This window comes from Malurus melanocephalus, unplaced genomic scaffold (genome assembly GCF_030028575.1).
Source record: "Malurus melanocephalus ecotype Western Australia unplaced genomic scaffold, MMel_1.1 scaffold_301, whole genome shotgun sequence".
Lineage (NCBI taxonomy): Eukaryota > Metazoa > Chordata > Aves > Passeriformes > Maluridae > Malurus > Malurus melanocephalus.
Window position 1 is genome coordinate 418,296 of NW_026623533.1, and position 121,896 is coordinate 540,191.

The following is a 121,896-nucleotide window of genomic DNA, read 5'->3' on the forward strand; positions in this document are numbered from 1 at the left end:
ACTTTATTTGTAGGTTTAGGTAATGAGAATAGAGTTAATATTCTCTCTTAAATTTTAGCAGATTTAATGATATTGCCTTTTGCAGACAGAATCTCTCTGGTACCAGACTACATCCTCGTCATTTCTCAGGAAAGGAAAAAAAACCCTGTTCTTTCAAAGTGTGTAGGTGAAAACTTACAACACCAAGAAGAAAGCAATATAAATAAAATCCTTTGTTAACAAATCCCTGCAAAACTAGGCAGTACAGATATGCTGTTGGCAGACTTCAACACTGATCACTGTTAGCTTTCAACTTTGAAACCAATATGATCGTTGAAGAAAGCTGTGACTGTTGAATTGCTGCAACAAGTTATGAGCAAAACCTTGAAACAGAAAACCCCTGTGTGAAAAAGACAGCTCGCTGTCACCTTTGCAGTTCTGTTGCTTAGTGTCCTACACATTGAATGATCCCAAGAATTTGAACAGGAGTAGTAGAACTCCTCTCAGGTTGCAGCTTGATTTTCCAAGATATGTACCTAAGATATGAGGGGCACACACTCACGTGGTTGTACCACTAGGTTGCGAAAGTTGATGTATAGGAATGCCACAGCTATTACTATCACGTAAAACGATATTTCTACCATATGTGTAGGAACTCCATAGCTGCTACTATCAGATTACAAGGCTATCAGGCTACAGAGAAGATCAGACATTGAAACCACTTCTTTTTCCAATAACTACTTCATGGATTTGAAAGCCACCACACCCTCCTCAAGTTTCTGTGGTCCATCTCTGTGTAACAAAGAACAGCTRTATTATCTTTTTGCTTCTGTGCTGATTCAGTAAGTACTGTTCCACAAAAACACAGCTGCCAAGTCTATTGAAAACCGAAGAGATGATAATATATCCATTTTTGAGGTCTAGGACTTCTGGTGATGGCCACAGTTATCCACCTAATCTGTTTCAAGTACATTCTTCCCCAATGCTTAACTGATTGTAGAGGAATTGATTCCTTAAGGTCTAGGAGATTTACTTTTTCAGAAGACATGCTTGAAATGGAAAATTAAAGAGTTAGTGGATGTGAAGGATTAGTAAATAAACATGGGCTTTTATTGAAAAGAACCAGTAAAATGTAACTTTGGTTCAGGGGAAATAAACTAAGAGCATATTTTCAGCATAACTCTTTCTTATACAATTATCCCCGTTTGAACGGAAACAAAATCAATGCTTTGATGCTCTGTGTACTCATGGATACTTCACTGTTCCATCTCTTAAACAATGAAGAACAACCATCCTCTGATCTCTTCTTGAGATACTGTATTCTAATCAAGATGTTTAATCTCTTTTTTCTAATCAAGATTTTTTCCTCTTTTTTTCTTATAATTATTAGTAAAGTAGCTGTAGAGTAACAACACAGAAGCTGTGTGCATTTCCTGGTAGCTTAGCTGAGTTGCCTTTGAGAAATTTGAGGTTTATTTAACCACTCCATTTTGGACCATGGTAAAACAAGGACTCACACACATGTATCTCCCTCTTCATTTAACATATTTAAGATTCAAGCTTGCAGTTTATACATCCAGGAAAACATTATTATATGTAAATGTGCACTTATGAATAAAAATCTTCCCATCTGAATAGGGAATTAAGAGTGAATGCTTCTCATGCAGAGGCTGACTTTTCAGCAAATGTCTCAAAAGAAGTTTAAACTGACTGAGATTAACTTTGAAAATGCCTAGATCTATACATACATATACAGTTCATAGCATATTAGCAGATATTACTTTTCAAATACCAAAAATGCATCATGTGAAACAAATTAACTGTATGTGATGGAAGGCAGACTCACAAATTTACAGTTATGTGCTTGAAAACACTTTTTGCTTAGCTWGTTTCCTCTTAAACCCTTCCTTCTCATGGTTTATGCTTCTAACAAGTAACTGGAATTAACAGTTTTACCCAATTAATATTCCAAATTCTATTGCATTATCTACAAGAACAGTATTTTGAATTCAAATAATATGTATTTTGAATTCAAATAAATTTTATTTTTTGCACTTGCATGAGGATCATCTACGTTAAGGAGAAATGGGCCTGTACATGACCTGAAATGGCAAACTCCAAGGACAAATTATCCTCTGCAAAAAGCTGATGACTTCACTTGTTAAATTTTTCAACAAACTTCCTTTCTGAGAAGTTCAACTCCAACAACAGCATGGAATTAAGAAAAATGTTTATTTACAATTACATCAAAAGATTAATACATTTTTCTGAAGGTATAAAAATGTCTCTGAGACATCAATGTGAAACTGAAGTAGGACATAAGCACAGGGATGTTATTTAGAAAATTACTTCATTTTCAACATTATCTGTAAATAGAGAGTATACATTTACAACACAAAAAATACTATCCCGCATGTTTTCTAATCATAAATGCTCTTGCAACTTGTTGCAAATGGKGAATCCTGCAACTGTGCAGGGTCTTGCCATAGCCTCTACATCCAGATGCAGAAGCAGTTACCATTAGAGGGGTAAAAAGCAGAACACAGGCGAGTTCACCTCACCATTTTCCTCTATGCAGAATAAATTCAGATAGACTGAAATATTTCATTCACTGTTACCACATCTAAAAAACATTTTCATCTGGGGAAAGCAGGAGGAACTCAAGGTCCCTGCATCACCCTTGGTTTCAAAGGTGCCTCACAACCTATCCTAAATGCCCACCCATCTCTGGCAGCTTCTGCCTTCTTATTAAATAAATTTTTGAAGGAAACATGACTGGATATTTAAGGTTTCCCCCCTCTTCACAAAGATGATTTAATGTTAAAAACTGCAATGAATTTTGTAGATGCTTCCATCTGTCTGCATACAGGTGCAGCTCTCAATCTCCGTGTCACACAGAGCTGAAAAACAACACCCTACCTACAAGGTGAAGCCCAGCCAAAAAGATATGCTCCTATGGGTGCCCAGTGACCTTAGGCATATCCCATTTGGCACGTGGCCATGTGTCCCAGCACCTCTTCAAGTGAGGACTCACCCTGCTACAAGAGATATATAAGCTGGACATGTATATTTAATTTTTAAAGTGGTGTATTTTTACACCACTCACGAAAATCAGAGATGATGTGTAGGTGTGTTATTTGCTTCTACTCCAGCTCCAGAGTTCCAGGCAGCACAGCTGACAAYAAATGCTTCAACTGCAAGGATCCTCATAAAGCACCCCAGTCAACACCCACAAACCACTGTCTCAATCTGCTTACCTTAATCCATCCTTTCAGAAAAATGCACTTTAAAAAAATCAAGTAAATGGTGACATGTTGATGTAAAAACCCCCGAACATTTCAGCCTGTGACTAGAATTGTCACTTTTCTTCTGTCCCTAAAACAGTAGAACCTTTTTTCTTAGAAGAATAAATTTGATTATTTATATGCCCTCAAATTGGTACATCAAGAAAAGAAATGTTAGACTTAAAGTAACTTCTGGCACTTGCAGAAGGATTTTTCAATTTTAGCATTCTAGGCTGAAGAGAAAGAGAAGACATTCCCATGACAGACAGGCAGCCAGGCAGGGAGCAGCACATCACTTAGTGCTGCTCCACAGGGCTTCATGCTGTGCGAAAGAGATCCAGCCTTATGCTGCTCCCCTGTCAAGGACCACATTTCACACTTTATGAATCTGATTTTCTCCCCCTGATAAGTATGTTTTATTTTTTTTTCCAAGATAATGTACACAATAATATATGCACCCTCTACCGCAACTTACATTAGATACAGTTTCTGTTGTGTATATATATATGGGTACAGAAGGGGAAAATATCCCCAGTTATGTAGGATGTATGTGGACACATACAATTGTGTAGGACTATGAGGATGTAGTGAGAAGAAAAATTACAAGAGATGAAGAGGAAGGAAGGCGGAGTACTCTAGCAAGTACCCATGTATATTAATGGTCAGGCACCATCTGCTACCACATCTGATAAAGTTTGTCTAATATCTCTAACAGCTGATGGCAATTCCAAGCCTTTTCATATTCTTATTTATTGTCACTGAACATGGTGCTTTAAAAGGACTTTCAAGAAGCTTTGGGACACTCTCCACTAGAAAAATATTTGCTTCAATTTGTAAAAAAAAAAAAAAAAGAGAACTTAGTTATGCATTACAGCCAAATAGCAAGAAGTCTTTCCATTTCCAAGAATGTATTTGAAATGAAGAGAAATTTGGTTGTCAATAGCCAATAGTTATGACCTTGTTATAAAACTTCACAGGGATTAAAGTTCAGCATTGTTTATTCAGTCTATTCAAATTTCTTCTTTTATCCTCAGTCACATTAAGAAGTGAAACCATGAGTGACATCATTAGTAACTATATAGGGAAAAATATAGCAGGACATGGATTATTATTTAAAAGGCAGCTGAAAGACTCCCCCTTCAGATGAAAAGATATACCTTGTTCTTGATCAGAAGGTGGTCTTTGGATAGGCTAATTGTATATCTTCAAAAACAAGAACTACTTTTGAAAAGTGTCCTTTTAAAGATGCCATTTTCATGACCCTATACAGAGGAACTGGGAGTAAGATTTTGGAGCAGTCTGAGAAAACACATGGTCAGTTTTCTTTCAAAACAGATTTTCATGTTGTAGGGAAGAATACAAGCAAAATCTGAAGTAAGATAAGTTTTATGAAAAATATGTCAGACATTTACCAAATGAAAAAGTTCAGATAGAGTGGAACATCTACAATACATAGCTAGAGAGATGGCTCCTTCAATTTGCAGGCTTCTCCATATGACCAGTTCTAAAATGTGTGCCAAGGGAAGCATCGAAATCTATTCCCTTCTAACTTATTTCCAGGAGCGTAATGGTACATGTAGAAAATTCTTCCATCAGACTGTGCTAACACACTCTAAGCGATCCCACCCACAAGGTTGCTTTAATTTCTCATTTCTTAAATTGTGTTCCTGAAGCACACAGGAATTCACAAGAGGTCTTCATATAACCACAAGGAGACTAAACTGGCTGGAGATAACCCTGCACTTGGAGAAAGCAGAACTTTGTTGYTGGATCTAGATGCAGCATTTGAGACAATGTCAAACTGGTGTGGTGCCAACAGTCACACGACAGCAGAAGAACAGAGGATTAGAGGAGGAAATTTGGTTGTTGAACCGTGAAAATGGATAAAGATTAAGGGCAACGCACAGAGCAATGGAGTTAACCATACCAGGGCTTTGAGAAGAACAAGGTGACAGAGGGCAACATGCAAGGGAGACTTGGAGCTCTGGATAATACAGGGAAAGGGAGCTACTGGTGCTCATGGGGTAGGGTTGAAGCAATGGCTCTCTGGAAGACAAAGGACATTGAAAGGAGAGGCAAAGGCAGTAGGATGCAATGAGAGGTGTGCCAATACAAACACTGTTGGAAAATGCCAACTAACTGCAACCAGAGCTGTTTGTAACCAGTGTCAACAACCTTCTTATTGAAGACATGCCTATGGTAGAAGTGAAAAGTAACTGCATAGTTGTTTTTAAACATTTCTCTGTTGGATTGAAGTGAGCATTTTGTGCTTTTTAATGGAGGCAATGTACTTAAAAATCCATAACTTTGAACATAAAATACAAAGTAAAAAATTCCCAACCTTGCTATTTTTAGCTTGTCATTTTATTAAAGACATTACTGTAACTTTGTCTCAGCCTGGAAGAAGGTATACCTTCCTATAGCTTGAGGGCTTAAGCTTTGAATTGGCCTAAAAAAATCCCCCTTACCTCTGATGGACACCAGAGATTACTGATGAGGTGCTATCCATTCAAGATGTAAAACATTTGCAGTAAAGGTAGGACAGGAGCACCTTCTTCGAGAGAATACTTACTTGGCTGTCGGAAGACACCTGGCAGGTAGGCACTCTCCCCTTCCAAAGCTCTCAAATGCTGCAGCCACCTTTCTCTAAGTGGCTCCACTCCTCCTAATGCCTTAGGTTGCCTTCTTAAGTTGCTGATTTCTTCCCCTCCTCCCACCAGAGCACCAAGCAAAGGTTAGGCAAAAGTCTTTGAGATTAAATTGTAAGTGATTAAAATTTCCATTATTTTGTGATCTTGTTTTACATATTAAAGAGGCCTAATGGAACTTGCACACATTTGTGCAGGTAGAAGGCACATGATGATAGGAATTAAGGAAATTAATTCCTGTGCTTTGGACTGAAGTAATCTTCTAGAATATAATTGGCTTTCAGTCATTCACACACACCATGCTCTTCACCTTTAAATGGTAATTCATTTTGCCATACAGGTTTTGAATGCCATTCATGTCAGGCTTTAGGAAAGCTCCCATCTATGTAGTAGAATACAGTCAGGATGTTTTGTCCAGGAGGAGAGCACGTCAGAGCGTAATTCAGATTTCTAATATATATATCCATATGATGTTTACCATGTCAGTAACCCATAACAAGGAGGAATGCAGAACACTCCCTGGACAGAGATCACGCAGCAAGTCCCCCAGAAACACAAGGCTAACAATGCCACCCCTCCTGAAGCACTCCCTTTTTTCTTGCTGTGCTGAGCTCCCTGTGGGACATCATGAAATGGATATGAGGGTACAAGACTTTTCAGGCCTGTGCCCAGATCACAGCAGAGATGTGCAAATCATAGTGACTACACATAGGTCATCTGCTTTAACAAAAACAACAGGAATCTGGAAAATCTCACCATGTAGAACTTTTCTTCTCCCATAGCTGTGAAAAAAGACAACAGAGGAAATATCTGCAAGCACTGGGCTTGATCTACTTGCTTCTGTAGTTGCCTCAGCCCATCCTCTACAGCTGACGTAGCAGTATGTTACAAGTGACAAAGTGTATACCTCTGAGGAAAGGACCTTCTACAGGCCAGGTGTGGTATTTCCTCTTGTCTGTATTTTCATTTTGCACATCACATCCCAGCATTCTGTGATGTTTTATCTCACTCACACTAATATCCATCCCCCCTGTCTGACAACCAGGGAGACTGTAACATTGTCACGGAAAACAGATGCTTATATTTAAATTAGGACTAATTTGCATGTTTGTGTATTGTGGAATTTTTAAAGCATAGTTTTACAAACTATGGGATATATAAGGGATATATAATTCTGAAATAGTAATATTTCCTTTGAAAAGTCAGGTTTGCTAATGGATTGCCATCTGCTCAACCCTTTGCCAGAAAATAGATTTGCCCTGCTTACTGAAAACAGTATTAGGGTGAAACTGTAGATTACACAGTGGATTTCTGAGCAGTTTAATTTAAAGTGCAGGCTAACACTTGGTTATTTTGGTAAAAATAACTTTAGATTCTCCCTTTTTACTAATGCTGGAATCTAAGACCAGCAAACAGTATTTGGAGTACTTTGTGGGCTGTTTTGCTCTCAGATGGATTCTAGAAAAGGTACCTACCTCTCCTTTTTAATTTTGAAAGTGAGTGTTTCTTTTGCATAGGATTTACAGAAAAAAAATATCTCAATCTTGCTTCAAAAACCCATCTTAATCCTTTGGAAAAAAACTCAAACATTTAAAACAACAACGCACTGGCCTCAATTATGCTTTCAAGAGTACAAGATTTATAGCGACTGGGGGCCTCTTGGAGCCTGTGGATGCAAGTGTGGAAGAAAAACACCTCGGCAATTCAGGATGCCGTACTGGGAGCTGATGAACCTCTCTACCCGATGGAGCAGTAGAAGCGAAGTTATTCTCCCTTGTAACCCACAGAAATCTAACGAGGTTTCTGCTGAGCCTTGCTACAGGAACAACTGTGCTGCAAGGGAGAGAGGTTCAATTTTTACATCCTGGAGGCAGAAGTTGAACTGTAACATAACTTCAAGAATTCAGCACCCTCTTAGACTATCTATGTAAGGTTACTGACATAGCCTCGAGGCTACCTCAACACCAACGGTCTCCCTACCCAGACCAAGTAGCTGTCTACAGGAATACGCAGAACCGCTCTTTTGCAGCCGAACGGACAAGTTCCAGTCACGCATCCGTCCCCCGCACACCTCCGCTGGAGCCCCCAAAAAGCCGCATTGTGCCGGCAAACGACACTCTCGTCGAGAGGTTCGGGCTCCGGACTCGCCGGAACGGCGCTGCCCCGCCACCGAGCATCCCCCGCCGAGACACCTGCGGGGGCGGCGACGCAGGGCCTCGTTCGGCGCCGAGCCACGGCGGGTAGCGCCCACGGGGGAGCCCCGCAGGGCGGAGACGGACCGGAGCGCTGGCCGCGGAGCCGCATCCTGTGCCTGCGGCACCGCCGCGCTGCCGGCGGCGGGATACCCGCCCTATCCTGACCCCTGCCCGCACAAACTTTATCTCCTCCGTTTCAGACCTTCTCCCGCCGCCCACCTGAGCGGCGCGGGAATGCGCGCCCCGCTGCCCGCCGCCACAGCCGGCCCGGGCACTGCGGGGCCGGAGCGCTGTTCTGGCAGCGCCCGCCGCGCTGGAGCTGCGGGGGCAGACCCGACGCTTGCCGCGGTGGCTCCCGAGCAGGGTGACCGGGGAAGCGCGGCCGGGGAGCGGCGGCAGTCGCGCTTACCTCTGTCCAGCGTGAGCGGCTGGACTGCTGTCAGTGTCGCCATGTCTGCGGCGGGGCTGRAGCCCGAGTGACGCGCGGCTCCAGCACCGGCGTGGAGAGCGGGGAAGGGCGGGGAGGAGGCTGGCAGGGAGAGGGGGCGGAGGAGGAGGGTGGCTCCGTGGGAGGAGGAGGCGAGCGGGGCGGAGAAGGTGCCCAGGGGTGGGCGGCTCATCGCACACGGGCCGCCGCGATGCAGCGGGCGCAGAGCGGCCCGGCGCGGCCCGGCGCGGGCTGCCGGCATCGCTACGCCGCCGGAGCTGGGCCCTAGGGGCCCCCGCCTCACCGCGCTCGCCTCGGGGCAGAGACCGGCGACCGCGGGGATCGCAGCAGCCCGGGCCGTGCGCGGGGGCGGGGGGCGGGTCGCTGCCGGTCCCGCCGTCCCGGGGATGCCGCAGTTGCCGGCGGAGGAAGAGAAAGGGGCGAGGGCGGGAGCTCTGCAGCTCCGCGGGGCGGGGAGAACCGCAGGGGGCCGGATCCGGCGGCCCGGCCTCGCCTGGGGCGGGTGCGACTCCGCTGTGCCGTGCCTGAGGGTCTGGGCAGTGGCGCGGGGARCGGTGTGATTGGGTGAGGCCCTGGTCCGATGGCTGTCTGCGGGCAGGGAAAAGCCGCGCGCGAAGCCGGGAGAGGCGGTTCCTGGCACTGCGCAGAGCCTCTGATTAAGGGACATACCATGTAGTCGCCCAAAAGGATGGACCAAGGCATCGGTTTCATCGGTCGAGCCATCACCTCTTTTTTTAACTGTTGTGTGGGGTTGGCTATCCTTAAGAAACGCGAGAGGTTGGTCACAGACACGTGGCGACTACTTCTTGTAGGTCAGCTGCAGATTGTGTAAACATGGAGGCCTCTGTTACAGACCATCCACGAAGGTGAACTTTCACCCTGGAGCTCTGCGAGGTTTGTCGGCAGCCTTAGGGTTTTTCTACCCTTGTCATCCACATGAAAAGCATGTCGTCAGCTGCCGTACAAGAAAGGTGCGGCAGTGGGGGAGAGTCCAGAGACAGCAGAGTTTTTGCTGTCTTCTCTTTGGTGGAGGATGTTGTAGAGAAATAAATGGGTGAAGAATGGTGTCCTTTTTAACTATTTCCCTGTGTAATATCTGTGGTCTTGTATTTGCCTAGGAAGTGCTGGGATAAAGGGGAAGGGAGCATTCTCTTCACCTACTATTTTTTCACATACCACAGAGAACTTGAAAGTACGTCAGTTCAAGGTTGCACATGAATTAAAGCTTTCAGCTGCAAGGGTATTTAAGTTCTGATATAGATAATTGGGGAACCTGTGGAAAAATTGCCATTAAAAGTTTCCAGAGCAGATTGAAATTACATTTTGCTGTTTTAAAATTAGAGAAGTTTAAATAATGTATATGATGCAGAGACATTAGAAGTTACAGGGTAACTTGTTAGAAACTGCTTACTAAACAGTGTATATTGCTTACTTAACATTGATTGTGTTTGTCAAAGCCGAATAAAAAGTAAGAGATTATTGACAAAAGCAGAGACTGTGACCCAGCCTGTATCCGTAGAACCCCTACACTAGCTGAAACCAGAGTTGTTGTTTGTACTTGGGCCAAGCACCCAGAGAGCATGCACAAGAGAAAAAAGTGAAAAGTTCAAGACAAGAGGATGAGTATTTTACTTCCTCCCGAGACCCCCGGAGCCCGCTACCAAATAACAATGCGCAKGCGTAACCACATAGAAATGACTTTTGAACTCATTATAATACAAAATGAAGATAAGTCATGAATATGTATAAGCGAATTGCGAAACTCGGTGAATGTGTAACATGTAACCTGATATATACCAAGCGATACCGTGCTGAGGTGTGGGCGACTTAGAGGAGTAACTCCCGCTCACCCAGCGCTGCAATAAACATACCTACTTCACAACTTAGAATTATATAAGTTGCGGAGTCTTGCTTAGATCATTTTTGAATCATACATATGAATCACCCACTTCTGAAACTGAATTCAGCACAAATTTATTAACAATAAATTAATTAACAATAAACAGTAGCCTATTTGGTTATCTTGGTAAGAAAATGTTTCAGTTAGCTAAAATATCAAAGCTGAGAAATAGTTCCTGGCAAGCAGTTTTTAAAATCAAAATTAACACAAGGATTGTTATTATGCAAATGTTATGTACTTGCATAGCAGCTGGATTGACATAAAACGTAGTAGCTTGTCTTAAGTAGTCATGTTACTGTGTATTAAGTTCATAGTCCCAAGTGGAGAAGAAATAAACCTTTGGAGCTATAACAACCTAATGTGACAACATTCAAACGGTTATGACATTTGACAAAACTTTATTAAAGATACAGAAGTATGTTTAAATAAAATTAAGAGCAAGATGCCAAGTAAATTAGCCTACTAAGATGCTTTCCATATAGGAATTTATAGCCCTCAGACTTGGTTCCTTTGAGTGCTATCTTGCAAACAGACTTTTGAAGCAAAATGCTGTCATAACAGTAACTTCTCTACCAATCAATATGTTGTATTAATGCCATGAACAGAATGCCTGTGGAAAGCAGTAAGGTCCTTCTGGGTTTATCTTATGTCTAGTGCTGGTCAGATTTTGTGTGCCTCAAGTACTAATTGGCACTTGGCTCTGACACTTAAATAGAAGTATTAACTGTACTCAAGGAAGATGAAGAGCGGTATTTGCTGAAATTGAACATTTTCTAATCAGCATGCCTGTGTAGTTAGTTCTCAAGAATGTTAAAGACTTCACTGAGCAATACTTTCATCAACTGAGCTGGGAAAATTCCATAAATTGTACAGCTGAATTAAACAACTGGAGAAAGGTGGTGGAATGAGGCAGTAGCTCTTGCTTTGCAAACTCCCAGGAGAAACAGAGGACACTAAGAGCAAAAGTAAAAAACAAAAAAGAGTACCAGCCAGCCTGCTGTCTTAGAAGGTATATATTTTTGGACAAAAGCAACTGGTCTTTTTGTTGTTTCCTTGAGCTGCTTTGGAGCTTTTAATTCAATATCACATTTTGTTTACTGAATCAATGAAATTAAACTGAATTAACAGATTTTATATCTGCTATTTGGACTATAAACTGGGTTACTGGCACTTCTCTAACAGGTAATCAGTGATCAGATGCCAGTGAACAAGGCTATTGCTAATAAAGTGCCTGTAGATGTTTTATGGCTAAATTTTATGCGAAATTCAGCATTTTATTCAAAGGCCTATAATAAAGGCTTCCTTGGCTATGCTTTTAGATAATACAGATTTTATTATATAAAATAAAAATAAATGCATGAAAGTGGATAAACCATGAAAGATGGTGTCCAGAGAGTTGAGAAAGGACCTGGGCAATCTGTTTTACTGTGACACACGCCCAGCTTTGAGCAAGAGGTTAGACTGGATATTTTTCAGATCCTTTTGAACGTAAACTATTCTATGGTTCTCTAGTAAACTATATTACTAGTAAGAATTATCTGAATAGCTGGATTCAATTGTTATATTTTTAAAAATACTGTGTTTTAGTGCTACTGCAAGCATGATGAGGAACACAGTGGTTACTTCCAGGACTGGAGATTGTTTTTGGGAGGGATGTTCTTATGTAGCCCATTCAGCATAAGTTCTGTTTGCAATGTTGCCAGAAGGACTAATGCAATCCTTGAATATATAAATGAGGAATACCGAACACAAATAGGGAAATTATATTTCTTGTGTACATAGCATCTATATAACAGCTGACTGGAATACTGTGTCCAGATGTGGTTTGCCTTTTAAGATAGAAATTCAGTTTTGACATGAGGTTGAAGGACCTGAAACAGTTTATCAAAGAATAGGGTTGAGAAGGAAATGATTCACTATATGTATGAAGAAGCATAATACTGGGGGGATTTAAGGTCTTTATAGTCTTATGACATAAGGTGATCCCGCGACTGGAAGTTTAATGAACACAACCTTGACTAAACCGTGCCATTCTAGCAATAAGGATAACATAGGAATCAATTACTTGTGATTGCTTGAAATCTTAACTGAAATCAAAAGTCTTTGCAATCAGCTTTGATCTAACGTCTAAAGAAAATACAATGGTGGAGGTATTCAGGAGGTTAGATGAGATAATGAATATGATCTATTACTCTCATGACTTTTATGACCCTTTGGCTTCCCTAAAGAATTTGTGCTTCAGGGACCAAAGAATTATTTCTGCACAGCACAGTGCAATGCAATGTGGAAAAACCCAGCGCCACTCTGAATTCACTCATTGGGTGCCAGAGTAGCACATCTAGGGCTTGCATGGGACAATTCATAGAATCATGCAATGATTTTGCATTATAAAGAACCWTAAAATTTATCTTAAATCCTTAAAATTCCACCCCTTTGCCATGGTGACGGTCACCTTCCAGTAAAACAGGTTGTTTAAAGCCCCATCCAACCTAGTCTTGAGCACTTCCAGGGATGGAGCACACATGTTTTGGGCAACTTTTTCCAGTGTCTGACCTCCCTCATAGTGAGGAAGTTTTTTCTTATATCTAATCTTAACCTTCCCTCTTTCAGTTTGAAGCCCTTACCGCCTGTCTTGTCATTACATGCCCTCTTAAGTAGTTCCTCTTCAGCTCCCTTGTTGGCCCCCTTTAGGCACTGAAAGGTGTTCTAAGGTCCTCCTGGAGCCTTCTTGTCTCTAGACTGAACAATCTGAACTCCCTCAGACTGTCTTCATAGAAGAGGTGCTCCAGACCTCTAGCGTCTTCATGGCCCTCCTCTGGACTCCCTCCAGCATGTCCGCATTTTTGGTACAGCCCAGGATAAGGTTGGCATTCTAGACCACAAGGACCACAAGCACCAGTTGCTGGGTCATGCTGAGTGCCTTAATTAATTGAGCTGCTGCTCAGCTGGAATTGGAATACTGTGTTAAATGCAGCTGTTTCCTTCAGTAGCAGAGTCACCCCAAACAGAAGTGGAAGCCCTGTCTGTTGTGGCCACAGAGGTTTGTGGCAAGAGGCCATACCATGGCGGCACAGCTAAATATGTGTTTGGGTTACACAGCAGTGTTTTATGTTTTTTAGCCATATTCTGGCTATTAGTCATTGGACTCAATGTCTTGTTAGGGCTAGATTTTATCTTGGATACTTAACATTTGGGTTGCTACCTACAGTTCCCATAAAGCTTCTGTTTGCTGCAGGATTTTTCACATCCGGGCTTGCACTGGAAGGTTTGTTGGTTTACTGCTTGATTTCACAGCGAGGTTACAAAATAGATAATTTTTATTATATTGTAATTATATACATAATTATATATTATATATATTATATTTATAACTTGATTATGCCCATTTTGTTAAATGCAGCTCTTATATCATTTTGTTAAATGCACTGTTCTTATATCAACTTGATGGTTCTGCAGAATGTCACACACTGTATTTGCAGGATGATCAGCCATATCTGTTTTTCCACAATTAAACATAGTTTGGGCATGTTTACACATTGCATGAAACTCGTTTATTTCAGAGAATATTCTGAATACAGAGAACTTTCAATGCCTTAGATCATCTCATAGGACAGATTCAGAATATGCATTAAAACTTCAGTCTTTTGTGTTTTGCTTGTGCCTTGCACTTCAGCACAACTAAAAGCAAAGAAGTGCAGGATTGTTGTAATGTGTTGCAAATCATTAGAAGACTGAGGATTTTTGTCATCATTCAGATTTGCTTTTTGAGTAGTATTTTGCATCTAAAGGGGAAAGAAGCCTTCCATTAAAAAAAAATCCATTGGTTACTTTCCATGCAGTTTCCATGGCAGAACTTGCTATTTGAACTTGCTATTTTAACAACAATTTGTTTATTGGGCAAGAGCTGCATTGGTTACTCATAAGAAATGTGATTTAGTGCTTTCTGAGAACTAGATGCATTTCTCACAGGTACATTTTGTCCCAGGAGAGCCATGTCATCTCAAATAATATTTCAGGTGAGCTGGATATTATGGATGCTGTTCTGTGTATAGTTCAGTATTTTTCCATTGTACTACTGTGTGCCACAGAAGTGAACTTCTCTATGGGGACTCATTTTGTATTCTAATATTGTGTAATAGATTACTTTTTGTAGATTGTGCAATTAATGCTTTTTTCCCAAACACTGAAATCAATTTGGCCTTTAAAAATATTTTTTTTCTGTTTTGGTAAAGATTCAGTGAAGTTGACAACCAGGAGAATGGGGTCAAGCTTTGCCAGAGTTCTCCTTGGGCTACATTAAAATTCAGGTGGAGGGTCTGCTCTGTTCAGTGAGTTTCCGCCTATAGTCTATAGATTCCTGTAAGTCTCTTTAAAAATAATTACTGCGAGAAGACAAGAAAAGCAAACCTGCTTTTGGTAGGCCTGTGTTTGCTGTTGGGGAAAGTGGGTGGGCCTTAGTGGGTAGGATCTCCCTTTCCTTTAGGCATGGAAGCAGTTTAAAAGCAGTTATTAATCAGACCTTCAATCTATTATTACACAGGAAATCTGAAACTTGAATCCCTTTCTTACCCTGACCTTTCTTATTTTGTCTGTTGTAAGGAACAGATTATGACTTTTAAGGACCTTTGAGAAAAGTGTAAATTATCATTTGTGAGACCATGGGCATCTTCAGTTAGTTAGCTTAATGCCAGTTCAGGCTTCACCTGCAAGCACTGTACCTGTGGTAAAAACATACCCATAATGAATGAATTTCCATAGTGTTTTTAGTTATTTGAACAACTGAACAAAAGCATTAATTTGCTCTCCTCAGAGACCAGCATAATGAATTATCCACCTGTGCTCTTTGTACAGTATATTAATATGCATTTTGGATAGAATTTTTGAATCAATGTGAATTCTTAAGAAGCTTTTGAGTGGAAAAAAAACCCCAACCCAACAAATACGTAGACTTATCCAAAGTAATATGTTTACTGATTGCACTTCACTGGGCTTCTCACTGTTTCCATCAAAACCTTGCTATATATGGAATAACAGAGAAAGGATATGTGGTTGTGAAATAGACACAACTTTTTTAAAAAGGTAAAATTGCAGAATATGTAATTTTTAAAAGTTTTAGAATTATCAGTGATGAATTAATAGTGATAGTTACAAGGAAGTGCATCATCAACTATGGAGGCATAAGAAAAAAAAGGAAGTGCAAGGACAAACCACACTAATATAAAATTGCCACAGCTAATTAATTTGAGAGTATGAACAGTGCAGGAGATAACATTATCTATCAGTCTCGTATTTCCTGAAATTTAGTCCTGTGGTAATTTTCATGGGAGATCAGTGACATTATGATATGCATCTGAAAATGGGTGGGACCTTGATTGCAAGGAGTTGTTGTAATTAATACTGATTTTAGTATACTCTGTAAGTACCTTTTTGAAGTCAGAAAATTAAAATATGATTAAGGAGCCCTTTTGGGATCTAGCGTGCATTTTCACATTTTAATTGGGAAATGTAGAAAAGCAGGCTGCTTCTAAAGATGAAGTGTGTACAGCCATAGGGGTCAAGGGAGGTTTAGGTTGGATATCAGGAAAAGGTTTTTCACTCAGAGGGTGGTTGGGTATTGAACTGGTTCCCCGGGGCAGTGGTCACTCCTGACAGAGTTCAAGAAGTTTGCATACGTTCTTGAGCACATGGTGTGATTCTTGGGGTGTCCTATGCGGGGCCAGAAGTTGGACTCGATGATGGGTGCTGATGGGTCCCTTCCAACTCAGCATATTCTGTTGTTCTATTGTTCTATTTAGATACATCTGGGGACCAGAATATCAGAGCTACTGCTTGTTCTTGTTGAGAATATTATTTTGTCTTCAGAAGGAAAGAGAAACAAGGGGAAATATGGTTCAGTTGCCTTGATCTAAGAAGTATTTTAATGGACATTTCTGCAGCTCCAATCAGCATCATTTCAGAGCTGATCTCTGTGGCATTGTGATCTCCTTGCTCACTGCAATGCAGTCATGCTCACTTGACAAGTTACTCTATTTCCTCTGTTTGTATCCCAGAGGCAAAAACAGCTGCAGGACCTGTGTGGGTTTTAGATGCATAGAGATGCTGATACAACTATGTGCAGTCCCAGTATTTTAGTAAACTTGTTTGTCTAGAGTCTTAGTTCCTGAGCTGAAGAGTCTGCAAGAGTAGTTCTGCAATCATCTGGGCATACTCTATCATTGCTGTCATGGTTAACTTACTTCAGTGCAGTTAATTTGTGATGGAAACATGTGCCTCAGTCAGTTCAGAATATAATTAAATGACATATACAATATTTTCTTCTTGGAAGGCCTTCAGGAAAGTCTGTACAGATTTAAGGTTCTTGACTAATTTTTTTGAGAATTTATTATTGATATTCAGAAGAACACTTCCACTTGGCACTATACAACAGCCTTGGAGAGGAACTTTTTACATGTTGTAATGGAACAAGGGAGAATGGTTTCAACATTAAAGAGGGCAAGTTTAGAATAGATGTAAGGAAGAATTTCTTTACTGTGAAGGTGATGAGTCACTGGCACCAGTTGCCCAGAAAAACTGTGTCTGCACCATTCCTGGGACTGTCCAAGGCCAGGCTGGATGGGGCTTTGAGCAACCTGATCTAGTGGGAGGTCCTTTGAGCAACCTGATCTAATCCTTTTCCATGCCAGGGGGGTGGGTGGGGTGGAACCAGATGAAGTAAAGGTCCCTTCCATCCCATACCATTCTATAATTCTGTGATTCTATGGTAACAATATTTATCACTTCTTATCACTTGATGATACCTCATGTGCTAGGAGAGATGGAAGGACTTGATAAGTCTGGAAGATCAGAATAAGTTTGGGTCCAGCAACTTTATCTCCTGTCTCCAGATCCAGTTTGGCCTTGCCATCTAGGGAATGTCCCCTGATTTTCCCCACTGCTCTGAGTTACTAAACAGAATGGAGCATGAGACCTGTACAATGTCTGTCATTACAAAGGCTGAACTAAATTAGCTTTGCTGAAGCCAAGAGGACTTCAAAAGTTTGAATATTTGTGTGTTGCATTCTCTAGTGCTATGCATGAAACCTGTGTGGGCTGGGACTTGATTATGCATCACTAAAGCCATGTCAGTGGATTTCAAATGGAAAGAACTAGATATCAGAACACTGAACAGGCAACAAGGACAACAGCAAGAGAAGGGCACTGATACCAGCAACTGTGGGATGGGAATTTGTTTGACTTGACATTTTTTCCTTTGCTCTCTGCCTGCGAAAGGTCTCAATTCTGCAGTTAATTAATTCTTTTTTCTCCTGAAGTGGAATTACACAGACTGTTTTGAACTTGAGTTCTCTGGCAGCAAGAAGGGAAACTCTTTATCTCATAGATGGGCCAGTGAGGTTTTAAAGTCTGTTTTCTTTTTTCCCCTTCGGAGATACCTGTGGATTCTAAGTATCTATGCAAAAGAAAAGTTGGGTCTTTTTTCCTAGCTTGTGAAGGATTTCAAGACTGTCTTTACGTAAAACTGCTGAACTTGCCTGTACTCTGGGATATTTTGAAGAGGACAGGACTATTATGAGCAGGTAACCATTTAAGAAGTGCAGGGGATTTCAGGATCTTGATTTATATTATTCTTCTGGTGCAAGATTAGAAATACAAAGTGTGGGGCTGAAAAGATCTTCCCCTCTTATGTCAAGACCTTGCAACACCATCCCCCATCAATTATGCGTGCTTTACACTTTCATTCTGTGTAGATGTTGAAGGAGCTTTTCCCAAAACACACTGCTCATCTTCCTGGCCAACAATGTAGAAGCAGAGTTGGCTTTAAGCCAACCAATTTGGGCAACAAAATAAAGAAAGGACAACATAGCATATCTGCATGGCTGCTTGAACTCCATGGTCATGCTGAAGGTGAATGCTCCTGCTTGCAGAGAACACTGCTGTGCAATGGGAGACAGCACTCCTGACAGGATTCTGACACCTTCTGTCTGTGCTATATGACAAAATGCTGTCTGCTGGCGGGGTGGATCCTTCAGTATTTGCTTTCCTGGAAGGATGACTTAAATTTTGTTGCATACAGGGTTTGAGTTTCCAATCCATAGCTCACACTTAATTGATCTGAGACCTCATTGAATGTGTCCAGCCGTCAATAGGAAGATTAGTGTAATTTCCTCCATTTACATGTAAGCAACCAAGTCGTGAAGATTAGTCAATTTTTCAGGAGCAGGCAGCATGTTCTTGTTTCCTGATGGAGCAATTACATGTGCCTGTGCTGATTTGACAGATGGAGCAAGTTAAAACAAGGGAGAATAACATATAGTCAAGACCCCAGGCTCCAGCTGGCTCAGCCAGCAAAGGCCCATATAAACATTGTCCAAATGTACTGTTTGATGCAATAATCTTAATGGTGTTTTTCAACCTAAATGATTCTTGACCCTGTATGATGGTCTGTCTAAAGTCTGATGTGAAAATTTCTCCAGTTTCTTTGGTAGTCATGCTATTATTCCTTGCTTCCTGCACTTCAGTTAAAATGCCATATTAGATACACCTTGAGGCCCCAACACTACTGTTCTTAATGCCTGTGTTGGTATTTCTGATAAAAACTAAAGGCTATTTACATCCATAAATCTACTACCACATAGACTTAAATACTAGCAATTTAAGTGGATTTAAGTGGATTTTGTGCTGTGAGACTGGCTTGCTGAGGAACTTTGTTAATGCTAAGTGCAGAAAATGTTGTTTATCTGTGTTTCAATGGCATTCAACCCCTGAGAAATTAAATCTACAACTACTTTCAGTGATACATGCTGAAATTGAATCTTTGTTACAATAAATGAATTGCATTGCGCTATTAAGGATATTTTAGGATCCAGTGCTGCAAGATTCGGAGCTGTGCTAATTCCCTGAAAAGTTGAGTAGGGGAATGCCTCTGCAGAGAGCTCTTGGGCATTTGAACTTGCATTATTCAAAGCTACTTCTCCTGTTCCCACATACAAATACAAATTGCGTAGAGTGAGCAAAAGAAAATACAACAGGCATTATTTTCCAGGCTTGCTAAACAAAAGAGCATTGTGGACACGTGTAGAGGAACAGTTAGCCTTTATGCTATACTAAGCAAGAACTATTTGAGACATCATTTATCAATTGCATTAATTAGTTTTTAGGATTAAAGTTATTGTTTGTGAATTAGGTTATCATCCACAAAGACAGAAGAACTGAAGGAATCCAAGAGACTAAGCAAAGCAGTGTTTTGCCCATGAATGGGTTGATAAATATTTCAATACAGGGATAGACAATACTGTAGGGCAAAGCAAAACTGAAGTGTTGAGAATTTCCTGGATGAAGCTTCCATCACCAGCTGTTAAGCATTTGAAAGGCATTACTTAATTTTCCACTAACCACAAAACAAATTGTGGCTGGCACGGGAAGGCATTCTAGCTTTGCATCACTGAAAATTAAAAAAAGAGAAAACTTATTGTTTTCTTCATACCAAAATGAATGTTGTGGAGCGTGTTTAAGATAAGCTTCAATTATCTAAAAAACTGAACTTAAATATTTCTACCAGTGCAGTATCAGGACACTTCAGGCATTAAATTATATTCATTAGGGGCTGGGTTTCATTAATATCGAACAGCACAAGCAAAGATGGGCACATTCCAGATTTTAGATAGAGTGATTTAAAATGTAAAATGTTCCTACTCCCATTTTTATGAAGACAACTTTCCTAATATAATGTAGTAATTTCAGGGAGTGGGATTATAAGTCAGATGGAAAACTGGCTTTTTTGCTTAGATTTGTGCAGAACATAATTATTGTAAGGCTTTAGAGAACAGATGGCCAGAGATTTCAGAAATGATGCGTAACAGCTTTGGACTGGTCAGTGTTAGGCCTAGAGGTCACATTCAAGCTGCTCTGAATTTTCCTGCAATGTTTGAATCCAGGAGGACTCTTCCGCCTCTCAGGGCTTCCTATAAAGATCCATCCTTGGTCAATCAGCAATCCAGGTGCCATGGCTATCAGAGTAACAGAAAGTGCTACTACACAGGACCCCATCACATCACTAGCAAAGGAATTAGACAGCTGTTCCAGGATGAATTTTGCTCACTTTGGGCCTTTGTTTCTATTGGTTATCTTGACTTGCCATCACGGTGTCAGTGATAGATCATGCTTGATTGCAACCTTCTGATTACTCACTTGTTTTCTTTTTTACTCTGAAAAATATTAAAGGATCAAGAAACACTGAATGAAGACAAAAGTTTGTTGGTTTGGTTTTTGGTTTTTTTTTTTTTTTTAATTTGGGGTGCAGATAGACATGAAATATGACAGGAGAGATCAATAGTGGAGGTTATTTCAATGGAAGCAAATTCTTCAAAACTATTTCCTTTCCTTTTAGTCCTCCCCAGACACATTGGAGCTTCAGCTTAGCCAACTGTTGCAATATTTCAGACTTTCAGACTTTGGGATCTATCAAAAAACATGAATTATACTGCTGTCTTCACATAGCTTATGGGAAATAAGGAACGTCTATGTGAAGTACTATGTATTTCATCCTGTCAACACTCTGACAATGCTCTGAAAATTTGGGCTTGGAGAAAAGTTGAATGAAGGCTTAGGTATCTCTGGAAGGGAAGGGATCACTGAGGGGTTTATTCTGAAGGTGTGTGAGTAATTTCTGACGCCTCCAGAGAGAGAAGTATCTTATGACCTGTTACAGCAGAAATTGCAGGGAAATGCTTGTGGGGCTTTCTCTAATTATCTTGAGAGTGCCTGTTAGCAACACAAGTATTCACAGTCTTGGGCAATAACAGACTGACATGCACCTTTAAAGCATTTTTGGTGTTTGTAGCCTTTTAGCCCTGGATGATATCTTTTAACATGCAGCTTGTGACAGCAGCTAGCTGAATTGGTTGTTTTCTCTCATGCTATGATGAAAAGACATGCTATGATGTCTTTTCTACAGGCAAGAGAGATTAATCAAAATCAGAAATTTAAGTCACTGCTCCCTTTAACCACTTACAGGATTAGAAAAGACAGCAACAAAGACATCAATTATTAAACCATAATTTACCTTATTGTGTCCAGAACAGCTAACTTCAAAGAAAATGCCATTTATTTTTCAGTAACACACAACATAATTCATGCATTGCATTTGAAGTATGTGAACTACAGTGACAAGTTAACATAAATATTCAGCATTTGAGTCAGGAATCCCAGCAAAGGAACAAGCTCTTTGTCCTTATCTTTCACTGCCTGTAATAATTTCTCCTTGCTAGGTGACTGTTGCTATTCTTGGTGATTGGCAGAGCAGTCTGTGAGGCTGACTGTCATCAAAATGACACGAATTATATTAACACCTCTCCCTTTCTTATAGACTGCTTCATCATTTGTATCTTTGTTTTGAATGTTATTAGGTCTGATGTTCTTCTGTTCTCCAGATCTTGAAGAATTTGAAGAAAAGGGTACTTTTTACTTTGACACAATATACATCTTCTCACTTAATATAGGGAGATATATATAGAAATTATTTGAAATATATTTATGTAAGTAATAAAATTTATTTCTTGAAAAAGTTATTACTTTTCTTCCTTTTAATATGTGATGGTGTTTTGCTGCAATTTGTCTTTCTTCTAGTCATTCACCCCTTTGCAACCTCAAATGGAGAAGGTGGAGAAAAACTTAACTGTTCATCTAATTGAAGTCTTAACAGTTTTATCAGCAGGCTACCAACATCCCAGGTCTTTTCATACTGATGTTAATGGCTTCTTGTTTCTCACTTCAGGCACGGTGTTTGCTACACCTTGTTTTTTCATTAATCTGCAATGTGGCGTCACATCTGAGTTTGCAATATATGTTGTGTTCTACATATGCTGGATATACCTGAGTTTTGTGAACCTTACTGCAGGTTTTCCACAGTTCCCAAGGTTGCATTCATTCAGTAACCAATAGCTGAACAGTTTTTCTAGCCCTTGGGCCTCCAGCAGCATCCTGTGCCCAAATTTTCAATGTCCCTGCTGTCACCTCATGCTTGTACTCCCACACACTATGTTACTTCAGTATAAAGAGTAGTTCTTCTCCTATTGTAGCTATTTGTTGCTATCATCTATTAGTTACAGAAATACATGAAAAATAGATGAGAATATTTTTCACGCATTTAATTTATTAAAACTAATAATGTATTTAATTTTTACTGCATGCTAGCTTTTCCTTAGCTTTCAATATGACTTACTTTTAGGATCAAAGCTACTCTACTGCTTTTGCTTTTATAGTCAGTTCTGGAAGTTTGGTAACTTTACCTTTTCTATATTTGTTGAGCTCAGGTCCCTCTAAGGCCTGATTGGCAATTCAGTTCTTGTTATGATGGAGCAAAACATCATCTCCTCATTGGTCCTGTTTCCATTATTTCCTCGTAACAAGTAGCTGTATTAATTATTCTGGTGGTTTTAATCTTGGGTATTTCAGATAAATGCTTTGTTGAACTATTCCATTACCGAAATATTTCACTTTTAAAAGTAAAGGAAGTAGTAATATAGAACCTCTGTATGCCACCTCTATTTAACATTCAGATCCTGCCTGATCATTTCCTGGCAGAATTTATTATAGTATTAAAAGTAAGTGGTTTTTTAAAAGTTATTTTATTAATATAATCAAAGCAAAGTAACGAACATCTGAATATAAACCCTCTGATAACAGGGAATTTTCTGTTTGAAGGATGATATGCTTGCAAGGCCCTGAATAAATTGCTGGAAAGATTGTTTTCTCTTGAATACATCCAAATTTTGCATTCCATCAAACATTTATCACATATAAAACTGATGCAATAAAGAACACCAGTTCACCACCGAGAGGTTGAAGCAGTGTGTATTTAAAAAGAAAATATTAACAGCTGTATTCTGAAATATATAAAAATTCAGTTTTACCCATTGCTATATTTACTGACACATTGCCAATAAAATTTTTATCTTTTTGATCAAAATGTGATAAGAACCAGTAAAGCATTCTTGAGGGTTCTCAAGGTACCTGTCAGCTTAGCTGTTTGCAGGTGGCAGGAAGATCATGAAAGCCTGACTCATTATTTGAGGGTGATTGCATTCAAGCACACATGACTGTTTTCCTGGGTGTTTATTAAATGCCACAGATGCTGGACAACAGTCCTCAAAGAAAATAAGCCTCGCCCAGTTGTGTGTTTTTCAGATCGCTTTCTGAGAGTTGCATGAAGATCACAGATTTGGTAGCTGTTTGTAGCAGGTTTTAATCCTTCTTTTCACACAAGTCATATTTTACTCATTTGTTAACTTGTTAATCTTGCTGCCCTTTTAAAATGGTGTCTAAGAATGGCTAAGAGTAATGTAAGTGGAAAAGAGAAGATATTAACACTTAAGTTAGTACATGATTTTACAGATCAGCAGGAAAAAATCTTGCAGGTCTCTTGAAGATCATTCCTTGAAGTCCAAGCAGCATGGTTAAATAGAAACAGCTGCTGGAGAACGGATATATCTGCAGATGATTTAAGTAGTTACTGGCATGAATTTTCTCTTAAATTAAGAAATCCAAGAGGTATATGTCAGAAAAAAATGCTTTAGAGAAGGAGAGAGGAGAYAAGGGAAATTATATGCATGGTTGACAAGACCACTGGGTAAGAAAATAAAATTACGTCTCCAGATAGGATGAGATTTACAAGGACCATAGCTGTCTGTCATATGAGAACCTAATAGTAGCCTAAATGAAAGTTCAAACAGTGAAAAGTACAGTGTTGAATTATTTAACAAAAGCTATGGTAACACAGAGCAAGCTGAGACTCTGCATGAAACAATACTACAGGTAACATAACTGGATATATCTCGCTGAATATCTCTTTCTGGTAGGAAACAGATGTGTACATAAACACAGTTGCATGGAATAGCTGAATATACCATACAGTCTGTTTTATTAAATTAATTGCGTTAGTATATCTAGTGCAGTAATTGAAAAAGAAGTTTAGAAATGCTGGTCCTGAGATGTGGAAGTAGCAAAATAGCTTCAGAAAATGGTGGTATGTGTCTGATGTGGGCACATTTCTCCTCTACTCAGCAATGGTGAGGACACAGTTAGGAGTGTTGTGTCCAATACTGGACTTCCCAGTAGGAAAGAGATATGGACATACTGGAGAGAGTCCAGTGAAGGGTCACTATGGTTAAAGAACTGGAGCATGTCTCCTGCAAGGGAGAGGCTGAGGCTGTTCAGCCTGAAGAAAAGGCTGTTCCGGGAAAATTTCACAGCAGAAGGATGTAAAGATGTGAAGCCAGAGATTTTTTCGTTGGTTTCTGATGGCAATATCAGAAGCAAACTGAAGCACAGGAGGTTCCCTCTGAGCATTAGCAAACACTTTTTTTACTGTGAGAATGACTGAGCACTGGCACAGGCTGCCCAGAGGGAGTTGTGGAGTCTCCATCCTTGGACATATTCAAAACCATCTGGAGGTGATCCTGGGCAACCGGTTCTAGGTGGCCCTGATTGAGCAGAGTGCTGGATCAGCTTCCCACCAGTCCCTTCCAACTTCAACCAGCCTGTGATTCTACCAGTTAAGCATAGCTGTATGTCTGTTTTGCATATATTCTCCTGTAGACAATGTAATTAAAACTGCTAGTGCCAATTTTACTAGTTTTGCACTATTGAAGACACAAAGGGCACTCTAAGGAAGATTTCTCAATTGGTAGTCATGAGTTATGAAGAGGATGAAGTGTAATTTAATGCATACACTAGGAGTGTTTTGAAGGACATTTACATATGATTACATGAGCAAATAAGTAAGAGGAGAAATGTGTGGTATTTTTAACTTGCTAAAAAAGGCAAATAAAAAAATTATATTAGACAATGATGATAAAATCATTGCATTAAAAGACATCTGTTTGAAAAAAATATTCTTCATATAACCAGATGTCTCACTGATTTGTCACTTAACCTTTAAATAACTAGAAAATTATATTTTCAGCAATAGGCTTCTGAAGTCTGTGAAGCCCTTGGAAACCATGGTGATTTTCCTGAACTGTGAAAGAGACMCACCTACCTGTCTGTCTTATTAATAGGCATTTGCATGTCTAATTTGTCTTGCATTGTGCGGAGATTTCACTCTGCTGGAGTGGCAAAGGGTCAAAAGCAACTGTATTTTGGAAGAAAGGGTTTAAGGTTCATCTCACAACTCAGCTGAATTCTCTCGACTTCTCAGAAATAGGCTCAGCCTGATCCCAAAAGCTCCATTTCAATCTTTTGATTAGCAGATCTTGAGAGATCCTCTTGGCTGGCACATTCAGCTACCATGGAGCAAACTTTGCATTCTGACCCATAAAGGCTCTTCGCAAGTATCACTAGCAGGCTTTGGAATAAACTTTGGAGTAAACTTTTGGGGTTTTTTGTAACCTTTTTTTTTTTGTCCCAATAAGGATTTTGCATAGGAAGACATTTTGTACACAGAATAAGTTATTTGATGGAGATCACTTCTTAGGGGACACAACTATTATGCAATATCTGGTCAGTACTAGAAAGGTTAGTTTTCAGCTCACTTTTTTTTCCCATTTGTTGTACAGGACAAGTTCAAATCTGCTGACTTGATTAGTGCAGGGAGACCTGAATACTGCACAGCAGACTTGTGCCATGGGAAATACTATTTATGGCACTGTTTAGAAACCTGAGAGCATCAAACACAAACAAATAATATAATGAACACAATATAAGGTGAGTGCTGTAGCACTGTGAGATTGGTAGACATAATTAAATACAGGCAAATTCTTGCCTGCTGCATTATTTTCTGTGCAACTTTTAAGTCATATGGAAAAATACATTTCTGCTTAAAAACAGAAATTGCCAATCCAAGGATAACTGCAGAATAAAACAGTTCTATATATAAACAGAATAATTAATATTTATTTAATGGAGGAAGAATAAAGTAGTAAATAAAAAATATTACTCTTGAAAATAAAGCACTAGTTTTGTGGTGGGAGTTAGGAATTACATTAATTTCTTGTCAGGATTTTATTTTGGTAGTAGTCATTTTTACTTATGAGAGGATGGSTCTTTAGATGAACAGCTGAAACAATTTAACTGAGAACCTTAGACCTGTAGAAATTTCAATTGTACACTATAGAAGAAGCTGATAGTGAGCAAGAGTTCATTAAAATTGCTGTTTTGACACACAATGCCTTTGAATTCAAGATAGCCAAGTTTTTTATGTGGTGAGTGATTTGTTCTGTTTCTAAGGAAAAGCTAGATAAAAATCAAATAGTGGTGATAGTTTAGTATAGGTTAGCTGTTTTTGCTGCTGTAATTATTTATGCAAATTGTTCTTTGCTGACCTGTGGGAACAGGAAGATGGGGTTATGGTCTATCATGAGTAGTGATGTGAGTAATGATGTGAGCCATCCTGTTATGCATTCAGGTTGGGTCACTGCAGTAGGAAAATGACAGTCAAGGGAGATAGCCAAGGGAGAATGAAAAATAAACCACATAGGCAAAAAAGTACCATAATCTTCCTGTTTGAGAGGCTGGAATGACCTTTTCATAGCAGATGTGTCAGGTGGACAGATGCTAATAATATGACCCTAGACCACCCCAGTCATACTGGGCATAGTTGTCTGCTGTCAAACTAAATAAAAGGGAACAGGAAAGCAGCCTGGTCTTCTAGTTCTCCAGAAGAGGCAGAGGAGTTCCCCACAACTTGATCAGAGGCTCCCCTATCTTCATTTCTCACGTTGCTTGTATTCGCCACCTCTTTTTCTGGGTTCCTACATCACAATCACAATGTTTTTAAAATATAGGTGACTATTTAAAAATCCAGACTAAATAATTTACTTTTTTCTTCAAATTCAGGAGTCATAATATATTTCTTGTCTCTTCTTATTTTTCAGAGTACCCATTATGTTTTTGCTTTATATTTTCTCAAGCCCATTTATTGTTCAGAATTTAATATATGATGTGTTCATGCTGTTACTTAAGCCTTTCTCTCTGTCATTCTCTTTGTCCTCAGTTAATGGGTGAGGAGAGGATTCTTTTTCTCTACTGTCTCTCTACTGCATCCTGGTGATGCTCAGACATAGCAGTAATCTTCGTGTCTACTTGATTCCCATGTCACTGTATACGTTATAYAAATTATAGTGCTGTTCTCTCATTTGTGTGTCTGTTTCATATTCCTAAGAATTTCAGCAGAAAAGTTGAGTAAGCATTTCTTTTGTCAGTCCTGTGCTACTTGCAATAAATATGTAAGAGTTGCTTTCCCAGATGCTGGAATATTGACCTTTCTATGTTCACAGAAAGTGGTGAGAGAGGCCACAGAGGATAGGTGGTGATTATGATGCTGAGAGAAGGCAAAGTTGCCTTTTGTGCAGTGTTCTTTTCATATGTCATGCCTAGACTAGAATTTAAGTCATTAAAATTGTGAAAATGAAGGGAATATTTCATCTCAGTGAAGATCTGATTCTGCGGTAAAGAGGGTGTTTGGATCACTTGCTATTTTGCAGTAGCCATTTTGGTGCTGGCACTTCTTGAATATATATATAAATATATATATATATTTATATAACAACATTGGCTTACAGGGGTTTCTTAATGAATAGAGAAACTCCCCTGTGTGATTACAGGTTCTTATAACTAGGAATAAAGTCAGGAAGGTATTGCAGCAGAAGAAGAAATTTCTTATGAAGTTTTAAATTTCTTCTTTATTTATTTTTATAGCCTCATACAGAGTTTGTGATCCATGGTTCTCCTTTCTTAGGAGCTGCCAGATCCAGATGTTAGGAAATACTGAATAAAGCAACTTTTAATATTTCAGGTATCTGTATAATAATATCGTTCTTTTGAAGTTTTTCACTCTGAATCAATTTTCAGAAGTCCTTGATAGTAAATAACTTGATGTATCCAGGTCATTTAAAGGACTTCTGGTTGGGGTAGAAGCACCCCCAACTGTTGATTGGGAGCTGAAAAAAATGTGCCTGTATCATTAGAGATTTGTCTAGACAAATGGATGAATAATCATTCCTTGTGAGGTACTGGGTTATCTAACACTTATCAGCAGTAGTGCAGCTTCTCCCTTTAGTACATTAACAAGGAATATTACATTTTGTTCCTCGTGATTGTACTTACTACCTAGGCTGACAAGATAAAGGTACCTTGGATTGAAAATGTGCCCTGAACAACTGAAGAAAGGGAAGTTTGCTGGCCTGAATAGGCAGTGCTTAAAATGTTTCTCTTCCATGTGCAGGCTGAGGAGCAGGCACAATTGAGCTTAATGGGAGTCTTTCTATAGGTGTACTCTGCAAGCTGAAAAAAAATGTGTGAGGGAAATTTTGCGAACTAGTAGGCACTTTGCTGGTGTCCTTCTTGAACTGTTCATCTCTGTATCACCTACAGAGTTCCATTTTCCTTTCTTGTTTCAATGAGAAAACGGAAGGGTCTTGATCGAGTTATAAAATCTCTCAGCTCTACATCTGTGTGGCAGGGCTGAGTGCTTTAAATGATAATGTTGACTTGAGGTGCTTGAAGTGAAATGCCAATTGTTTCATCTTCTCTTAACTTAAAAATAAATTAATATCATTGTCAGTTCCCTTTCAACACTCCTTATATCATTACTGCATCATATTACCTTCTGTGAAAAGAATGGGATTCTTTTTTATTTGCATTGTCATGTTAGAATTTCTTTCCTTTAGCCAGGAAATGAAAATTCAGTACTTTCTTGTCTGTTTTGCAGTAACTTGCTTTCTTGATAGGCTTTCTAGTAGGATGCCAGAGATCACCTAAGGGTTAACTTAACACTGCAAATACATTCAGTTGTTTGAGTATTGGTAAAATAAACTAATGGAATATAGAAACAACAGAATGGAGTAAGTCAACTTGGGCTTTTGAGTAAAAGATACTATTCTGGCCTTGAATTTTATTATTAGAAGTACCCCATATGTATGAGTCTGCCACTTTTGCATAAATCCCACACAACAGTGATAACAATAAATACATTAGACTTCCATTTCAGCCTCTACCTCAGGTTAGCTACCAAAATTTTTTTTKGGGTTTATGCTACTGCTGCTGTCTAAACATTCCCTTCATTCACAATGTTTTTAATACCTTCATGCTGAAACAAACTAAAGCTGTTCATGGGAAGCCTCCACAATGAATACTCTTATTGGTATTATTACCAATACTCTTATTGGTGTTATTACAGATGTCTAGGTTCAAAACAGCCCATCTTGCTTTTCTTCCTTTTCTCCTTTATTAATTTTGTTTTTACTAACAGCTATTCCTACATGGGCAAAAGTGATAACGGAGGCTGCAAAATGTTTTTTGCTTTAAAGCCTGATTTCATGTGATGATTTTGTGACTCATTAGCTCTTGAGTTGTAATTTTCTTTTTCTGGTTTCTAAAAAAAGAATCTTGTCAGTCTGAGTTGAAGCAGCTCAATTATTTTTGAGTCAAGACCATGTATAGTAAAATACTGTCCCAAAATATAAAAATGCTTCTAGTCTTCCACAGATGCTACCAGGGGAGACCAATGTCCTATCACAGTGTAAGTATGAGAACTGTATAAGACTGTTTAAAATATGAAAATAAGATTTCTTTTGGGCTTCTTTAACAAAACTGGACATACCCACCTAAGGAGTGGTATAGTTGAGAGTTGCGTGAAGCAAGAAGAACAATGAAATACCCGGTTCCCAGGCTAATTGTAATTTGATCATGCTGCTCCACAGAGTTGAATGAAAGGGTTCCTTGTGTTGTTACCATTGCGTGTAACAGAAAGAGCTTTCAGATCAAGTGCAGTAGGCAGCCCTTTTATTGCTAAATTTTTCATTAGTCATGGAGCTAATGGTGATGTGTAGGTGTGTGGATGGGCAGAACTGAAATGAAGTATCAAAAAACTGGCTATGCAAGAGCATGTGAAATGTCATAAAACCTTTTCCTTCTGGAAAAAAATTGTTCTTATGAAGGGGTGAAAATTAAATGGATCCTTAAAAGGATAGGTGTTTTCTTTCATTTTCGCACCTGTTATGTACCTTTATGCTCTGAGAGTGTACATGGAAACATCTAAGTAACCTACTTACATTATCCATTCTCTTCTACAATTCTAACAATTTTCTTTCTCTTTGAATTATACAATCCACATCTTTTTAGTAGTTCTTTATATGGCACTCTACATTAATTTCTAATGTCTTTTGATGGTGTTGATATTGCAGGTGAAGATATTTGTTTTAATTTGTTTTAATACCATTTCATTCCTAGGGATTTTTTTTATTTTCTATGTTGTTATACATGTGCATACAACACGTGATGGCATTGTTTCCTGATTCTACTAATACTTAATATATGTTGCAGAACCCTTACCATTAGACTCAAGCAACGAAACAAACAAACACACAAAATTCTGTTCCTTGTTCCTTATTGCAATGGATTATGAAATACACATGCTACTTTTCCATTTTATGTTTGTGTTTTTTTGACATCCTTTTAAGCAACAGAAGTTCAATGGCTAATACACACATTTACACCCAATAAGAAAAAAAATTTAGCCTGTTTCTGGACTGTTTATTCTCTAAGCAGTACAACATAATGTGCTGTACAAATCCACATTTCCTCTGTTTGACATAAAGATTTGCCTAGTATTTTGCAAAATTACAAACATGTAATTTGTCACAAATTTATTTATTGCASTACCTGACAGTCTCTGACTGCTAAACAGAGAATCTGTATTCTGAACCTGAAAAACAAGAATAACATTTGCAATTCTGTTACCAGGACTGATTGCTTTTGTGTGCATCTTTAGCCGTTCTGAGACTCCTGAAAGGACAGAAAGTTAATGAAGCTCAAGATGTTAAGAAAGGAAGTTAATTCTTTCTTAGTCCAGCTGAATACTTATTTTGATGTCTTTTTTTTATCATTACAATGCAAAAATAAAAAAAAAAAAATGAACACATTTTTGAATCCTTTACCCTATCACAGTAAAAACTGGGGAAAAGTAATGAATAAGAAAGCATGTTTTCTGATCTTTCTCTACAGACAGGGATGACCATCCTGTGTATATGTTGACATAAAAGCACAGTAGGTAAAGGTGAGGTCTCTCTTTCCTAGGAGATGATGCTTACTCACCTAGGTGAATCAATGAGAACATTATGAATAGAAGGCCCTGGCAGCATTTGAATAGTTGGCTTGGGTGTTCTTATGGAGTATTATTTTGATAAAAATATGGAAATTGTATGAAATCAACAGTAAAACTCAGTGTTCTTTATCTGGAGTCCTGCAGAAGACCTTATATTGAGGAGTCAGATCTTTGCCAGATCATGTTTGCTGTGTGGGGTCCTGTTTGGGCATGAGCAGCTGTGCAAGGAAATCTGCTGGATTGGCCCATAAGGGTCTGTTCTGCTTGCTGGGGATGTTATGACAGAGATAACAGTCCAGCCTGTAAGGAGAAGATGCATGGCTTTACTTGTTACACAAAATTTAAGGCACTACAGCATGGAAAGGAGAAGGAACATATCCACAGATGGGAACTGCACAGTGTGCTGGGAGAAAATACATCTGTGGTCTGTCTGATGATGAATGGAASTGTGCTTCCCAGCACCTGTTGGGATTCAACATTTACTCACTATCTACATTAATCTTTGTATTCTATCTTATTAAAACAGCTATGTATGACATTTTTGTTAGGCCCTTTTTTACTAAGATGCACAAAAAAACCTCTTCACTCTCTCTGTCTGTGCCTTCCCCAGCCCTGGTGCAGAACATTCACATTTGTAAGGTATGACTTCTCTAAAATGAAATTCTACTTTCAAGTTGGGAATGGAAAATAATTGACCAAGTATTATACAAAAGAAACACACTATGAATTACTGTATGATATTGATTCAGAGAAGGGAAAAAAAGACGTGGATGATAAATATTTGGCACTGCTTAATACCAGGAACTCATTATCTTTTCATAGAAAGGCCAACCGATGTTTTGTCAAGAAAAGCAATCAAACCACAACAAAATAAATTCCAACTCCTTTTTTTCCCTGCCAAAACCCACCACCACCACCACCTGTATTTCAGCACAATGGAATTGTTAGGAAACTTGAAAATGAGACTGACGAAAATCAAGAGGGTCAATTTTTGTTGATGAGTGTTTAGATGTTGCAAGTGACACAGAAGGAATCAACCATTTCAGCATTATTCCAGAGAAATTTTTAGAAGATACTGTTTTAACAGAAGATTTTATCTTTTAGAAGATACTGTTTTAAAAATATTTCTGCTATGCTGTTCTCATAAAATAAGGCAAAAAGCATAAATAGCTACAAAATGAGACATTCAAATAGGGCATCTTGCTATTTTTTTCTGATGACCTTAAATAAAACTTCTCACGCACTCATTTCTGCAAGAAAGAACATGGAGAGAATGCAGCATAGTAGGTTATAATTGGGACAAATAAATCACCAGCAAAACATAATATACAAGAATTAGAAAAATAAAATTATGCCACTCAATAGAAATGCAGTACAGTATTATGAAGTCAGTTTGCAATGCTTTTCCTTTTTTTATATTTGAGAATTTCAATATTACTTTTCTTATAAGTCTTTCTGGATAATGGAGTACATGTTAGAAATAAGCCAAGACAATTTTTAAAATTTTGATTTGGTTTCTTCTTTAATGGTGCATTACATTAAAAATACCCACTGCATTACATTAAAATGACATTAAAAAAAAAAAAAAGGTGATTATATTGTTAACTTTCGAGAAAATTTAACTACATTTTTAAGTCTTGAGTTTTGACAATTCTGTGTGTAAGTGCCAGCAATATCAAAATAGCAAGCCACTCCATCCTTAGAAACACTTCTGGAATTCCAAATGAAAAAAGCTGTGTCTCAAATTTTTAGTCTTTTTACCTGCAAATAAATTAAAATATAATTAAAGATGTGTAATTATTTCAAAGTTAGGGTGTATGGTATTTTGAAATTAAAATCTTAAATAAAACCTGGTCTTACTGATAACTTCATTTTTTAATAAGGAGCATGCTGATTATACTAGTACTGATATATACTGGTACATATAATGCTAGTATCAAGTATGTGAAAGTTTTCTATTTAAAACTGGAAAGCAATAGTGCATTATTTATATAATTAAAATGCTGTAAACTAATTTTCATAGAAGCTTGTATATGACAACTTTCAAAAAATATCTACAGCCATACATTTGCTTTTAAAAGGAGCTACTCCAGATCCCTCCCCATATTCTGATTATCCCGAATAGCAAGGATTTGAAGGGCTTCTGCCAGCAAGGATGTTATGGTGTTTCTACTCCCCTCTGTCCACAGAGCATGCGTTCTATTCTTGGGCTGAGCCAAATCTATTATATTTATTTCACTGATTTGGAAATAAACTCCATGGATTATTTCTGGTGTAAGATGATCCCATACTTCTTTTGTTGACAAGACTCGACACCATTTAGCAAGACCAGAATCACAGGTGACCCACCTGTGTGTCCTACATACGTCTATGTGTAGATCAAGCGCATCTCCTATAACTGGCAGTGGCACTGTGTGGTAACTGAGAAGCTGCTGAATGCTCTGAACTACCAGATCAACATCCAACAGCTGATATTGGTTGCTCTAACACCCCACTGCTCAGTTCTGTCCCAGCCTTTGGTAGAGTGATGAGCTCTGTGGTCCTCATTCGTGTGCAACTCAGCTCTCCTCAGATCTCCAACATATGAAAATGCATTTAAAAAGTAATTGGCCACAATTTTTTTAGTTTGTATTCAGAAAAGGTCACAGATTGATTAGAAGTTCTCATATCAAAATTATCACAGGAATCAGTAATTTTTAAGTGAGATAATGCAGTGTTTTGCTCTGAGATTATGCAGGATGCTCAAAGGAAAAAACAACAGGAGATATAATTTGGTAAGAAGCACACAAAAACATCTCACTTTCACACTGACAGAACTCGATGAAGCAGTTTCCTGTATACTGATAATATTTTGGCCATAAAAGTTATCCAGCGGGAATGCACTAACAGTTTTGACCATTAGTAATGAGTGGTAGAAAGTGGAGCTCTCATGGTTATCATGGTATACCCTAAGTACTGTTGTGGACATGAGTTGTTAGTGCCTTTTAAAGTACTCAGCTTCTAACTTAGGTCCAAGAGATGAAAGATTATGACCTTAGGTTGGTCATGTTATGGAAAAAGATTTTAGCAGCTATGGGGTCCACAGAAGTTCTGTGTTTACTGCTAGGATTCACCTTATATTGATGAGCTATGTCCAAAGCAGAAAAAGATACTTCTCTTCATAGATGGGTTTTCTTGTACTTGGATTAAATGAAATCTTGCAGACACTAGAAAAAACAAGCTTGATTGCAAGAATATTCTCCTGGCCACATCACTTTACCATGGCTTTTTTTAGGAATAATAAATGTTTYAAAGATAGCCTACAAAAATGTCTGGTGGAAACAGAACCATCAGCAGATGATTTAATGTGAGTGAAATAATTGTCATGATTGGCTATAAAACTATCTTAATATAACATTCAGTTTTGCGGTTAAGCATTTTCCTCACAAACAGAAATCAATTAGCACTAGCTTAGATACTAAAATCATAGATTGCAACCAAAACAGTTGGTTCTTTCTATTTCAAAATGTGTTTCAGTAAAAAGACATTTCTGGTCATGGTAATTTTAATTGTGGTTGGACAGATTTTTGTGATACATCCTGACTAAATTTCTTCTATGCTCTTTGGAAGGAGAGTGAGATATGCTGCCTCTGTCTTTTGTTCATTTCTGCACAGGATTCACTGAGTTTCTCTTCTGTACCAGTCCAACTCAACATATGCAATTATCTGGTCTTTTAGTTATTGACTTCTTTATCTTTAGCTACCTGATTTGTCAGAAAAAAATCTGTTTCTCACTTCTTTGACACTTTCTTATGTTTTTCCATCAGAACTAGAAGGTACCAGCATACTGGTTCTTACATCATTATCAACATCAGGACTGCTATCAAATACTCTGATACTGCAAAGAGCACTGTTGGTATAAAAAAAAGGTTAGTATTAGTAAGCAAGAGAATGTAAGTAATAAATTAGAATTACAGGAAGAAATTGTCTTTTGTTACCAAAACTCTTTTAAAGAACTGCACTGTAATATGACTTTTATTTACTAGTGTTGTGATTAAAGCTTTTTAAAAAAATGGCAGAAAATGCATACTTTAAAATTAACTGCTGGTTTTTATTTTGTTTGTCATCCAGAAAGGTATTAAGCAATCAGACAACAACTCAGTACAATGTGCCCTCTTACATGGTGCATTTGAGCAGTGACTGAGCACCAGTTGGCCAGTGATGCATTTAGTTGTGGTTCATGCCTTGGGCAGCATTTCTGTTCTGTTAGAGAGAAGGTAGGCTGGTACCATAAAACCAGACTTTACAGACTTTATTTTATCATTTTATGCAGAGCCACAGTCTGATGTTCAAAACTTCTGTAACATGTTCACAAAAAAATTGAGCATGGTGTGTTCTCTGACAGAACACAATTTCACATGTCAGGCCAGACATTGGGCAGACAGCTGGAATTCCCTTCAGATGATAATAAAGCAGAAGACATGATCCAAGATGCACTCAATGCATTTAAGCTGCAACCAAAGTAATGTTTGGGATCTGATTTAAGGGAACCCAAAATTATTTTCTTTTCTTGAAAAAAAAAAACCGAAAATAGAAGTGTATTTTAGCCATTAAGGGTCTCAGCACCAAAATTTTCATTCTATATATCTATTCCTATTTTGCCCCACRTCTTGCTAATTTAAATATACTCTCTGTTGCTCAAGACAGGTTGTCCTAGAAACTATTGCAGTAATGTATCTTTGTTTGGAATGCATATATATATATGGCCCTGCACACATCTTATTATAGGTTTCCCCTATAATTAAAACACTTATTATTGTAGCTCCTGTTCGTGATTTATTATGTGACTTCTGAATAACCATTGCTCATCTGTTAAAACTTCCTAATCTGCAGATGAGAAATAGAAAAGAATTTTTGAGTGAAGGTTTGAAGTGAAGGAAAAGGCTGTGTTCCTGTGACACTCACCATATTCTGACTTTTTTTTCCTTCTGAGGAAAACAACAGATTTGCCATCTAGATTGCGATATAATCTTCTTACTCAGAGTTTTTGTTGAATGCATTAAATGTATGTAGAAGCCAAAACCAGTAAATATGACAACTGAGAAGTCATTTGTCATAACAGTTATCCTCAAGTCTGGCTGCATGGTTGTGAGTAGTGTGAAAGAAGAAAAACTGTATATCAGAAAACTCAAAGACAGAAAGCAAAGAACACAGAGTCTTTACTTTTAGCACAAATTTATTCAAATAATCTTGATGTCAATGGCCCATGGTGACTAATGGAAGTGGCAAAGAAACTCAGGATGTTGAAACCTGCACATACAAGGCTCATTGATCATCATGCTGCTGCACAGAAGCAATTGTTAACAACTCAGATTTTACCAATTGATCTGAAAACACTTCTAGGGGAGATAACTGCCAAGATTGCATTTTATAGAGGAAGAGGCTAAAGCACAGAGTTTAAATTTCTTGCTAGAAGGTCAGCTGTAAACTTCTGTCTCTTGAGTCCTATCAATGGTCTGTTCATTATACTACCGATATTGGCATGTCTCTTCTAGAGTTCTCCAAAGGCTTAGCACAGTGCAGGAATCCATGATAAAGTTATTGAACGTAAGCCTGGTAATAAAAAACCCTTTTCAGGACAGTTCTCACACAGTTCTTTTCATAACCACTTTCAAAAATGCTAAGGGACCCTGGGGATCCAACTCTTTTTTGCCTGTGGACAGGAAGTATCAGAAACTCCAAAGTGTGGTAGATGCATGACATTCCTCTGTCGATGGTTATTGGTTTGATAGCAATGTCATGAGACTACTTCAGCTTGTGGATTCTCTGGCCCTGGACTGATTTTGTGTGGCCATATAGAGGAATCCTGCAGTGGCATTATATGACAGTAGCACCCTGCACTGTCAGCTTTCCTCCTAGAAAACTACCATTCTGTTATGAAAGCACCTTTTTCACAGAAGTACTACCTTTTCCCAGAAGACAATGCATGGATCTCTTACAAATGTTTAGGATTCAGGTTGTGAATCATACAAAACTCTGACAAGATCTCCAGCACATGGGCTGGAGGATAGGACCCTCCATGTTGTGCTTTTCTGTGGCTAGATTTTGAATTTGGCATGTCTGGGATTTCTTTACCCATAGAGCAACATGAACTATTCTAGGTCTACTTGGAGGAATGCAAGGTCTACTGGGAGGTGAAGCATTATACAATATATATGTCATTACTTGAAATTATTACATTTATATTCATTAATATAAATAATTTTTATTGTACTGGTATAATGATGATGTGGGGAGTAAGGGCCTTTCTCTGCAGCTTCTTGATGTTTTTATACATCAAGAAAACCTTTCAAGGTGAAGAGTAGCACATTATATCTTGTATCAGACKCAAGTAACAGCCAAAACTCCCATTTATATTTTCAGGCATTTCATAGCTTCATTTTTTGAGATGTACAATGCCAGCCTATTCTGTGCAAGGGAGGAAGAAATATTTGGTAACCCACGGCAAGGGATAGGGTAGCCCCAATCTCAATGTGTTTTACCACAGGATTAGACAATTAAAAAAAGAGCTTTTGGAGATAAGAAGAGGCAGATGATGACATCAACAGACGGTGGATGAGAATACTGTGTAGGTGATTTCATTCTGTTCATTTTTGTTCATTTGCAAAATTTTGAGTCAAAAGGAAACAGGAGGAAGTGGAGGGAATTTAAGAACATGTGAAGGTACAGCATGTGCTGTGAAAGCTTTTTGTTTGTCAATCTGTGGAGACAAACTTTACATTTCAAAGACGGCAGGATGAGAGTCCTGATTGATAGAGCAGGAAGGAAAAAACTTTTTTGAGCCTTCAATAATACAGGATAAAAGGATTTGCTGTGATAACATATTTAATGTACTTTAGAAGCCAATTGCAGGACACTATGTGACCCTCCCGAGAGCAGAGAAGACTTTAGGAATCCTACAGAGTAGAAATAGAAAAAATGTTAAGAAATTTCAAAATCCTTACAGGTGAGTGAGAGAAGAAACTAAATAGGAAATATAAAACATGTGTAAATAAGTAAATTTCAGTTTTGTGGCAAATTAGACATTCTGATTTCACATTTTTTAGCAAAAAAGTTATCGAGCTCTGTGAGAACACAATTAGAGAAAACGTGAAGATTAATTATAAAGTTAGCGCCGTTAGGTATAACAATGTATTTTACCACAAAGACACAACTAAATGAAATCTGTGTTTTCCTGAACAAAAGCAATTGCAGCAAATTATAGGACTATGCATCCAATTCAAACATGAATATTGCAAGACCGAATTCCATTGTGGCAGTTGTCCATTCTCACCATGACAAAACAGCTGAATTTTCTGAAAGCCAGAATGTGAAATAGAAGAGCTTGCTAATAAATGGAGTTGTTTCATATAAAAGATTCAGGTTAGGGGCAGCCATATCAGTTTTAGAATGTGGTTTGCTCAAATGCTTAGTTACAGTGTGGTTCATTTAGAAGGACATTAGGTAAGGAGATACTGTACAATTAGGAATAAACATATCCTATTAAAAAATGAGGTACATCACAGGAGGGCTGTCATCACAGGTTTGGATGTGTTTTAGCTAAAGGCTTACAATAGTATGCAGGCAGTTGTTTTATATTTTTCCTGTTTATACAGTGCTATCCTCTTGAAGCTCATTAAATCTTTTTCTGCAGTAAGGGCACTCAGGCATGAATAATCCAAGGAGTAAACAGAATACTATTATAAATACACAAGYGTCCATTACAAGAAGTAGTAAATTTAAGGATGATTAAAAAGCAACAGCAAAGCACAAACACCCTCTTAAGCACATACAGCTATAACATAAGCAGTATGTGTTTTTCTTGTGAAGGATTCATTACAACATGAGTCTTAGAATTGAGTGAAATAAATAACTCAGCCTGATTAATGAGCTACCATGAATCGTCTCTAGACCACAAGTTCAAAAACAAAAAAGAGGATTTATTTGTTATATCTTTTCACCTTATTTAATCATGAGACTCATGCAAGATAGGTGTAAAAATGCTGTACTTTGGATAAATGAGGACAAGTTCTAACAGGTGTCGTACACAGTTTTACAAGGTTTCTGAGAGCTCCAGTTCAACAAAATATCTGAACTTATATGCATCTATTTAAAAATACTCAAGCTTAACTGATTGAAGTTCTATAGGGCATCTAACCTAAGGGATATATGGGTTTAAAAAATACTTTAAAATATTTAAAATTGTCTGAATCAACTTTTAGGCAGATGAGGCACTTACCTTTAAGTCTTTACTCCAAACTTTCTCTGTTTAAAGGCTGGAGGAACACTGCCGGTGGTGTAATTTGCAAAGTGAGCCAAGTACCACTAGGACTGTACCTCACACACATGAATGTGTTTTTTTGTAGGCAAGTCAGTAGGTGAGAAATGGCTTTGGTCCTTTTCCTCTTTGGGAATTTTATATAAAATCCATTAACCAAAATCAAAAACCTTGTCTTTCAAGCTCAAAAGAGTCCTATCCCAAAGAATATCAAGGCACACAAAAATACCAGGAGAACTGTGTGGATGAACAAAACCAAACTCAAAAAACAAAAAGGAAGCATAAAAAAGGTAGAAGGAAGGACAGGTAAAATGGGAGGAATACAGAAACATTGTCCAAGCATCCAAGACATTGTCCTACCTCTGAACAAGAAAATGAAGCTTCTTTTTCCTCCTGTCCTGACTCCCCTTTGTACTGCACAGGTTAGCAACGGCAACTATGAGAGAGGAGGTGAGGGCTGGAACTGCTTCAGGCTGACAAAGAACAGCCTCAGTTGGTTTTGATTTACAGAAAGTTTCTAAAGTCTGTGACAAAGAATGAAAATTTGAGTTAGGATAGCTTGATAAATTGAAGTTATACTGGAGTCTGCTTTTCTTTTTATTTTTTGTAAAGTTACACCACCTGATCCTTTTGATATAAAAGTACAGAAATAAACCAAAATTAGATGGTAAATATTTCTGAAGAAATATCATAATGAAGTAATTCTTCCTTTGATAAGATGCAAATAAGTTAGTAAGAAAACTAGTACTTGTGATTTTGCCACTTGTTTTTACGCTCTATATTACAACACCTTCCTTTTCCTCATTAAAACATGCATTTGCAAAATGTTTCTAGATCTAGAGGTAACCTTGAAAAAAATCTAAAACCCTCAAGTGTATGCAGAAAATATTCAGCATATGAAGATGAAAATCAGTTTTGAAATTAGAATGGAATTGTCATTAGCCTTTTTACTGAGCACTAAGGCTGAGGATAATGATTGTTTTTCAGCTGTTTAATCAAGACATCCCTGTTGCTTGAACTGGTACTACAGGTATTGAGACAGAAATCAGAGGGGATTGGTCTTAATCCAACACATCCTTGATCAGACAGCTGGAAATAAATCTTTTGGTTGATATTGAGACATTTTGTTCTCATGTTTGTAAGTCCTAAGAAAATAAGACTGTTACTGCCAAAAATTATCAGAAAAACTTTTTGTAGAAGTATTTTTTTTCTCTGATCATTTATTTTAAATTAATTTATTCTTTAAATAAAAATTTAAATTTTAAAATAAATTTATTCTTTAAATACATCCATATCTTTTACTATCCTTTATATTAGTCAGGCTGTTGCATTACTGGAATGTAAAGAAATGTATATGGTTGGTATGTTTTCCTATACATGGGGATTCTTGGATGTGAAGATTTTAAGATTGGTAATACCCCTTAACAAACTAGGTAGTGATGGATCAGAAAACCATATGATAGTTGTCCTAAAAAAGTTAACTTATTTATGCCATGCTGTTAGCTTTGGAAGGAGAATTGAATTGGTTATTAATTGTTTTTCCTAGCATTCAGAATTCTTGATTACCAGAAACTTATGCCTGATCAAATTAGACTTGGAAAATACCCACAATAGTTTCATACTCTTTATAGCAAGATCATTCTTACAATTTATGAAGTAGTTCAGGCTGGTCAGAGATTGTGTAATTCATAGGGTGTAGATCATTTGTATAATTATTAACACTCAACCTTGTAATATTTGGCTATTGTGCAGTTGGCAAACAGAAATAGCAAGATTTTCTATTTTATTCATGGTGCTTTTTSTACTGTTGTGTCTGTCAGTGTAGTGGCAGAATGAGAGGTTTTTAGCTATTTTTTCCACATTTATCTGTTACCTAAGTAAAAGGAAAGAAGACAAAAAGCAAGCTGTAAATGGTGTAAAGAGTGAGCAAATATTGTTACAGGAAAAATAGAATGTTGTGAATTAATTTCTTTCATTAAATGTGTTATCTGTCAAGAAAATAGATCAGTTTTTTGGGAATTGAATTTTACAGAAGATTCCATCTGGCTTTTCCAATTGTTACATGGAAGGATGCCTTTTTGTTTGTTTCATATGAAATATCATAGTGTTCCACAGAGGGAGAAGCATCCTTAAGGGTGGCTTTTTACAAGAAACTTTTTTAAAATGTCGAAGTGTTAACTGCATATAAAAATCATTTTCAGCTGTTAATGAGGCCATGTAAAATTTTTATGAGATGAAACCCAAGTCTATTTGAAAAGTAAAGACTCAGCTTTTACTTGAGAATTATTTTATATTCACCATGAGATGTAAAGCCTGGACATATTAGTTTTGCTAGCATAATATTCCCAGAGGCCAAGAAATCAGACTTTGGAGTCTAGTTTCTAGAGACCATTATACACAGACACAACAATTTAAATGGGCTCTGTGGGGTTTGACACCCAATAAAACAATCTGTTTAAGTATAGCCCATAAGACTTGATTCTAAAACTATAACAAATTCCCAGGCTCATAGTGGATGGTTAAGCTGTCCTCTGTAAAGAATATCTAAACATTTCACAAAAATATTCATGAATTCTGTCTTCTGAAAGGCTGGGGTAACAATTACATGGCTCTCTCACTATAGAGTTTCATCTTCAAAATGAATGGGAAATTTAGCCTCTGCTCTTAAGTTGCACAATAAAATATAATTTGTTATATAATTTCAAATAAACACACTGGATTACTGAGCAATAACCAGATGAATGCCCTACAGATTTATAAGTAACCTATAGCTACTCCAGTGAGCAGAAATATTGAACATAAGCCCTCTAAAGCTATTACTGAAAAATAAATCCTGAAGTTCCAATATTGTACACTACCTAAAATACATACCCAGAAGTCATTCACTGCTTTCTCTTAACAGAAGTGAGCAAATATTTGAACACGCACTGTATATGTTGAAATTCCATCCTTTGACCTTTAAAATCAGAACCACATAGCTGCTTTGAGCAAACTTCAGGGTGCTTGGAGAAGAAAAATAAGACAGAAATGGAAAGGCAAATGACCAGGTTTCAATTTGCTATGTCTGCCTCATTGAAATCCATTTCAATTACACTGCTTTAACAGAGAAATTTGTTTTCCTGCCTTTTTCCAGTTCCATAGAGCTTCCAGAAGTTATCTGATGGGAGAAGGTTTTTCAGTACCTTTGACCTTTAATTTCTCCTTGATGTGTGAAAAGTTGGGTTAGTCTACATGAATCTGCTGTGCTCATTTTACACTAGTAAAAAAAATGATTGAGACTCTTTACTAATAAAAAAATAATGTCTTGGGGGTGGGCACTTAGCTTTTACTCTGTTATAGTCAAAGATTCTGGCCTAAATTTAGTGAGTCTAAAATTTTACCTTGCAATCTAAAATCACCATAACAATGAAATTTAATTCTGGAATTAGATTTCYGAGGGTGCAAATGTAAATGTCTGGCAACCTATTTCAGCACCATAAAAGAATGATGCCATGAGAAAATGTGAACTTGAATGTTTAGCTGAATGTATTTGGGCACACAGTTTTGCTGCTGGCTTACCACTAAGAGTTTTTCTGTTTTGTACAATGATTCTTGGTCCTGAATTCATGCCTATTTTTCTTGTTTAGATTCTTCAGGAATCCTGTGACATGCTAATTTGCAAGAGGAGCTATAGAAAAAGCTATTTTCAGAGATTATTACTGATGTTATTTGGGGCAAACTGAGTGACAGCTACTATTTCTTCCCTAAGCTGCTGTGAAATTTCATCCATTCTATACCAGTCAGAGCCACTCAAAAGTGGGATCAATCAAAAAATTCACAAATTATTTTTTGTATGGCTCTGAATGATCCTGCATGCTTAAAAATATAGCACACAGTTATACAAGAGAGTTGCAATGAAATATGTTATTAAAATTGCACTTAGTCAATTTCGGTGTCAATTTCTTGTTTGTTTGGAACACAATTCTGTGGATGAAATAAACCAGCACATCACCACCGTGTCTGAACATTTACTCATCTTGTCTAATGGTGAATAGTTATGTAGTGGCATAAGGATCAAGAAATGTGTCACAAGGACAAAATCCAGCAACTGTTGAGAATGGGATTGCAAGAATGAAACTTCAGGACATAAGCAGAAATGGAGCAGAGTAAGTCAATGTTGATTATGCAAAAATAGGCCCTTCAGTACATGCTGATGTGATAATTTGCTATGGGTCAGGCTCCTAGCCAAGTTTGTTGTCCTGACAATATGACTGACAGCTTCTTGCAAAGGGATGTGACAGATAACGAGATAAATACTAAAGCTGTGCCAACTAACTCTGTGCTCCTGAGTGTCCTATGAGTCTTTAGCCCAGCCAACAATGCAAGTTCTGCACTCTTTGTGCACCCAGAGCTCTCATGTGAAAGGCAGCAGTTTGAGTGCAAAAGTAGCTCAGTACTAGATTTTGGGTATTGTTTTGAAAATCTCAAGCATATGTGTTCTTAAAAAAAATTTCATCTTTTCCTATGTGCAAGCCATATCCCAACTCACCCTCCTCATCCCTCCAAAACAGAAAATAGAATCATTGTACCTTTAATCTAGCCAAGCCTGGATATTCTGGAAAAAAAACAGTGCTTTATCTTAGTTATTGAAGATTTAAAATAGGACTTACTGAAATTTTTGAGCATAGCATTCTTCCAGTACTGGCTAACTTCTTCATGCTTCTTGGGCTGTGTTCTCTATGCCAGAAAGTGTTACTAATAAGAAATATTTATATAAAAGGTAGTTCAAAAAATATTTGAATGACAATACTGACATTAAAACTAACACTTAGATTGAGAGTTAATGGAATTTTTGTAGTCTGTGAAAAAGACAACTTTCTAGCTAAAAAAAAAGAGTTGTGAAATTCATGGTTATTTTTGTTATAATTCCAAAAGAAACATCAATAAGAATGTCAGTGCCAGAACTCCTTTTGTCCCCTTCAAAGAATATATGTTGAATTTTGAAAGTTTTGTAATAACAGTCCTTTTGCCTGTGCTGATTCTGGTGTAGTGATCTGGAAAACAGTGATAGAAGCATATGAAATAAATGGGAAAAGCTTTGGATAAAACAGCAGATTTTACTGTTGTAGAGATAAATAATCAATAATTGACACTTTCAGGAAGCTGGGCATCTCAGGGACATGAATTACCTAAAAATCAAAGTTCAACAACAACCTTCATAAAAATTACATCGAGTTTGTAATTTAAATCTCCAACAGCAGAAATGCAAAGTAGAAGCTAAAATTCTATGTGAAATTTACCATGGACTCTTTCCTCTAGCATGCCTGAATACTGAAGAAATTATCATAAATTTTGCTTTTGCATGAAATATTTTGCTTTCATGGGCTTGATTTGTTAGTTGACATAATGTGAGATTTTTTTTTAAYTAGTTTGCTTAGTTTTGGCTTGTTTTTAGATGGTTTATTTGGTTTTGGTTTTGGTTTGTTTTTAAATTAAGAAATCTTGAAGTTATCTATGTGGTTTTGTTTCTGACATTTTCAAAGCACAGGATACTTTCAGAAACAGAACTTAGATCTGGGAAAAAAAAATGAAATGCAGGCTGTCCTGCACTGCAAGACCTCCTTAGGGAGTAAACAAATAATAACATCAGTAATAATTGAAACTATAATCATATTTTCACCCCAGAGGATCTCTAACTCATTTTCACCTGGAGTGAGTCAAACTTTGATTTCAGAACTTTCCAGAAGTTCGTAAAAAGTGGCTTCTGCCTGCAGAGACAGATATTTTAGGGTTTTTATAAGTCCTCATAATTTATCTCCCAGCACACCAAACACTCATTTCCAGAGAGAGAAATAAACCGTTCATGAATTCCCAGCACTTCAGCAGGAGGAGGGGTTATTGATCATGGACATATCTTTTTCAAGTAAGAATTTTATTATTTAGAATTTTGTACATAAAATTGTACAATTAAATTGTACAATTTAAAAAACTTTGATATGTTTAATATTCTAAGACTGGATATTAAATAAAGTTATGTACCTTAGAAAGTAGTGGTCACTATTTCCGTCACCTTTGATGAAAGCAGAAGAGTTCATTTTGGCTTGAACTTAACTCTGCACGCTACAGCATATCTTAGAAAATGTGACTGCCTTTCTTTTTTGRATATAAGTTACATAGAGGACTCTGAAACTTATTCATAAAAGACTAGCAGTGTTTTGAGACAGATACAGTCTAAGAGTTGGGCAAAAGGTGGTACAGAACCATAGCAAAGTAATTGTAACTGAAGTTTTACTTTGTGCTTAACAAAGGTCTCTAACTGAAATTTGAATTGCCAAAGTCTTGTGCACTAGGACAGTGTCAAAGCATTTTGTATACAGGAGATGATATTTGCAATACTCTTCTGCTTATCTGTTTTCAGGATACATGTATTTTCAAACAAGCATGGCTTACACTAAAGTATGCAGTTGCTGGGGGAGAAAACCTTTTTTAAACAAAAGAGTGCAGATAAGATTTTTTGCAACTGCAGAAGTACCAGGCCATGTTTCATAGTTTGTTCTTTGCTAGATATATGCCTAGAAAAATATATACATCTTTCAAGAAAGTCTGCATCTGCAAGGGCAATTGTGGCACATATCACTTGACATTGCTTCAGAATTCTTGAGYGTGAATTCTAGGAGCATCACATTTTGCAGAAAATAAAAGAAGTCCTTAGAGGGAAAATTCATCAGTTCAGAAATCTTCTATAATGGCATTTGTAAGTGAAGCTTAAATTAATGACATGCAGTTGGGAGAATTAGTAATCCCTTCTTTACCTTCTTAGCTATCAGTATGAGGTGTGATGAGTTTAATTAACGAAGTATGTTCCACCGATACTCATTAGAAACACCCCTTCAGGAGACATTCCATCAGGATGATGTTAGCTAAAATAAAAATTTAATGCACTTCTTGTTCCGATTAAGTTCAGCTCTACACTTTACACCTCTAGAGTAGCATTTCTAGTAGGACATATGCTCAAAATGAATTCCAGAGCATTTGCTTTGCTTAATACTTCACTCTGCTTAATGCTTATACCTTCACACTGTGGACAGARTGGAAAAATGATCAGCATTGCTCTTCAACACCACAATAAATACTAGGCATCACCAGACACAACACATGTTCAAAGCTCAGGATACTTCATTCACTGTTAGTACCTGCAACTAGCTTTTACATGTACTTAAATATTTTTGCTCTCCTGGCCTACACAGTTTTCTCCCTTTTAGGGAAAAGGGAGATGTTGTTCAAGCTCAGAAACAGATTGCTATCACCACCCAGAGGCTGGCTGCGTGCAACTGCGATAGGTCTTTTCCTAACTAGATGGACATCACAGTGTTGGTGATCCAAAGAAGGWAACTTGTAAGGCAATTAGAATGAAGGGTTACTCCTTGGGAATGGACATAAATCACTGCTAGCAATTTGATTTGGGGAACTTGGATTCACCAACTGGGCTGAGGCAACCACTTGTCAAATCCACCAGTCGCACACTTCTGCAGTTACTGCACTGCATTCAGCCATACTGTGGGATTGTGAACATCAGTCTAAGGCTATGTGATGATGTCTGAGCAGGCACACACAAAAAAAAACCCAAAAAAAAAAAACCAAAAAAAAACCAAAACCGTGATTTCATTATAATTTTCAATCATAATTGTTCTTTCAAGTCAAAATTAGCTTATCCATTATAAAGGTAGGAAATAAATAATATGATTCTGGGGATATTTTTAAATGCTTAAATCAACTATGTGTGACCTGACTGGGAAGTTGTGTTGTTCAGGCATATTTGTACAATGCATGCACTACTGAGCATCCAGCAGTCATATCTGATTCCAGGGCTGTCATGGTGTCAACAGCGTTTACAGTATCTGCAAGCTTCTCTTTATTTTTCTTTATTTATTTTAAAACTTTGGCTATCAAACTCTATTGACAGCGAAAGTCCTGTCAAAATGATGAATGTGTGGGCAACGGCAGTGTTCTCAAAAGTTACAATAAAATTACATTTGAGAACACGTACTTTTCTAAAAGGTATTTTTTATTTTCTTGCTTTGTTGGCATGCTGTAGCCTTCAGCTGGCAGTAGGGAACTTTTCATAAAATGTCAATTTTCATAGAATGTCCAGTCCTTCAGGTATTTGAGTTTTGGGGGGTTTAAGGTTCTTTTTAAGAAATAAGTTTCTGATCCTTAACGAGCATTTTCTGAAATCCCATTACGTTGCTTAGGGCTGTGTTATTGTGACACAGACAGGGAGGAGAGTTCACATAGCACTAGGCTTGTAGAGGCAATAGCCTCTATAAGCCAGGGGGAATTCTGTGAGCTGATTATACAGGCCTCAAAAACAGAAGCAGCAGTCTTTATGCTAAAAGATGATTAGAGATTTTGAAACTTTTAAATTTTAAAACTTTGGATGAACTCCACCTCTCATGTATTTTGAGCCAGGATAATACATTGATTTCATGTATTAAACCTACTGTAGTGGGTAAAGAGTCTATTTCCTCTCATACCCTTATTCCTTTACTCATAATGTCATATATCGTTATGTTCTTATTACACTAATTCAGCAACAATGAAGAAAGAGGTGCCTAAACTAATAATGAATCTAAAACAATTATAGATGTCCTCTTTGCCATATGACAGTTATAATGTGATTGCAGGAAGAATCTCCTGAGAGACCTGTAAAAACCTATTAAAACACAAAAATAATTTCACAAGTGATAAAATTTGAAGCTGGTGTATGTCGTAGCTGACTTGTGTATTATAATACTGTGGAACTGATACATATGGTGTGTATCAAAGTGACAAGATGCTTATGAGGCCTATTAATTGAAAACTTTCTATAGCCTTTTTATATGTTATCAATATAAGAATGTAATAACTTTTTACATRTTATTAAAATACAATGTAATCACTTTCAATCTATTATCAATGATAGCTTATATATCTATTGCTATAAGTTTAATAGTGTATTAGCAACATATAACAGCTGCACGTAATCTAACCAGCTGGATTAGTACATAGATATGGGAAATCACCAAGAGGCATAAATCAGAAGAGTTCTGAAGAAAGTAGACAGGTAGATGCTATAAACAAGGAACAGTAGAGAGCACTAATGAGAACTTGGCAGAAGCACGGGACAGTCAGCAAAATAATTGGAAATTATGACTTGGAGGACTGGAAAAAAACCCATGGACATCACAACTGCGCATGCCCTGAAGACAAAGGTGAAAAGTCCACCATGATGAAGAGGATGCTATCTCATTAGAGGGAGACTCCTGCTACCACCGAATTGAGGATGACACATGCGCACTTGTAAAACTGTGATATCGTGTATTTCCGTGCCCATGTATAGTGATGGGTGTATGGTGGGCGGGGCAGTGACAACGTTCATGTTACACCGTGCTTACTATATAAATATGTGCTAATTTGAAGCAAAGGCAGGTGGATTAGGAGGAGAAATCCCCTTCACCTCCAGCACTACACCAGTGCTGTAATAAACAAATACCTGCTCTATAGACGCCGGTCTATGGGGTTTTATTTCTAAGCCATTTTCGGGCATCAGAACATTGCCACTGAAATCAGGAAGGATTTCTAAAGACATGCCATAATGAGCAAAATGTAAGATCCACTACATCTGGAAAACAGAATGAACTTCTTTTCCTCTGGCAGAAACAGCATGCCTCATTTTATCACGGGAAAGTTTCACAAAGCAAGACTGTCTTTCACAATAAATGCTTGAGGAGTAATCTGGCTTCGTGTCACGCAGACCTGTAAGTCACAAATACTCTGAGGTGTCGGTCTCTACTTTTTCAACCTCTCCTTTGCGTTCGGTCGCTGCCAAGCGCTGACCGGCCCGGACACCCCGCCATATGGCGCCGGCCCCGGCCCGGCCGCCACCCTGCCGGCTGCGGTGACAGTTGCAGTGACCCTCGGGGCCCCGCTCCGGCCGCTGCCCGGGAGCTGGAGGGGCGGGGGCCGGGCCGGGGAGCGGGCAGGGCGATTCGGTTCGGCCCTCCCCTGCCCGCCGTGAGGGCTGTCCCTCCGTGCCCCGCCGGCCCCGGGAAGCAGCCGCCGTTCCGTCGTGTGCTGTCTGAGGGCTTCTTGGAGCCTTAGCGAAACCAATACGGCCGCTCTTCCTTGAAGGCCGCGGAAAATGGGTTTCCTGGGTAGGCTGGCGGCGCTGCCGAAACTTAGCGGGGCGGCGGCGGGCCGGGCCKGTGCCTGGCGGCGGCAGGGCCGGCTCTGCGCGGGGGTCCCGCTCCCGGGCCGGGCCGCCGCTGCCCCTAGCCCGCCGCCCGGCATCCGCGCCGCCTCCTCTCGGGTGCTGGGCGACTACGAGGAAGTTTTTCGGTCCTGCCTGGCGGAGCCCGAGAAAGTCTGGGGAAAAGTCGCCGAACAGATCCAGTGGTACAAGCCCTGGGTTCGTACGCTGGAGAGGGGCAGCCCTGGGAGCGCTTCCTGGTGAGTGGCCGAGTGCCCCCGGTGCGGTGCGGAGTCCGGGGCACGGCCGGGACCTGGGCGGCACAGCTCGGCTGTAGCGGGGAGGGAGGGCTGTCTGCCCGGGGGCTGCGGTTGTGCTGGGTTGGGGATCATGTGCTTACCACAGAACTATCCCTACATCTTTCTGGGGTGGTCGATGTGCCATCGCTGATGGAGGAGACAGCTGCGGAGCTTGAAAGAGTTTAATGATTACACTTGGTTAAACTTAATGATTAAAGCAGCATGGATGAGCGTGTTGGGGTGAGGGTGTGTTAGCGTGACTCGGGCAGGTTTGACACGTGCGCGTGTGAGTCCATGTATGGTTGGATGATGTGGTTGAGTGCGCCTGATGCTCCCCTATGCAACCCTTTTTGGGTCTGTGTTGGCAACAAGTTGCTGTGAATATGGGAAACCCGGCTTCAGGTGCTGAAAGAAGGTGAATGTGGGAAACCCACCTGTGGAGGCAGGTGTATGAAAACACAAGTGTATAAAAACTGTGGTTTTCAGGATTGTTTAATTTAACATGCTGTCTGAGTAGGTCATAATTTAGATGTTGTGGTTAAGATAATGTTTGGCAAAAATATGGCATTGTGTATGTATCTTCATCAGTGAGTGGGGAACTACCCTAAGACAGAATATGATATCCTTCTCATAAATTACTTAGGTTAGGATTTTCAATACTTTTCAAAAATAGTTTACTGTTAAAATTTTGTGTATGCCACCACTGCCTCTTTTTCAGCAAGTTTACATCACGCTCTTCGACCTTTTCTCAAGAAGAAGGTAATGCACAATGTAAAAGGCAATGTAGGATGAAGATCGTCTTTAGTACCTTGACGTTCTTTGCCCTTTTAATATTTTTCTGGTTTGTTTTTAATTAAAATGCTAAGAATTCTAAAAATATTAATCATTCTCAAATCTGTACAAATTAAAAGATACAGAACCAATAGACTGGAACTTGGTTTCTTATTGGTGTCTGATACCATTGCTTGACACTTCTAGTAGTGAAAATTGTTTATATAAACTTAGCTGAATTATACACAACACCCAAAAAGAATTGGCTGTGTAACACTCAGAGGTCCTAAAATGGATAGATGGGTTCCACTGACTTTGATCTCAAGGTCATGGCACTGAATAGTGCCATGTAGGATTGCCTGCATAATTACAGTCTAGACAAGAGTCTAGGGAACAAGTCCTGTGAGGAGCTGCTGAAGGAGCTGGGGGTATTTAGCCTGGAGAAGAGGAGGCTCAGGGAACACTTTATTGCTCTTTACAACTGCTTAAAAGGAGGCTGTAGCCTGGTGAGGTTCAGCCTCTTCTTCCTAGTAATAAGTGATAGGACAAGAGGRAATGAGCTGAAGTTGCATCAGAGGAAGTTCAGATGTTAGGAATATTGGATGTTGCACATCAGGAAAAACTTCTTCACTTAAAAGGTTGTCAAGCATTAGAACAGGCTTCCGGGAAAGTGAAGAAGTTGCTAGACCTGGAGGTATTTAAAAGATGTGTAGATGTGGCACTGAAGGATAAGGTGTAGTGGTGGTCTTGGCAGTGCAGGGTTTAGTGGTTGGACCTGATGATCCTAAGGTCTTTTCCAACCTAATTGGTTTCGGTGATCCTGTGATTAAAGACCAATAAAGCTCATTGACTGTGGCATTCCCAAACAGTATAATGAAATCAGTACAATGGTTAATTTTAAAGCACTGAGGAATGAGAATATTATACATGCAAATGAACATAGTTTTGCTATTGGATTCTGTCAAACAAGTGTGGTTTGATTTGCTGAGCAGGATAAGCTTGCTTGCTGAAAGAAACATGGTTAGGTGTTTGCAAAGCATTGTGAGTTATTTGACCTTATGAAAGGAAAAAGTGGTTATTTCATGGTCTGAAGTCAGACTTGTCTTCCAAGGTCTTTTCTAGCCTCACTTTTTAACTTGCATCTTTCCTCCTCTGTGGGTGCAGAAACTGAAATCATCTTGTTAAATGTGGGCAAATACCTGAAGAGAGGTTGCGTGGAAGACAGAGCCAGACTCTCTTCAGTGGTGCCCAACAATAGAACAAAAGGCAATGGGCACAAACTAAAGCACAAGAGGTCCCTTTAAACATCACGAAACAATTTTTTAATGTGAGGATGACTGAGCACTGTCACAGAGTTGGTTGTGGGATCTCCATCCTTGGAGATGTTAAAATGTCATCTGGACATGGTCCAGGCTGACCTTGTAGAAACCTAGAAGATAAGGGGGGTAATGTGTGTGCCTGAAACACCAAAACACCAAGGAGCCAACCAAGGGTTGTTGGCAATAACAACACTGTGAGAAAGAACAGGATGTGGCTGGAGAAGGGACCCATACAGAGGTAGGGCAGCACTTTTCTGGGACAAATGTCCTTTTTCTAGCCCCTGGAGATAAGCACAACAGTACAGGGCAGGAATAAGGTTGAGAAGTAGGCATAGACTGCAGGGCGGGGGTTAGAACCATCGAAGAGCCTTAAAGGCCTCTGACCTAAAGGCCTAGAATAACGGACTGTGCATGATAACTAATTTGCATAGAAAGCAAGAAACTTATCTGTAAAATGGTACCCTCACAAAGCCAAGGTGCCTGTGTACCTCAGTGTCTTGGTTTGAAAGACAGGTGTTTGCTAATGAAGGCAGGGACCCCACTTGGAGTGGTGGATATGACMCCCCCCTTCCCTCCGAATTATTATAGCTTTGAAAAATCATGGGCTTTCAGGCAAGAATATGGGTAAAAAGGAATAAAAGTTTTTACTAATATATATATAACAAGGTGAAGCAAGTAACAATAACAATAGCAACAACCAGCCCAGTCCCAAACCCAGTGACAGCCTTACGGAGACACAGTCTCCCCCTTGGTGAAGTTACAGTTCCGTTGGCAAGGGATGCTGTTGGCTCCCGGCTGGGCAGGGTGGGTGCGACGATTGTCCGGAGGCTGCAGGGGACGTGGTGGCGCGGGTCCCGGCTGGCTCAGATCTCCCGCGGCGCCAATGATTGATACAAAATGGCAGAGGTGGATGGAGAAAAGTTTCTCTGCAAAACTCACAGTGGAAAACGCTGATCTCGCTGCTCCTCTGGACACCAAGAAACCCAGGACAGCAAAGAGACGAGCAGGAATCCCGCGGCTGTGAGATGGGATGGAGCAGAGTTCACCCCTGAAGCTGGAATCCCCGGCAAGGCACAGGAGAGAAAACCATGGTGCAGCAAGCAGGAACCCAATGAGCAGGGGTACCGCTCTCCGCAGAAAAGAAGGCAGGCCAGCTTTCTCTGTAGCAGCCAGCAAGCAGAAGACCTCCTCTCAGCGGAGCAACGAAAACAAACTGCAAATCCCCCACCACCACACAAAAACTCTCTCCAAGCGCTTGGCCAGACCGCTAGGGTGGGGCATAGGTATCACTGTCTTTGTTAATCAACCTAGCCATTAAACGGATGACCGGCAATTAATGTATCCCAGCAACAAATGGGAAAGAAAAAATTCCCAAAGAAGGGGAACAAAAGGAGAAGAATTTTAACCCACAATACTCAGGTCTCTGGACAGCACATMATCTGGATCAACAGTGGAGCTAGGAGTCTTTTTCTTTCTTTCTTGTGTTCTTTCTCTCTCCACTTCTTTATTTCATCTCTTTTATTTACCCTATCTTTATCCAAAACCCACTGCCATGTGCTTATAACTTATACCCATTTCTGTACAAAGTATGTGTAATTTACTAACAAAATTTCATAAGGTTTTGCAGACCCACTGACTTTATCAATCTTTTTGTCCATGAGCAATTATTAATCTTAGGTTCTGCCATCCCCTTAAGAGTGGATGCCACAGACATGCCTGAGCAGGTCGCCTCCAGAGGTCCCTTGCAGCCTCAAGTAAGTCTGTGTTTCTGTGGCATTATACAAAGATGCAAGTCTGAAGACTCCACATCAGGCTGTAATTGTTTGCATGCCAGGTACCTGTTGCTCTGTGGATAATAAAACTGTAAGCAATTTAAATTTATGTAAACAAATGTCTTAATGTGCAACATGCATTTTTATTTCTAGGTTCACTTTGAGGGGTGACAGTCTGTATGCAATAGAGTGTCGTACTTTAATGCCTCTAAAGTCCCAATGGTTACCAGCAATCAGTGTGCTCAACAGGATGACAGATGGACAAGTTCTTTGACTGAATATAAGAAAAAGAGAACACAGAAGAGAGTCTTTCAGAGAACAGTCTGAAGAGAATTCAGAGAATGGAACTCAACTGAGAAAGGGGCCAGGCTTCCAAACAAAAACTAAGCTTGCTGTCTTAACAGGGTAAAGATGGAACTCTGGGTCAGAGGTTTACTTTGGAAGCTGTTCATGGAGACTTGAAAAATAGTATTACGAAGTTCATGTATATGCTTCTTGAGTTAGAATTTGTTTCCTCTTTTGGAGATCTTTTATTAGGTCAGTTAGAGATATGATATTTTTTTATTATCTTTGCTTTTGGTTTCAGAAGCTGAGATTTACAGAAACACATGCTTTTCATATATTTTCCAATGCAGTTTACTTCAGTTGAAGAAGTTGAAGGAGGCTGCTACTGTATTTGAAATGTAGGGAGATAATTCTTCCTCTCTAAATACTGTAAAAGCATGAAAGAAACATGCAACATGCTCCAGTGTTTTCTTCACTCTCTGCCCTGGAAATGCAAGTAGTATATCAGTGGAATGCAAAATGCTTTCCAGAAAGTAAGTGAACGGTGTCACCATCCCCTGACTCATTCTTTTAAGCAGTAATCCCAGGTACTGTTCTAAACTGCATCAATGACTGATGCAGCACAAAACATCTGGTTTTGCCTACATGAAAAGTAAGAAGAGCTGAGAGGCATGATTGGTGAAAAAAATGATGAAAGAATTGAAATTATTTGATGTAAAAGCCAAAAGGGAGACCTAGGTTATAAACCACATAGAATTTGGCAAAGAAATTGAAGAAAAAGCTTCCTCAAGTTGGCTTTGAACAGATCAAAACTGGAAGTCTTAAATTGAAATATGGGAAACATGGTCCTTAGATGTTTGAAAGAAAAATCTTTTTAATGCTGAAGTTTGTGAAACACTTGAACAGATTATTTTGGAATCTTGTGGAATCCTGGTTAAAAGAGTTAAAATAAGTATTCATTTAGGACTGTGGCAACAGTTTTTCCTATTGTGTGCAGAGGGCAATTTTGCAACATACATTTTTCATTTCATGTTAAGACATAAATGCAATATATAATCCCCTTTTGGAATTTTGGAAATGCTGTCCAGAATGCTATTCAAATATTTCTTACACTTTTTAAAATAATACAGGATCAACTTACATAATAATATATCAAATTATCTAATACTGTCTAACATTTTGTTTGGCTTCTATTCTCATTGCATCTAAAAAAATTAAAAAAAAAATAAAATCTACTTGATCTCTACAAATCTAGCTTGGAGAAGTATATGTAACGTATATGGCATGAAAGAATTTTTGCAATCTGCTTTTTTAAAAAAAAGTTGTGGTGCAAAATAATATTACTGTAGTTTTTTCTTTTGCATATATGCCATCTTTATTCAGAGTGTTTTCTTTGTGTGTTTCTTTCCCTGTTAAAATTTTTATTAGCATTTTTTATTTTGCATTTTTATTAGCATTTTTTTTTATCCGAGCCATTACATGTAGACTAAAACTTGTCTCTGAGTACAGCTGTTTTGATTCTTATGATAGCAGATAGTGTTGGAAATTAAGGGATAACTTTTAAATGTTTGAGTGAACTGAATTTAGGCATAATTATGTGTTGCTTCTTCAATACTATACTTACTCTATTACTATCAAGTAGGCTGTTGTTGCATCCAAAATAATACCAAATACAGTAAAAAATATTACCAGGCCATGGATCGTAGATGTTGAGCTATATATGTTGGGAGACCTAACTGACTTGCCAAGAGTAAAACTTAAGGATCAATTCTTTTCTATTTATACTCTTTAAATGTTAATATAAAGTAGTAATTTGAACATATGATTTAAGAGGCGAGTACATGTCTTTGAGATTCCTGTTTGTGAAACAACAAACTCTGCCTCTGCCTTAGGGCTGGGGCAAGATGGGAGATGCTAAACCCTAGTCACAGAGGCCATATGTCCTAAATGACTGCTGTAAGCAGAGATGTTTAAGAAGGTCCTGCTGTAGGTAATCACACTCAAATTATTAAGAAGATGCCTTATTAGATCTGAGTTATCTGATATAATGTGTATTATCAAAGCATGCTGCTTTCATAGATTTRTGGGGCAAAAAAGACATAAGAAGGATAGGTAGACATTGTCAGAATATTGGTTGAAAACATTTCTGTGAAATGAGCTGTTTTGATACTGTAGCCAGTTGAAAGTTGTTTTATTTTTGACTGGAAGAACCCTGYCACTTTTTTTCCACCAGTGGACCGTAGACAATAATTTCAGAGACTGCTAGTGAGCTGAATGTAGTTTGTTTGATGTGTTAGGGTTGTTACTGTGTGCTCTGTTTGTTTTACTCTTTCTCTGCTCCATTTTTTAAGTTATTAAATTGTCAACATTAGGAACACAGTATACAGTAAGACTCTTCAGACTTGGATTCAGTTGGTGAGATGTGTTGAGGTAATTATCTGGTTAGCAATAGATTAGCATTTTACAGTCCTGCTTATTATGGCAAGACTTACTGGCAGTTCTTACAAACATCCTGCAGATCCATTTCTGATCTTTCTGCAGTCTACTGGAATATTTTCTTTGTGATTTTAGACCACTGTTTTAAATGGAAGCATCTCATTGATGTCCTCATAGCAAGATCCTGGTTTCATGCTGCTGTTTCTTTTCAGCTCGGGCCATGTAAATCGAAGTTCCTCACAGATGTTCATCTGTATGAGAATCACTGGAACAGAAACTTACAGCAGCACAGAGCAGCTCTTCAGCTYTCGTTTGTCAGCTAGAATCTGAGCATGTCCTTGGCTGACAGTCTGCATGTCCTTGGGAAGCCAAATCTTGCATTTATAGTAGATACATCTCCACTTTTCTGATCTGATCAGAACCTCTTTCTGTCTGAACTGTGTAGCAAAGCTCTCATCACACCTTCCAGACAGTCCTGGCTTTTGATTAAACCTACTGTTATATCCTCTCACACACTTGTTTGTAAGTGATTGCTAGAAAATCATGTGGTGATGTTGATGTTGCATATATCTTTAGAAGAATCAAAGCTCTTGTGCCTGCTCATGTTTTAACCATTTTTAAGCCTAGGTATTGTGTTCCCTTGTTCATATAATCCTAAAATGTTTTGATATAAAATCAGTGGGTGATCTGAATCTTATACAACATGTATAAGTTTCTCTATATTATGTGAAATAATTCCAAATCCTTTATCATTCATGTGGTTTTCCTTCTATGGAAAGGCTTTTGTAGTACAGAATGGTTTGTGACTTTCATAGTCCATACTTCCTCCTTCTTGATGGCATTGTAAAGGAGTTGCAGTAAGATTATTGCATCCTAAACATCCTAACTGGTTTTAATTTAATAATTGCTGGTTTTGGACAATAAAGAATATCCCATATGAAATATCCTGATTTGGAGCAGCCCTTTACTAAACAGGAAAAGTGAAAAAAGAAATATATTTTTTAAATTAGTAGTAGGTTACTTTAGGCCATCTGTTATTTCTAGATGCATTATAGCAATATGTTATTACTTTACAATTGTCCCCATAGAACTTGTTGAAAACTCTCAACTATGTATTTTATGTATATTGCTATTTTTGATGCAGAGAGATATGTGCAGATAGAAAAACAAACAAAAGGGGCATCATTTAGCATCAGGTACTGTGCCATGTTCCAGTAAGTAGAATTGTCTTTGTATCTAGAACCTTCTGTATTTTTGAACTTGAGATTATGTTGCACTTGAATTAACTTTTTCGGTGTAAAATGACAGTAAAGCTAAAACCTAAGTTTCAGCTAATTTTAAAATGTTTATTTTTAATTGGAAGATGAGAATTTTCTGTATATGTGTAGCTGTTGAGTAGGCTATGACTCATACCACTTTATAGAGAGTTTTGAGTCACTGATGTAAAACACAGTGTTGTCAAATGCATTATAATCATATGATCTTGTAACTATTTAGGTCACTTTCATTCAGCTACAGATGCTTGTATGCTTAACTGTTATTGCCAAGAGATGAGTAAAATTATTTTGAGTCCTCAGCCTGTTCTCTGTGGAAAGGATATGTATGCATGCTAATGCAAAGTAGAATAATAACATGTTTTCATAACATCAGATTATTTTCTGTAAATTTATGCTTTTTCTGTGATGCCATAGATATAAAACTTAGAGTGGTGCAAAGTAAGTTAAACCAAGACCAGGTTTAGCAGATTCTTAACCAAGTCAAGATACAGTACTTTAGCTATTCTATTTTCACAAATACTTGTATTTAGTATTGAGTAAATACTAAATACTTATTGAGTAAATAATGAGGTTATCGAGGAAAAAAATTAGTTCCTGAGGTGAGTGTAATTTTTTAAGAGCTATGTTTTAATTGAATGTTCTCATACCACAAAAGAAAAATGCAAAATGAAAAAAAAGCCAAAAAACCAAAGAAAAAGTGTTCATCTTACTTTGGAAGGCTGGCCATTACAAAGTTCAAACTTCTTTTTTAGGTTTGTAGGTGGAGAGCTGAATATCTGTTATAATGCTGTAGACCGTCATGTTGAGAATGGACGAGGAGACCAAATTGCCATTATTTATGACAGTCCTGTAACAAATACCAAAGAGAAAATAACGTATAAGGAACTTCTTGAACAGGTATGTTTCAGAATAATCTTGTCAATGAAAAGGGGCAGTAGGTAGATATCAGAGGTAGAAATGGTCTACCTCGCTAGTTTATTCCTTTTGCTGTGCTCACTATTGATATAAGCTTCATTATTTCTGCCAAGTCATGCTGCATCCAATAAGTTTTGAACTTTCTCTATTTCCTCTTTTTCTTCTACAGKTTAATAGGTTTATTTTCCCGGTTGGTTGAATTTTTAACTTGTCTGTGTTTGATTTCATTTTCTTTTCCCCTAACAGATCTTATTTAAAAGATTAAGCATAGCATTAGTCTCTTGACAGTTGCTGTGATGAGCAAGAATACAGTTCCATAAAAATGAAGTGTGTACCTTGGCTATTGCTGCACGTCATTGACTGTAAGCCCAAACGGAATTTAACTGGGGGAACACAAAAGAGAGCTGCCTCACCTGCCCCTGTATAAGCTATCATGGGAGTGCTGATGGCGCTTCTGTCTGGAAGGTCTGTGGATTTTGACTTCCCTGTTGGCTGAGGTAGCTTACCCCTGCTGAGGTTGTGAATCCCCAATTCTGCATCAGCCCGTTCAGGTTTATGCCTGAATAAAGGTGGTCTTTATTGCCTCGCCATGGGTTATTGCTATCATTGCAGTCTGGCCCATTGAAGGTTCTCAGCTCTCACAGAGCTGTCAGCTGGAGTTTTGCCCTTGTTTAGCTCTTTTCTTCCTGTTACATGTAGCAGTTGAACTTCACACTGAGTACAAGGAAACAYTGGAGTCAGACTCTTTCTTAATGTGTTTCAATGTGCCACATGCATTGTGTTGAATATGACACACTCACTTTACTTAAGATGTGCATGTAGTGTCTGGAGTAATGTGAACCTATGGTTTAAAATGTGAAATGAGGTTCATAATACAGTAATTCAATTTGTGACAGGTTTATTCCATTGTTGCAAGAAAAAGAGGAGTCATACGGCTACAAAGAAATTATAAACCTGTTCTGCATTCTATCTTTTAATGAAAATACAGAAAACATTTACTCCTTACCAGTTTTCTATTGACTTACCAAGCCTAGAAAACAACATAACATACAGTCTGCTGGAACTGGAACAACTAGCTTTGGTGTTTTAAGAAGTCAGAAGACTTTAAAATTGTCCAGCTTCTTATGTAATTTTATTTATAATTATATATAGTGAGTATAATTGCAATTTTATAGATACAATTTTTTGTCATTTGCTTTCAATATGCACAATATATATACATACATGTACATATGAAATCAATCTACACATACATTACATATAATACTTGCTTTATTTTAATGAAGTAATACAACACTTTAATGTAAATTATGTAAATTATCTTACATGAACTTGCTTGGCAGAAATTTAATCTTAAAAGAATTTGAAAAATAGCCTTTTTCCTGCTTTTTAAGCTTAATATTGCAGTAAGTCTCCTAAATTTATTTCTTTAAAAGTGTTTTTAATTTTCTTAGAATGTAGCAGATTTGTGCAAAGTGAGAACATTTTACTAGTTGACATACACATCCTTGCATCTACATTTCTTCTTACAGAGCATTGCCAAACCAAATGGAAGAACTGATTTGAGTTTTCTGATTATGTAGCAGTCCTTGCTGGAGGCTGAGTCCTATCTAAATACTGTTTCTGTGTTCTCTACAGTTTGTTTTTAATCAAAAGCAAATAAAAGTGAAAGGCAGTATTTGAGATTAATAGCTCATCTGTTGAAGCTTTCTGGTACACTCTTGTACAATAAATTTAATTTAGTTTATTTGCTAGCTACTGGACTCCTGATAGCAAAGGAAACAAAGAGATCAGCTGAAAATGGGAGGGATGTAGGCTGGGGCATTTTTTTCATGGATCTCACAAATCTAGGATAGACTTTAAGAAAAGATCTACCAAAACCACTGTGCAGTGTGGGTGTTTGGCCCTCAGTCACTGCTTGTCACTTTGTTCTCAGTTTGCTCAGTGAATCTAAAGGTTTTATATTTTGTCACTTTGAATAGACTTCCTGCTGAAGTAGATCATTATGAGTGCAAATCAGGCCTATGACCAAAGTTGTTGAACCTGGTGATGGCAAGGGAAACATTCTGACTTTTTTTCCTGAGTTCCTTTTCCAATTTAAAACAGCTTAACTGTGTACCTGTGATCACACCATTGTTTGGGCTGTTCACATCCAATGAATGTTCAGTAGTCTGTCTGGCTAGTAAACTGATATTGCAATGAGAATGTCTTTCCAGAGAGGTTGCTGGTTCAAAATGTCTTTACAAGAGATCATCACTTGAAGTGCTGGATATCTTTCTGGCTTATACTAATAATACAAGTGGAGTTTATAGATGGTTTCACAAGAAATTATGTAGGATAACTACCGTGGATCACACAATAGGAAGATTCAGGATTTTGTAGCAGGTTGTATAATTTACTCCAGGATCAAACTCATGAACTACTGGGATCCTGGGATCAAGGGTGTAAGTGGCTGTGGATGATCAGTGGGAATGTGCTTTCCTGCCCTGAAGATCTGGTCAAGATTTCTGGGTTGGCAGCACACACATCATGCCATGTCTGAAGAATGATTTTGTCACCTCCTGGTCTTTATCTAATTGAAATGAATGCAGGATAACTTGTCAGCCCTCTCACACTGCAGCAGTCTTGACATTAACAAGAGGGTGGTGCATCTGCTGGAAAATTTTTAACAGCAGTAGAAAAAAGAGGAAACAAAAATTAAGAGTAACAGAAGAGTGAAGGAAGTGGGGGATTAGAAAGGAGCACTTTACTTAGTAGTCTTGGAAAAAGGATACAGTGGAAATGTGAACAGTATAAGGTGACTTGCTGCCTTTACTTTAGAGAAAGCATATGTGGCTGGTTCTTTTTGCACCATGAGATGCACTTCAGGATATTTTAGGAACTCTTGATATTTGAACATTCCTTTCCGGTTTAGCTTGCATTGAAGGATTCTATGCTTTTATGTCCCAGTCACTGTTCAGCCCAGGAGAGTTTGGAATTCCTCTTTTGAGCATTTTGTGTGGGATTTCTGGTTTAATATCTTTTAAGAGGATTTTTTTGCATGGATGAAAACTGCTTTTAGTAACTGCTAGGAGTTTACTTCAGAACTGAATTCCTTAGAAACCTTAGGTGATAACACAGCAATAGTATTTGTTTGGTCACTGGGTAAAACCATGCTCACTGGGTATGTGGATTTGATAGAAGTGTAATTTATGTTCCGATCTTCAAAGCTAAAGGCCTACTTGAGTTTCTTATTCTATCACTTGATCTCAAGTGATTTTATTACTGAAGTGTCTGATATATGAAAGCGATAGAGCAGTCTTAAACTTGAAGTGGAGAAATAGCATGTCAGCTTTTGAGTGATAAAGTACACTACACTGTCTTAATGTAATTCATAAATGACAACACATTGTAATAAAGTGGAAGATATCGTGGCTTTTAACAGTTTAATGAAATGTCAGTACTCATTTTTCCCTTTCCTTTTTTTTTTTTTTAGAAAGAGTGGTTGCTTGGATATTTCAGGGCTAGCACATCAATCTGAAGGGCAAACCTGCTTTATAATGTTCCTATCTTCCAAATAGTTGGAGATAGAGACAGTGTTTTATTACATTGTCCAAATGTTCCTTGGCTGTCAGAAGGATGAGGGAAAGGGCACACGGAAAATCATAGATATTCATGTATTGTATTGAACTGTTGTCTTCAGTGACATTACACTTGTAGGGTGGGGAAATTAAGTGCAGACAAGCATTGCCGTTCATAATTATCAGTAATTATTTATGAAATAATGGTAATGAATAACAATACTTGTCCACCGTGTTTAACTATTTATTGCTCACTATCCACACTTATACTAACTATAAAAATACTCATTATTTTCTTTGCCTCTGGCCTTTTTGGGAACACTCTGCTTGAGCGTCACAGGCAGGGAAATAATGATTAGCTTTCTTGTTTCTTTGAGAGAAGGTGATGTTAGCTCTGTTTGCAGATTTTAATGTTTTCACACTAGGAAGTATAGAGAAGTAATTTACCTTTTTAAGTACAGTTGTTCTCTTTACTTACAATTACTTTCACCAATTATGCTTAGGAATGACTGTAAATGCTGGTGGTATGGCAATAAATTCTAGCTTTGTACATGTCCAGGCTTTGTTTTCTGTTGAGTTTTGATAGTGCATATAAGCTTCATATGGTATTCATATGTCTAGCCTTAAAGATATTTTCTCTTGAAAATAAGTAATATTTAAGATAAGAGATCTGTTCCATACAAATTATATAGATACCTTAGTTTGTGTGTGTTTTAAGCTTGGAGTGATTATGACTTTGCCTTACAAACATGTTCTTTCTTGTGGTTAAAATTAAAAGCAGGGTTTTATGCAGTGCTTACAGAAAACGGAATTTACACAGTTATCTTCTTATGCAGAAGTGCCTGCTTGGGGCTTCTGTGTTTCCATTTTCTCAAATCCTTGGGGAGAAGTGTAGAAATACAAAGTTTGATTATGGATGAACTGTTCATTTAAGGCAAAGACAGAGCAGATGCACCTGGAGCTTCTGGATGTTACTGTCTCAGGTTAATGAAAGTCTGAATATATATTTCCACTGAAGAGAGCAGTGAGTAATGCTGTATTGTCCTCTTCAGTATATGTATCAGGATTCTAGGACTGAATATTATTACTTTTTCAAAAATTTTTAAAAAATTCTCAAAAAACCTCAGGTTTTTACATAACATAAATGAAAGCTTTTCTTTCAGAATATGGCACATTTCCATGCCACAACAAGCAGGTTGGGACAGCTGCAGAGTGCTTGTAACGGGCTCCCATGCTCACTCTAACCCAACTTRCTATGTGGTAAATTGTCCATCCTGGCATAGTAATTAAATATTCAATACTGCTTTTGTGGCATAATATTGTGTACTGTCAAAGTAAAAAATATTTTCTCATGGCATTACAGAGGCTTTGCGGCTGATCAGTCTATTGCATTTCTGGAGTTCCAGTTCTTTGCTGCCATACGTAGTCTGTCTTCAGGTTTCTGTGCAGCAAAAATATGAATCTGAAAATGAGAGTAAAAAAGAATTTTTAAATCTAGATATTTCTCTGAATTTGTGTTTACCTTTGTTTCAGGTAAATCTTGTCTCAGATTCTAAGAAGCTTATGACACTGTAATAAAGAAAATGTTACTACATGTCGATTTGTGTTTCAAAATCAGTTAGTTAGGACAGAACTTGTGTTGTGAAATGCCCAGTTTACATTCATTCTTAAGAACTAAAACTGAGAATTATAAACAGTTACCGGAATAAAAGAAAGAGTGGTTAGACTGTTTAAAAATTTGCTGGACATTGCTATTGGTTTTTCTTTTTGGCTGTACTGACTACAGTAATTATCCTCCTTCCATTTTTATTTTATAGAAGAAAAACATATTAGTGGTTTTTTTACAAAAAGAAAATTGTCTTAAATTTATTGAACCTCAATTTACATTACATCAACTTTCTTTATCATACTGTCTTGTCTCTATGATGTCATGCATCTGTTGGCTGTGTCAGAGTCGTTTTTTAATGAGGCAACAGCAGATCTGGAAAAATTTTAAATATGATTGTTTTGTCAGTACAGGTCTCCAAGTTAGCTGATGTCATGATGAAACATGGTGTGAAGAAAGGAGATCGTGTGGTCATTTACATGCCCATGATTCCACAGACAGTGTACTGTATGCTGGCTTGTGCAAGAATAGGAGCCATCCATAGCCTCATTTTTGGTGGATTTGCATCTAAGGAGCTTTCAGTTCGCATTGATCATGCAAAGGTAATAACCTGTTTGGAGTAACAAACACCATTGGATTGGTTATTTTAATTAGTCAATGTCAAAACTTCTTTTTTTTTCAGAGATAGCGTTTTTCTTTATGTGGCACACAGTTTCAATTAATTTATAATACCTATTGTAGCAATATGACCAAAGTACTACATCTCTGCTGAGATTGATACTTGTATAGCAAACCCCTTGGACAAGAGCAGGAGTTTAACACACTGTTGTCTGTATAGAGTGTACTTTCTTCTAATGTTTTTCAGTGGTTTTTTTTATGAAGCACCACTGTAATACTGGCTTTTGTTCAGCATTTTCCTCAAGTGTATGAGGAAAATGCTGCCAGCCCTTAATGATTTCATTGGTTTAGCTAATATTTAGATGTATTAGATTTTCTCAGCTATGTCGTGGTTTAGGAATGGTATTCCTCAATTTATTGTTCCCACTTGAATCACACCAAACCAAACGTCGCTCACTCACTCCCCATTCTCCCTCCTCCTCTCTGTGGTGGGATGGAGAGGAGAATCGGAGGCCTAAAAGGTAAAGATCAGATTGACATAAGAGCAATGTACTAGAAACAGCAATGAAATAAATGAACAATAACAGCAACAATATTCATAACAGAGTGTACAAGGAGAGGCAAATGATTCACATGTGAGTGCTCACCATGCAGAACTGGCACTGCCCCACTATACCCTCTGGAAGGGACCCATCCCCATTCCCACCCTGTGTATAGCTTGGGGTGGTATAGAATGACCTCTGGGTCTTGGCCATGCCCCTTGTGGCCATTGCAAAAATTAACCCTGTCCTGTCTGGAACTAGAACAAGCTATAATTCTACTTCATTTAATTTCTACATGAGTCAGGGCAGCTATGGAAACAGTTGCCTTAAATAAGTGACAGCAGATTATGTAATTAATTGAGGTGAATGCTTTAAAGGCAGCAACAGAAGTGTTCAGCACAAGCTGAGCACGTTTATAAATCATTATGAAATCTATGTTAGTGGAAATGAAAATAATACTAGACTAATCTACTTAATACCTTGTGTATGCACTAGTTTCAAACCAGCTAATAATGTTTGCCCTGGAATGGTCCAATCTTTTTTTCTACTAGTGAAAAAGAGAAGGTTTTTGTCACTTTGATTAGTGACGTGAATGATTCAGACTGTCTGTGGTAGCCATTTTGGCACTGAATCATGTTAGACATATAAACCAGAACAGGATTTTGTGTAAGGGTCAAGTCCTCAGGATTCCTGAAACTTTCACTTAGATTTCTGTGTACAGAAGTTCTTTCCAGATAACTGAAGCTTCAATTTTATAAATATCTGTAAATAGAAAGTTAAATGCATTCCCCCTCCTTTCCTCGATTTTGTAATACAGATGTTAATAAAATGGCCAAAATGATTGATTGGAAGGGTGAAAAAAGACTCACAAAAGCTCTCTAGTTTTCCTTTTCTTCCCACTTCCCCATTTTTTAAACAAGCTATGAAAGTTGATGTTAACTCATAGAATTAGGGAAAAATAAACTGGAAGATAAAATCAGAAGTTTTAAAAAGGGAGGTTTCTACAATCCAAATAATCTACCATGCTTACTTTTAGAATATTTTGAAATTTTTAATTAATTAATCCCAGTGGTTTTTCCCCAGGGAACAAAGGGAGAAAACACAATAATCATAGTCCTTGCTTCATCCATTAAAAAAGAGGAATTTTAAGTGTTTACCCAAGGTCAGATAGAAACTATTTTGAAGGGTTAGCTATAGAGTTATTAGCTGCAGGTTGTGGATTAAATCCTGAGTTACATTGCCTTTTGGTTTCTTTAAAAGGCAGATCTAAGTGTTATGGATGATTTTTGGTACAGTGAAAAAGTGAGTAAAGACAGGCACATCCTCAGTCTAAGTTTCAAAGCAAGCCCTAATTTTCAACATGATAAAGCTTTCATGATAAATGAATTGCACACTACTGAGGTTATCTGTAAGTACCTGTGATAGATGGTAAAAATGCTGAATAAATAAAACAGTCACACAAAAACCTAACTTTTTATTAAGCTTTTATGTGAATTGGTTTAGATGTTGCATTACAGGGCCTGGTGTTGGTAAAATTAATTAGAAAGCGTTAAAGATGTGCACTGGAAAACTGGCTGTAAGATGCTCTTGTGGAAAAAGATCAAACTTCACATTCCATAGGAAAATCTGAGTGAAAGAAATAACTAGCACTTTCTAGTGACTATGAGGAGGTACATACACTTGGCCAAATTACTTTAATTTATCTTGAATTTTAAATAGGTCCAGGAATGCTGAAAAGTCCTGCATCTGATAATTTTTACTTGTGTCAGCTGCTGGCAGTTACAGGCATTCTGCAGTGAATTGTGATGAAGTGATACAGAGCATGAGAACCGGATTTTTTGTTATCTTTCCTTTCACCTGAGTCTGGGAATATGCAATTTGTAATATCAAAAGAATAGATAGGTTCACAGAATCATAGAACAATTGGAAGGGACCTTTTGAAGGTCATCTAGTCCAACTTCCCTGCAATGAGCAGGGGCATCTTCATTATCAGGTGTCGAACGTGAATGTGTCAAACATCACCTTGAGTATTCCCAGGGATGGAGCATCTACCTGCTCTCTGGGCAACCTGTGCCAGTGTTTCACCAGCCTCATTGTAAAAAATTTCCTCCTTATATTTAGTTTAAATCTACACTCTTTTAGTTTAAAACCTTACTTTGTCCTATTGCAGCAAGCATTGCACATGTCCAGCTTTTCATTCACCCGTGTCCCCAAGTCCTCCTTAGCAGGGCTGCTCTCAATCCCTCCATTTCCCAGAGTCCACTGATTTTTGGAGGGTTTCCCTGACACAGGTGCAGGACTTTGCTCTTGGCCCTGTTGAACCTCATTAGGTTGTTAAGGGCCTACTACTTGAGCTTGTCCRTGTTCCTCTGGATGGAATCCCATTCTTCAGGAGTGTCAGCTCCATCACTTGAGTAGTATTGGAAACTATAGAAGAATTTGTAGGAGGAGTATTTACAACAGAAGTGTTGGTTTTGTACCAATCCCTTCTATTATTGCGCCTTGCTTTATCTCATTTTTACTTCATAATGTGKTTTTTTTCTATAGCTCAGTATCTCTGTCATTTCTTCTCCAGCAGACCCTTGAACTCACCCTGTTTTTTCTTCAAAGTAGTTATATTTCTATCTAATTTTAACATACAGCACTACATGGAGCCGCAGAAGAGGTGGGAAATGGGTATATAAAAGCAGTATGGGAGCAGAGGTGCATGGAAAATGATGCCAGTAGGCAGAGAGGTAAAAAAGAGGAGTTAAAACCAGTATGGGACTTTGATTTGGACAGAGTGATCCATGATGCTTCTTYGCTTGGATAGTACATCACCTTAGCTAATTTAGTACTGGTTATTTTTAGATGTCTTTACTGCATACAAAGCATTTGATGAGCACAGGTGACTTCATTTCATGACTATAAAACTAGTGATAAGAGTCTTTCATCTTAATATTTGAGTACAACTGTGTGTCTTGTATTTATTACAGTCTAACTTCAGGGTGGCCTCCTGATAAACTTTAAGTTTAATTGCATTGTATTGTATCATATCATCTTTTATTAAATCAGTGCGTTCTGAAAAAGAAAATTGATGAATACTGAAATTTTAAAGCGCATCTGAAATCTTTATTTTGAATACATACCAATTAAGGCTCTTTCCTGAATGACAGATTTGGAGAGGAAACGCTTTATTATTGTATAAGAAAACAATTTAATCTGTGCTTTCTCTGCTGGATTTAGTACGGCCTTAACTATGGCACTGTGGTTTATGCCTACTTAATGAGATTTATGCTAATGTATACAAATAGTAAACGAGCTTGATCAAACTGAGTGGCGTATGATAAATAAACCTCTAAAACTTCAAAACAAAGGAGATTGAACTCAKCTTTTTCCAAGTAAAGTATGTTCTAACACATAGTTTTTTTGATGCTAACTTTTCTCTCCTGAAAAACAAGGAATAAAAATGTGGGTCTTTGGACCTGTCAGAATAGCTTATATGCAGATTTCTTGATTTAGGAAATCTTATATGAAAACATGTGGTTAATTTAATGACAAAGATGTGACATCCACATTTGGAAACAGAAATTAGTTTAAAAAGCCCCAGAACTATACAAATCTGATTTTAGTGGTTTTGCATCCTCAATCCTACAACCATCTCTTGAAAGACTCTATCCTTATTTTCCTCATGCACCTTATAACTTTAGCTTGTTCCCTTCCTGTATTTCTAGTTTCCTGCCATCTTTTGTTTGCCTTCTTCTTCCTTTTTCTCCTATTTTTCCTCTTCTGACTTTTATTGCAGGCTGTGAAAAAAGCCAGCAAAGTTCTACAGCTAATATTGAAATATGAAATTAAAAGCATTAGGAAGAAGGCAAAACAGTGCAGGTAACTGTTGACATCACTGCACCACTCTTCCTTAGTGGAGGAGCTAAGATGAACTTGGGTTTTTCTCTCTGTGTTTATTAATATTTGTGCAACTATTAAGAAGTTGATACTACTGATTTCTTACTCAAATTTATTTGAAAATAATAAAGCGTCAGAACTTATTAATGTTCTTCTGAGCAAAAAGCGATACTGTAGGATCTCACACAGTTGATTTATTCTAGAAAGCTGATCTAACCCCATTTCTAATTATGTAAAGATAAATTTTATACATTGAACATCATTATTTGGATAATTTCATGGAAAATGTTATTAAGTTACATATCTAAAATATATTGCAAATGTATATATTAAATAGTTTTGTTTTTTTTTTAGCCCAAACTTATTGTAACAGCAAGTTTTGGAGTAGAACCAAAAAGGAAAGTGGAATACATATCTCTTCTAGAAGGAGCACTGGCAAGGGTACAGAGCAAACCTGATAAAGTTCTTGTTTACAAACGACCTAATTTGGTGGGTGTACAGTTATAGTGCCTTTATGTTAACTTTCAGATTTTTGTGTAGTGCATGTGCCTTTACTTTTTTAGTCTATCTGTTACTATTTGTTTTCTAATTTTAAGGGTGAGCATTATATTCATAAGCTTTAAATACTAAATAGAAGTAATGCAATAGAGAGATTACAGAAAATTTAATAGTACCAGATAAAAATTTGAATAGTACATGGTTTTTGATTGAATTCTATTTGTTCCATCTGGTTTTCTTCTGACAATTTTTAAATTTTTCAATGGGTAGGGCCAAGTTCCTCTTACCAAAGGTCGTGATCTTGACTGGGAAGAAGAGCTTGCAMAAGCACAGCATTCTAAATGTGTCCCCGTTCCCTCAGACCATCCACTTTATATTCTGTATACATCTGGAACAACAGGTTTGCCCAAGGTAAAGGACTATCAGTAGTCTAAGTGTCTGTAACTAACTATTTGCAGTTCCCCTTGAAAAAATAAGTAATTGAAAAGTTTGAAAATGTTTACCAGAGCACAGTGCTATAAATGATAAGCATTTGCTAAAAATGGTTTAATCTCATTTATTCACATTTCACTACTTTAAAGGCAGTGTCTAGGAATAAACAATGTTTGTTTATCTAAATAGTAGTAATATAAAGATAAGGTGCATTTGCTTCAAATGTTTGTACAATACAAACTCTTGAGGATATCAAAATATCTTTTATTCAGTACTGTGTTTTAACATTTTTTACATAAGCATAGTATAGTCACTTAATGACAAGATTAGTTAATATGTCACTTGTGTGATAACATTTATTGCTGACTAATCCTGTTCATTATTTACATATTGGCTAATTTTCTTGTAGATAAAACATGGTGAATGAYATTAGAGATTAAATGGAACAAAGCAGGTTCTGAAGGCTTATGTTCCTGCACAATTCTCACTACACAATACCCTGAAAATAGCAGTTTAGATGAAGTGAAAATTAACAAAGGTTCTTTTTTGAAAATGTTTGCTTTTAAATGTAAATTAGTTTTAATGATCTATTTTTAAAGGATTGTATTTTAAAAGTGAACTGAATGTTTGCTTGGTACTTAAAATACTCTTTTCCAAGATGGAAGACAAGCTGAATATAATCTTCTGGCCGTAGTCTTGCCACCACTGATTCAGACAGTATCTCACATCCCTGGATACAACAGTTCTACTACTAAAAATTACTTAATGATGTTGCCTATAAAGTTCAGTATCTCTGAGTATGTAAGGGACAACAAGCATCAGTTTTGCTGAGAAAAATGTCTTCTGCTTTTATCTTCGATGTGGGCTCTTGAAAGCAAAGTATTAAAGTGTCTTAATGTTTTAAAGTATACAATTATATTGTCAAAAAGCCCAAGGTAAGATTCTTTGTTACAATAGGTATTTTCCTTGACTGAGTATCAATACAGTATCTCAGAGGTAATAGTTCTCAGAAGTTTAACTGTGTTGGCTCTGCAGAGAAAAATATAGATATGTTGAATCAATCGCCCTTACAAGAGGGAGGTTTTCAACTAGCAGGAAGCTACAAATAAGTCACTCTCAGTGAATAAAATTACTCTTTTATTCATTTAAGAAACTTAATTTAAATGGTCATCCAAGTAAAACTAGTTGGTTATGACCTTCATAAACCTTTTGTTGATCTCAGAGCAGGGGCTAAGTTAGAAGCTGAGTTGAACAAAGGCAATCTGCTGTCGGAAATTGGTGAATTGGAAAGTAAACCATTCTTTGTCTTACATGAACTCATTAAAATGGAGATTGGTATCTCTGCAGGCCTACRTTTCTTGGATGAGGCCTGAAAGTGCCTGCTTTATTCTATTAAGTACCTAAAGAGAATGTACCATGCCTAGCACAGACAACTGCATTGTAATGTCTGTGCAGTGCATGCTTTTTTGGTCCAGTGGATCTCATCTGAATTTTAGTTCAGGACACCAGAACATAGTTTACTTAATTTTTTTCTTTGAGGAATAATGTGCTAAAAGGTGATGAAATGTATATTGATCATACTAATATTGCGAAATATTTCCAAAATGTTGCTGTTAATGATTTTCCAGTTTTCAGTTTACCAGGGTGCATGATGCTATTGATAATCTCTCATTCTAATTTTCAAATCCCTCTTTTAGCTGAAGATTGGGATGGTATTCATTTAGCATTCATACGTGCACTTCAAGCTAGATAGTAAACTTTCCAAAACATCTTTAAAAAGAGGGCAGAAAGGTATGTTTCAGGGAGTAACTCACCCCAGTTGTCTTAGAGATTGTCTACTTTTCAGGTGCTTCTCTTTTCCAGAGAGGGTAGGCAATGAATTAAAAATATGCCTAGCATTTAGATGGTACAGTTTAAGTGAGGTAAATACTTAATTTCCTATTTTTTTTCTGCATATATTGACTAAATAATTGTATATCCAACTTGTATGACAGAATTTTAGCTTTATTAGTTATCTTCTGAATGTTTGTTTTATTTTATGTTTTTTTGTTTGTTTTCCAAAATTACTTCTTTAGTGGAAGTGTTAGTATGTTCTTATTGGAATAGATCCTTTTCTTAAGTGAGGAGTATTGGAGTTAGACAACTCTAATTCTATTGCTGCTGAAACATTAACATTTAATTGAAAACAGCAATACAATTGTACCCTCCAAATATGAATCTTAAATACTTAAACACTCAAATTTTCTCGTTTAGGGTGTTGTCAGACCAACAGGTGGCTATGCAGTTATGCTAAACTGGACCATGTCAGCTGTATATGGCCTCAAACCTGGTGAGGTAATTTTATTTAAATATCAATGTAAATATTTTTGGATGCCTCTTATAACTCCTAACTATAATTATGTTTATATTTAATTTTAGGTGTGGTGGGCAGCTTCTGATTTAGGCTGGGTTGTTGGTCATTCCTACATTTGCTATGGACCTCTCCTTCATGGTAATACTACAGTTTTGTATGAGGTATGATCCAGTCCTAAAAAAACCTCCTTGGAAAAGGCAGCATCTCCTCAGTACTGATGATCCAGATGATCCTATTTATGCCTGTCTATTCTTCTTGCCTTAGATGTTTAAATTGTACCTGTATCTTCAATGTTTATACTCTCCCACCTATTACAGTATTTTTAAAGGAAAATTTACTTCACCACCCTTGTGTACGTTTATGTGAAGGGTGATGGTCTGTAGCGTAAAGAATTCTGAAAAAAACAGCACTAGAAATGACAGACGGTGAAGTATACCTGTGTAATTGATTACACTACCTTTATTTTGGAATTAGGAGAGGGTGTTGTGTTTTCCATGTCTTGTGATGAAAAATACTTACTGGATCTGAGTTGGATACAGTTGAGTGTCACTGCTGGCCAAACAGCGACAAAAAAGAATAGATACAAAACACACAAAAGGTGGGCGAAAAAAACAGAGAGAAAGAAGGACTTTATTGTGGGACAAGCCTCTTTTATCCACTTTAGCAACTAGAGTATACATTTGTGTAAAACATACATTGGTTAAGAGACAGCTGTTTAATTAGTAATCAGAACATAATTGGTGAGTTTGCAAAAGCTACAGTATTAGTAATGCTTATAATTTCCAGCCACCTGCGTTCAATTCTACATTCCAATCTTCTTTTCTCAACAGTAGCCAAGGATGCGGCATTCCTCCTCCATGTAGGCTGTTAATATCCCTTTCTTTTCCCAGGCCTCAGTCACACACAATAATTGGCTGAGTTTCAGAATCAGGGCTTGTGGGGCCACTTTTTTCCCCCACAGTTGAGAGAGCTATATGGTTGGAACTAGAACTTCTAAGGAGACTTCTCTCCTTTCTAATATTCAAGGAAGCTGGACCCAAGACTCAGATGATGTTTGGGGCTTAGTCCTTTCCTTCAGGGGATGAAACTCAGTGGGGTGGAGAGGAGACTAGTCCTATTAGAGTGGCCTGCTCCAACCTGACTGCTGCTCAAAAAAGTAACCATGCTGCCTCACACTGTTATTTTTTCAGAATTTATTGTTAATTTTATCTCTAATCATGAGGGAGGAAGATAAATTATTTCTCTTTCCTACTGCTGGATTTTGTAATAGTGAGAGTTATGGCATTGGTGTTCCAGAATACTGAGCAAGGCGCAACCTGGACCATGACAGCATGTGCTCTGAAAGGCCCAAAAGCTTCTTTAACACCCTGTCACACCACCCTGTTAACAAAGTCAAACCAGTTGCAGTGTGAGCGGGTTGACAAGTAGTGCTGCATTAGTTGCAATTAGAAGAAGACCGTGTTCTTGATGAGGTGGCAAAACCATTCTTCAGATGTGCCGTGGTGTGTGTACCCCTACTGCAGATGTCATGAGCAGATGTTCAGGGGAGGGGAGAGCACTCCACAAAGCCCACTGATCATGAGCACATCAGCATCTTTAGTTCCAGGACCCACAGTCCGTGAGAAAAGTCTGAGCAAAAGTGTGCTACAACACTATACATGTCTATATGTGGGTGCCCCATTCCTGGAAGTGTTTAAGGCCAGGTTGGATGGAGCTGTGAGCAATTTGGTGTGGTGAAAGGTGTCCTTGCCCACAGCAGGAGGGTTGGAACTAGATGAATGTTTAAGGCCCCTTCCAACCCAGGCCCTTTTATGGTTCAGTATTTCTATGAAATGTGCCTGTAACCCTAGAGGACCCTTTCAGACAAAATGCAGGAACATCCCCTCTCTGCCTCAGAAGGTCCAGATGCCCACATGAATAAGTGTGCATACTCTTTTTCTGTGCATGTATTGAGTGAGGGACTGTGTTTAGAAGGTTTCTCATGTAATTAGGGTACTTGTTGCAGAGCTGTGAAAAGGTAGCATGCATCTCTGGATTGCCTGTGAGAGCTTCTCTGCCTTGAGAAACAATTTTCCAGGGGTTGTGGGCTGTGAGGGAAGTTTTGTGGAGCAACAAGCTCCATCAAAGACCACCTGCCCCATCCCAGCTCTCCTTAGATTCCACACAAAAGCCCAGTCACCATCTTAAATGCAGTGTATTAGGGACCTACCCAGTGGTGTAGTGGTACTGGTACTTCTAAGCAGGTCTTGTCCCTGCCCTGCAGTCAGCTCCTTGAGCAACAAATACCATTGAGGATGATACCTCATCTTTGAAATGTTTCTTTGAAAATGCAGTGTGTAAGATAGTGATTGTTGGTAATATGTTATCTTTTTCTCTGCCCCTAGTCATACTTGGGAACAGTCGTAAAGGGAAGGATGTGGCAGGCTGGAAACTGGTATAATTGAATTAGCCATATTTTTGGATGGAATTACTCGTGGAAGCATGTGAAGAGAGAAAAACTGAGGACAGAGAGAGAAGTGCTGGGGATCAGTTCTTTTTTAATAATTGCATAACATTTGCCAGATTGCAAGATATAAATGTCCAGCAGTATTCCTCCCATCCCACTCTATCCAATCCTCAGTCTGCAATGGATTGATGACTGTTTGCAGTGAAGGAGCAGAAAAAGTCCTCACACAAGTGCATTCATGCATGCTCCACCTATGACAAAGATATAAACTACTTATGCTAGAAAAAATAGAAACAAAATAATAAAAATATTTAAAAATAATTTTTAATCCTTTTAAAGGTTAATTCTGTTACAAAAGAATTCAATTTTCTAGGTTGTCTGGAAAAACCCCAGTGATATCCCACTGAACTTTAAGACTGGGGACCATGATTAACTTCTGGATCTTCTGAATAAGAAAGAGCAAAATCTTCATCCAGTAGCASAAATGCACATTTATAGACTGAAATATTTTGTTAGCTTGAGTATGAAATTATGATAGTCGAAATAATGTTTAAGTGCCTAATAGATGTTAATTAGATTCTTCATTCTAAAGGGGTTAATTCAGCACAACCGGAATAGTTAAGCAGAAGAGGAAAGCAGCCTAAGAAAATTGACAAGTGCTTGCAGTTAATCAAAAAGCTTGTACAGTGTTACACTGACTGCTTTTGAACACTGGTGACGTTCTAGATGACATTAAAATTGTTGCATGAATGGTCAGAAGAGAATCACTGCAATTGAGGGGTTTTCATTCTAGCAGGCTTAGAATTAGGGAAGAAGGAATCAGATGAAGTAAGGAGTCCTTCAGCATTTTCTGTTGCATAGTTGTCTTACCCTGAAGTTTTTGCTCTGTGTGAGTGCATGGGGATCAGTGTGATTGTTGTTATTGTACCTCTGCATTTCAACTATTGGTTTTAGGAAACAGAAGGAGTACCAGTCCTATTTTTTTAACAGTGAACATGAAAGAAAAATTAGAGTTAATGATGTGTTGGCCTACGTGTCTCCTTTGTGATTTTTTGCTCTTGATGTGAACATTGTTAAACAGAAATAGTACATTTCCCATTTGTTCCTTCCAAAATGCCACTAATCAAGGCTTTAGACAGTATTAATGACATAAGTGTCCTCTTTTTGAGAATTAAAAATAGGAAGAAAAGGAAGGTGTCTGTATACACACGAATAAAAATATTTGCAAAGAGAATAGTGCATAATTTTTCCTCTGCTCAGAAGACTGTATTAATAGTGAATATTCAGAAATTTTTTGTGAAACCTCCTAAACGGTTGCCTAATCATGTGTTTGGAGTACTATGTCCTGTTAGTATCAGTGTACTGTTTAATCATGGGGGAAGAACACCACATTCCTTCTGCCTGTGGACAGCTACTATTGAATGTAAACTGCGTTGACTTCAAAGCCTCACTACTTCAAGTGTTTTGTTTATTTTTTAAATTACTTAAGTGGCAACTTGTTATTTTAATAATTACAATGGAAACTATGCTTTCAGTTGTTAACACCTTTGTCAGGAATGTGTAAAAAGTGATGAATTCTTTTGAATACAAAAGCAAGAGTAATTTTTGTTTTATTTGTTTTAAATAATCTGTCTTTTGTTGTTTTTCTCCAATACATGACAAACTTAGTAAAAAATAAGTTACCTGAAGTCTCACAGTCAATTCTGGTTTGGTCTTGCTAGTGGGGTTTCAAGTTGTAAGGAACAGGGTGGCATAAAGTCTAGTTGCTACTTGTGATCCTGTGATACCAGGAAAAAGCATTGTAGTTCCAGTGTTTGGGACTTTGAACTGGAGCAAGGGTAAGGAAGATGATACCCACACTTGTCAAGAACCATGCATTAAGGACTTCATTTGAGTGGTTTAGAGAATTAAATTGTGGTTTAGAGAATTAACTATTGTCCCACACACAACAAGACATCTGTGTGCCTAGAGTCTCTCATAAAGCTCCCTGGAGTCCTGTAGTTGCAGCCAATCTGCAGGATACATAACAGCAACAGTTTTGAAAATACTCACCTTTGGAACAGTTCTTGGAGACATGAARCCTTTCTTGCTGTTTTTGTAAGCCAGTATCATCAGCTTACATACAAAAACTGTCTCTGAAGCCTGGCAGTGTTGTAATCAGTCTACCATCACTCCTGCTGACTGTGGAATGGATTCAGTAGGGCATGTCATCTCAAGTGTTTGGTGGAGGTTTGGCASCAAGGCTACCAGCAGAAGGATGAATGCCTCTGTATTCTTTTAAATCCTGACATGTCAGGATTTTGTGTATGCTTTGGCATCAGCAGGTTTTAGTGGCAATGAGTCCCATGCACAACATTTCCTACACAAAAATAATTCCCTCATAATTTTGGATTTAGCATTAGTTTAAGAACCCCTTGTTGTTAGGGGTCAGACAGAAAGGGAATTGATGCACTTTTACTCATGCATTGTTGGATATTTATTATAGCTCTTCTTCTGTGTCTCTTTCCTCAGATAATCTGTCCTGGTGGCTTCTCACTTTCTCCATACAAGACCTTTTCTATCCTATTGATGATTCTTGCTCTCTGTGAATCTTTTTTCATAATCATGTATGAAATCATAAACCATCAGCACATTTTGCCTCAGGAGTTTGTTTAGCTGTTCAACATCTCATAATTTACATGGCAAATCTAAGTGCTTCTAGAAAGATGTTGCTGTTTGTATGTTTTTTGCTTAGAGTCTCTTAGTGGTTATTAAAAGAAAATCTTTTCTATGTGAATCTTCACATCGGATAGAAGTGTCTGTTCTTTTCTCTTTTAAATTAGATGAGACAGATCACTCTCTTTCTGACTGGCCTGTTCACGTTTACTGTGCTCTAATTTCCTGTCAACCATAGATATTATTGCCAGTAACTTTTAAAATCAATTTTCATCTCCAGTATTGATGCAAATACTGAATAGCAACAAGTCTTGAACTGATGACTGCAGAAATCCAGTGGAAACATCTTATTTCCCCCAGCTGACTCAGCAGTCTGTCAGCGTAGTCTGAATTCAATTACTATGTGCTTTACTGTTTATATTGCTAACTTTTAAAAATAAAGTTAGCAATGTGGTAATAAGCCTCTTGTGGAAACTTGCAGTATTTCTTAAATTTTTTTGTGTAATAAATGAGAACTCTCTCTGGCAATTTTATTTGTAGGTTTTGGGCTCTGAAATTAATTTGCACTGTCTCAGATATGGCCTGCTTATGTGTAATAATCTGATTATTAGAAAGATGAATTAGACTGTAAACAAAACCATATGCCAAAGTGAATAGTATGGATTTTATTTATCAGTAAATATGAGGCAGAGAGAGAGACAGGAATAGAAAAAAAGAGAAGAGGAAGGGGAAAAGATAGATTAAGTGGAAAGTTAGTCACCACCCCACCCCCACTGTGGATCCAGCAGCATCCTCTTTGTCCTCTTCTGGTCTTCTCTGTGGTGGGGGTCCCACAAGATATAGAGTTCAATAGGTTTTAATACACATTCAGGTGTACATGGGAATGCCCAAGCGCCTCCCCTGTGAGGGAGTTTTGCACTGTTTTATGCAGCAGACTCTGGATCTGTTGCAAAACTTTGAATCAGGTGCAGTCCTCTGGTGGAAGGCCTGAGGAATGAGTCTGGGGCACTTTGGGAGTCTTTGATGGTTTATGACCCCATCTAAGACATGATAGCTTTCTCATGTGATTGTCCCATGGTGGCAGGTGTTCACTCTCTCTCTCTCTCTTGTATGGCCCCAAGGTTTTACCAGCACAGCCCCAAAAAACTCACCTATTCTCTCTTGGATTGATACTTTTTTCCCAGCCTGGTTTACTTCTCTGTAGACCTGAGGTAATTGGACAATAGCGCTACCTTTATCCTTGTCAGGTGGCTTAACTCACAGTCCAGATTCCCATCAGGGGGCATATTCGGCAGGATGGACTTTGGTGGTCCCAGATGAACAGTTGATCCTTTGCACGCTCTGCTACAGTGGGCAAAGTCCTTCAGTGATCTTAACAATATTTGATCCATTAACCATTTCAGTCTCACATGTTATGTCAGTTTTTGTTTATGCATTTGCTAGACTCTGATCAGACATCTGGGAAGTTTTACTACAGAATTAGTAAGAATATTTTACAGCTGTACCAGATTTTTTTTTCCTAAATGAATATCTTATTCTCTGGGTTATATTTTTTATCAACTGTCAAGTTAATTTTCTCTTCTTTCTACTGTTTGTGTTTTATTTAGTGTTCTCCTGTATCTGTTAACTCCAAACCTGAACTGCTTTAGCTTACCTGTGACATAAATATCCACCTATATATCAGAGTCCTGCATGCTTACCATGCACTCCTGCAGGTTTAACAGTTTGTGTGGAAGATGCTGTCAGACTCACGCTGAAAGTTTGAGGCACAGGCATCTCTGTGATGTAGCTCAGGCAGGGATCAGGTGTGAAATGGGACCTGAGAGGGAGTGGGTGTGCTCAGGGCCAGACATAGCCCTTTTACGGACTCGGGACTTTTCCATTTGGTTAAAAGTGACAGCCTACTTTATTACTGGTAGACTAACCAATTTCAGCTTGCTTCACAGCTAGGTGTTTTGGTATCCAGGATGATTGATGCTTGCTCAATTACATAATTATTTGAAGGGCAACTCGTGGAAATTTGGCATTTTTCTGAGTCTGAGACAATTTTTTTTAGCATTAGTGATGTGAGTTTGAACTCTTAACCAGGTGCCTACAGATCTGCAGGTATAGTGAGCATTACMGGGAGAGGATGTCAACTTGAACAAATAGGTTCATGAAAAAACATGAAAGTTGTGATGAAGAAGTCCGCTAGGGTGATCCTTCAAGACAGTCTGGCAAAAGAGTTTTCTTTGGGTACTCTGTGATATCTGACAGAAAAAAGAACATAACACTTTTTCAGCAAATGTAATTTTGCATTTTTTTTTTGTAATTGAGGATAAGCTAATTGTAAAAAGAAGGGTTTGGACATTGATTATACTATTCTTCTACTTGGGCCGAGAATATTTTTTTTCATTTGTTTTCTCTACTTTTGTTTCTCACTGCCTGCTTCTTCCTTTCAAAAAAAAAAAAAAGACTTATAAGGTGTGCATTCTATTTTTTCTTCTTTTTAAAAATCTCTTATGGTGTTCCTCTTTTTGAGCACATCTCTCACCAGCAGCAGTATCTCACTGTAGGACAGCAAAACCAATGGTATGTATCTAGCCTTGGCTGTTCTGTGTTCTTTGCGTAAGGGTTCATCAGTTCTCTTGCCAATGTTCAGGCCCAGCTGGATGCAGAGCAAGCCTGGGGAATAGAGGAGCATGGAGGGCAGGTGGGAGGGAGGGAAAGGGATGAATTTCTGTGAGCCTTCATTGCAGTCAGCATGCTGCTTATCGTATTGGGATTGGGCAACTAACTTGATTAGTATGTGTTTTCATAAAGGCACTTACTATGTTATTTCATTATCAGAATAAGAATATTGAATTTTGTAAATTCTGTCAAGGTATTTAAATGCCTCTGTTCCTTTTGTTTCTTGGTAAAATGAAAAGTATTAATTAGAGTTTTGTATGCTATATTTTGTCCACTGGGCCTATGAATCTGTTCAAATTTGCATTTGCACAAGGATGGTGAATGAATTTGTGACTGGTGAAGTGCAGAAAAGATGATGACATTTCAGTAGAAAAACTTTTTACATGTTTGTGGTTTCTTTATAAGGTACTAACGAAGCCATTTTTGCGGTGGGAAGTGTGTGTCTCAGCTTGTGTGCTCTATCAAAGATCATCTTCTGAGTGTGGCCTTTCTAATGGAAATGTTACAGTGATACCTGTAGAGCTAAAACTCATTCTATATTAACCTCTCAATTTCAGAACATGCACTGTGGTAATTACATATAGTAGCATTGTGAATGTATGAATCTATGCTGACTGCTTCTTAGATTTTCAACACCACAGAAAAGTATTCTCGATTGTTTTTTATTAGGATTACTTACCATTGAACAGTTTGTCATAAATGGTTACTTCTTGTGGGGAGCCTTTCTGGGGCTTGGCTGCGGGATAAGGGACCTGTGAATATTCTGGAACTGTCTGACCTTGGAGGCAGCAGTTGGCTGCCATTGGCCACGAGCGGCAGCTGCAGTTGACAGTTACAGGAGGCCGTTGTCCCGTGGACCCCCGTGACGGCTAGACCCGTGCAATGAACCTAATGATATAAGGGAGTCAGCTCGAGAGACTTGTAACAGCAGAGTTCGCCATAAAAGGCATTATGTAACGTTAGTAAACGTTAGTTACTGTTAGTATCGTTAGGGAACGTTAAAGTAAACGTTGATTACCGTTGGAAAGCATGGGCATAAAAGCCGTGGTTGCGTGTGGAATAAACGAGACTTGCAAGGTCATTCTGTGGTCGTGCATTTCTCCCGACGCTTGACAAATGGTGACTCCGACAACTTCTGTTTACAATTCTCTTGGCTATGCCCCTCAACTCAAGACAATATGTCATTTTAAATGAAAACAAACAACCTCAAACCAGACCACAATCTGGTAGCACACTAAAATAGAAAAGGGGCCCTTCAGCATCTCTCCAGGCTTCATGTAGGGTAGCATGAAGGTTCCAAGAGGCCAGTTGTAAGCAGCTAAGTGGAAATTTTTCAAGAACTGAGAAAAAATAGTAGGTAAGAAAAACAATGCCTTTGCATGGGGTATAGCTGCAGTACCACTGTGTCCAGAGACTCCTTGTTCAGAGGGTGTGTAGGTGTTTTCCATACTGCTTCTCAAGGTACATGACTCCCTCTGCTGCCAGTGCAGCAACAGCTCTTTGTATCTTTTCATTTGCATATCCATTTGTCCTGGTTTTCTAAGTAGTAACTAGTATATGGAGCCCAAAGCTTGTGAATTTATTTCTACAAGTGAATACACTCACAGAATAATTATTTTTAACAAAGCCTCCTTTTAAGTCTTACTTGAAATTGCTTCTGTTGCTGTGCTACTACTACTGTTACATGTTCAAATGTTGAACTGTCAAGGAATTATCAGGTATTTTTATCCTGTGACATTTTAAATTATTCTCTCCATAGGGGAAGCCTGTGGGAACACCAGATGCTGGTGCCTATTTCCGTGTGCTAGCAGAGCATGAAGTAGCTGCCCTCTTTACTTCACCAACTGCAATTAGAGCAATCCGTCAGCAGGACCCTGAGGCAGCCTTGGGAAAGCAGTACTCTCTGAAAAGGTGAGCTAAGGATACACTGGAAGCAGTTTTGTCCAGAAACAGGCTGGGTGAACTAAGAATAACGGAGTGTCTGGGGTTTTGTCCACCTCTGTAGAGTGCCATTTTAAGCCATTCTTGAAAATTTAGATGTACACATATTTGCTTATAAATTTATATTGATACTTTTGAGGAGATGAAAGCTGTTAAGGTGTCTATGACTAATGTTAAAAGCTTTTCCTGAGTTAGGATTCCTCTCCCATCTTCAACCAACTTTACTCCCCTGTGCTTATATACAGTCTTGGATTACGTCATCCTGTACTGTTTTCGTGCACGACCTCTCGTTTTGTTGAGTGCACAGGATCTTTAGTGTTTGTATAATCAGCAGCTAGTCAATGTTTTGGTTGCTCCCCCAAAACTTTGTTACTGTTTATGTGTCCAAAGAGTTATTTGCTATCTTGTAATGATTGTAAGGTGTTTATCACTATATTATCAACATGCTTCGAAGTCCTGACTGAGTTCATCTTCACAAATCCCCTGTGAGATGAGAGAGTGATATTATCTGTATTTTGCAGATGGGAAGCTGAGGCACAGAAATATTAAGGTCAAAGTCTTCTGTTAAACATTCTAAAAACGAAAAATATGTGGGTTTGGACTGCATCTAATCTTGAAGTTGAATAATTTGCTCAGCATTAAACAAGGACTCTGTCAGACTGTATATGCAGTGTTCAGTCGTAAGAACATCTATAACCACCCTTGTTCAAAGAGAAGAGGAAGATGCAAAGCCATGTTTCTTCATTAGATACATTCTTAATTGCTTAGGAAAGTTTATTATTAGTAAACTGGATTTACTCCTGAGCCGAATTTATTCTCATTCATGACAAGTTTATCATTATTTTCTTCCATCTGTTTTAAGTGCTATCATCAATCCTTACTCCTCCTTGAAATAAGAAACAAGCTCATTTGAGACACTAATGCACTGTTGTCCTATGACATTTATTGATAAGAAAGTGATTTGGATGCTAGAAAATTTAATTGCTGTTCCTTGGTATTTCATAGGCAATTACTTTGTCTTTAGAGTATTTGTTTAATGGGAAATCTGCTAGCCTGCTTCGTAAGTTGTCACATTTTCTGGCCAAGTGAGAATTCCAGATAAGATTCTCCTTGCAGTATCCGTTGCCACAGATGTAAAGAGGTATTCCATCATTCCTACTCGGTGCATATCAAACAAGCTTCTCTGCTTATCTTCAGCTTTAGTTTGTCTCATAATTCACTCAGCTTTGGACCATGTCATTCACTGGGATGTGATGTCTCTTTACTTAACCCTCTAATGCAGTATTTAGTATCTAGTAGGTGCAGTTGTTAAAGTATCAGGTGATTAAAATTTCCATTCTAGGAAAATACTTGTGTTTGGGTGTTACTTGGATGGACTTTTCTGTTCAAGGTCAAATGAATTCTGGGTGATTCAGCTGGAAAGTATTCTCAAATTCATTCGCTTGACCTATGATGCTTTCTTCTCTGTTACATGATGAAGAATCTTTGAAATGTCTTTCTGTTCTATGCACTAAAATGGATCCTTACTTTAGAGACTCCACATCCAGGAATGCGGTCCTGAAAAAGGTTTCCACCATGGCACACATTACTTCTGAAAAATTCTGTTAAAAAAATGATAAAGGTCAATGTCACTTTAAAAAAGTCATGTTTAAAAAAACAGTTACTGGTAAGGAGAAGAGGTGGTAGGCAATGCCCACTTTCATATGTAAAGTGGTATTTGATTTATAGCAGTAAATAGAATTATAAACAAACTTGTGTTCTTTTGAAATGACATAAGTTAGATAAATCTATGTTAAGAACTGGTGTTTCTGGCATCACTGGCCTTTGCACAAAATTATATATGAGTTTTCCAAAGGTTCTAGCGTGTATGCTTTAAATTCCTTGAGGCTATTGGAATAAAATCTTGGAACTTGTTCGCTTTTGACACAAAATGTCAACTATATCTTAAACAAAGGTCATGCTTAATAGTAAAAGAGGTGTTTAGTTTTTAATACTGTAGGTCAAACGCCTGGTTCAACCACGTATTTGTAGAGATCTAAAGAAACAGCTTTTGATAACATTCATTCCTGCTGAACATTGCTGCCCGTTGTGCTCAAAAAGCAAGTAACATCCAAATTCCATGAGCTTCCTCTACCTAGGCATATTCTGCTCAACTCCTTGAATCCATTCTCCTCTCCATAAGGTAGCTCCTTCAAGGAGTTGAGTGAAGCTCAAATTATTACCTATGTGAACATTTAAGCTTTTGGGAAGTAGTTTGGACATGTGGTTTCTTTTGTGCTTAGAGTGACACCAACATGAGGGGCTGTATTGAGCAATTTATATTGCTTCAGGAGCATTGCATTGTGTATTGCATTAGGAACATTGATCTGTCCTCTATACAAGGTGATGTTTGAAGTCCATTCTGCTGCTCTTGTATAGGGGCTAAAAGCTTAATTGTGGTGAATTTCATGTTACAAATATAGGTTTTCAGAACAGCTGAGGACATTTAACAGAAAGAATTTAAGACTTTAATTCCCAATTAGCTGCATTGCAAGGATAGATGATTGCAATAACAGGTGGACTGACATGCTTTAAAGTTTTAAGTGGTTGTTAAAAAATTGTTCAGTGGGATGTTTCTTGACCATTGCCATCCCTTCTTTTACTATACTGATTGAGAGGAGAAAATAATTCTATAATTCTTATGCTTTGTTAGACTTATGGCAGTTTGTTCTGATGCTTTTTTTGATCATTTTGTGCTGTAAGTTTGCCAAAGAGCTAATTTTTCTTCTCACAACGTAAATTTGATCTTGAGCCTGCAGATTATTAAATCTGATTTTAAAAGCTGGCAATTCAAAAGAGGGGTTTTGCTTTTGGCGCAGGGGATAACAAGTTACTTTTACTTAAGTCTTGTAATTTCTTGGTGTTTTAATAGCCCTATTTTAAAACAAAGACACTTTAATAGAATTTTTCAATGATGTATAAGGCTAATGAATTCATGAATTTAATTTTTAAATCATAGCTGCAATGTTGTTTTTAGCATGCCTAAAGATGGAATTTGGCATATAATGTAAATTGAACAGTGCTTACCAGCAGTGCCCTGCATGTGGACATGAGTCTTAAAAAGTCTCACAAAATATGTATTTGTGGTTAATACTTAAATAGTATTTTGTTTTCTTCTATCATAAACTGTAATCTGTGCTGCAGCTTCTAGTTAGCTATTGACTGTAATTGTCAGCAGTGGCTTGTGCTTTACAATTAAAAGCACTCAAGTGCAGTATACTGATTGGGGTCACGCTCATTACAGTCAGTATCTTCCAGTGTGCTCAGAAAGCAGTTTACCAAAATAATGTTGAATATTTATGAGTGCAGAAAACAAAGCCTATTTAATGTGGAAACTGCTTATACATTTTATCCCTTGCATTCTATTCTAAGAAAAAACACACTCCAAGCCCTCTTGGAGTGTCAGAAAGGAACCTTGGCTGAAACACTGTTCTGAAATTTAGGAAGTTGAATTCTTTCATCCACATGTTCAAGTTCAATGTGGTAATATTTTTCAAGATTTTCTGACTTTCATAAGTTAACTTGCAACTAGATGTAGAGTAAATTGACTTACCTATAACAGACTGTTCTTATGGCTACTTCTGTGATTGTTGACAGGTAAGAGCATTCTCAGGTTCTTATATCTAGCTGGTACGGGGTTGCCTATACTGGTGATTGGTCCCAATCTTTTGCCTATGGATGTTTTTTTTCCCTCTAACTATGGATCTGTAAATGAATGTAAAAGACAATAAACTCATATAATTTTTTTATATGTAGGCCAAACATCACTATAAAAACCCTTTAATTTTAGGGCATTTGGCTTGTTACACATAAGGTGTTGGATCCTATGTTTTACTTACCTTCTCTCCAGATGTCGCTCTACTCTCTACGTTCCCCTGCCTTGCATCTGCACAAGTAGGTCACTAGTCCTTATCCTGTGAGATGCAGCCTTTTATGCTGTCAGATTGTGCCTGCCCTCTGGAAGGGAATGTAGTGTGAATATCCAAAGCATGCTCTTCGGCTTGGGCCGCCTTGTTACAGTGTATCTGTGTTCTGCATATGCAAGGTCAACCTGTAGGTTCCCTCTTAGAGATATTATGAGTTTTGTGGTCAGACAGGCTGATCTGTGCATTTCAGTTTCTCATTTCTGACTCCATTGGGTTACTTTATCTGACTTCTCTCATCATTTCCTAATTTGCTTTTTGGATTTAATTTCCATTTCATGGGAAGATGAAACTCGTAGTCTTTCTAAATGACAACCCTCTGAAATGAAATTTGTGTCATGCCTAGCATATGTAAGAATTCTCTCCTTTTGTGGCCATGGGTCTACAGGTCTCCTTTTGAAGGACAAGAGTGAAGTCCTTTGTTCACAAGTTGTCTTCATTGAAAGTGGACTGAGAAAAGACTTGAAGTGAAACAAAATGTCGCTGAAATTCATCTGGCTGTGGAAGATTGTGCTGCAATGCTAACTAGGATATCTACCTAGTCACTGTGTACATAGCATTTAACTATTTTTTACTTTGACTGACAGTTGCTTGTCTCTGGTCTTCCAAGGCCTTTTTGCATTCAGCGAATAGTTTCTTATACATGGTGAAGTATTAAGTAGCTTAAATTAACACTGCAGATATTCTAACTCTTACTTAGTAGGAAAGAACATACAAAAAGTAAAGGCCTCTTTTATCTTTTCCCTTGATCTGGGACAGTGGCCAGATATATTTATGGTATTTATTATCTTGTTTTCTTTTTCCTTTCCATATCCAGATCAAGATACAGACTTATTTATTTTTATTTAAAGGTTCAGAACACTATTTGTAGCTGGTGAACACTGTGATGTGGACACACTAGAATGGTCAAAAAGAGTCTTCAAGGTACCTATCTTGGACCACTGGTGGCAAACTGGTGAGTGGTTTAAAATATCCTTCGTAAAATACAGTGAGGAGAGATTTTCAGAGTTGTTTCTTGAGTCTGAAGGTAAAACTGTTTTCTCTTTCCATGAACATTTAAATAAATGTAAAAAAAATTCAGGAGAAGTGTGTTTTGGAAGTRGTCTGAAAAGTGGCTTCAGGATATATTTAGAGCATCATGACATTTGTAAAAGCTATACAGAAGAAAAAAAGTGTTTTCTGGTATCAGTGCTTAAAAAAAGTTGACATCAGTATTTTTCCAGATGTGTGTTTATGTTGTGCATGTGTGACTGTTTTTTTGCCAGAAAGTTTGCTATTTAAGACTTAAACCTATATTTTTTTGTAGATATAATTTGGGTAATTAAAAATGAACAATCTTCAGCATAGAGTAGACTCTTTGTTCATTAATACTCTTCTGTATGGATACCATCCAACTTCTCTTGAGCTTAAGGAAGTGATCCTCGCATAACAGCCAGCTGTCCTGAAATCCTCTTCTCTGTATCCTATGAGATTCTTCTAAGCATATGGCTCCTTGATTATCTTTGTCATCAAGATACTGCATGAATTTGGATTTGTGTTGTCCTTCCAGAAGATTCCAGGGTGATTAAAATCCCCCATCAGAATGAAGGACTGTGAATGTGAGACTTGTTCTATTTGCTTGAAGAAGGCTTCATCTACTGGCCTCACTTTGGTCAGGTCTTCAGCAGATACCCACTGCAACAGCAGCAGCAAAAATGTTCATCTGTCTCCTGCTGGTCTTTGTCCAGAAGTTGTCAACTGGCTCCTAATCTGAGCTATGACAAGGGGAGCCCCCTCCCTTGAGGTGCAGCACCATCCACCATGCCTCCCAGTTCTTAATAGAATTCAAGCTAATAAACTACGTCTGTATTTAAAGTAGAGAATGGTCAGGTCTAGTAAGTGAGATGAAACAATGTTTCTCCCCATATTGTCATTTATTCTTGGACTTTCTTTGACATTAATATGCTCAAATGCTTGGGGAGAAGAAGTATGTTCTCCTTTTAAAAGGCTCCACTTGTCCGGGAGCACAGCAGCCATGGCTACAGGTAAAAGCAGCCTTCTCTTCTGCTGTTCACCCATCTCTTCTTTAGCAGAACAAAAAATATATCCAATTAACTGTGAAAAAACAAGCAATTCTATCACATTTATTCATGTCTGTCACTTGTCAAAATCTTGAAAGTGGATTTCTATGCTGCAAAAGTCTTTTCAACCAAACCAAAACAGTATTGGATTGCAGTACATGAGGTTAAAGGTGTGTACTGAATGTGAAATATTTTTCTGAGTAGATAGCTGGCTGTTTACTTCATTAGAAATATGCTAGGTTACTGACTGATGGCAGAATAGAGGACCCACAGATTCAGAAATAACAGTTTTCTGAGCTGTCTCCAAAAAAAAAAAAAAAAGACATACTAAAAGCACAAAATAAAAACCTCCAATCACTTTTTTTCAGGAGGAAGTTGATATTATTTGCTGTATTATGTAGAACTAATACATTTTTAAATATGTTTTTTTATAACAAAATGAAGTATCTTTTTTGCCACTTATTGCAGATGAAGTTATAAATTGTTGGTTTGTTATACTCAGATTGAAAGTCTCTGACTTACTCCTACATATGAAGATGCTTCTGACATTTGCTAGTCTGACAAATTGGTACTTATTCCCTAAGCTGATATTTTTCTGCTTTCTTCCAAAACAAGAGCATTACAGAACTGTGAGAAATGCTGGCATCTTAATTTTGCCTGAGTACTGTAGATGTTACTTATGCAGTTATGTCTGAGTTGGCTCTTTCAACTGAGGCTAAAGCAGAAGATGGAGGAGGAGGATAAGTATCTGGATAAGTAGTGTTTCTTGTATAATGGGGTAATTTCTATTCCTTTGTTAATGACTGAGGAAAGGAAGGAAAATATGACCTTTGTAGAGATGAGAAGTGACTGAGTCTCATTTGGAGATAGAAATGAGTATCAGTTAAGGGAAACAGAAGGCTGACAAAAGTATTATAAAATAGGGGTGTGAATCACGTCCTTCTTCAGGTTTAGTAAGATGTCTTCAAAGCTCTTGGCCCCTTTGCCATATATTAGAAATAATATTTATAGAAATAAATTAGTATGGACAAAGAAACGTGAATTTCTTTCATTTGTCCTTGAAAGATTTATGGAGTATGTGAAATCACTGTGAGTTGAAACAGTACTTTGAAACAGAAGAAAACTTTCATCAAGGGACTTCAAAGCAGATACGCCTGGAAAAGCTGATTGCTTAAAACTGATTTGTGTCAGTACACCTTCAACAATACACTCATTTTAAATGTAAATGTTTGTGTTACAAGTATAGTAAGCTCATCTTACAAAGTGTGAAAAATAAGTCACAGGATCAATGAGTGGCAAGTAGGATTTGAGGCAATAAGGATTGGGAAGAACTTGCTGTTTTCTTTGGAGATATCAAAAGGGATGAAAGATTGTTATTTTCCAATCCTGTGCTCAGCTGTACCTGGAGAGAGGAGAGTTTTGTTGGGGTTTGTGCAAGTGTTTAGTTATTGCTTATTTTTCAAATTGACACTTAGCACTTAAATAGCAATTTTCATCTTTAAAGTAGTTGCGCAAACACAAGCAATTAGTACTTTTAACATTCCTGTGAAGTAAGCACAGTTATTCCAGTCTTGCAGACATTAAATAAAGACAAGTATTTTACCCCAAGCTATTCAGGAAGGCTTAAATTAATTTTCAAAAAACAGATTTTTCTTTTATTTCTTWTTCTTTTTTTTTCTTTTTTTCTTTTTTCTTTTTCTTTTTTTTTTCCTGAGAGATGAATTTTTTTGTCTAATTTACAAAAGTTTTGTGATATTTTTTCTGAATTGCAAGAGGAATGCATATCCTGAGCATTGCTTTCTCTCTCTCTCTCTGTGTAGTTATGTTTTAAGTAAATGATACAGTTACTCTGTTTCAGCATTCCAGGTAACTAAATTACAAGGAGCCTTGCCAAATCTATTTGAAGTAACCTTAACAGTGTTTGGGTTGTACCTGCTGTGCCACATCACTCATCCTGAGCAAGGGGACTCAATACACAAAGAAATGTGAGTTTGGCTTATCTTGGTTTTGAAGCTAGCTTTGAGTTCTGGGAAAAAAAAAAAAAAAAACAAAAAAAAAAAACAAAAAACAAAAAAAACCAGCCAGGAGGTTGTGGTGAGCTGTGGAAGCAGAAGGCTCTGAAAGTTTGTGTTAAACATCTTCAGCTGCTTTCATGTTAGCTAAAAGACTTGACATTTTGAAAAAAATGGTAAGTCAGATTTCCATTTCATCATAATAAATATGGGATATAAATAATTTTTTACTCTTGATATTTTTAAATTAAAACATGTTGAGACTCTGAGGGTGTATAGGAATATTCAGATGAAACAGAACTGAAGCTGAAAATTCAGTGATAAAATTTAACTTGCAAAAAATCTCAGTCAAGAGACATGTTTCCATAGAACTTCTTTTTGTTGAGTACTATGGAAATCAAAGTTACAGTGTATGCATGTGTAGTAGGTTCAAATTGAAGTTATTTACTATTTCCTGAGTATCAGCTCACTAGCAGGAAAAACTATGAAACAATTGTGTACATTTTCTGTTTTAATGGAAATAGGCTGCCTTATCCAGTAAGGAATAGGTGTGTGCAGCAGGCATTAGGACAAAAATCAAATAGTGCTTGATACATTATGGCTGCTGAAAAATAAATTTATAATATGTGCACATTCTATGGGATGTTCAGAGACAGTATGATAAAATTTTCTGGTAGGAATTCTCCAAGTTCTGTAATACAATTGATAATGTACTCTATCCCTTTCAATTTTTTTTTTTTTTAATCTGTGTCTTACCTCTAAAAGATGCAAAGACTATGTTGGTAATATTTTAATTAGCACATACTGTTATTACGTAACTAAACACAGTGGTTTAATAATGGTTTTACAGATCTTTTATGAGGACTATATAAACAAAACAAGTGTATCATTGAATTCGATGTGAAAATATGAATCATGGGTAAGTGTACTCATGGGAATATATTTCAGTGGACTACTTCTTGGCACAATCATGTATGTAAATACACAAACATGTATTAATGTAGTCTCCAAGCAGCATGACTTGGTCCCCATACTTCAGTTTCCATTGTGTCTTGGCAACATTGGGCAGAATCTTCTTCATATTAGTATCTGGAAAGATGGATTTTGCAACTAAATTCTGTTAGCTAGCCTTTCCAGGTATACACTAAAGAATGGTTCCTTAGGTGAATTACCTTATCAGGCTAGACCTCCGTCTCCTGTTTGTCTACCGGATTCTACATTTTGTTCTTCAGTCATCTTTCGCTTTGCTGCATTCAAAACTGCAGATCAGTCCAGTGATTTTGTTTAATGTCATGAAATTTGCAGATCCAAAGGCAACAGGAAAGGTAAACTAAAGAAAGGATGGTGGTTAATTTGTACCAAGGAGTCAATTCTTGACATTTTGTTTGGAGTACCAGAAATTTAGTTCTGGAGTTGCAGGGACCAGGAATCAGGTTGAAATGAAAGAGATTAAACAAATTTCTTCTAAAGTCCAGGCAAGCAATTTAGCTTATCAGGTGCCTCGGTGTAGATGCAGTTCATGCTTTTTAAAGACATGTGCATCCTGTCAAGACTAGCATCATGTGTTTTTAGTGAAAGATGATAAGCTGAAGACAATTCTACGGAAGTAGGAATTACTCAGTAGAAACTTCTGCAGCCCTGACTTGCTGAGTCCCCTAAGCATTATTTGCTGGATAACTGAATTTATAAGAGGCATTAATGACATTTGGCATGTCTTCACCTGGAGGCTTGCATTCTGTCCTTTAAGGGTATAAATAATACAGATTGTTTCAGCTATTGTTTGTTCAGTAATCACATGTGGACTGTATATCATAAGTAACAGTAGCCCATCATTCTTTCAATGTCATCTTAGGACACCCAATTAAAATAGGCTTTTGGTTGCCCTTATTAAAGGAGAGAGAGGAAAAAGGTTTTTTTATTGGCCACGGGCATTGCCAAGGCAGACTGGCTTTTCAGTTCTGCGTGGTTTTATCATTCTTGGACATCAAAGATCTGTCTGGATTATATACATAGTCACTAGGATGTTTTTGGTTTCAGTGAATCATTACAACTTCATAAGTTTACTGTGGCATTCAATGCTGTTTACTGTCTTGTACTTTTCACAAAGTGTGTTTTCTCCAAAAACGTTTCTCATTTGAGGGTTATTTCAGATGTACTTTTCACATGGCTTTAAGTTGTCCCATACATTTTGGGAAATGTGCATCAATGGTGGGCAGGGAGAGTTGAGGCTCGAAAAAAACAGGTATCTTTTTTATTTTTATTCATGGAATTTATTTCAATTTGAACATGGTTAAGTCAGTAGATGCACTAGATTCTTCTGGTAGAAAAGTAAAAGCATTCATCTCTGTACTTCATATTTCTGTGAAGGTTCTCTTTTCCTCATGGCAATACTCTGTTTTTACCCCACTGGTCAGCCCTTCCTCTGTGTTGATACAAATGCATTATCAGCTGTGCCACTTCTAGTCTGCCTGATTTGTGCTGACATTTTCTAATTAGAACTGATAGAAAGTGTAAAGCTTTTCTGTTCCCATTTGACTTCAGTTTCTCAGTGCTTATTAATCTTAATCTTTTCTGATTGTCTTTCCACATGCAGTGAGGGACATACATTAATATGGATGAAGTTTAAATGTTTTTCTTCTTAAAATTTCATTGCTATGATTTATATAATTGAAAATAAAATAACTATAAAGCAGTCTTAAGTTATGGAGTTGAGCCATGAGTAATATTTAGTGTGCACTGAATAGGCAAATGAAGAAGAAGATGAGGGGACACGTTTAGGAATGGATGTGTTAAAATAGTGCAGTCTCAGCTCTCTGAAGGAGATGAGTTGTGACAGCACCTCCAGTTTGTATCAGTGTGAAGATATTGCAGGTTGTTGATCTCTTTCTTGTCACGTGGCAACTTCTTTTTTATGTTTCAGAGAATAAAGTCCTCATTAATGTAAAGTAGATGATTTCAGAGCTAAAGCTAAGTTCCATGGATCTAGTGCATGGAAGGGATGAACCTTTGCAGTATTGAGAGCTGCTCAGTGAGCTCAGCACTCAGCTGAGTACTTCTAAGATATTAGACTCTAATAAAGATTCTTGCCTTGCCCAGCAGAAATTTTACTTGTCTTTTCCATCTTGGCAGTATTACTATACATACAATATATTAAGATTCCTCAAAACAATTTAACAGTAAACACTTAGCACTGAGATGTGTAATTACTTTTTATCTTCTCTGTTTATTTCTTAGTATATAATCATGTATCAGTTATGATGTCACAGTAGGATGAAAATAAATCAAAATTTATTTTGTCTGAAAATAGAATTTGATGCATTGCTTAACAATGCATCTTTAAACATGTAATCTGACATTTTCCAAATACAACCAAAAAGCTTTCTCTTCTTCTTTAATCTTGGCTGTCATTTTGTTATAGGCGACTTATAAGATGTACATTATAATAGATCACTTAGAGGCAAAGGACTCTGGTGTACTTACAAAATGAATGCATAAACTGCTAGTGCTTTATTAATGGCTTACCAGTCAGTGATAACTAATTATTTGCTCCTTTGGTTTTAATATTTGTTGCGGCCCACAAACCTTTAACTAAACTAATTGGACCTTTCTTACAAAATGTATATTTTGTACATTTATTCTGGAGATTTCATTTGAGTAGGCTTTGAAATCTTCAGAGACTTATGTATATGTATGATACCAAACCTTACAGTTAGTATGTACATTCGGYGGTTGGATAATTCTGAAAGTGAGCCTTGGGTGAATTTTAATGGTTTTGGGAGTTGATTTTGTTTTCAAGTAAGTGAATTGAATACCAGAATAGAAGTGTCATGTGAGAAGTATTTGGCCTTCACGAGGGTACGATGTATTCATGGCAATAGATGCATTGTGACTTAAGAGTGCTTTAAAGCTTTTAGAAAATACTAAAACAATTGCTGATTTCTCTTCTGATCTTCAATTCTAAGAATAAGCATGGAAATTCTGGTACTTTCAGAAAATACATAACTTTAAAAACAAAAAATGGATTTCTGCTTTGAGAAATGGACTTAAAGTTTTCAAGTACCTATAACTTATTTCATCTTTTTTTCTCATACATCCATACATTTGCAAGAAATGGGGGAAACATCCTACTTCTGAATGGCTGTATACAGCTGTTGATGTACATGTATTATTATGGCTCCACAGTCAGGTTAAGCCCAACATGACAATTCCTCGATTGTGCAAGCAAGCTTGAAGCTATAATTCTCAGTTCTGTATATGTGGGAATATGGGAAGGCTTGCCCAATTATTTAAATATGAATATGCTTTAATTAATTCAACACTGAATATAATGCAGTATTTCTTTTTAAACGTTGAAAACAGTGTCCTAGCTGGGGTGGGAATCATTCTTTGATACCACTGAAGGTTAAGATCTAATACAAAGTTAAACCAATAGAGTAACTACATAGATGAACTTTCATTCAATGAACTTTCAATGAAGAAAGCTCTTCATTGCTAGAGCTCTGTTTGAGATAAATGGCATGCCTTATGAAAGCACTGGAATGTGTACCTCTGTTGTACTTGGCATTTAAAATGTAAAGTGATACCCTAAGCCATGAATTAGATTAAATGGACAATTTGATTGGGAGGAAGAAATACTTGGGATACTATTCCTGTTTTAAATGAATCATACTTAGATAAAATGCTCAGCAGTGGTGGTGAATAAGTGGGTATGTGATTTGTGAATGAATGGTCTACGTTTCTGTAAGAGCAAATCACCAATGAAAGAGGAAGTGGAGCATCCTTCATCTCTGGCACTGCCTTTGCCCCCCTGCTTCTAGGCCAGTCCCATCATGCTGAGTAGGAAACAGTATCAGAGCATTGATTTAAACTAAAATAAAACTGTTCTGGCTGAAAGACTAGTAATACTTTCTTGTAAAAATATGAATTAGTTAAATCCAACTCCTTGCATAAATGTGGGGAAAAAGAAAGATGGGCGTATATAGCCAAGGTGTGGAGTGATAATGAGATCATATTTTTTTAGCAGTTGTCTTTACTGATACACAATTGAATTAGCTTAAGTCAACTGCGCAATGTCCAGTTGTGCATATTAATTACAAAATCATCCTTCTTCATATAATGGGTAATGAAAATGAATATGGGTGTCACATTGTTGTCCATTCTACTGTTGTCTGGACTGTTTTTCAGTAAGCTTTTTCTGTGCTGCCTTTACTGTATGGCCCTGTTGTTGCTTGACCACTTTTGCTGCTATTGTACCATAAAGAATGTAGAGAATGAGGTGAGCTTCTAGCWCAAATATTGAACAGCAAATACTACTAACTAGAAAAAATGTCAAATTTTTGTGCAATGTACTGGTCATATTGTGCAGCTACATCTGTACTGAGGAGTGTGTTTAATTAAGGGATCTTTCTGGTTTCCTTGGTGACTTTTAAAAAAAATTATTGCCTCATTTTCTATTTGTATCTCTTTTCCATGTCTTCTGAGTGAAGTTTTTACTTTACAGTTTCTGAGTAGAGAAATTAGGCCATTAATAGATTTTTTTAGGTTCTGTGTACAATTTAACCAAGTCCAAGAGGTTGAATTTAATTTTATTTGGGTGGAAGAATAGGTGAAAAATGCTGTTGTTTTTCCATGAGGCTTACAGGTAACTTCTAGAGGTTTTACATTCTATTTTGTAGAGTGCTAGTGGAATGAGAAAATACGTTTTGAAGCCATCCCACCTCAAGGTAACAAATTCTTCTGATCTTCTGCCAAATGAATGTAACCTAAATTTTAAGCAGCCTAATGAGCAAGGTCATGCTTTAGATTTGAGAGTCTCTCTAAATAACATTTGAGCAAGATAGTCTTAACTGAAATTCTTTCCATTTGGTTTACTGCATATTCGTTGGCATAGCTTTGCATTTGTAAGGAGCTGGAAAATTCCTTGTAAGGCTAGTGTGCAAATCTTGATTACACATCACTAAACTTTCATAGCTCACCTGAAAGTTGATACTTCTTGAGGGTTTTGTAAGGTAGACCCCTGCTACTTAATTACCATATTTTGTTATACTGTATGCACCTGATATTTATTGTGTTGATACTGCATGTACTTAATTCTCAAGAGGAATAATTAAGAATGAAGTCAGATGGAGAAAAAAAAAGTYATTACAATCACTGCTTAAGAATTGTTCTGCTTCATATCATAGTCATCAGAAGCAAGGAATGAAAGAGTTTTTGAAGTTTCAGTACTAGCCAGCAAAACCTTTTATAGTTTAGAATGACAGACTGTCTTTAATCAAATTGTATATAATGCGTGAACTGGATTTAATTTCATACTTCTTTCTGTCAGTTGTTAAAACTGAACCGGGGAATCCTCAAGAATTTACAGTTCCTCAGATTTTTCTGTCATTGCTGTCTTGTGGCTTCTCGCATTTTTTGTTATAATTTGTTGTAGTACTGTACTAAATATATTACAAGATGAGAATTTCAGTTAATGTAAGCTCTTTCGTTAAATTTTACTTCATTTGATCACAAGCTTAAATAAAACAAGGAGAAAATGAATAAAATGGATGGGGAAGTTCGTGATACAATTATCATAACTCTGAAAGTAATTTTTACTAACTTTCACTCTTAGAAAGTGGTAAAAATCATGGCATAGCAATATATAATAACAAGGTGGATGCCACAGTGCTATGGATTTTTGTGGCAGCATCACACATCAAATTGTATTGGGATTATCCAAACTGCTCTCATCTGTGCCTTTTAGTACCCTGGGGTAATAGTGGCCAGGTGTCATCTGCTTGTTTTAGTATTGACGGATAATTAGCATCAAACTGTTTGTATTTAAATACCCAGCATTAGCCAGGTGTGCTTGGTCTTTTTACACGTTAATAATATAGTATGTGTCATGCACCATCCTGGTGGAGATCTCTTTCAGGGAAGCAGTGAAGAAAGCAGCTTGGCAAAATTAGACAATGGATACTTTTGAGGCCCTTCTGAAGGCATGGCTGAGCTGTATGGTACAAAGGCTAAAGCAACTATCTGAAATTTTCTTCCAGGACCAGTAAACATAAGACTGAATTGGTGCTTGGACTACCAGACTGCAGCATGACTATCGAGACACAATTTGTCAGGGTAAACAGTGTTAAATCCAAGCTGTGAGTGAGGCTACCTACTGCTACTGCAGTTAGAAGAAGCTTACTTGGCTTTTAGTGTTAAAGAAAAAAACTGAATTATTTGCTCTGTGCAGTCGTATACTGAAGGATGAAGGAAATGAAGTCTGTATGAATACTTGATGATCTGGCCCCTGAATCTTCATGACACTGCCAGTGCATTTTATTTCTGTGATGTGTTAGACCACTGTGTGGAGGCAGCATATGGAAGGAGTCTCTTCAGAGGCATAGTCTTGTGATGTGATTGGATTTGTAATGAGTCACTGGCTAAGCTTTCTCCCTTCATAGACCCTCCTTTCCATTTTATCAGCACAGTCTTCTGCTGTAGTAATTCCTTTAATTCCCCACAACAAAAGTGACAGCTTTGCCAGAAGACTGGCTCAAAACAGCACAGCCACAGTTTTGTGTATTATATTTATTGCATTCAATAATATGCTAATGTATGACAGTTGCTCCTTTTTCTTCTTTCCTTTTTCTTCTTTCCTTCTCCTGCTACAGAACAACTTCCTATCTCTTTTGTATGCTTTCAGTGTCTTTCCATTGCATCCCAAGAAATTCAATGCAGGCAGCTCTACATTACCCACTTAGCACAGCCCAAGCTCAAATATTAATGTCAAAATGCAGTGTGTTTTGTCTAAGTATTTCTTACCAAATAAAAGCCAATATTTCAGCAGCATGGCAGTCTATTATGTTGAAGAACATAAGTTCCATTGAGACACAGTCTAGAAATCATAATGTATCAGGAATGTAAGTGGCAGAGAGTAAGTGCTAGATTTTCATATTAGAAGTCCTGAATTCATTCAAAACTGTTTCTTTTGATTGAACTTGACTGTTGACTGTGAGTGAACAAAACAGTTTTGAGCACAAAAGTTACTAGCTGTTGCTTTGCATCATTTGGCAGAGCATAGCTTCTGCAACTCAGGCACATGGGTAGGTTGGAAGCTTTCTGATGAATCAAGTTCAGGCATGCACTTAGACTCCCCACACATTGGAGAGTGCACTTTCTGCTTCTGGATCAGCAGCACCTTCTCTGACATAAGAATTATTTTCTGAGGCACAAATGAAAAAAATGTATCAGACTACTCATTAGCTGTCCAATTTTTATTAGATGTTTCAATAACATTGAAATTGCTTTATAATAATGTCATTCACTCACTGGTCAAGTGGGACAAAACAAAGAAGGTCACACCTGTGATTATTGAGGACTATTCTTTACATTAGCTCTTACACTCAAAGGAAGAAGCATAAGGAAGGACTTGGGACACCTGAAGAGCCTTGACTTTGAGACCATCTCTCAGTAGCTCTCTCTTCTCTATCTCAGTGAAGTGCTTTTTATTATTTTCAGAGGTGCACCGTGTTGTTTTCATTATAACTCAGAGCAGATGTTGAATGCATTTACCAGACTAGTTCTGAAAGATTGTCCTTCCAGTATAAAACATTGCGCTTCGAAATAGCTGTTTCATTGTCACATTGTAAGGTGTTATGCAGAAGGGAAATTGGTTTTATGATCTGGTTGTCCCTGAAAAGCCTTCCACAGCTGGAGAGCGAGCTAACTTGTAGCATAGTGAGTGGGTAGTTAATGCCCAAATGTTTGCAAAAGAGACTGTCAGAAAGAACTACTCTTCTGTTCCTTACATTAAAAATATTAAGTTCTTAAAGTCTTCAGCACTGAAAATCTATCTAGGTGCTGTGCATTAATTTCAGAGAATCTACAGCTATGAACAAATGAGTGTCAGGTAAGGGATGTCTGTTTGTATATGCAGAAACCTGATTTAAGGTACAGGTGGAATACAGTGTACACTTGACAAGTATTGCCCTTCTTCAGACTGTTGCTGACGTTTTAGAACTGAATCTTGTAACCTGCATGTAGAACCTGACTTGAATTGTAAAGAAACCAACCTTAATTGAAACCAAAAATTCATAAGCAACTTTATTTATTGCAATCTATAAAAGGGCAACACACTACTGTCATGGATTTAAACCTGATTTTTCCCAATCCGAGTCACGGCACCAAAAATGTCATGGTTGGGACTGTGCTGAAAGCCAAAAGCACCGTACCCACGACGTTCTCTCCCTTCCCCCACCGGAGAGGGCAGAAGGGAGAGCAAAAACCCAATTAATAGGAAAATTTATGGCTTTCAGATAACATAACATAATTGAGAGAAAGATACGTATATGCTCCAGAGAATGGTCAGACAGGCTGAATAACTTAAGTTGCAAAATAGATTTATTACTACAAACTACTGAGAATACTACTGCACTGGGGAGGGGAACAAAGATAGGGAAAAATTTACAAGGAGAAGAAAAATAAAAACGGACATTTTAAGATACCTGTTATCCTTTCCAGCACCCGTCTCTTTCCCAAGTCCTCCCTCTCCACCCCCCATGTTTTCCCGCACACACAGGGGACAGGAATGAAAGTCTAACATAGATCAAACTACTCATAATGGTTGTCGTCCAACATCATAGGAGTAGCATTCTTACAGCTCCAAGCTGAGGAAGTTCTTTTCCCAAGAAACAGTCAGTGTATAACTGCTGATGGCGAGGGAGTATGTTCTTTACCTTGTAGGAGAAAGGAAAGCATGTTCCTCAAGGCCAAACTGCATTGTTTCGGCGGCGTGAGACCACTATCACAAATCTCCTGGCAGAACACAGCTTCTTCTAAGCATCCACTTATTATCAGCATCAACTCGCTTCAATCGTCATGGGCGGGCCAAGTCTCTTCCTCTTTTTAGGCTACTGATCAGTTCAGTCCAGTCCTCAAAGGCCAAGGTTTTTTTCCTCAGAACAAGGTCGCTCTCCTTTTCTATACAGGTCTCTCATTGATGAAATAGTCCTTTCAAGAACAACTTATTTTCTCCATGCTCGAGAACTACAGCAACAGCACAGCAACCCATGCCATCTTCTCCTTACTGTGATCTTGAGTCTCCATTTTTTCTTACATCTCCTCACCCTCCTGCTCTGTTTTTCCCCGGTGCACGATACTAAAACTAAATACTAACAAAACTACATGGTGGGCGCCCCTATCTTGTTTTTGAATTCTTCTTAAGTACGAGATAATATGTCATCACAGAGGTGTAACCAACCTGTGCAATCGGCCCAGGCCTGATGGGCAGCCTGTCCATCAACCTCAGAGCCATGATGGATTGGCTCTAAAACACAGGGGGTAGGGCTCCTTTTGCTGGAGAAGAAGGAGAAAGCTTCTAGAACTTCCTCACAGGAGCCATCTTTGTGGTTTCCTGGTCCCATCCCCCCACCACCAAAAATCGGACTAAGTAAAACCATGACAACTACTTATATTACACATAATTGTTAAGGAAAATATCTCTTTCGTACTTAAAATCTTATGTTCTTCTGAACAGCGATGATTGCGTTTTAGGAGGATTTTGAATTGAATTCCCCTTCCAACTCAAACTGTTTTCTCAGTGATAAAAAATGCTGCCCTAGAAAGAGGCTGTTGTTTCCTAGTAGGTTTGGGAAATTGATATTTCAATCCAGCATCCTGTTTGGAAAAATGTATGTTGATTTCCCAAGAAATGAACAGCACAAAGATTCATGCTCACTCCTTTTTGATTCCACATTGTAAGGGAATCTTTAGCATTCAGGAATGGTTAACCTCACACAAAGAGCAGATGCTTTTGGGATTCCCTCTCTGAATTAATATTTGATCCGTTTTTTTATTTTCATTATATAAAAAGTTTTACTGGCCTATGGGAATTGAATCTACAGCTTAGAGATTAGAGCAAATATGGATAAATTTGAAAATTATATATCCATTGATAATTGAAAACACAATAGAAGAAAGAGCAACAATTGTAAAGACCTTTTCACAAAGTTTTAGAACTTGTGATTCATGAGAATAAATGGATTTTCATCCAGGCTTAGTCACTGTTGTCCAAAAAGCAGGACAAAAAAAAAACCTGAGAAATTAGTACAATGAAGTTTCCTTTCAAGTTTCTATTGATTTCATTAGCAGTGTACTAGAGAGTCAAGTGAACCCAAATTAATTTTCAGGAATTCTTCCTCTCTCCTTAGGGTCTTTGGATTGAATCTCTCGATGAGAAATGTTTGTCAATTCCCTCTGCACACCAGTGTTGCTGGTACATCAGTCTAACAGGGTGCTGTGTTCCCTACCTCTCAGTAGCAAACCTAATTCCTTTGTTTTCAAGAAGTGTTTGCACTATGCTCTCAGGCACATGGTGTGACTTTTGGGGTGCCCTGTGCAGGGCCAGGAGTTGGACTTAGATGATATCTGTGGGTCCATTCCAACTCAGCATATTCTATGATTCTGTGAATTCTAAGTCTTCCATTGCTTGTCTAGGAATTTTGGGTTTTTATTTTATTTTTATGTGCTGAGCATCAAACACCTTAGAACAAATAAATACTTAATGGAACTAAAAACAACCTTAGCTGATGATACGTGTATTCTCTTAATAGAATCTGGTTCTCCAATTACTGCTTCCTGCATTGGTTTGGGAAACTCTACAACACCTCCACCAGGACAGGCAGGAAAACCAGTACCCGGATATAATGGTAAGATTATATGCTAAAAATGTTACTAGGAAAGGACATTGCTTGTCTTCCTGAGTAGTGTCTTGTAGCAAAACAAAATTACAGTCTTATAAATACATTTTCCTCCTTCCTACTTTTTTGTGTATTGGACATTATGATAGTGAATAAAAAATTCAGAATTATGTTCAAGAAAATTGATCAGCTACTTTATTTTATGAAAAGACTGGCACATATTTCGACACATTACTTGTCTATACTTCTGCATGTACTTTGCACTTTTACACAAATTGAGAGAGTTGTAAAGCAAACTTATCTTTCAGTACCTGTGGAGCATTTTTATTTCTAATCAGGAAAAAATGGTAGGCTATGGACAAACATGGAAAGAATGAGCACTTGTTGTCTGGAAAGTATTTGCATGTAGGGGTGCAGCCACAGGATTAAGAATACAAAAATATTTTAATACGTGGCCACCCAGATTTTAACACACTTTTCAAGAATTACTTGAAGTCTGAAAAATAATTACATTAAATATCAAGTGGTCTTCAGGAAAGGTTCTCACATCATTGTTCAGCAAGAGCTAAGCTGTTCTTTTCTTTTAATACGTATAAGTGGTACTGGGCATTAAAAAAAAATGCAGACATTTTTAGCAGCTCTTGGTTTCGGCATTTACAGTTATGGTATGAAGACTAGCAATAGCTTAAAAACAACATTAAAACAAAGCTTCAGCAAACCCTGAAGTTTCTCAGGATTCTAGTAAGTAGGAAAGAGTGAAAGAATGTGATTGCATCACACGTGTTATCAGATGATAGTCAAGACTAGGAAGTAATATGAGTAGGAAGAATATAAAAAATTCTGATGAATATATTGGAACATTGCAGCTAGTGTAAGTAAAGAACTTCTTCAAAGAGAATGATGGACATGTCTTTAGTATACCTTATAAAGGAAACAAAAAATGAGCACTGAAATTCACCAAAGATTTATGGAATAACTTTATCTCTTTCAGTCTTTGACCAGATGTGTCCTGTAATGCAGCTATTCATAAACTAGTGATTTTTAAAAATTACTCTATACTGGTTGCTGTTTTGGTGTCATCCACTTCCGTTTGATATCGTTTTCCTGCTGTTACTATATCTTTTAGAGGAGTTTCTTATGCCAGTTAGAAGATAGATACTGTGGTTTTAGATTATACTTGCAACTCTTAAAGGTTGGTGAGGACATGCTGCAATATAAATAGAGAGTTGCAAGATCTACTTTTTTTTAAAATACGTACAAATTCTTTCCTAGTACATATTGCTAAAAAGAAACTGATTTGTTGTTGATTTTTAAGAACAAAGGGAATAAGAGTTRTGATATCAAAGTGCAGTGGCACAAATTGGATTTAAAAGTAAGTCAAGATACTATATTAGCTTCTAGTTCTGTTGCCTTAAATCAGATATGATGCTGTGCTTTCCCTTGATCTACTTGAACCTTTGCAGATAATTTCAGTGCATTTTCAGAGTGAAGCAGGTCCCACATTTTGAAGAAATGAGTCAGTTCTTCAGTAATTCAGGAGTGAGCAGCATAGTATCTCATTTCCCTTAATTTTTCTACATTGAAGTATGCAGCTTGCAAGAAGACTAAATATTAAGATTGATACCTTGATGAAACAGTTACAATAAACTGATTAGATTTTACTTTAGTATCATAACATTGGAGAGAAAATATTGACAGCTACACAAGTGAATCTTTGTGAAACTGGTCTTGTGTATTTGTTTGTACATGTGTTGAGCCACTGCTTTAAGCAGACTTTTTAGTTACTTTAAAATTACCATCATCTTTGAAGGAGTAGCTTCAGCCAGAAGTAATAAATTACAGATGCTGGCATTCTTTGAAGAGATGGGGTGTCATATTACTCATACGAGTTTTGGTCGAAAGGCTGTCATCCACTTTTCCCCATTTCTTCTGTAATTTTGTAATACAGAATGTAAGATTATTTGTAGAGATTTAGATTCAGCTGAACATTGCTTTCTTTGCTGGGGCAGGCATGTAATCCTTATAAGCCCAGTCTCCTGTTTTTCTATGGTTTAATTGCTTCATCTAATGCAATTTCATTATCATAGGCCATTGCTGTCTGTCATTCCTTTCTTATGCCCGCCACCCTTCCTTGAGATGGAATGGGTGGTTGTAGTACCTTCCCAGATACATTTCCCAGATGACTACACAAAAAAGGATATTTCAGATGATTTTCCTCAGAAATCTCAGTATCAAGATATGATGCTTTCACTGAAGCTGGTGGACCAATGTCATCCAGGGAAAAGGCTTTATTTGTGAGGTCTGGATTTTGTACTGTACTTGACCACTACCCTGCTATGCAGTTTTGGGTGGTTCAAGAGTTACGTGATCTCTTTGTGCTAAACTACAATGAACCTTGTTAGCTGGGGGGTATTTTTTTTCTGAGACTCCTGAGAGCCTTTGAAAACCAGATATAATTATTTACTGCTAATAGTATTTCTCGTGTGAACTGGTTTAGACTTCACTCATCTTGGTTGTTATTTCTTGCCCGTGTTATCCATGTATTTTTTATTTGTATTTGTCCTGTATCATAATGGTTCTTTGCTATTTAGATTTTCCAGTATGAAAGTTACTTTTTAGTTTTGTGTTTTTCCCTTTTGTGACTTTGTGCTATTTCTATTTCCGAAGCACAAGTATTAAAGACTTTTTGTACTTAAGGCTGAATGCTAATGACATCATAAGATTATCCAGTTTGGCACTCCCAAATTACTTAATTCCTTTTGTTGCTTGGTGTATTGCATTGCTGACATAAATGGATATCCATAAAGAAAAACACTTTCTTCCACCTAAACCACAGTATTAAACTTGAGTTTCTTTCATGTATTTTTTCCTTTTTTTACAGTCATGATTCTGGATGAAAATAAGAAACCTGTGAAGGCAAAGACATTGGGAAATATTGTGGTAAAGTAAGAAAAATAAACATCTTACAGTTAAAAGGAACTTCCTACATGGGTTAATTGTAATTTGACTAAAGTTTATATAAAAAACAGACTAATTGAAGTAATGAGGATTGAAAAGCATGTCTGTCTCTAATACTGGTAACAAGCTGCCAGAATGTTTTATGTCCATTCATGTTAAAAAATTGCAGATGAAATTGTGTGAATAAATGAGTGTGGATTGCTGTTTTTTTTCTTAGACTGCAGTGAAGTTTACCATTTTTTTAATTACTTGAGTGTTGTCACAGGATGATGCCTTCCTGTTGTGATTTATGAGCAAGATACTGAATCATTTGCTTCACTATTTTCCAGTTTAGTGAAATAGTACAGCAGTACAGATTGACATGCGTTGGCTTACAGGTGTGGTGCTGCCTCTTCTTTCACTATCTCCCAATCCCAACTGATGCACACTGTTAGAGGGAGAATATGTTTTTTTCTGTTCTCTGTTAAAAAAAAAAAAAAAAAAAGAGAAGAAAATCCAGAAATCAAAAAACCTGACAGTGATTTTTAGTATCATTTACCACACTCTCGTCAGATGAGCTCCATAAATTCTAATATTCTTTTTGAAAGTACATATTTCTCACCATATTTGCTTAGATAAAAAGGCCTCTGTTTAGATCACACTGTGATTATCGGTTACATTTATTTTGCCAGCTGCCTTCTCACTGTTGCCAGAAGCTTTCCTTACTCCTGTAACACTGTATAGGCTACTGCTCCTTACAGCCCATGCCAGCTCTGAATGTAGTACAGGCTCTTAGGGAAATGGCATTTTCCTTAAACAGCTTTTTTCCTCAAAGATAGACACCTACTTTGTGATGAATGTGGTAGCTCTAACCATCTGTTTTTTCAGTCACAAAAAATAACTTCTGAACACTTTTTATCTGCCAGCAAATACAAGTCCCAAAGGAAATGTATTCATCAGTTTCTTCTGTGGTAGATTTTTGGAGAGTTGTGGTAGCTCAGAGTCTTCACTGCTGGCTTAGATGAATGAAAGGAAATACAAAGATTAGCACTAAACTTCAGTGAACTGAAAATCTGTCAAAAGCTGAAGCATTGGGATGGATGTACTGATTGTTAGTGAAGTTAGCTGAGGATTGAGGCAGCAGGTAATGAACTGGGGGTGAGAGACAGGAGCTGCAGGCTGGAGCTGCAGACGTGCAGTGCCAGCAGCGTGGGTGGGTTGGTGCAGTGCTTGCATGGGAGGTGGAGTTGCTGAGGTTTTTTACTCAGCTACTGATCTTATGTAACTAGACCACTGTGGAGATTAAAGCAGTAGCACATGAAGTTATTATGCTGTGTAATGCAGATGCGTTTTCAGGATGAAGTCTATACCCTGCTTCATTCTCAGCATCTTCGGCTGAGCCACCAGGACACAGAGGTGTAAGGTTTAAGTGCACACGTGATCTCCCCTGAGTCAGCAGACTCATATTCAGGTGTAGTTTTCTGTGACATATACAAGATTGTGTATTCACTCCATTGTTGGGTATGTGCATGAATTCCATTACTGAGCACAAATTGAATTGCTCCAACCTTTTAGAGACTTTGGTTCACAGTATCAGTAACCCAAGTCAGGGTGGAAAACTGTCTTTCAAAGCTCTCACCTCCCTAGTGCCTGAAGCCATAATAAAACAGTGGCTTGTAATCAATATGGAGAGAAAAGGTAGTTTGTAAGAAAATTCGTCCTAGCTGCTTAGATGTTGAGACTAGTTATTATTATTCATTATATTATTCTTGCCTAGTTATTCAGCTAGGATGGAATAAATCACTTTCCAGATGGGTTCGTGCCTCTCCAGTGCCTGCAGGAGAGGCACAATTAGCTTAGGGTAGGTACTTAGTCTCATCTAATTTTTTTTGTTAGAGCAAGGTTTCATGAAGCCCTCCTTCAAAGAAGCTGTTTCTTTTTTCAGCAGTCTTCTAAATGTACAGACACTTTAAAATTGTAAGGATGGGCCTTGTTGCTGGCAGTGTGTGTTTGTCACTCCAGGAACATATCCCCCTGCAGTTAGGAGAAAATGGGGGAGTCAGGATAGTTCTGACTATTACTCCATCATACACTCAGGAGTAAAATATGGTGTACCATTTTAGAAAAAAACCCCATGTGTTTGCTTCATCTGCATTGTGGGTGAGTTGAGAAATATTCTTCAGTATTTCTGGGAGAGGAGAGTGGCCATGCTGGGAGAGGAGAGAGCGCCAGCTCTGCAGAAATGATAAACCACTTGGTTGTTTTTATCCCAGATTAACTCCTGGTAAAGGSTGTTTGGGGCTGCTCGAGGCCTGCAGTGTTCATAAGTACAGTCTTTAAAATATCTATTCTTACATCAGAGCTTTAAATTTCAGTTTCATCCTGCAGGAATCAGATACTCTAGAAAGGTAATTCTTATATTTAATTACTGCATCTTGCTGCTTCAGATATGTTTTCTTCTTTACTTATCTGCCAACTGATACCTGTTTTGGTAGTTTTATATAACCATCATCTCTGCACTTTGGATAGATTATTTGTGGACAAAAACTTTCATACAGGCTAGTTTACCTGGATAATGGAATAATATGTCTGATTGAAAGCAGTGTCACAATGCTTGTGATGGAAGAACAAGGCAAAATGAAGGTGATCACAGTTCATGAGGGTGGACTTGTATGAATTGTTTTTAAATTTATATGTTGGAGTTTTTTAATGCTAGACTTTTTGGATATGAAAGATTCTGAGAATTTATTCTGAAGTGAAAATTTAATTTTCTAGAATTTTCTAGGTTGTTATAAGGAACATTCATGAAGAGAAATCCCATTTAAATTTCTGTGCAGTGGGAAACTCAGCTTTGCTCCCGTACATTAAGAATATCACAAACCCATTATTATTTTTTTGAAACAGTCATCAGCACTGTCTCATTAGCTAGCCATTATTCTTTATATTTACCCACTGGTWAATATAAAGAACTGGATTACTGTAAACTGGACTACATTTACCTTGTGCTCCTTCTTTCCAGAGAGTAGTGACTGCCAGTTAATTTCCTGTTAGACCCTAGTTATGCTTTCTCTAGTGTTTGTGCAGTTTGTTTATGGTTKTGTACCATAACAATGGAGTTTTGCAGGAGATGTATTTGCATGTTTGCTTTAGTGATCTCCAGTGCACAGAATCACATAAATATATTCCATATTCATCAGGAGGTGAGACAATGCAGTTACATCATACAGTGATTCTGAAATGCTTTTGTTGCATTGGTAAAATTGCATTCAAGGAAACTGACTGTTTGAGAGGCTCTGCAAACTATTAATGTTGTGGAGTTTGGGGTTTTTTTGTGGATTTTGGATTAGTAGAGGAAGGGGAAGAAAACTCAAAATGTTCTACCAAGAGTTAGAATGTTTCAAGTGATGACCCACTCCATTTTGTAGAGTAAAAGCATGCAAACTTTATCTCCAGAGCTGTAAAAACTAAGACATATTTAAAAATATTTATTTCAGAATAAATTTTAAGTAGTCAATATTTATAAAGAAATAGTAATGATAAACTTACAGCTTTTTATGTTTACACATTGTACGTTTGCCAAAGAGAAGCATGACAATACTTCTGAAGCAAATGTATTGGAGTGAATATCCTTATAGTGGACAAGATGTTGTTCAGAAGGCAGCAACACATTTACAGTTAATGTATTTGTGGTAATGTGTTCAATATTTGTAAGGTGTTTAGTGAACAAATGAATGTTCAGTTAAAAGCTTGCTCATTCAATATTTCCTAATGCATTAAAAAAAAGTCAGTATCTGTGTGGAAGTATGAAGCCAGGATTTTAATCATTAAAATGCTCAATAGAATGCTAATCAAGAGAGCTTAATGAGAAGGGGGGAAAAAAGATGTAATCTTTTGCAACATACTATAGTAGCTTGGGATTTCATTAAAAAATTTAAAGAAAGACCTTATAAGACTTGAGTCAATATTTGGGCATTCCAGCTGGGATACACCTGTGGGAAGAGTCACAGCTTTCATTATGCTCTCCCACTGCCCAGGAAGAGAAGGAGACCAGGAGACAGCGGCAATGTTTTCTTGTAAGCAAGGTCTATAAAGCTAGATAAAGTGAAAATCTGCTAGATTTAGAAGATGAAGTTCCCTAGATAGAAGGACCTTTCAGAGGAGCTTTTTRTATTACACTGGAGAAACCTCTGGATACACAGGATGTTTGAATCAAAGGTAGCTGCTAGTGTAACTGAGCAGGCAATATGATTTTTATTCAGTAGGGAAACATTATTATCTATGGGTGTGATGTTAGTAAATCTGTTGGTGCATTGTGTTCAGTCCTTATGTCTATTTCAAAAGACTATTGAGAAAGTGACTGGATTTTTGGGAATATATGAATCAGAGTGACCTAGGTGCTGGAATGCACGTGATGTGAAAACTTGTGGTATGTAATTCATCCAAGATTAGTAAAATAGCAACTTTTTCAAGGCCAGGAAATACTCAGAGGACAAAAATAATCTCAGAGAGATGGCTGTTTAATCTACCATAAAGAAATTGGGAGCTGAAGCTAGATGCATTCAGATGAGAAATAAAACATTGTTTTAGCAGTGAAAGTATTAAGACATTGGAGTGAATTTTTGGGAGTGTGGTGGTTTACTTGACGTTTTTAAGTCAAACCTAGATAGCTATTTTAACCAAAAGTTGTGGAGTTAGGGCAGGATTTAGTAGATGGGATCTTTTTAGCCTGTGCTATATGGAAGGTCAATTTAAATAAAGAACCTGTGCAAAAGACTTTAACAGCCTTCTTTGTACATGTTTATCAGCTTTGTCTTTTCCCTTTACGCATAAAACAATAAGTAGGACTTCCAATGTCACAGCAATTTGCCCAAAGGTGTTTTTTTTCTAGATTGAGTGCATGGAAATACCCTTTAAACTTCCCTTACTTTGAAATTTTTCCAAGCACTTTCACCAGTTTTTGATGGCTTTTTCCCATTAAAGCAAAATCCACACTACTACCAACTACTTTTGTGACCCATTTCAGCTAACTAAAGTAGAATTTCATGCAGACTGAATGTTCAAGATCCTCTRCTCTTCTCCACCCTTTTCCTGTGTTGTTGTTCCTAGTGTCTGAAAAAACTTCCAGATGCCTTTTGAACTTGCAATCAAAAATTTTTGTAAGAGTGATGTTTATGCACAGCCCTGCATAAATGCTGAGTAATAATTATRGCTTCCAGTCAAGATGATTTTGCTCCATTCTGAAGCCCAAACTCATTTAATAGTGGCTTATAATTGCTTTGGCTGGCTGTAATGAACAACCTCTGAGTATCATTGTCTACCATAAAATAAAAGGAYGTCTTTTCTGAATTCCAGCAAGGTAACTTCTCCAATCATTTTTTACTTTCATTTCAGAAATCTGCTTTTCTATGCAAATTCTCTTTTGAGTGCTCTAATTGCTTGGTTCCATTAACAAGGAATCTTACACCATTTTGATGAGTGGCATTCTGAAAGGATGTGATACGTGGTAGTCAGATTTTCTTGGGCTGTGCTAAAGGTGGACTGTTCTGTGAAAGGTCAACCACCATAAACGAAAAATAAATTAACTGTTAAATGCTTAAAAAACCCAAATAATGACTGTCATTTAAAAGTCTGTACCAAAAAACTGTTACTGTTACAGTACTTCAGAGATTTTTTGTGGTACTATCAAGCTCATTCATCTTAGTCTCTCCTATTTATAATGAAATTACTTTCTTGACTTTGTAAAATGTAACCAGAATGAATCTTTGTTAAATGAACCTGTGTAATTTAAATCATTAATTTACACAGTTTGCCTGATTTTCCCGATGCTGTTTTAAATGTATTCAACCTTTAAATGAGAAATTTACCTGGATCTGTATTCTTGTAGTTTTACAGTTTTAATCTTAATTTCACTGGATYAAATGGAGAATAGCATAATTTGTACTGTGGTTATTGTTCTGGTGAAAAACTGGCTTGAGATCAAAATTCAGACCTATACATCTTATTTGAGGTTTGGCATCCAAAGGTAAGCTTTTCAAATTCATGTCCTTCAAGTTAGAATTTGGGCTTGAACCTCAACTTGGGTTTGAAACTCCCACTCTTCTTTGCTAGTTAAATAGGATGAGTTGACTATACTTGACATGATCCAATATAGCTGATAACACATTCATGTTTTAGAAAGAGCTGGCAGGCTTGCCTTGAATTTATATTTGCTGGAGTTTGTGGCTGTCTTTTGTTGAAGGAAGAAGCAGTGTTAAGATACAAGATGCTACCAGGGTTATGACCACATGAAAAATCAAAGCAAGAGTAGAGTAAGGGAGGGCTCATCTTTGAACTTACAGCAAAAGCTCAACACTGGCTGCCTTGTGACTTGGCATGCAGGGTAAAAGAGGAAGTTAACCGATAGCCACAGAAGGACAGTAAATATGTCCCAAAGGGAAAGCCACTTCTTTGTATGGTGTGAAAATTATAATGAAGGAACCTACCTTTTCCTGCCTTGGTCTTCAGTGATCCTGTCCCTTGTGGCTGGAAAGCAGGACTATYTGTGGGGCAATCATGCTTCTTTATGTATACCTGGCATTTTTGGTCAATATATCCTCTTAGTAAAAATAGCTCCAAAAGATCTTGAGTGTCAACTCAGATTTTGGACAAAGAGGCAACAGTTTTAAAATACTGAGTTATTGTGGGTGTGTGTTACATTTCCTAGGATGAAAAGACACAAATCAAACATCTCAAAATTATCCTTTTTTTTTTTTTTTTTTTTTTTTTTTTTTTTTTTTTTTTTTTTTTTTTTTTTTGTTATTTTAAAATGTTCCTTTTTTTTTTAATGGAGGGGTTGAGAAAAGCAAGAGGTATTTGTTTTTATGCTGCTGTTATTTTCAGACAGTCTCATTTTATCTCTTCTGGCTCCTTGCATGTTATTATGATACAGTTCTGCTCCCATTGGAATTTATGGCAGCATTCCCACTGACAGTGGCTTGGAGGTATATTCGGCTCTGGACATTTTAATTCTGATGTCCTGACAAAATTTCAGTACACGTAATTATGTTCTGGCAAGCTGAATTCTACCTTTATTAATTTTATTAATTACTTGGTTGCACAGAACCTAGAAATTCTAATTAGTCATGATTCCAAGAACTCTGCTTTCATCAATGAGTTGTATGTGCCCATTGCTCTGGAATTATTGTGCCTAAAAGACTGAAAGATGGAAGAGGGCATTCACTTTTTGCTCAGTGGATGAATGGGGTCCTAACTGCAAATAATCTTTTGCAGAAATCTATGGAAGCACATTTTCAGATATTGTCTGATATGTGCTGCTGTGAGATGTGGTAGTGATGGGTTTAGCAGTCTGGTTTCCACAGACTCATGAAAAATGCTCTGCAGATATATTTATTAATACAATTTTCCTAAAAAAACCCCAAGTAACAAACAAAAACCCCACCAAACCAGAACATGACACCCCCAGTGTTCCTCACCTGAAAAAAAAAATTCAACCAAAAATAACAAAACCAAATAGTCCAAGCAAGGATTATATTTTTGGTGATATGTTACACACTTCACCATTTAGATTTCTAAACCATGACAAAAAGGGAAATGCTTTTCTAATTTCAGCAGTAAAATAGTTTTTCTCTATTTGATTGCTAACTGCAAAGTACTGAATTGAGCTGTGGGGAAATTCAGGACTTAATCAATATGAATTGTTCTTTTTCTCCCATCACAAAGATGTTTCAGACTGCTAAATAAATTTAAAGTGCTAAATTTACAATGACTGAGGCTGCTATGAATTGCTATGCTATTAGCAGCCAGGCAATAACCATAGGAACTGCCATTCTCTAGTGGCTTTCCTTGAATTTAAACAAGAGATCTTTTTCTTTTAAATTCATGCATATACAAAAACCAGGACCAATATATTGTTTTTCTAATCTTTTTTTTCCAAAGCAAACACTCTGTAGGCCATGTTTTTATACCACAGAGATGCTTACTAAGCTTGCAAGGCTTAAAATAGCCTTGCAGAAATTTCTTCCAGATGGGCAGAAGCCAACCTGCCCTCCTGAACCCTGGGTGACTACCTGGCAAGTGTCTTGGCCTTTCTGGCTATACCTTAACCATACTTTCGAGGAATGTGATTTATGGGATGTGTTGAGCCAGAACCATCAGAGAAAAAGCAGTAATATTAATAGTAGTGTATTCTGTTATGCTAGCTGAGCTGAATTGAGCTGAAAAAACTGGGTTTGTAAAAAAATCAGGAATTCAAATTATGACTGGATGATATGGCCTTTTCAATGTAGCTTGTACTGTTTAAACCTTAGTTAGTTTTTTTTTTTTTCTTTCAAAGTATGTTTACATATATAGAGAGAGATAACTATTGTTGTAAATGTAGATGTAATGTTAGAAATGTGCCTGTCACAGAGCTGGTGGCACCTGTTCTTTTGACTGACCATCACAAGAGACTTGTAATGACACCAGTATTGCTATGCTACAGAGGACTGTCTCATGGCTGGAGATGGGATACTATCAGTAGACGATAAACTACCTCTGGCTGAATATTTGCTAGTTAGCAATGCAGGCATATGCTAGTAAAATCTGTATGGCGCATTTATGATTTTATCTAAATAAATGTTTGTTTACATAGTCATTCTCTCACTCTTATTAAGGGTAAATGTCACAAAACTGAGGTTGATATGCCTGAATATATGTCTCTTAGGCAGTTAAAGAAATCTGTGTTTAATCCTGTTAGAACTCTGAAGAAAGAAAGAACCACTTTGTTAGCTGAGGCTTCTGCAGCTTCTCTTCTTTTGATATGTATATGAAGTATCATGCCTGTATCATTGACTGAAGAAGGGGTGTTTAGTATGCATTCAAAAATCAAGAAAGCAATCCAGAATTGTGTGACTTCACTTCTTACAAAAAAATAAAAATAAATACAATTATTATAGAAAGTTTATTAGTGAATTGTATCAATGTACTTTAAAAGAACCTCCCCAGTATTTCCAATAACATTATGCATAGTTTAATTATAAAAGAAAAGCATTTTTATTTGGATTCTCATGATTGAATTCTTTTGAATTTTACCTTTTTACAGAAGCTGGAGATCTGTGTCTGATAATTAATCTGTCTATGCATGTGTGTATATGGTTATTAATGATACCTATAATAATGCAGTTGCCTGTATCACAGTGTGTATGCACAATTTTCTGACAGATACTTGATCCTTAGAAATGCTGAAAGCTGAATGCTGTTAACGTATTTATAGCACAGTATATAGTGTTTACTAGACAAAATATTATTTTACTGAGGTACTTACATAAAAGGTAAGTTCTGGATATAGTATAGAGCTGTATGCATTTGAGGACAATAATATATTTTTTTATCTGCTGCCAGCATATGATTGAGCTGAACTGTTTTCTGATTCTTATGATTATTTATCTGAAAATAAAGTATGAATGAAGAATATGAGTTGTATTTGTTATCACTGTTTTTCTTACTACTTACCTCTGCCCTTCTTCATTTAAGGTTGCCTTTGCCTCCTGGAGCATTCTCAGGTCTTTGGGAAAATCAAGAAACATTCCAGAAGTTATATTTCCAAAAATTTCCAGTAAGAATTATTATATCAATTATATAATCCTCTGGTAATCCTTTAGAACTGAATGATAATAGATTTAACCTGGGAAACAATTTACCATAAATTGTCATCATTTAATTGGAGGTCTTTGCTATATATGTAAAATTAAAACAATTTCAAGGTAAATACTTTTACAGCTGTAATTTCAGCTCCTGGACATGCTGCTGGGTTTTTTAAAGATCTGAAATAGAAGCTTCTGAGCCAAAAAAATCATTTTATATAATTTAATCTAAGATATAAACCTGCAAACCTTACACTAACATAGCTTTAAATACACTCCTCCTGTTGACATGCAGTCACGCTAACTTGGAAGCAGTCCAAAATACACACTTGTCCACTGTGCACCTAAATACACTGGAAGTAGTGGCTGCATTAGTTTTGTTTCCTTGTCATATGAACTATCCAAGGATAGGCTTCCTTCTTTCCGTGTAGAAATAGGTAAATGGCCCTGTACAAATGTTCAAAATGGAAGATTTGTCTCAGTTAAAGTAAATGAGTGATTTGGTCACATGAATTATTTTCTGTGTGCAATTGCATCATGATGATGATGCATCTTTGGATTCAGCAAAACAATAATATCTTTAGGACCAGTTTGTCAACTGTCATTATATTGTAACAATTCTGTTTGCCTTAGGTAGATCCGTGCAACATCCTTCTCTAAGCTGTCAGAGATTGAAGTCAGCAGAGTTTGAAAAAAGTCAGGGTTTATCTCTTGTCCTTCGTATTAACAAAGACAACAAAACCTTTCTGGAAAGGGAGCTGCACTGGATAATATGACATAATAAATGGTGACAAATATAACAGAACTAATTTTGTTTGATTGTTTTGTTTCATGGTAAATTAATGCATATTCCTAGTACTCTTTCTGAATTTATTTTTCATTGTGTTGTATTTAGGGATATTATGATAGTATGGATGCTGGTTATATGGATGAAGATGGCTATCTGTATGTCCTGTCTCGAGCTGATGATGTGATCAATGTTGCTGGACACAGAATTTCTGCAGGTGCAATTGAAGAGGTTAGCATTGCCTGAGACTGAAAATCTCACATTTCATCACATCTCATATCTCAAAACTTCACACAGAAAGATCTCTCATTTTCTTTCTACTTGTTTTGTTTGCATTTCCATTGGTACATTTAACCAAAACATTTCCCATTTCAGGTTGTTCCTACTAAGATACTTTACAGAAACATGACAAATTCAGTCAATACTAAATTGACTAAACAGTTAGTACCGTGGGATTGATAAGGTAGGCATAATTTGGTATTTGAAGGTGGAGTTAAGGGGCATTGTGGTAGTAAGGGAAGTGTTTCTTTTATCTCCAATAACATATTTATTTGGAAATACGTTAAGATAGCATTATGTCAGTGGGCCAGTAGTTTCTATTGTAGTTAGGAGTAGAAACTTTTTTTCCTAAAATACAATGCTCAGTGTTTGCTGAATTTTTTTTTTCAGAGATTCACATTCAGTGCTTTTTCTTGACTGGAAGACTTCACAGTTTTTTGACAGCTGTTTTGTCTCTTACTGTATGAGCAGTCCTAAATGAACAATGAAAATTTCTGTAAAAAAACCCTGCTGTTAAATTGAAAGTCATTAATGTAATATCATGCAACTCAAAAACGGTGAAAATAGTGAAGTTCATAATAGTGCCTGAATTTCATATCATTGTTCACTCAACTTACTGTAGTCACTGTGATTGATTCCCATTTACAAATTTCCCTGATGACATATCAATTGCTTATTCAGGGAGTGTAGGAAAAGGTGTGCTGGGTACTTACAAGAGAAAAATACACTTTTAAGAACTGAATTTAACTGTTCACTGAATCAGAAACTAATCTGTGAGTCATTTCTTGGTTTATGATGTCTGTTAGTCTAGTGGCTATTTTATTTTGAAGGCTAGAAAACTTAGAAAATAATAGAAGAAATTCTGATTGCACAGAAGTGAACAAATTCACATAAACATTACTAATGTATCGAGGATTGGTCAGCCAAGGAGCTGAAACAGCAGCTGCCCTGACTTGGATCTATGGAGATATAAAAGTAGTTTCAGTCTGCTTCAACCTCTTTCCCTCTGAAGTGATTTTTTGTGTTGTCCTACTAAAGCACAGCAGGAATCTCATCCCCACCCCTTACTGCTCTACCACTCATGTGCATTTTCTTTGCTTCAGCCTGTGTCTGAAGCTGCCATAACAAATGATGGATTGAATCACCTCCTCTGCTATATCCATCATACTGTGTTCAGTGTCTCTGTTTTTCTCCCTGCTAGTTAGGTCTTTCCCATAGAAACATAAAATGTTTCATCGCTGTGACGTTCTAGAAGCTTTTCTATTCACCTTTTGAACAAAGCTAAAAACCAAGAGTGGCATTAATGCATGCTTGGCAAATTGCTGGTTAAATGGGGAAGTGTTAACAAGACCACAATTAGCTCCTCAGTAAGATCAGTAAATACAGAATTAAAGGTCCATTGAATCACCATGTAATTGACAGTCACTTTGTTGAGCAAGTATGTTATCTGCATTTACATTATTAGATGCATTACAAGCTTAACAAGTTTTTCCTTAATGCTTTGACTAAGTATTTCAGTTTTATTACATTCTAAACAATTAGTTTCTTTGTCTAATGTATCTGTTAATACTATTGGAGCTCTATGTTTACTGCAGTGCAGTAGATGTTACTGTTTACTGTTCACCACTCAGTGAGTGGTGGCCATTATACGAACCTCAGTTTGTGTTGATCCATCCCTCTCTTTGGTCTGTAAATCTGTGGTGTCCATTTTTCCCCTTCCTAAAGAAAAAAAAAAAGCCTTATGAAATCTTGAATATCTGAGGCAACAGACTTGAAATTGAGGAATTTATCATGAGAAATCCCCTTCCTGATCATGATGTTTCTGTCTGCTGCTGCATTTGCCATCCATCCTTGTGGCCAGTGATCATACCAGAAAAAAAACATTTCACTTCAAGTGTTCTATTACTTTTAAACAATTTTTAAATGTCAAGTGCTGTTTCTTTTTTTTTTTTTAGTTGTTTTACAAAGTTTGATAATTTTCAAATTAGTATTTATTAATTACTAATTTCAGTCATTTGAAATTAGCATTTGGAAAGTCAAAGTCATGTTGATAGCACTTTGGATAGACTGAAGAAAAATACTACAGTAACTGCACTATTCCAGCTAACCATAAGACTTACGAATAAGTGACAGATTGGAATGACAAAAACAAGCTACTACAAAACAAGCTGGCAACACTTAAATCTCCACCTTAGGAGTCCTGTTGATCTCTGGTAGGTAATTATGATATTTGATGGTGATGTCAGATTACTGTAGACTTTTTTCCTGTGTTCCTGTGGAAAACAATAGTTAACTGTGGTTGTAGACTTAATAGCCTAGTTTTTCATAATTTATTGCCTTTATATTTCCTGGGTTTTGGGTTTTTTTTTTGGTTATATATGCCTATCAGGTTTTTGTGGCCGTGGTCAAGAAGTCAGAGCAGGAGCAAACGGATATTTATGGCAGGAAATGGAATGGATTACTGAAGCTCTGGCCTAGAAGTGACCCAAGTGCATTAAGTGTATGTGAAGCATTGAAACACTTTAGTGATTTGGAGTTGCATAAGATTCGTTCCTTTATGATTTTTCAGTGTGGATACAAGTAGGCTGCACCTGAATTCAAGTGCATTTGGATGTATTCAGCTTCAGCTTTTTGTAGCCAGCTCTTCTGCCCTTCTAATTCTGGGATAAGCCCAGTGCACTTTTCTATATTTAGCTTGCGCCCATCCTGTTTAGTTCCTGTGAAAAATAATCCACTTTCAAAAGCTGTGCATAAATGGTCATGCTTCTCTACTTTGGAAGCATATGCATCTACTGTTAGGGTCGGTGTTTTCCATTTGCCCTTTTTCTAGCACAGGCCATTTCTAGCATCATAGCTTGTGAAATGAGTATAGCTTCTGGCAAAGTGTGCTAGAAACACACTAAGCAGATTTATTTTGCTAAAAATTATTTGGTGTGTGTTGTACTGACCATGACATATAGAGCCAGTTTTTCCTTCCTATTTTGACTGTAAAGCCTAAGGATGGTGAAATCCATTTTGAGGATGGGTTATCATAGACCATTTGAATTCTTCCTTCCCCCATCAGTTTCATAAACAGGTCACACAAGAGCCTCCCTTTTGTTAATTGGAACAACACTAATACAGCTTTCCATTCCTTCAGGATTTTTCTCCTGTCTTCTCTGTACTTTTTCTGTTATTCTCACACCATTGCCTTCCTACTCAATCAGAACAACCAAAAAGTGCCTTTTTTCCTAAAACTTAGTAATCTCACTGCCTTTGATTTTGACAACACAATATGTGGAGTTATTAGCAAGCACATAACTCTTGTATGCATAGATAAATTAATATGCACAGTCACATTATGTGTAGGGTTGGATTAGGTCCTCTTTATGGTCCAGTCCAGAGGACTGAAAAGTGCTGAAACCACTGTTGACAGCAAAATGCCCCAAGGCACATTGAAAAGAGCCAGTGGCTTTGGAAGAGAATTCACAACTGCTGGCATCTTAAGGCCAGCTTTGTCCCAGACTTGGTGACATATATCTTGGTGTATGCTGACACATCTTGGTGATTGTCTTCTAGGAAGTGAGCACCTTAGCTGGCTAACTGGAAGGAAAAGAGCATCTCTTACTTTTTTTTTTACCTAAAAAAAGAGTTTGAGTTATTTTGTCAGTGTGACCTTGTGTAAACATGTACTAGGAAGGAGGGAGACTGATTTAATTCCCTTTTGTGTCTCAGGAAGTTGAGACCTAATGTTTCCAAGAAAGTGAGCTGAGCTAGGCAAGCTGCAGGTTGAGGCTGGGCCTGTATTTGGCCTTGGTTGAAACCATGGTTTTACAGCAACAATGAATGAAAAAATAAGCGTAGAGAGAATGGTCATTACTCAGTGGCATTTAATTCCCATGTTAGTCATAATGTTAGCCAAACATTATTTGTTCCATGAACGATCTCACTTACAAAACCAAAGATGTGATACTCTCATTTGTAGGATGAGAAGCTACAAGGGAATTACCTTTGGTTTCTTCAATATTTCTGTTTTGTGCTGCCAAAGTTTTTATTTCTTCTGTTTGTTTGAAAAACATGGGTATGTATGAAAGTATACACCCATGTACATCTTCAATACATGAAATTGGAACCCTGAGGTGTACTGACCTTTTGTTATCAAAATACAAGAAATAAGTCTATATTTTATGTTCATGACCATGCAGGTTTTTTTACTGTAATGTTCATGTATGATTAGGTCAGTTTACTTTTCTTTCCCTCAGTGTATTCTCTTCCATCCCGCTGTGGCAGACTGTGCTGTTGTGGGCCAGGAGGATCCTTTGAAAGGACAGGTTCCCTTTGCACTGTGCGTACTGAGACAAGGTGAGAACTCACCGATAACTGGTGCCACTAACACCTGCAAAAGTCCCAGAAAAGTCTCAGATTTTACCTTCTTCATTAGGTATATTGACAGAAGAAAGTAAGATTTTGAAAGAGATTGTTGAGCGAGTTCGAACCAACATTGGTCCAGTAGCAGCTTTCCAGAAGGCGACGTTTGTGTCACAGCTACCAAAAACACGCTCTGGCAAGATTCCACGTTCTGCTCTTTCTGCACTTGTCAGTGGAAAGCCATACAAGGTAAGTTGGAGATGTTTGCTTCAATAAATTAGGCCCATATGTACATTCAAAGGCAAAACATGGTGGTTTTTATTCTCATGACTGTTCTACAACTGGTCCTTGACTTCAGGTTTATGTTTATTTCTACTGTAGATTACTCAAAAAATTTTCATGTTTCAGAGCTTTACAGATACTTTTTTCTTGGTTGCTTTTGAAGTATGCATTTAGAAGAATCTCTGAATGAAATTCTTATTTACTATCACATGCTATCTATATACTATTTATATCAATATATATTCTTCCTTTTCAGATAACACCAACCATTGAAGATGCTAGTGTTTTTAAACACATTGAAGAAAAATTAAATGGGATAATACATAATAAACATATCAGTTACTGAAGTATACAAGGAAGCTTTTTTTCTAAGAATGCAAGATTTTAAAAACTAGTCACGATTTGGGACTAAACGTTTTTACTGGAGAAACATTGTTGTGTTTTTTACTATCTTGCCACAGCCACTGACACAAAATAAAGTCTCTTCATGTTAATATATGCTGGTTGTTAAGATGGTTAATAATTGCAAACAGAATTCATACGTTTCTGTAGTCTAAAAGGGAAGGAGTAACTGGATTATCCATCTTGTATGGTGTCATGTAACCTGACACTTCAATCTGTTATTTTATCATGTGACCAGAAACTTGAGTTTGGTAAAGCAGCTTAAAAGGTAAGTCATGAACGGAGGACAGAAAAAATAGGAATTTGATTCTGAAAATTGTTGCAGACATAAATTGTTCTTACTTGTAAATTATAATCTTTTATCTTCTAGATTTCTCTAAGATGAAAAATTTTAAATTTAGTTCTCTTGATTCCACTGATTTCTTTTTTTCCATAAGTCTTTCTGCTATAAATTAGATATTTTTTTACCTCAATAACTTTCTGAAGAGTCTTTTTTGTAAAACTATAAATAATTTCTGGCTTTCAAATCTGTGAAAATCTTGATTTGTCAACAGTAATATTCAAAAACCCCCATGTATATTAAATAAAGGCAGGTATTTACCCTTTGCATTTTCTGATTTTTTTTTTKTGTGGTTTGTATCCCTGATGATAAAGACAACCAGACCGTGTTTTTTTGCAGCCACAATTAAACATTTTAGGCTGAGATACATATAAGCAAGAAATTTAGGAAATATGGAGACTAAGTGGCCCATTCTGAATTTTATAGGCCATTTCAGACTCATTACAGGGTTCTCAACAAGCCAGGGATGGAAGATATGCTTTCTACATAAATTACTTCTAAAAATTCAGGTATTCAATTGAGCAGTAAATGTAAAAGTCCTTTTGAAAATAGATGCTCCCTGAAAAGTTTAAAGGCAGAGAAGTTACTCAAACTCCACAGTGCTTACCAGAGGAAGAAACAGTAAGTAACAGACAAATTCAGATGTCGTTGCTGAATATGAGAGGTCATTGAACGAGTCCAGAAATATTGTTAGGTAGTGGTGGATAGAGGTAAGGATGATATCCCTGTAAAGTGATGAAACCAACAGATTGATGTAGGAGCTAAAAGGTGATTGGTGCCACTCAACATCAGCCATACCCTAGTGGTACCTTGTGCCTGTGACCCTTTTGTGGAGTTGGTGAGCTGTACAAGTTACATAAAT

General features: G+C 37.4%; 2 protein-coding genes across 3 annotated transcripts in view; one reads left to right on the forward strand and one right to left on the reverse strand.

The window, feature by feature from the left end:
• LIN7A (lin-7 homolog A, crumbs cell polarity complex component) overlaps window positions 1-8,852 on the reverse strand; it is a 48,814-nt gene extending 39,962 nt beyond the window's left edge. For both annotated transcript variants that reach the window (XM_057377138.1, XM_057377139.1), the window contains exon 1: window positions 8,516-8,852. In XM_057377138.1, the coding sequence (XP_057233121.1) occupies window positions 8,516-8,795 (280 nt within the window). In that variant the 5' untranslated portion in view covers window positions 8,796-8,852. The remainder of the gene's footprint in view (window positions 1-8,515) is intronic.
• Window positions 8,853-49,877: 41,025 nt separating this feature from the next.
• Window positions 49,878-120,638, forward strand: ACSS3 (acyl-CoA synthetase short chain family member 3). Its single transcript, XM_057377134.1, has 16 exons — window positions 49,878-50,314; window positions 58,966-59,110; window positions 64,708-64,896; window positions 69,694-69,828; window positions 70,108-70,248; window positions 72,523-72,603; window positions 72,688-72,783; window positions 82,153-82,304; window positions 87,148-87,251; window positions 101,954-102,049; window positions 104,922-104,985; window positions 114,488-114,569; window positions 115,493-115,615; window positions 119,905-120,004; window positions 120,084-120,259; window positions 120,549-120,638. Exons 1-16 carry the CDS (start codon window positions 50,007-50,009, stop codon window positions 120,636-120,638), a joined length of 2,082 nt encoding a protein of 693 aa, XP_057233117.1. The 5' UTR covers window positions 49,878-50,006.
• The last annotated feature ends 1,258 nt before the right edge of the window (window positions 120,639-121,896 follow it).